Source organism: Accipiter gentilis, chromosome 25 (assembly GCF_929443795.1).
Source record: "Accipiter gentilis chromosome 25, bAccGen1.1, whole genome shotgun sequence".
Lineage (NCBI taxonomy): Eukaryota > Metazoa > Chordata > Aves > Accipitriformes > Accipitridae > Astur > Astur gentilis.
Genome location: NC_064904.1, coordinates 15,458,011 through 15,568,550, shown reverse-complemented (window position 1 = coordinate 15,568,550; position 110,540 = coordinate 15,458,011). Strand labels below are relative to the sequence as shown.

The 110,540-nt window shown below is 39.7% G+C and overlaps 2 protein-coding genes and 1 long non-coding RNA gene across 7 annotated transcripts; 1 reads left to right on the top strand and 2 right to left on the bottom strand.

Annotated features, from left to right (window-relative positions):
- Window positions 1-5,083: 5,083 nt before the first annotated feature.
- Window positions 5,084-8,945, bottom strand: GPHB5 (glycoprotein hormone subunit beta 5). Its single transcript, XM_049828871.1, has 3 exons — window positions 8,940-8,945; window positions 7,191-7,395; window positions 5,084-5,294 (listed from the first exon to the last, which is right to left on the bottom strand). The coding sequence occupies exons 2-3, from the start codon at window positions 7,392-7,394 to the stop codon at window positions 5,106-5,108; spliced, it is 393 nt and encodes a 130-aa protein (XP_049684828.1). The 5' UTR covers window position 7,395; window positions 8,940-8,945; the 3' UTR covers window positions 5,084-5,105.
- A 21,514-nt stretch (window positions 8,946-30,459) lies between these two features.
- Window positions 30,460-105,528, bottom strand: PPP2R5E (protein phosphatase 2 regulatory subunit B'epsilon). Of its 4 annotated transcripts, none has more exons than XM_049828841.1 (14): window positions 105,143-105,527; window positions 102,112-102,275; window positions 61,147-61,343; window positions 49,061-49,162; window positions 46,859-46,951; window positions 42,143-42,273; window positions 41,999-42,058; window positions 41,249-41,357; window positions 40,206-40,259; window positions 40,053-40,103; window positions 39,077-39,196; window positions 37,843-37,970; window positions 35,252-35,353; window positions 30,460-32,637 (listed from the first exon to the last, which is right to left on the bottom strand). In XM_049828841.1, the coding sequence occupies exons 2-14, from the start codon at window positions 102,266-102,268 to the stop codon at window positions 32,538-32,540; spliced, it is 1,404 nt and encodes a 467-aa protein (XP_049684798.1). In that variant the 5' UTR covers window positions 102,269-102,275; window positions 105,143-105,527; the 3' UTR covers window positions 30,460-32,537. The 4 variants fall into 4 exon arrangements, with proteins under 4 accessions (XP_049684798.1, XP_049684799.1, XP_049684800.1 ...); XM_049828842.1 differs by having other exon boundaries at window positions 102,112-102,272; XM_049828843.1 differs by lacking the exon at window positions 40,206-40,259 and having other exon boundaries at window positions 105,143-105,528.
- A 491-nt stretch (window positions 105,529-106,019) lies between these two features.
- Window positions 106,020-107,747, top strand: LOC126050682 (uncharacterized). Of its 2 annotated transcripts, XR_007509617.1 has the most exons (3): window positions 106,020-106,155; window positions 106,770-107,114; window positions 107,405-107,747. It is a non-coding gene; the product is annotated as an uncharacterized LOC126050682 (long non-coding RNA). The 2 variants fall into 2 exon arrangements; XR_007509616.1 differs by having other exon boundaries at window positions 106,020-107,114.
- The last annotated feature ends 2,793 nt before the right edge of the window (window positions 107,748-110,540 follow it).

Genomic DNA, 110,540 nt, shown 5'->3' with positions numbered 1-110,540 from the left:
GACCTGTAGTTCTGGCTTCGTGCTGGCACTCAGCTTTCAGCTCACTCCAGTCCCAGGTTATCCCTTAGTGACTGGTTTGGAGATATTTAGTCTCCCATCTTCCACCAATATTAAGGTGGTTGGTTGCTCTTTTAGATAGAACTTTTTTCTTTTTTTTTTTATTTTAATAAGGTGTTCTTGGTACCACTGTCTGTGGTCTCCACTGTGATATCATAGCATGATAAGAGGACATTTTTTCCTCCCTGAAGTGAATACTCAAAGTGTTTTGGAGAGAAGACAGCGTGCAGCAGCCTTGCAGGCACTGGAGCTCTCTTGGTGAAGCAGCTAGGAAAAGCATTAGCCCGAGCACTAAGAGTTTTGAGGGGAGTTTGTTACTCCCTTATAAACCTAACACATGGATAGCAAAACCCTCCAACAAACCCTTACTGATGGCAAAGAAGATGATGAGCTGTGTAATCTTCAGCCCAGCAAACAGGGCAGGGAAAGTCAGGAGAGAAAATGAAATGCTTAAGGGGCTGAAGAAGTTACATGAGGAAAGATAGCCCTTAAATGCTGGACTGAAATCAAGAATATGACTGGCTCCAGTCTTCCAGGGATTCAATGTGGAGATGTGAGTCTTGTTTTAAAAAAAAAATACTTTAAACGGGGAAAAAAAAAGATAATGCCTTTGTTACCCAGCTTTTCATTACCACTGGTTTGAAGACCAGAAGCAATCCCATTGGCCAGTTAGTCTGGCCTTCAAATTAAGACTATAAATCCCACCATTCCTGAACAACATCCTTAACACTGATTGGGCTAAAGCAACTTTTGCCAGAGAAAGGCTCTTTTCATGCTCCCGCAGCTTGTGAACCTCAGCAGGCTTAACCAGCCCTTGCCTGGGGCACCCTCTCACAGAGCAAAGACAAAGGGTGGCAAGGTCTATTCCTAACAAAAAGGCACTGCAGCCCAAATCCCTGGCTGCTCTAAACGGATACGTCCCCAGAGAAGCCAGGACAATTCAAGAGGGCACAGCATGCAGCCTGGAATATATTTCATTTACCTGCCCCTGGAGGAAGCTGGTATTAGTCACCAGACTTTCCACAGCCAGACTGTCCGGGAACAAGCAGCGTGGAGGATAATAACAAGGTGCCGAATGCATCCTCCACAGCAGAAACTTCCTAATCTGCTGCCCGCTAAAGCTGGGTGGATATAGCCAGGGAAAGATACCTCTACACAGCCCTGATGCTTTCATATTTCCCTGAGGATCCACTGCTGGCTACTGTCAGCAGCAGGATATTGGGTGAGACAGCCCCTTGCTCCGACCCAGGGCGGGGGTTTCTATGTTTTCATGTGAGTACAATGAGAGCAGGAGGGAGCTGTCTGTCCCGTCCCCCAAAGAGAAGAAATCCAGTCAGTGCAGGAAACACGCATCCAGGGAGGCTTCCTGCCCTCCCTCTTGCTGAAACTCAGGTTTGAAGCTGGGGTAAAATATACTGATTTCTGACATGGTCAGTCTGGCTGGGCACACCAGCTGCAGCACGGGAATGAGGGCAGCTGAACTTCACGACCCAGCGGGCTTTTGTAACTTTCATATAATAAGAAAGCGTTGTGAAAAATCAAAGCACTGCATGACTGTGACTATTGCTGTTCAGGTTACAAGACCGACAGCAAACCTGAGAAGCTGAGTGCTGTGCAGGATACAGATACGACTCATCACAAGGGACCTTACAGCCTATACTCTCCAAAACACACCGGCGGGGGAAAAATCAGCTGTATCATCACTCCCAGAGTCCAGAAGGGAAACCGAGGCACAAAGAAATCCACTGATTTGCCTCTCCTCACCTGGCATGTTTATAATGGAGCCAAAGGCCAAGTACAGCCCCCAGGTTGCACAGTCATGTCTTCTCCATATCTGCACATTCCCCTTCCTGAGCAGGCAGATGCAGCCATTTCCCTTCTTGCAGAAAGCCTGTCACTGCAGCAGGTATTTCAAGCTGGGGCTGCAGAACTGTGAATGGTTCAACACCGAGGCTTTGCAAAGGAGCTTCTCTCTCGCTCCCTGCTTTGCAAGTACAATTCTCCCAGGGAAGTCAAGTTCCCCTTATACACATAGAGCAAAATTTCCTTCCCTTGCTTTTTGGCAGGGAAAGTCATGCCAGATTAAATGCGCAGTGGCAAATGACACTTTTAAGAAGTCCACCTTGCAGTCTGTGAGGATTTTTGTCTGGTGCTGGTGGTCGATGTCCAGGTAAAAGGGACAACTGATGTGCTCCAAAAAAACAGTAGGGGTTTTCATGGGAGAGATAATATGCAAGATGTGACAGCGTCTGTGACAAACACTCCGTGCAAACTTATGCACTGAAGACAGAAGGGCTGTTTAACTGCTTTGGACAGATGTGGTGGTGAGATTTAAATCTGTAGCTTTAGAGAACATTGAAATGCCCCCAAGGTGATGAAGGTGGCCTGGGAAGGGGCTTCTCATGTTCTGAAAAATATGTTGACTGCCTGCAAATTCTGAGCAGGTCGCACAATCCAAGCTGCAGCATAAAGGATGTGAAAGCCAAAAGATCTGGTCACAAATATCAAAACTGATGGGAATTTAACAGAATGAAGACCTCGTAGTATAATAACTTCTGAGGGAAAAGCCCCAGATTTGCAATTACCAGCAGCAGGAATGAAGCTGGCTCCTCAAAAGTCACTGTTGTGTGCCCACTCGTGGGACCCCAGCAGAGCTGGACGAAGAGGGATGTGCATCAGTCAAATGGGTTGGTGGGCTCTGCTGCTGACTGTACTTTTGTCACCCACAGCAAATCCACAGCACCTCCATTCACTTTTACTCACCTCCTCAAAAGACCATCTAGAAGCGTTAGCTTGGTTTCAGTCAATACATCCTTCCCACTCTTCCTTTTCCACCCCCCAGTCTGGCTGCTACTGCATTAGTCAAAACCCTCTTTCACACCCTGCAGTGTTTTCTTCTGAACACTTGCTGAGGTTTCTCCTGTCTCACCATATCCGGGTACAGCCCGTATTTCCCGTTGGCTGCAAAGGAAGGAAGTTTGCCACTTTCTAACCCTACTTCTAACCCTGAGACTATAGCACAGCCGGATTCCGTGAGAGAAATCCAGCGAAGGAAATGACTTCACATCAGCATCAAGGAGATGTTTTGCAGGTGTTCACAGCTCTGGCAAAGAGCTTGTAGGAGCTTATACGTATTCTACGTGGGAAATCTCTACACATAAATAAAGAGGGACACATTGCTTTAAATTGCTTTCATACTACAATTTTGAGGTTTATTAAGGACACAGAATAATTTGCAGGTTTCCCATAATAGCTACGATACCACTTAGAACAATAACAAGATCAGAGGGATTGTGAGATGCAATCTGAAACAAAACACAAGGTCTTTTTAAAGGGCAGTTAAACTCTCCATCAGCAGAAACCTGCTCCTGCTGCTGTTTGACACGGCAGTCTCTATTCAGAATTACAGAAGGCAGAGTGATAAAATCGCCTCCTTCCTACTCAACCACAGTGCAGCTTTTACAATTCCACAGACGGGGGGGAAAAAAATGACAGCAACTAATAAATTACAAGTTAAATTAAATCTGTCTCAGTGAGGGCAGGACACTTGGGGAAGTTCCAACCATGCATCCCAGGAAATGAAGGCGACTGCATCCAGAAGACAAGACACTTAATTGGGGGGAAGGCAGGTGCAGATATTGCTCTCGGCAGCAGTTCTCTCCTAATGGCTATCCGAGAAGGTGTCTTTGTTTTGTAAGCTCCTGTGAGCCTCTCCCACTTGGCAAATCTTCCTATTTTCACATAATTTCCCATTTTGTTCAGGGGAGAAATGAGGGATGAACGTGGATCTGTCCTCCTGCAGGTGGGAGTCAGAGGACAAAGGCACTTCTGTGGCCGTGGTCACCGGGGAGGTGTTGCAGCAGCTCCCAGATGTCCCCTAGTTTGTACATAATGAGTCTGAGGAGGTGTGAACCATCCTTTGGCATGTCTGCTCTCTTTCCTGTCCTAGGTTTGTCTCACCCACGTTGGCCACGTTACTGGCCACCCCACAGCTTTCCTGCGAGCACAGCTGGCTGCTCCCCAGCTCTGTGCGCATCCTCGGAGGAGCAGCTCTCCGCAGAGCCGAGCAGTGCAGGCAAGTGTGGGAACACCCTTTGTGGCCTCCTCTTTCCCACCACCGCAGCCAGGGGCTCGCTGAAACCAAACCACGATCCTCGTGTTTTGGCCTCGTCCTTCTAACTCTGGAAACTGCCAGGAGAGACTCCTTGGGCTCTGCAGAGTCTCACCATTTTTACGTGAAGTCAGTTCCCCTCCTATCCCTGGACAAAAGCAGATGGGAAGATACGCACTTTTGGTTTTATAGATTTAATGCGTTTCTCTCTTTTTTTCAAGGAACTGTCTCTTGTGAGGCAAGACTTTTTTTTTCCAACAGAATAGCTCCAGTTAAGCAAATCACTGAACTACGTGCTTAAATGTAAAAGTCCACTGATATTAAGCAAAACACTTAATCATGAGCTTACATACTTTGCTGAGTCAGGTCTGAGTATGCATTCACCCTAATTTCAAGGTAGCAATTTGGATACCCATTTCCATTTCATTGGCCTTAGGCTTTTTCTTTGACTGTTATTCCTGATAGACCTCAGGGTAAGAACTATGGCGGGGGTGAGGTGGCAGAAACGTTGGCAATTGCATTTACATTACTGGGAAGGAACTAAAACCCGACATGAACAAAGAGGCTGTTACAGAGGCAGTAATGACTCTGTGGCCTGTTTCCACCCCTCAGTGACTGTTTAGCCCATGTGCACTTTGTGCATGAAGAAAGGTCACACAGTGTGCAAAGCCTGTAAGGAAGGGAAACTGCATCATTTTTTTTACCACAGGATTTACTATTGTAAGGCTGTGTACTACTTTTCTACAGCACTAATGCTTTGAACAGTATGAGGAGAGGGGATTAAGCCTCATCTGCCCAGAAAAGTCAATGATTAGGAGCAATACAGGATGAGATCAAATTCTGGACTGACTTACACCCTCTGTGATGCTGGAGGTACCAGGGGTGTGAAGCCAGGGAAGAATTTGGCCCCTCCTCGCCTGACCTGGGAAAGGAGAGCTCAGGCAGTCTCACATTCGGTCGTGGCAGTGGAGCAGATGTCGCAGTCGCAGCGGATGGCCATCGGGTAGGTGTAGAAGGGATCCACGTCGGGGGCACACTTGGGCAGCTTCACCGTCATCATCTTGGTCTCGTTGTAGGTGCAAACACGGTGGTAAGACTCGATGTAAGGCGGTTCCAGCACCGGTTTCTGGGGTGGGGGGAGAAATGCTGGCCTCAGGCAAGAAGCAAGACAAACATCTGGAGTCCCAGTTTCCACAAGGGCATTTAGTGTAAATAGGGGAGTCACTGGATCAGGTGGAAGGGGCCATGGAAATAATTTTTAGGTTACATCCTTCAACACCTGCCTCTTGGAGACCTGCCATGGAGGGGAGCGGCTATATGTGCGTGTTTCTGTTTGTTTAAAGCATAAAGCTCCAATTAAAGCTGCTTGACGGAAGACAAAAGCCCATCCAAAAAGCTGGTTTTCAGCAGAATACTAGTGTTTCGACCAAACGCATGTTTGCCAAAAGCAGCTGCTTTCTTCCAAAAGGATTGATTTTCCATCAAAGAAAATGGATTCTGCTGGAAACCCTTCCATGTGCACGAGCTGCCTAGGAGCAGAGGTGCATCCAGGTGCCAAACGGCTGGGGTTTTTCTCAGCCAGACCGGTCTTCCCAGTTAGGCTGCACATTCCACAAAGCCCAAAGAATATACACCATGGGAGATGCACTCGACACAGCGGCCAGCATAGAATTCTGCAGTTCCTCATGGGAAAAATGGCTTGGCCAGAGACCTCAGCCATCAGGAGACAATGGGAGCCTGAAGGCCCCGAAACCCACACTCCCACGTGGTATCGCAGTGGCATTGCTTTCTCTGAAAAGGGAGCTTTTCCTCAACAGGGACACCCATTTTCCAAAGACTCCAAGAAGGGGCAGTGCAAACAGGAATGGGAGCCCACTGTCATCCTCTCCCTTCCACAGATAGGAAACAGCATTAGGTAACACAGCCAGGAGACATTTTAATTCTTTCTTTCTTTCCCTCTGTGCTGTGTAAAGCCTGCTCTGGGAACCGAGAATGACGGCATGGAAAAGAACAGATGCAATGTTTGAGCAAGAAGATATCCAGACTCCCTCCCTCTTACTAACCCCCCCCCATCCAAGTATATCACGGTGCTTTCTAGAAGCTGTTGAGCCTACAAACAGATGCATTCCGCTTAACTACATCCCAGTGGTATTGCAGTACAGTGAGAGATTCTGCAATGTGAGTGCTGCCAGAGGAGCTCGGGGGTGGAGGGAACTGGGAGACAAGTGGTCCCTCGAAGGAACATCATCCCAACGGGTAAATCTGGTCACCAGCGGCCATTCCCCTCGTCCCACCAAGCAGCGAAAGAGGGCAGTCAGAGCTGGCACACAGCCCCTGGCTCCTCCTCTGGTCACTTACACAGAGCCCTTGTTTTCATGTGGACAAAATCCCCCTGGAGTCGCTCGAGGCTTCCCTGAATAAATCAAACTGGGACTGGCCCCTTGAGACTTCCAGTGGCAGAAAGGCGAAGAGAGCCAGAAACTTGTTCTCTGAAGTGTGTGTAGATGTACTTATGCTCTTTCTTTCTCCCCCTGTACACCCCCAAAACATAACTACTTCATATTTATACAGGGCTGTGACTTAAAACAGGACCAAATTAGAAACAGAAATCATCTTTGGGATTTGCTTTTTGGAACAAAATAGATTACCCATCAATTGGGAGCTCCATCTTAATCTCAAAGGAATTTTCTCCAGGAAAGTAATAAAGGCCTCCTCTCCTTAAGTGTTCAAGCTGTAAGAGGCTTTCAAATTGCATAATGAGTATTACATAAGTGCTTCATTAATATCAGCACATGATGTGCATCCCCCTTTGAGGCAGCGGGTGGAGGGAGGGAACAACCGACAGCAAACGCTGCTGACAGCGGTAGCGAGGGGGTCGTGGAGCTGGTCGCAGCCCTTGCCTGTTTAGTAGCTAGCTGCAAGCTATTTAATATTTGGTGGGTTTCCTTCGAGGGCTTGTCTTGAGGCCGGGGGGGGAAGCAGCACGCCGGGATGTGGGTGCCAGCCCCAGGCGCAGCCTCACCTCCCAGGTCTCGCAGCGTCCCCAGCACGCGTCCGTCGTCACCCGCAGCCCCCTGCAACCGGGTTTCTTGGCCAGGAAGGTGAACTCTCGCACGGCACAGCCGACGAAGGTCCGCAGGTCGATGGCGGAGGTCTTGAGCGTGCCGCCGCAGCTGGCCAGCAGTAGGAGAAGCAGAGAGCCCAGGATCGCGCTGTGGAGCTTCATGCTGAGGCAGAAGGGAGAGAAGCGGAGGGTTAGGAGAGCCAGCACGGTCCAGGAGGCAAGAAGTGGCAGCGCACAGGCTCAGCTCGAGCCGGGACAGCCCTTCCTCCCCTCAGACACACTGTTCCTCATCCTCACTCAGCCCAAGAGAAGACGGGGAGATGCGCGAATGAGGGGTCACCTGCTCCCAGAATTGGAAAGTCTCAGTAAAAAGAAAGCAGCAGCGTGCAGATGTTCCCTGCAGAGCAGTGCGGTTTGCCTGGCATAGATAAAGCCACCAGCCAGTGCCTCAGACCCACTGAAATCTCCTTATTGCAAGTTTATTTTGCAGCACGTGCCTTCCTACCATCCCGTGTGGGTTGCCCTAAGCTTGCACCAGCCCAATAGCCACGTAGGCCTTGGGTTGTTCTCTCAGTGCACACACACGTTGTCGGCTGAAGTCCCTGACAGTCCTGGCCCCGGCAGGGTCAGTCTGGAAGGGCTCTGTCTCTCTGTCAGACACATCTATGGGAGTTGGCAGGTTCCCTGCTTTGCTGCACGGTGGGGAAAGCAGCACAGCTGCAGCTCCACATATTCACCAAGGTTAGGTCTGCATATAACCCCAGCATTTTGACCCGGGCACTTAATTCTGGATTTATCCCACTTCCCTTTCAGCCCAAGTTAGGAGCCAAGCATCCCTGAACTTGTGCTATTATCTCAGCGCCTCCCAAAAGTGTTATTGGGGTTGCCATTACCAATACCCCGAGCACTGGACTGGCTGCAGATGGAGAGGCTGGTTGTCCCTCCGGCACACACTGCGCTACCAGCCAGCTCAGACCCAACCACGGCTGCTAAGCTGGTGAACAAAGCTGGTTAGACAAGGGGGGACGTGGCCAAGGTGAGCAGAGGAGGCTTGAACACCTCACACTTTCTGAGCAGCCCAGCATCAGCCAAGTCCCTCTGATACTTGCTGCCTTTCTGTCTCAGCGAAGAGCCTCTATGGAAAAACTTTCTCTGTCAAAAAAAGAAGAGAGTTGGAAAGTAGCTCTAAACCACAAGATCCATTTTATACTTCATATAGTTGCATTGCATTTTAAAATGTCCACCTAGAAACCCCAGACTTTACACTTAATTTTGAGAAAGTTGGCTCCTACATGGGGCACAGAGATTTGGGTGCCTTGGCCTGTGTCCTCAGCTGGATAGACTTAAGTGAAATGAGCTTGGCTTGCCTTTTGCCTGCCTGGTGCTTGAGTCTCTAGGCTCCTGTTAAACCAAATGTTTTCAATTTGCTACATCAGAGTTTTAGATCAGCACATGAAGTTGACTTCATATATGTCACCATGCATACACTATAGTCTTACATGTGATTAAATGAGTGTATGCTTATATATAAGCTTCAACAGGGTAAAAAAATGCTAAAATTCCTTATTTTTTAAAGCAGATATTTGAGAGCAAAAGAGACAAACTTTAGAACAAATCGAACATTTATTCTTTGCCAGTTTAGCAAAACCTGCTGCTTTATTCACGAGCCAGAACCATGACATGGAGCAAACACAGAAGCACACTCACCTAACTTGTTGGAGTCAGATCTCCTTTTTCAGTTTTAAATTGCAGATGGTGTTTCAGGATGTCAGAGTGAGCAGCAGGAGACCTGCACAGCAATCTTTGTCAGCTTTGTGCTCAGTAGATCTCCCTAGCAGCTGCTACTGGGTTGCTTAATTGCTCAAATTTAAAGAAAGGGTCTTGTCAATCAAGGCAAGACAGAGGCAGATCCTTACTTGAACTACCCAAGGCATCAAAGTCATTGACTGTAAAGCAAGCCTCTCCTTTCCAAGAGCGATTAGCTTAAAGGGTATTGTTTCTTAACATCAGCCCTGAAACAAAAGGAATATCTTGGTGAGTGAAATAGTGAGCATGCACTGGGGCAAAATGGATCTTCTTTTCCATAGTGGAATTGCAACACCTTTGTTGAGGAGATTGGAGGCTGGCTCTGAAATCATCATTACTCCCCTAATTAACAAGCCCAGGATAAACACCCTGAAGGGACACTTCTCAAGCATTTCTGCGAACAAACCCCTGAATTTTTGTCAACTGCATAAGACCATTTTTACTCAATTGCTCTGTACAAGTAAGGGCAAGCGATGGGGGGAGGAGGTGCAAAGTAAATCTTCTCTTGACGAGCCAGGCAGCTATCACACAGGTAAGAACCACTGAGCAAAGGAAATTTGGAAATCACATCCATTGCCTTCAGCACACAAACACAAATTTCAGCTAGTCATAGAACAGAGAGAAGCCGAGGAACCTTGGTACTATGAAAAACTTGCTGGACAGTGAGTTCATGAAAGATGAGCTGGTGAGAAAAGTGCAGCCAGAAGCTGACGCAGCAAGCTCAGGAAAGTCAGGTCCCTTCCCTGCCACCAGCTCGAGGCTGGACAGTGAATTCCCAGCGCTGACTGCTCCAATACCCAGGAACATCTGGAACAGGCAAGGGTCAGTGATTATGGACCCCTTGGTGTGATGCTGTTAAAGGTGGCCACAGCAATACAACTGGACCCTGGGAACAGAAAACACAGAGGAAACCTTGATTTAAATAAACTCCATCCTGCAATGTTTCAAAGAAAAACAAAAAAAAACCAAATCAAAACAGCATCTGTTGATGTCCAGAAAATGCATCTCAACAGATATGAAACAGTGATTACTGTGAGTTTGTTAATTTACCTTACAAGTAGCAAATGTATACTTCTGGTGGGTTGTATTCAGGCCTTCTGTAGTATGAGCTATGGAAACCAGGAAACTGACATTGAGGAAATGTGATATTGAAGCATTCAAGACCAAAAGAGGTATATTACATAGGTGGTCTCCCTTTTTCAGGGTGAATAACCCATGGCTGGGGGTCCTTGTTTCTCTTCCTAGGTCAATAGCCTACATTTGGTGCAGGAGCAGGACTCGTATTCATGCTAACGGCTCCTGGGAACCCCCAGAGCACTTGCTGTACTTTCCATGTCAGCTTGGAGCAGCCACTGCTTGGCTGTTTTTCCTGCTACTATGTGGCCCTGCTATTTCCCTGATCAGTAAATTACACTGGTCACATGTACACAAGCTGGCACGTAAAAGGCTTCGCCTTTTCTGTCTAAATTAGGAAACGGTGACTGGAAGAAGCGAAAGAGGGCAGCGATCCTTTTGTCCTTAGACAAACAAGACTTGCACTGACACCTCGGGACATTTTGCATAACCAAGAGCCACTGTGCCCTCCTTAGAGATGACACGTGGCAGCAGAGCTTTACCTAAGCTTACGGGAAGTGCCGGTGTCTGCACCAACACGGCTGAATCAGACCATCATCCGAACTTTTCTGCTCCTTTCACCTTTTCCGTCCCCAAAGTTACTCCTCTTAATCGTGTACTTCTAATGCAGCAGCACAGGAGGTCCCTATCAGGCTTTATCAACCATACAAAGACTCAGCCCTAAAGCCTGCAGTGAGAGGGCTAAACTTTGCACTTCAAGACAGGGAGGCACCCAAGTGTGGGGCATTCTCGAGCCATGAGTCTCCAGGTGCGGCAGAGTCCCTCCTTCCAACTCAGCCTCCAGGCCTTCGCAAACACCTCCTGAAACACAAAGCAGCAGGCATTAAGTGCCATTGCCATATTGCCATCATGACATGGGAAACAACTGCTTCAGAAAATTAATTCACTTAACAGAAAACCAAACCAAACCAAAAAACTCAAAACAAACAAACAAAAAAAGAGACTTTTGCAAAAGGAAGGGAAAAACAAAGAAGAAAGGAACAGAATTTTTACAAAAAAATTTGAAAACTGTCCTGAAGTTGGGAAGGAGGGGATGTTTAAGATCATTCCCAGTATTCTCGCTCACTATTATTCATAGTCTTGCTAGGGGTAAAGCAGACTCCAGCTTCAAGTGAAGACCTATCAGGTGGGACGTTGGAGAAGGAATAGTGAATGGAGATATTGGAATTGTCTCCATAGACATGATCACCAGACACGTCCTGAACACCTTTTTCTCCCATTGAAAGCAATAGGGAAAAGCAGCAGATTCAAAGCCAGATCAGGTCACAGGAAGGTCAAAAGGAACAGACAAAGTCTTGCCCCTGATCTAAAAATACCAGCAACTTTCCACCAAAAAAAAACCAACTAAAAATTTTTTGCTGTAATTTTTGCTGATCAAAAATAAAGCTAGAAAAGAAAACTTTAAAGGCTTTTTTAAAAGGTACAGTTTAAATGTTCCTGACTTGCAGAAAAAGCAGGTAAAAGTGAAAATATTGGTCCTAAGTTTCCTTTATTTGATTCTGGAAATGTGCCAGCAAAAATCAGCCCAAGATTAGAGGCAGATACAGGAAATACATACCAGATGGCAGACCAACCAGCTTTGACAGATACCTCTTCTTCTATGGATTAGAAAAACAGGTGCTGGACTTTCAGTTTGTGTAATTCAGTTTGAATTCACTGACTTCAGCTAACCAAGATTCTGTTCTCTTGTCTCCATTTGTACTGAATAACCTCATAAAGTAAAACAAAAGATAAATTGCAGACCCTCACTTATCTTGTCTTTTGAAAATCCTGCCTGTTCATGTGGCAAACACTGATTTCTGAAGGATTTGCATCATGTCTCATGAAAAGCATGAGTGTTGGCTTTTTCCCAGCCAGAGTTTTGTTGGCTTATTGGGGTTTTGGGGTGTGGGAGGTGTATTTAAGCTAATTAATAAATATACCGCCTACATGTACACTTGGCTTCAGTGTACATCAGAAATTTAAAAGCTGCATATTTTTTCTTTCCCTGGATCTTTTACATTTATTTGAAATAAAAGGTGACATATAGATAAAACTTCTAAAGATGAATAAGTCCACCATTTACCTGCCTGTTCCATTTTTGAGACACGCAGATGGAGACAGAAACAGATTGACCAGGGGAGTACATCTCATGAGGATTGTGCATCCACTCATCCATGCAGGCTTGTGTGGCTTTTCCTCTGAATTCTAGACGGGCAGAACACAGACATCAAGCGTGACGTTCAAGGTGTCAGGGTTATAAGTACTGGTAACTTACGGTCTCGTCTGCTCCTCAGCCAAACTCAGGTGAATCTCATAGGTCCCTAGCGCTGCCACAGGACCCTGCTGCAGCCCTCCAGCATGTGTAACATCAGTGGTTATAAAGTACTTGTGGGCTTAATCCAACCAATTCCCAGCACATCCTGAGGGGGCTTTGGACTTCTCAGCAAACGCTGAGAGCCCATATTGGACTCCCAGTGACTCCAGTTGCTCTTGGCAGGACAGCACCATTCCCAGTTGCATTCCTGGGAGGTTCTGCCAGCAGGGAAGATGCTTTGCTCCCGAACTGGCCCCTTACTGACCTGTCGTTGGCAGAGCTCCCAATATACAGCCCATGCACGCCAAGAGGCTTTCCGAAAAACAGCCTCATGTTCAAAAGACCTTTGGGCTCTCAGTTTGAGACATGGGGGACTCCATAGCTGCAAGAGAGCTTGGACATGCATAGGCTCTTCACTGCCTTCTGGATGTGGCTTCATGCTGTCTTTCCCTATCTCCTCTCCTGTGCACAGAAAACAGAGCAATACCAGGTGTTGTTCACTTCAACACCACATAAAACTCCCAAATTAAAATTATCCAAAAAGTTGAATTAACATGAGCACCCAAATTCTCAGTCATGCAGAGAATTTTTATTTCCATTTCTGTCCTGCAGTGATGAGCCTCAACTTCCAACATGCCCTTATGTATTTTTCCTAGTATTAACCATCTACAAGGACTATTTATATTTCAATGTCTCAAGATATTCCAGGTACTATGAGCTATCTGTCTGTATCCTGATTAATTCACAACTCAGAAAGAAAGAGAAACAAATGGGGGGGTGAAGGTGAGAGCTCATACATAAGTGAAGCAATACCGACAATGATTATGTCAGCATTTCAAGTAGGTTAAAAAAAATTATAAGCACTATTTTAACAAAAAAAAAATCCACCAGGTTTTCCAATGACAAATTACTGGGTTTCATATTAGGTGCCAAACTTCTGGTTTCAGATTGAAAACATCAATTTATATTTTTTTTTCAACCTAACATTACTGGCTGTGCTCCAGATTTCTAGGTCTTTCTAGCAGAAGTAAAACTTCTCACAAAATTTTGTGATGGGATGAATAAAATGTTAAAAACTTTTTCATGTCAGCTCAGCTCACCCACTTCTAGCAGACAACAACATTGTTGAGTTTGGAGGAGGAACTGAAAAACAGCATTTGTGGAGGTATTACAAACACTCTTCTTGAGATGTCCTGCAAGTAAAGCAATGGATGGGGGTGTGGAGGGGACAGGACCTCGGGCAGCTGAGGTAACATTACTGTGCAAACAGAGGTTGGAGGAGGAAGACTGTAGGAGTGGGCAAGGAGGTACAGTAAGGAAAGGGGAGTTAATGGACTAGAAGTTTGAACCGGATCAGTCATGGGAAAGGAGCTGAGATGGGCCATCTAATGAGACAGATCAAGAGAAGCAACAATGTTGAGTAGTTGCACACAGTGAGTACTGCAGAGAACCACGTCGGCAGCTGGCAGGCCAAGAAGAAACTGGTAGCCATTCAGGCAAGCCAAGCCGGTGGCTGGATCTCTCTTGCACTGCACGCAAGAGAGATCACACAGAGAAAGAGGCAGTAAAATCTGTAGTCAAAGTGGATGAAATCAGCAAGAGTTAAAGGTGGCTCTCACCAACGTCGGGAAGGGTGGCTGTACGATCAAAAGTGACAGAGAAGGAGAAATGGATGAGGAAACAAGGTGGTATGGGTTTGCTGGCCAGGTTCACAGGAGCAGGCATCCAAGAGAGGTTGGGATTCAGGTTAGAACAGAGTGAGTTGTAAATCCAGGTTTGGAGATGAAGCTATGTATGTTAGATGTAATCTGATGAACTCACTGAAAAAATTAGCACCGGAATCACTTTTCCCTATACAAGCTATCATTAGACTTCGTTTCAATAGGTTGTTTTCTCTTTGCTGGTAGTTCTGAAAGAAAGATAACTTTTGTGTCCTGAAAACAGCATTACAAACAAGTACATTAAGATTCTTTAATCTGTCCCCACAGCTGCTGCGTATTTGTCTTGGAGTGGGACTGTCTGTCACTTGCTAAATTTCTAAAGAACGTGAAGAATTGGTTTGCAAAGGGACAGACAGAAGTAGGTTTAACCTTGAGAGGGCACGGCTGATCTGTAAATTAAAATCACAGGAAGCAAGTAAAGCTCGTGGAAACACTCTGACAGAAATTCTGCCAAATATAAGTACAGAAAGCACAATGCAGCAATCAGGAAATGTATTCTCAGATGGTAATTAGTTAAACGTTGACTCTCCCTACTTACAATGGGACACCAGTCCTGGCTGAAGGTCTCAGGCAGGCAAAGCCACTCCTCCTGCTTTAAAAGACTTTCTGCTCATTTCGTTTCTGGAGCTTAACACCACACAAACTGGCAGCAGCTGAATGAGCATTGGGGCAAGAAGGATGAAGTCAGAAAGGAGGATTTGTCGAGCCTGCTGTGGAAATAAATCACGCCACACTTAGAACTTAGGGGAACGACCCATCTTACAGAAGAGATAATTACTTCTTGCTGTTTGTGGGGGTACCTGTGCTGCGAACGGCAGAACAGCCCAATGAATAGACATGCAAAATCTAGCCCCGGAGATGTAAATCGCTGTGAAATAGCACTGCATTGACTCCAGCACAGACACTGCCTTACTAGCATTATTGTTGCAAAGGAACTGTCAAACACTATTCCTCTCCTCCTTTTCCATCCAGTCCTGGAAAATGAAGTCCAAGGATGAGGCTTAACAGTAAGAAAAAAATACTAATCCACAGTTTGCTTGAGGCACATCAAACCCGGTAAGATAAAACTATTCTGCTGAAGAAGGCCTGTAGCTATGATAGATTCAATCCAGGAGAGAGGTACTGAAGGCCCTACAGCCACTAGAAGTGCTGGAGCTTCTAAAAATTGGTAGTGAGAATCTCTAACATACAGGTATTGCACTCAAACCAAGGTAATTTCAATAAAGATAAATCCATAGCAGAATTGAAGGTTCAGTTCAGACTCTTGATCATAACCTGATTTTATACAATATGCGCAGTCTGTATTATAGTTTGTATACATTTACTAAAATTCCTGGTTTACGTGTTTATTATATATGTGGTACCTCAGAAAAATTAATTTCTCAACCTGTAAATTCTGAGCAAAATGTTTTGGGTTAAAAACTCAGAAAGAAAAATGTAAAGGAAAATAGGAAGTTAAGAATGCCCATGGTTAAGAAAATGACAGCTTTCAGTAAAATACAACCTGACCCAATGGTGCAAGGATAACCACAATTTAAAATAAAAGAAGTGATACAGCAGACCAGTTTGCCTGATACCTCTCCCAGTCTAAGTAGTGCAAATACTGATTCAGGAGTCATACTCCACGTTGTCAGTAAGTTGCACGTTGCAAAGCTTAAGAACAGCTTAAGACACATGTCCCAAAAACTGACTGCCAGCAAGAATTTACCTGGAACAGGGACATTCTTGGGGAGTTCCCCAAAGACTTAGAAGTAGTATATACAGTGATGTTAGGAAAAAAGAAAACCACATATCCGGAGTGGATGAGGAGAAGAGTAAAGATACAACCCCAAGCCCAGGCTGTGGCACAACTTAGTCATGGTCCTTAGGAAAGTAAGGAGACTCCTTTCTCAAGGCTACCATATCTTTGCTTTGGAAAGGTGTCTTTATCAAGCACAGCTCCTAGCAATAAAGAACAAAACACCACAAATTAGGGGAAAAGTGGATTGCTTTCCTTGGTTTGCCAATGCCAAATACATTATATGATCAGAGCTTGGAGAAAAAAATATTTGGGGGGAAAAAGTGTCTATTTAAGACAAAAAAAAAGGGGAGGGGGGCAAAACCAGGGTCTGAAAATAACAGCCACCACCTAAACTTACAATTGGCCATGGCTGACTACCATGCCCTGAAATAATATAAAAATGAGTCTAATTAACGCAAAACTCATCCTCAATACAGAGATGTGCAAACTTTCCAAGAGAATGCAGGCTTTCACTTGGCATGAAGTCCTTAAGTAACTCCATGGCTCCTGCCAAGTTTTGAGCCCTTCTGACATCTACAAGGCAAGGCAATACTTGGTTGAGCGTGAAAATAAATGGCACCTTCTATGTGACAGCTTCCAAAATTAGCATTCCTCTCTGTTTAACACTTCACCCTGTCTCAGGAGAAACTCAACCAAGAAAACTGCAAACCAAGAAACCTGAGCAACACCTGCAGAACTAGTGCCAAGGGAAGCTACCCAAACGGGCAAAGCAACCTTTGATATAAACAACCATTAATATGTTGTTACAATGCAGGAGGGGGAAACATTAACTGATCTTAAACCATTTTTAACAAAAATGGGTTTCTCTATGATCACTGAGACATGACATCTGTGCTCCTGTGGACATATGTATCAAAACCAACACATGGGTTCCCTGATGTCTGGTAGGGGTTGCAACAGTACTGAAGCTCTTGCTCGGGAGGGCAGTAACATGGACATGTATCCACAACACTCATAATACCTGAAAAATACTAAGCACTACCATTCTGTCATATTTGCTATAAACAGCGAAGGAGGTTGACGGAAATAAAAAGAATTAAAGTGAATAGACTGTTAGACTGATATGCAATATACTTTTTTTTTAGACAACCTGAACAGAAATGCTGTAAGAGACAGAACATTAGACAATTACTCCGAGATGAAAGCACTGTGTTTCACTTCATATTTTTAAGGATCTGGAACACAAGCTTTAAAAGCTGCAGCACTTTACTCTTGCCCTTTATTTTTGCCTTTATCAAAACTGTACTAAATAACTGACTGTGGATTTTGCACACTATCAGTAATGTGCATTCATAGCCTCTTTTGAAAGTGTGTATACATTCACACCGTCCTCAACCATGGCCACATTTTCTTGCCTGTGAGATTGATTGTTTATAGTGATGATGCTGATCATATTCAGCCCAGTGAAATTCAAGAATTCAAATCTAATGGAGTTGGCTAAACATTGATGTGGGTGAGAACTGGGCTTTCTAATTGCACACCAGGTAATGACCTGGAGATCTGCTCTGAGTTCACTGCAATGTGAAAAAGATTCTCCTGTAAATATAGATGCTATGTAAACTATATGTGACTGACAATAACCAATTTAACTCAAATCACTTTTGCATTCCATAGCTTTCCTCTAATGGTCTTTTGAAAGAACATTTTAGGCTTTTATGACAGACTAGTGGGCAATGACATAGCTCCATTAATCCTCTCCTCTGGGCTCAGAATTTGAAGATGAAGCTTCTTAATCAAAACTACAGAAGTTCAAAGATACATTATCTTAATTCATTAATTTCCCTATTGTTCATGTCCAGTGCACTAGAAAAACGACACCTCGTTTCGACATGCATCACCACCAGTGCTAATGCTCCGTTTCCAACATTGCCTTGGTGATGAGCGAAGTTTACAAATTAGACAAAGCTGGAAATGAAGTCCCCTGAAACAAAGCTACCGTCTCTTCCTGTGAATCCTGTTGGAATAAACTCCTAGAACTATTGAACCAGCCAGGAAATGAATGTGATGAGAGTCCCAAACCCCAGAGAGGCACTTGGCCAAACTAAACCTCGGCACAGCATAGACCCAGAGAGTAACAGGCAAGAAGTTTCAGCAGCAGACAGAACCAAATCTTCCAGCCTGAACTCTTTTTACCCTCTGGGGAAATGTGGAGCTCAGTCAACACTTTAAGTCCTCAGTCTATTTCCAGTTTAAGTTCATCACCCTGGTCCCACTGCTTTTAACAAGCTCCTTATGGGTGCAGGGCCATCCCATGTCATGGGACCAGCTGGGCTTTCAGAGACATAAGGTCAGACAGAAAAATAGGTTCCAGCGGGTCTCTGAGAAACAAAAACAAACTCTACAACCCTACAGATACAGCTTAGGTGACCATAGGGTTGCCAATTTGCTGTTGTCTATCTTGGGTCACCAACTTGCCATCAACTTTAGAATTACCAGGGGAGAAAGACGAGAAGAGTGGGAGACGACGAACCTCTTCCTTTCACCTGTGAGCAGCACTGCCAAGGACACATCAGTCTGTAACTGTCTCCCTGCAGTCATGCCCGTGTCCTTTCTGCAGGGGTCTCCGTTTTGACTCTGCTATAAGACAGCTGGAGAGAGCCAAGCATGTTCTTTGTGAAAGAAGAACGTGGAGGCCATGCTGAGAGCACATATAGATCCCCCTTTTTTACAATTATCATAAACCAATCCTGAATATCATCTCTTAGTCACAACCCATCTCAAAACCACTCCTATAAACCAAGCAAACAGCAGGCACACTATTGCACAGCAAATCATTTGTGTTGTCACACACGCCGTGACCTGTGAAATGCCAACTCCAGCACAGGTTGAACAAATGCCCTGACTGTGGAAGTATGTTGAGACCTACAGGGCTTTCTGAAACACAGCTCTGCCCCAGAGGGGAACAGCTCTCTGCCACTGGGAAGACATCACTCATTATAATTTATAACTTATTTACAAATTCTGATATCACAGTAGTAACAATTTCATACTCGAGCTGAAAGTTCACGTCAGAGCCTGTAGTCTTCTGCATATAGATTAATCAATACAGATTAACTGAAAGAGTACCATAAATTCAATTTCATGGTGCTATTGCTACACACCTCTGCTTTTCCTCAAGCATGCTTTATGTTCAGCAGTCTTTGTAAGCTAGGTCTACTTTAATTAGATTAGACAGATAAATCCTGATAAAAACAAAATGCTTTTGTCATTTAAAGAAACTTTCGAACCAGACATTAATTTATAAAGATCCACCAGTCTAACAAGACAAGTTTCATACTTCACAGGGCTTCATACTGTATTTGATTCTCACAATGCCTGCTATATCCTCTTATGCTCAAAGGTCAAATATGTAAATCATGGCCCAGTATAATAATTTCTTGCTTTGCCGGCAGCTGGCATGTGGCAAACAGATGGTGAAATCCAGCTGTTTAAATCCTTGACCAGCCATTTAAGTTGAAACCCAGCAGTGAAACAACTAAAAGGTATGTTTTCAGAGTAGCGTGCCAAACTGTACCCCAGGGATACACTCAACTTGAAATACTAAAAGACTCAGAACCCCTTCAATATGTAAAGAATACAACATACAGATGTTGCTTTATAAGGAACATGCATTACAAATCACTCACAGATTAAGCTGGAAAGATAATAAAATGTTGGGTTTGACCCTAATCATAAGGCTAGAAAATTAAAGCTAAGGTTTGCCTCTTTAATTAGCATCAACGATGACTGTATGAAGGGATCAGATGTCCTGCAGGCTCCACTTGTACAGAACTGAATTTCTAAACCCATGGCCCTTTAACGTCACCCAAGAGCAACACAGACTACAGGTTAAATTTCCAAGATTTAGCAATGGCCAAACCTACACTGACACTGAAAGAGGAAAACTGTGCCTATACTCCTTTTAGAAAACCCTCCCCACAGAGATTGGCCCCAGGGTGCTGAAAAGACATAGGTACTAGTACAGTCCCAAGGGCCACAGTCCAACAGTTATCAACTTTCCTGCTTTGGGTGATATTCTCTGCACAGCATGGAGAACTGTGGTGGAACTAGCAATGTGTCTTGGTGACAATGACAGCTTCTGTACATCACAGTTTCACAATTTTTCCAACTGAGAAAGCACCTTTTTTTTTTTTTTTTTTTTTTTTTTTTTTTTTTTAAATCTAAGGAGCCACAGTGTTGACAGATTGATTAAAATTGGCTAATCTGTTCTTTTCCCCATTTTGGTTGTTTGATTACATGTGCAGGTCTGTGTCCATGCAGGGTTTCTGTTTGAGACAAAGGTTTCCCAAACCTCCTTCTGGTACATGAGACACAGGCGCTGACTCTAGGCTGAGCAGCAACGATTTTGCTCACTGCATCTCCCTGCCTGACCCAAGGGCAACTCTGGAATGAGAAGGGTCCTTCATGTCACAGGAATGTGGGAACTCCAAACCAACGTCCAAGTAACCCTGTTTTGGGAGTTGGTCTTGTTATCACCATCATCAAGGTGTTTTTACCACTGAAGCCATTGGGCACTGAATCTTCATAGGTGCCTAAGGAAGCCTCATGGCATTTCATCCAGAGATGCAGAATCTCTCCTTTGCCAAACCTGTTCGGCACATGGAAGTAGGAAATGACTGGAGGCACAAAATGCAGCTCCCTGCTCCTTCTGTTACCCTGTCTTCAGCACTGAAGAGAAGGACCCCAACCTCTCTAAACCCCACACAAAGGCCAGCTTAAAAGAGTTGCGTACAAGGACAGGTAATTTCTCAGGGTGTCCTTCCCTCCAAATTCCTATCATATGGCATGACATTTCATTAGGGCTACTGCTGGGGAGATGTCAGATGCACTAACCTTGCACCAGCGATGTGCTCATCCATACCCAAGAAATTGCTAGCCTGTGAGACAAAACTATAGTGTCCAACCACAAGAACAGCCCAGGCAGGCAGAGCAGGAGATCCAGACTCAGCCTTTAACTGACATGGCTACAACAGCCCTATCCTGATACACTGGGACAATAGGAGTAAAGCATTTTCCTGGACATAGACAGAATTGACATGTTCAAAAATGACTTGTTTCCCTAATTCCTCAGACATCTGATCATCCCTGAAGGAAGATAAATGTTGGAACGGATTTTGCCTGGTCTTTGTTTTCACCTCATTGTAGCACTCCCAATTATAAAACTTCATTCCAAACCTACATTTGTCCCCAGTGTCCCTTCTCCTCTGCAGGTGTGGGTCAGAGCAGTGCACTTCATGCAAGCTACCTTCTTCCATGGTCTACAAAATGTCAGTCCACTTCCATGACAGGGTGCCAAAACAGACAGTATGCACCTTGCTTCTCAGCATCATATGGATGTTCACTGCAACCTCTACAAAATACCTCTCCTGTGTGCATTTGGTATTCTCCAGACAAAGAAAGTGAAGTTACACTCTTATTTCCATTTTTTTCTCACATCAGAGACTAGGTAAGCAGTTTTTTCTCAAGACAGCATGTTTTGGGTAAGTAATAATAACGGAGAGTCTCAGAGGAGAAAAGACAGTATCTAAGTAACACTGGTCATGAAATGACAACTGCACCAGGAAAGGGTAGTTCCCTGCTCTTGAAAGCAAAACAAATTTCTTTCCATTTCCCCAGTAGCAGAATATCATCTTTTGAACAATGCCACCCTGTTCATAATTCTTTTGTACGCAGACATTGTGTCTAGACAGCCTTAGAAAAACTGTCTCTACTTAACATCAAGGGGTTGGGTTTTATTGTATGTGCTTAAGTGTTTAACTGTATGCTCACGTACTGTTCACAAATAACGCAGTATAAATTTATTCAATTTTTCTCTGGAGCTGATGGGTGCATCATTGTAAGACATGCAGGAAGCAAACCAGGATCACGCATTCTCTCTTAAGCTTATATCCATAAAAGCTTTCTAGAGGTCACCCAGCTAATATACACACAATAGTAGACGATATTAATAGGATAAATATACTGCAGGAAGAGGAAATGAGTCCACATCACCCTTCTTAGTACTGACCAGTTTCCCATATGGACACAGCAGATTTGTCCAATCTCCTCACAGATATTTATTTTACTTTTGGTGACAGCAACAGGACTTCCATCACTGACTCTAGCAGGAAGAGAATTAAGTTCTGCAGTTCATAGAAGAGCTGTACTTCATCTATCTCATCGTGTTTCTGTAATTAGAAGAGGGAAGAGCTCCATCACCCAAGCAAGTATAAGTGCACCCGAGGTAAAAATAAGTTGGGGGGGTTTAAACTTAGCCATGGATAGAAAAACATGAGTTTTCTTTTTGAGATTAAAACAGAATCCCCTACCGCACAGGGACAAATTCTGTTCCAGATTAACACATTTTTTCTACATGTTCTCCCCTCTAAGCATCTGATTGATTTGGGGTCATTACTGACTTGCTACATCCAGGTCTTTCACATCCTCATGTTAGCAGAGGAGAGGATGTTGTCTGTATTCTAGAAGAGCCAGGTAAATGGTACGACTTGACCTGCCAGGAGGTCTCAGAGGGCAGCTAATGGGGTTATGAGGTCTGGAGGGCAGGAGCAGGTTCAGACAAAACAACTGGAACCTACATGAGCTCCAGGTCAGAGGCACGTAGTTTGGGGCTGCAGTGGATTTGGCAATACGGAGTAACGGTCGCCTTTTGAGGGAGTGGAAAAGATGAATGAAAGATGGTCTCTGATAAGGGGAAGAAAAGGAAAACTGAACGAGAGGGTGTACATGCCAGGTTGGGGCAAGGAGGGATCAGGAGGTGTCCAGTCACCGAAGCGCTCCGGGAAGCGTGCTGTGGGCTGGAAAACCTAAGGACGAGGGAGTCTGGGGGAGTGGGTGAGGGTTATCCCAGGGCCCCCTCTCACCCGGACCCAGGATCCAGGGCAGGAGGAACCATACCCATACAGAGCAGGTATGTCCCCCCTGCATCGCTCACACATCCATCCCACTGGCACAGGGATGCCAGAAACCCTTCTCCTCTTCTCACCTGCCCAGTCCTCTTTTTGCAGGGGAAAAGATAACCACCCCAACTCTGCAAAGAGACGTTTCCAGACAGTAAGACATTACTTGGAAAATGCATTAGCATGAACAAACTGATGAGGATCATGGATGGGAACGACAGAATGCGAACACACGGAAAACAATTCAAGGTTACAGTGCAGGAAAATACATTTCAAGGCTGTGTTTTGGGGACTTCAATCACTGCCAAGTCAGGCAGCACAGATGGAGACAAGCCAGTATGGAAGTAAGGTGACACAATTTTAACTGACTGCTAATATTTCCATAGCAAGCTTGAAATCACTGCTTCTAAGCCTGACCTATATTTTGCACATCCTGGCTACTGAAGAAGATTGTCGTAAGGGCAATACTTCTGTTTCATCGATTTCGCTGTTTCTGTTCTGTTCAATAAAGCAATATAACAATTACCCCAGTTCTGCCTTGCAACTCTCTTACCATAATGAATGAAGGTCGGTCAAACAGTCATCTCAAAATCAAGCTTATGCAGAAACGACAGCTTAAGCATTGGAAATTGAGTTGTTATTTGTTACTGCAGGATCTGGATTTCATGCTAACGCTCTCTGGTGCAATAAAGATGCAATCAAAACAGAATACCCTGCATCAGTGACTAATCGAAGCCTGATCAAAAGAAAATAGCAGTATGACATTAAATGGCTTATTTATAGGCTCTGTTTTCCTAGACAATTAATCCAAGCATTTACATTTAATTATTAGATTTCAAATCCCAATAATAGGTTGGCTATTGTTCCACTAAGTTATATACTGCATAGATTTCATTGCCAATGATTTGAAACTGGTTTGGTAATTTAGAATAGGAAAAGACAAAGCAGTTTAATGATGGCGGATTTAGCAGGGATATAAATTATGCTTGATTAAAATGGGAGGGGAAAAAAGGCGGGGGGGGGGGGGGATTCTTAACAGTCTAACTAATTTAGTTAATCTCTATTTCTAGGCACTGAATTAATAAACTAAATGGTAGACTCTGTACATACCCGATACATGCTGCAAGATAGTGTGCTCCTGCATTTGAATGCTACGCCCCCTTCTAGGTTTGGTCAAGTCTGAAGCACTTGATATAAACCAGAGGGCTGCTGTTGGAATAGCACTTCTCATAATCCACACAAGGAGCCTACTATCCCTTTATGGTACAGTTTCCTAAAGAAATAAATTCTGTGTTACCATGCCACGTGCACCTGGCTGCTGGCTGTTCTCCTCTCCTCTCCGCAGCTTCTGTCCCAGTTAAGTTCACCCATGCGTCAGAGGAGTCAGTGCCTCAGACTTGGCTCCTGCGAGCCGTACCGACGAAGCCACACAGGAGAGACACAGGAAGCCAGGCGTCGGTTCTTGTGCTGCTCCTGGAACTGCTTGATCTTTTGTTACTGAAATGCATTTGGACTGCATAGAAAGTTACTAATGCTCACATGGTGACAAAAAAAAGGAGGAAAATTCGAAGAAAAAAGAAGAAAAAGTTGAAAGTTGATGGACTAAAATGCCATGGGACAAGTAGCCACCTCTGCTCTCCCAAATTCTGACAAACACCCGCAAACCAGCAAGAATTCTTGCATGTGCTTGGCCTGTCTAAGCTATCAGCAGAAGAATCAAAAGGGCTTAACACAGGCTGTGAGGATACTTCACAGATACTGAGCAGAGAGACCCCTAAATTAAGGCATTACATCTCTAGGAGCTTTGGGGGATAACTGGACATTGACTTCCATGCATAGAGGAGGGCTTGAGGGAGGAGCACTGAAGGTTGTGCTGTAAAGGGGATATACGTGGACTTTCTCCAGAAGCACAGCTCTTGAAAGCAATTTCTTTTTTTCTCTCATTAGCTTCTGCATTGCACATATTCAAATTTACCATCAGCTGAAAGAGCTCTACAGCAAGAGAAAACAGAAATAGGTCGGGTGGGGGAAGAAAAAGGGGAGGAAAAAAAATTATTCCCTGGGTGATCCTACATTAAGGTGTCAAATCAAAGCCTTTATCTCCTATATCTTTAGCTGTTCTGTTGCATTTATTGCAGAAGCATTTTTAAATATTGGAGCAAATATATAGATTTCAGTATTTTCTAAGTACTTTACCAACAAACTCTGAATAATCAAATAGATAGCAATGGGATTTGAAACAGAAGTGGGGTCTTTTAATGATTCACGTTGGAAATTTTAGAGGGATTTAACAGATTGAATGTCATTACAGAAACAGCATTGCATCTGAAAAAAAGCTTCAACGCAGTTTCTGCTAAAGTAGAGTTACATTGCGAGGTCTGGCGAGAACAAGGCTCCAGAGGACCTCTCAAAACCCCCCAGTTCTTTAGCTAACCACATGGAAAGCCATTTGCCTGGATAAGGCTAAAATACCCACTGGTCCATTGTCATCAATCCTGTCCCCCTTATAACAATTTTGATTAGAACAACAAATTTTGCTTAAATCCAGTCCATTGCAAGCCTTCACGCTTGTGTTTGCAGAGCCTTGTTGCAGGAGGCTGGCATCGCTCAGCAGCGCAAGGAGAAGGGGGGGTGGATGGGGCACCACACTACAGTAGGAAATATTATTTCCTTTGTATCCCTGAGAGTAATTTTTGTCTGGCCAGAACTGATGTTTGACATCCAGTGCATAATCACTAACCATGACTCTTACTGTTTGATGAGCATCATGGACAGCAAATAGCGATAACATCCCTTTGTGTTTGTGGAATAGTCTGTGGACTAATAAACTAATTACCACGGTCTGAATTCCACATTTCCTAGCTCCAGAAATCAAGAGTGTGTTTTGCCAAGTTTCAGTTTACTCTGACATCTGTCAACTGCAGACTTTAGCCCGCTGCCTCCAAGATGCCTGAAATGGAAGACTATATATAAACGCAGATGCCCATCTTGGTTTGCGATAGTAAAGAATACAGCGAATTTCCACTTATGCACATTAGCCAAAGTAATATCTAGAAAAGCACGGCAGTCATCGCATAGTCTTAGGGACAACAGATGAGCATAAGCTGTAGTCCTACTCAGTACATTTTGCGGAATTAATATTGAAAGATACCAAAAATGGAGTTGGACTGTTTGACCAGTTTGCTTACACAACTAGACGATGACACCTGCTTCACTGGAAGGTGAAGATTCAGAATTGGCCCGAGCCTGCTCAATTCAAAAAAGGTTTGCAGGTAACCTCTGCCTTTTGTTGCCGGAGGTCTGCACACACCTTTGCACAAACACAATGTCTTCCCTTCCTCGCTGTCAGGGCAATTATGCTCGAGCTTCCTTCTGCTTTGGCTGGCACGTGGGCACGCACACCCCCAGTGCACCGCTCCGCATCCACCAGATACTCTATAAATACTGTCTCTTGGGTTGCTGCTTTCTCTGTCGGGGAAGCACAGAGGCTCTGTACACAAGCAAAAATTTGTGCCAAGTGGTGACAAAGTAAGAATTTCAAAGACAAGATTCAGAAGCTGTATAGAATACCCCTCTCATTCTCTTTTTGGAAGACCTTCCCAAATTCAGGCATAATGCAAGACAAGTTCCCAGACTTTTTTCAAGTGTGTATCAAAGGTATGAGCCACTGACCAGCAATACAAAATATGCTTTTCTTCAAATGTATCGCAAGCTTTCCATCCTTCCTGAGAGATCCCTAACTTCTCACGCCTTCAGTGATTTCAGGGAGGTGAAAGTACTGAATACACAAAATGAATCGGCAGGGGTGGAACCAAACAGAAAAATAGTAAAAGAAAGTTTCAGTATGACAATTTTTCCTGTGATGGAGACTTCCAGAAAAGCCTGCAGTCACTGCTCACAGTGGACTAGTACACTTTCTTTCAAGGTGTTTACCAACAAATGCAGGATATTTGTTTTAGCTTCAGCAATTAATCTCTAAAACCATAGAGAGGTCTGAACTCATAATGCAAGCCCTTGTATCAGTTTCTAGTTTAATACTCAAGCTATTGCTTTACTGCACATTGAAGCAATAATTGAATACAGACTTGGGAACAGCCTTTACCTGCACACAAAACTACTTTTGTAGGTCACGGACTTGTGATGTGGGGTCCAAACTTAAGATAAACTAGGCACTCTGCTATTATATGAGAAACCAAAACATTCCTGAGAAGGAAAGACAAAGACTAAAAATTAGCAAAGCAACTATCATTACCAAAAGTAGGAAACTAATTTCAGTTTTTAATTCCAATCCTTTAAAGGTTGTTTTCTAACTTGCAAGCACTGAAGACAAATCCTACCCTGAAGGCTGACTTCCTGCGTATTCTCATTTTTTCTAACTTCTTTGGAACATACTTGCCTTGCAATAAGAAAGTAAAGGGACATGAGGCTGTTAAGTGATCTGAATATTGTCTTACAAGTATTTAGAGAGAATTGAGATAATGAGCTCTTCTAACAGAGGCATGCAAGATCCAACTGTTGAAAATTTCATTTGGAAAAAAAAATCTAAATGGAAAGAACTTTTAAGAATTAGACTACTGGAATAATTCATGTAGGAAACTGACACTTTAACTAATCAGAAGTAGATGTTTGATACATCTTGCCTCCAGTTTTATTGCAGCATCCGTATCAACTGCGCTTCTGCTAAAGCCGTTCACCAGCGCAACCCCTTACCAGGCTCTATCCGTGGCTCTCTCCAGAGGGTGCTTCCCACATACGTAACCTTCTTAAGCCTTTGCCCTCACTTCCAAACTGCAAGGCAGAGTAGTACAAGGACTGAAACAGTAGAACGATGCTATAAAAGAACAAGCTCCTTCACCAGCTGCAAGGTGTAAGGCTCAAAGGGTTTATAAAGAACACTGCGTGGATCTAATGTCCGTTTTCTGTATCCACTGCTCTTTACCTCCCTCACAGGCGTGCTTGTGTGCAGTACGAGGATGCTCATCATCGTGAGAGGACCTTTAAAAAAAACACAAAACCTTAATGAAAACTAAGCGTTTACTACGGTAATTCTGGCAGAAACTTAAATTGCCACCTCGCTGTTTGGGTGTTATTTTCTTAGACACGTATCTTTACATTTAATTGATGCAAATGGATATCTGATTGCTGGAAGTTCACTATTGAAAAGGTACATGAAGTTTAGATGGAAGGAGGTAGGAAAAAAAAAGGCAAGCACCTGGAAAACACTTCATTGCTTCTTTATTTAGATGCACCCACAGTACAGAGCCTCTTGAGCATGTGCAAAAGAGGAGGATTACACATTTATAGCTGGGAGCACCATTGAGTTTGAGTTTCTTTGATACCATTTTTAAGAAAGTAAACTATTTCCAAAGAATGACATTTGAATCCAAGAGCTTAAGAACTGCTTGTACTTTATATCCAGAGATGGAAGGTATTTTTCTTTTATTATTCTTTTGATGTAAAGTAGAAGACATTTTCACAGTCTGGTTAGACCAGTCTATATATTTTCATATGCACCTTTTAATATATATAAAAAACGTTTCATTTTCCCCCCCTACCCACAGATAGTTAGATGCATCTAAGTTTAAAAACAGTAATGGACCAGAGCATTCCTATGGGGAAAAATGAACTTTTGCTGCCCTCTCCTGCTTAAACAATGAAATGCTAAAATATTAAGATCTATGAATCTAATGCTAACCTTGAAACAAAAAGCATGACAGGTCATTTGCTATACTACAATCAAAAATAGGACAACAACAAGAAATGTATCGGTACTATTTATATTTGAAAACTCCTCATCATTGCATGAGGTTATGAATACAACATATTTACAGTAAGTGATCCAAATAACAAAAACTTGTATTCAGAGAGGTCATGATAAAAAGTGTATGCTTCTGTGGATGGGAAGCAACACTTGGATAAGTTTTCAATCAAAATTAGTTCCATTCTGTTTCAAGATACTGTTTCATAGACTTCAAAACGGAAAACTGGGCTATACAAAATCTGCTGCACATATCAACTAGAAAAACTAATTCGTGGCTCACTACAGAGCTGCTAAGGGTAGCAGGTGAGCCAAAATAAAAAAGCCACATGTAAATAAAACCATTCTTCAATCTTGCACACTGTCACCTTTGTCTTGTTTTAGGGCAACTGCTTTGGGATGATATTGTTACACAATTAAGAGAAAAGGCCATCTTTGTTCCCCAGGACAGAAGTAGAAGCAAATTATTTCAGTTTTATTGTGGGGGAGAAAAACTTAGTCTTTCCCCCTCCTCACAAAACAATAAAGTTTTTTAAAGCTCCTGATATATTTTCCTTTCCATAGAGTGAGAGCGCCTGAGGCTGTACTTACGCACATATAATGTAAGTACAGCTGCTGCATTTCTTACTCAAGCAATTCTTGGCTCTAACACCCTCGATTTTTCCATATATAGGAGATAAAAAAAAATAAATTAAATCCTTTTATTTATGCTAACAAAACCAAGATTAAATTTACTGTAACCCTGCTAGTGAATGCTCCAATGGCATTAGAATACTTTTATTTAAAGCATTCCAACCTTTGGAAGAGAGACAAAAAACACTCAAAAGCAATGAAAGGAAAACAGTAAGGGAGACTTGCAAGATGAAGAAAGCAATGTGTGCTCAATTTAAAGTATGTGAGTGGAACTTTACTTTTACAGTTGTTATATCCCCATGACCTGATGCAATGCCCTAGTACTGAAAATGCAGCTCTTTGCTTTTAGCAGAGACCATTCAATCCTTTCTCCTGAAACCAATATGGTACAGGACACGAGCGGCCGCCCAACAACTGCTGTACGAGCAGTTAATAAAAACATTTACACAAATAAAGGTAGTTTCTAGAACTGAAGAAGCAAACGAAAGCATAATTAAATAGATGCACTGATCACACTTGGGCCCATACGCTGCCTTCTTCTTTGCCTACAACTCCAATTAATACCAATGGGAGATCTGCAGGGTGGCAGGACATCACATTTGGATTGCGGCAAACGGTGGATCCCGGGGGTACGGTCGTATCATTGTGGCAAGTGCTTCTTCACGTACATCGCACAGTGCAACCTAGTGTCGTATCAGCCTTTTAGAGTCAAGTGACTAATATCACATCGTCTCATTCACTTTAAAGAAACATTCCTTCTTGGAAGTGATAAATCATCTATAAACTTTAGATACTCCCCACTATCCCCACATCAGAGGTAACATCAGAGGTAACAAAATATTGCAACCCATCAGGTTCTCATCAGTTTTGTATGATCAATACCAGAATGTCATGTCAAAATCAAAAATAGTTATGAACAAACAACACTCACCTAAACTCTAAGTACAGGACAAGGTGCTTTTTCCAATTTCACATTGTTGTGTTTTACTCCACCAGGTGGAAAACATTAATCTTTTTTCCTCCATTCTGTCTCAGTTTTTCACAATTGAACATAGTCTTTGAGCATGAGTTTAAGTCCACCCTCTTGTAAAGCATGATCATTTCACACAGAAATCACACTAGCAAGTATTCCTTTGGTAACAGAAATAAAAGACTGTCAAAATCAATGGGCTAAGGGACATAATTTGTTATAAATTTATTTAATCTTCAGTATTTCAGCTTGCACCTTTGCTTCAGCACTTTAAAATAAAATGTTTCAACTATGACAGTAACTGCCTAATTTACATTGCGTCCCAGTCAGTGTTCTTAAAAGAAGCTCATATTAACCCCACTAAACCATGTTGTGTTTGGTGTTGCATATGATTAGTTCCACTTTTTTTCCAGAATTAACAGTGTCAAGTTTTTACAAAATCGTTGAGTTTACAACATTTGTGTGCGCAGACGCAGGAGTACAAACTGTGACCTGATAATCCTGAAACAGTCAGTAGTCTAGGAGGGAATTCTTTTTTACCTCTTTTCCGTGCCTGAAAACAAGAAAACTTCAAATCCTACTGTATATTTAAATGGTAGGAAGAAAAATATACAAGCTTGTATTTATACTGTACTTCTATCAATGGCAACAGGTCATAAATTCATGTTTGCAACTATCACAAAGACTCATGAACACCAATTCAGTTTTATACTGTAAATACTGCTGGATTGATGGTTTAGGATTATCAATTCACTGTTGTCATATGTCTATAACAGTTCAAAAGCATCCTGGAGAAAAATCCTGAAACACATACCTTTCGGTATATAATAATGCAACTGCATTAGCTAAATATATACTGTACATAAGTCTTATCAGCATTTTACCTACCAAAGATGTAAGATTCCACTTTCAAATACAAAGCAGATAGCCAATAATGTATACTTATAATACAGCCCTCTCCTTTGTTTTTGTATATTTTTTTTTCTTTTGTTTTAAACAATTTGGTCACAATGCACCTTTGATATAAAAGCATTTTAAACTTTATTATTAATACTCAGAACATTAGGATTTCCAGAATTTTTTCAGTAGCATTTGTAGAACCACTTTTGGTAACAAATACAGTAGTTAGGAATGAGCATCCAGATGAGAATGCAGAAGTATATTATCCAGAATCCTTTCCAGCTAAGACCATAGGGCTGGTACTGTGATGAGTAATAGTACTAGAACCACAAAACCACTATAGTATGTTTCTTAGAGGCTACATCCTCTTTTGCTGGAACACTTTATAAATACATATTAAAAAGTAAGGCAACAACTCCAAACAGTCCAAACTGCTATCTCAACTCAATTTCCAATTAGATCCATGACCACTGGAGAGCAATTTTATGCTTGCACTGTTTAGCGTTTGTCTTTATTCTTTCAAAATGGTCCAATAAAAACATACTGTAATAATTTAGCAATTAGTATTTCTAAAACCACTCCAGTATGTGTGTCCAATGTCATATCACTAATACCGGTTAGGTACTGAAGTCCAGGGTGTTACCACTGCCCATTTTTAAAGGATTGCGGACACTAATTTGGATTTGCAGTAAATAGGTGCATGAATCCAAAGCTCCCTTTCCTACTATGTTTATCACCTACTTGTTTTTAACTCCTAATGTTCAAATTAAGGAAGCACCAGAGACAGCCTGGTACTAAAAAAATGCTCACACCAGTAAACAAAACTTTTATTCAGGACCTATGTTTTTCATGGCCCTGATCTGAATGGACATTCAACTTATGAAGATGTGCAAAAGGAAAAAAAGTCAAATTACAGTAAAGTTATCCAGAGAAGGAGGATGTTACACAAACTCATAAGGAAATGACAGTCTTTTTTCTCTTTTACTATAAATACACTTAACAGTTTAGCAGAAAGACAAGCTAAATTTTAAGATTGTTCACATTTGAAAGTTGTATTATACTCTCTGCTAACGATAAATAAGGAACAGGTCTTGACAATGGAATTTGACATCGCAATTTTCATCAACAGATCTTTGAAGACTGGTTTTAAAGAAGGGTTAAAACAATGATTATGTTTGCAAAGTTCTGAGAAGTCCATCTGCTGTCCAAACTTTGGATTAAAGTCCTTATTTTTTTCCTTTACTTAGAGACAGGTATATACAGTGCTGTTGTAATAATGAAACAAATGTGAAATCTACTGTAAAGTTGCACAATACAGAAAACTGTTGCTCCATCTTCTACTACATAAATGTGTGACTCCACAGGTTAATAATGCTGTTTTGTTTTTTTGTTAAGTTGGAATTATTCCATCACGTCTAAGACCTCTCTTTAATTCCAAATCCTCCAGTTTTTTCCACAGTTCTTCACGCTCTTTCTCTTTCTTCTTCTCACTGACAGATGAAATAAAACAAAGCATTAGCAGGAGAGAAGACTGTAGAATATTTATGTTAAATAAATATATATAGTTGACGTTAATTACCAGGACTAATTTTGTTGAACACAACTGCCATTTTCCTAACATAGATCTCATTTTTAAAAACAATTTTCTTTTTTTTTTTTGTTTTTCCTTACCTACATAAGTATCACTAAACAAAGCAGTATGAAAAGAACATAAAACATAAGCTGAACAAAGTGACAGTGTTCATAGACACTAATTGGTAATGCAGCAGAAAAAAATGCAGGGGACTTATTATGGAACAAATATATAATGATTATAAAAAATAACATTACAGGAATAACTTGCATTTAATTATTTTCAAGTTTATTTATTTAAGCAAGGTATTTTTTAATCTTACAAATAGCAGCCACTTTCTAGAACAAGCTTTCCTTTATTCTTTTAGAATCACTGTTCTTACTTAGATTGACTGGTGGCTTTAATATGGCTTAGGTACTAGCCAAGAGACAGTACAAGCTACAAGATGTGCCTTTTGTTCAGTGATTCACTCTTTTTCCTTACCAAATTCCTAAAAAAGCTATGTAGCATTTGCTTTAACAACAGACTTTAATGGCTGATTTGATAAAATTAAACAGCTAACCTAACATTTACTTTACCTGCATTATTTGCTTTCTAAATTTCCTGCCTCTGCCATAGCTTACTTTGAATAAATCTCCTTGATACTGCAAAGTACACAATGCTTTCAATTTCTATTACATCACCTTGTAGGTTCAGATGAGATGGAAATCTAACAATTATAGAGATACAGATTCCCTGCCAGTCACAATAGAGAATTCTTGAAAAATATTTCAGCAGATTAGAAACACTCCTACACACCTTGATTTGGTCAAAGTACCAACATCTGGCTCACTTATTTGAAATTTTAATTTCCCAAGAGTATTTTAAACATACAAAAGAATACAAACAACTTTCATGTAAACCCTTGAAGAACAGGTTTAAAAAAAGGAGCTTACTGTGACTCGAAAGATTTAAAATTAAATATAAGAATAAGTGAAATAGCCTGATATTTTCAGGCTACTTACCAGGTATTTCTCTTCTAATAATTTTGAAATATACGCCTGCTTACCTAAAAGACTGTTAGTGGATGATCACCTCATCCAACTTACCTATTTGACCTATCGTAGTCATTAATATTGAGCATATTTCTCCTCAAGCTTTAAGTGATATCAAAGCTACCCTTTTGAAAAGAGGTTCTATTAAGATACTAAAGATTTTCTGTAAACATTAAGGTAAATGTCCCAGTTTATACATTCAGGTATTTAAATGTTTTAAAATGATAAGTAGTAAATAAAAATGGTGAAATGGTTAGCACCAGCCTTGACAGAAGATAGAATGTCAGTAGGTTTAAGAAAAATTCTTTGTGCAGTTCGGTCAATAAACCTCAGACATTATCCAGACATGGGACATACTGCTACAGTGTGTGGTCCTGTTAAGAGCAGAGTTCCTCATCTTAAGGGGCAAAGTGCAATTGCAAATTGATTTAAGTCACTTGAGGTCCTTTAGTAAATGGATCAGATGACCAGCCCTAAGATTCTCTGCCTTTCCTGCTAGAAAACCAGGCAGTGTTGTCTCAGCTGCCCTAGCAGATTGAGCCTTATTTATCAACACCTATCCAGAACTCATCTAAAATCTTAGCTCAATTATAGATCCAAGTCTTTAAAAGTAAAACGCTGTATTAATGAACTAACTTGTCAATTGCAGATTTTTTGTGTATAAAACTTTGTATTTTTACAACAGTGAAGTGGAACAAAAGGACAGCGTGACTCCAGTCACACAATTCAAAAAGTATGGTCCCCAGAAGCCTTTAGAGACTACACTAACCTAACAAGGTCTGATGTCATACAGTACCCTTTGGTTTGCTTGGGGGAACCCTGAGTCACAGAAAAGGTGTGACTTAAAGTTTCAAACTGTTCAGAGTTCCTGAAGTTTCCTCATTTTTTTCACCTGATGCTTTGGATAAGCTGAAGCTTTTGAGTAAAGATGCTGCGCTATAATTGGAAAACAAAGATTAAGGAAAATAGGAGAATAGACAAAAAGCATTTTACTAGGGTGGAACGAATGATTGTATGAATGGTGTATCTAAGAATCCTGCTTGCTAAAACACTCAGCTACTGAACAAGAAATAAAAGGATTGAGAGATGCCTCTTTGCTTTGACCACATCTAACCTAAGAACAGTAGTTTAGAAAATCAGATCTTAGGGTTTTCCCTCACGTCTCTTCCCAAACTTCAGCGAAACTTTTCTGAAGTCAGTAAGCGAAGTGTTATCTTTAAACCCTTGTTTGTCTTTTATTATTGAAGATCTTGATACATTTAAGTCTTTTGGAATACGGCATCAAAAGGAATTCCATGAGGAATGCAGAATCCCAAGCAAAGCAATGGATACTGTATTTCATAAGGAGTAGAGAACAACCTGTACATGATATTAGCTTACATCTTGCAGGGGGAAAAATAAGGTATTGTGTCTATTATGTGTGAGACTATGCAATTGCACCTGAGTTTAAGGGAAAAACTAAAGAGCACGCTGACAAAAAAAGCTTTAAAAAGTTACCGCTGACGATCTGACTTGTAAGTGGCTGTCAGCTCGTCAAACATGGTGCTGTTCATTTCCATAAATGCCTTCAACACATTGTAGACCAAAGCCACAATAGCCCTGTGAAACATTAAAAAAGAAAAAAGAAAGGAATCTATTAGTTTCAAGTGAAATCAAACGTGAAATAAAAGTGTCTTCTCTTACCAGCATTTCTGCAACCAATTCTGCTCTTGCAAGTATGATAACGTAAATTCTTTGATTTCAGTGAAACTACTTTTGATTAACATATTTAAAGGTGAGAATAGCTGTCATGTCTCTACTGACTACTTAAATGGAGCAAACCAAAACTCTAGGGTAAAAGGTAACAACAGAAAGCTATTACATGTAACTACAGACTCTTCCCTCATGCTGTAGTGCAATTCTGAAAGCAACTCCAGGGATTCAAATCATCAGTGCTGGCAGAAGGAATAGAATTCAAACATGAAATGGGAGTGATTCATATTTCCTTATGATTTTTCTATGAAGCTGAATATTCAGTGCATCTATGCAAAAGAGAAGGCTGTATTTCAAGAGTGATTTCCTTGTACTCATACATTTCACATTCATTTTCACTTTGGTACAGCAAAAAACTCTTAAAAAAACCCACAAGTCCTTCAGATGAGTGCTGCAGTATCTGTGTAAAACTCTGTGTGTGTGCGTGTGTGTGTGTATATATATACACACATATATAAAATATATATAGTATCTGTATATCTATAGACATAGATATATATCTCTATAAACCTCTGCCTACTTTGCTTATTCCTGTTCCTGACCTTACCCAAGAACCAATACACCACTGCTTATTTGAATTCAAGTCGCTTAATTGTGTAAAACATGACAGGCATGATCTGTTCATAAAGGAAAAAATGATGTATAACAATAATAATTTCAAAATGGCTTCAAAGGCATTCTGTCCCACAAAGGTTCAAAAAAGGCAGAATGGGTTTACTCTTTTATATCATCTGACTGGATAACTAACCTAAAATATACTAGAATTCCCAAAGTAAGATGGGTCTGCGAACAGTCTGATTATCTCGAGGTCAAAATTCCTTTGTGGCAGAGTTGAAGATAAAGAAACAACAAAGCAACTGAAAAGGGAGAAAGGAAAGAAACAAATCTAAAAAACTTTCAAAGAATTTGGAATAGATTATCAATTGAAGAGATCCCAGTTCCTGATCTGCTATGATGGTTGTCATATACAGACATGGGGCTGCTTAAGAAACAGCTCTTCAGCCAGGAGGCAGTGTATCAACATTACAGGTGCCAGGAACCTTTGGAGCAAACCTATATAGCAGACAAACTATGCACCATTTCCCACGTTCCCCCCATCTATCATTCACCTCTTTCAATAAAACTTTCATTTTTGTTGCCTGCATTTAAAAACGTTCTTATGAATATAAAAATTCTTTAAATACCTTCTTTGTTTTACATGTATCTTAACCTGGCTTGTGTGTCAAAGGTACAACATTCCTGTGGGTATGAAAACTCTGAGGATTGGGATACTGGAATACTCTCAGTACCAGAAGCATCCCAGCGCATAGGTATAAAAGGCTGGGCAGGAGCATGGGCAGGTTGGAGACTAGTGATGTGGTATTACGCCATGGAAAGTGTCTTTTTGTGCTGAGCGTTAATTACAAAAGCTTTCCAGTAGCATTAGATTTGTCATGAAAGCACACAAAGTTGAGGTTTGGCTACACACAGAACAAAAAGACTAGTGTTTTAAAAGAGGAAATATTTTACAAATACTTTACAGTAGGGTCTTAAAGCAACTGGGACCTGAACGTAGTACAGATCATTAAAAATACTGGGACCTGAACGTAGCACAGATCATTAAAAATATTGGGTTTACTAAAATGGTAACCACTTTGACTTAAAAAATCTTTTCAACTAAAGTGTAGAATACATGGCATCTAACTGTAACAGTATTTTCCATTAAAACACTTTCTACTAGGTTATTCAGTTTAAAAATAAAAATTCCAAATTAACATGATATCAAGATGAAGCAATTACTCTATTACTGTGCATAATACATAACAGCTGTATTTATTTCAACTTGGAAAAAACAGCTCAAGCTAAGAATATACGGTTGTCTATATGCTTCTTAGATGTTTAGAAAAACGCTAGTACCAGAGTTCTACCAGAGGTATCAGTATCATCCATGATACAGCCACAAAGATTTATTAATGCCAAGCGATATTCTTCTAGACAATTTGTGATCAGGCTTAAGACGTTAATGAGTTCATAAAAAACTGTGTAGCAGAAATGCTTGATGAGCAACACTTCTTCTTCAATAACAATGTAACATCTAATTTATCTTTTTCCAACTCGTGAGGTCTATTTTTATCCCATAAAGTACTGATTTTTGTACACATACCAGATAATTAAAAACATTTTGAGACAAGCTCAAGTACAGACTAATATATATTGGCATTAACAGAGTTGCACCTGCTCATGCCAGCTTTGAATTTGGATCTCTCCTGTTTGTTCAGGTGTTCTTCAGCAGACATTCCCTAAGTCTATCAGTAGTATGTCAAAAGGTAAGATAAAGTGTAATGGTAAGAACTTACGGATTCCAGTGTTCTTTAGAAATCCTATAAAGGCTGGAAAACATGATGGGAAGTATAACATTTGAATTCTCCTCTATCAAACTCATGATGTATTCGTTATTCCAATAATACAGTGCTCTTTCGGCCACCTTTGAGTCAAAGGAATAAAATATTAACAGGAATTCAGATACCTATAATTTTGTAATCTTCTGAAGGAAAAACAAATCACAGAGAAATTTCACAAAGATGAATTAACAGGAATCATTACCTTTGGAATTAAAACTCTAATCAGCAGCATAACATGCCTTAATGGCATTAAGTTTTTATCCTATAATTCAGATCCCACAGCATCCACTCTGTCTTTCCCCTGAGTGGTATGTTGTTACTCACTGAAGACCAGGTGCAGACACTGCATTAATGCTGCAGCTGTGGAGGGGAAGGGAGAGCAGACAGACTTCCCATCACCCCTTTCCTTCAATCCTGCGACTGCAGTCAGAAGGGAGAGAGCAGTGCTGGGATACTGGAGGAAGGAGACAGGAAAAGGCCCAGTAGCTGAGCTGAATAAGGGGGAGAGATCATAAGTGTGGGGAAGGTACCGATGATAATAATCACCTTGGGGAGGAGCTGGGGGGGAGGTAGGAGGGAAAACACTGATCTAAATTATGCTGGAAATAAATGTAGTCCAAGGAAGAGCTGAAAACAGTCACATCTGCCTTTGTGCCACAATAGGTCACCTAGCTTAATATTGAGACACAACAGGCCACAAATCCTTACTCCTCTTCATATATGATTCAATTTAAATCCTATTCACTTCCTTTCTTCCCATTATGCAATGTGAAGAAAACAGACTATGGGTTCTATCACCTCTGACCAGACATCTGCTTACAGAAGGAAGTAGGAAAGCATGAATGCTGCACAACACCACGCTAAAAACGGGAGCAAATACATCCTATATGGTCTATCAGTCTGAAGGCCGTATAGTAAGTACCCGTCACCTACAGTCAGAAGGGCTCAAAGTCTGCTTGGATACAGTTTAAGGCCTTAGGTGGCTCAGAGCAGCAAGTTCTGTGCTGAACTAACAAGTTCTTCATGGAGCTCAGAACTAAACTTCCACTGCAACATACCCTCTTCCGTAGAAATCCAGAAGACAAGTATTTAAAACCACATAATGTAATACAATATTTACATCTGGGGGGTGTTATGTTTGAAATTGAGACTATACATTCCTATACAAACAATAACCTCTACCACTGACCTGAAAATGAGGGCTAGAGACACACTTGGCAATTTGTTTAAACAAGGGTTCCTGGATTTTGACAAATTGTGATGGTTCGATTACATCCAAGATTTCCTCCAGCTCTCCTAGGAACATGACCTAAAGACAAAGAAGGAAGCATTGAATATAAAACCTCTGAATCATCTTGATCAGCAAAATACTGGTAACCCTCAAATTCTACCACTTCAGGGCGAAATGGAAGCCTCACTAGCTCTGCAAGACCCTCTCTCGAAAAATGTTCTACCTGTAGCAGCTTCTGGATTCAGTCTCTTAAAAGAAGGAGGACGAGTGTGTGCAAATGCTGTGTTTAAAGTAGTCCTTTACAACAAAATTCAGAACTGCACCAGTGTATCCGTGCTGAAAACCTGGCCTCATACAGACAAAGGATTTGGCCAAGCCTTAAACTTTGTTAACTATGGAGAGTCTTTTGATTTTACCTCATTTTTTGAAGTAATATTCAAAGTAATGGTTTTGCTGTGTCACTAAATCTCATTAGGGAAACTCAGATTTGCATCAAGAATTTGAAATGAAAATGCAAAGGTCTAACTGCATCTTTTACATGTTTAGTAGGTAAACTCCAGACAATAAAATATCTTTCATCTTCCCTAGAAAAATACTATCCTCACATATAAACAACTCCAAATCTAACAGTGTTTTTCAATCTGTCCTAAACAATGTTTATTTTCTCCTTTCTAAAACAAGAAATTCTCTGCAGAAGAACCAGCGCTTATTTTGTGAATAGAAACCATGGTTATCAAGCTTTTATCTTCATAATCAAAACTGTCCAAGAAAAGAGAATTCAAATATGGAAAATCACCTACAAGAATTAATACCAAGTTCCACCACAGCATGTGCTACCTACCTGGAGATATCTAAAGATTCCTTGCCTATTATACTGTAGAACAAAATAACTCTTATGTTTTGGTTTTACTAGCTATCTACTAGTAACACTTACCTCTTTCTGACTGCAGGTTTTTGGCCAGAATTTCATTAAACCTCTAATGACCTAAATTAGAAGGAAAAAAAAAAGTTTATTTTTTTACTTTTCTCTCAACAGGGAAAGCCATTTATGATGCAAAAAAAGAAAAAGTATGAAAGAAATATTTACTGGTTCTGTGAGTGAAGGGTCTTTCTCCAGAAACTGTACTATGCAATACGCCAGCTGTGAAGCAGTAAAGATTTAAGAAAATGAAGTTAGAACATTTCTATAAAGAAACCACAAAGAAACAATTTTTAAAAAAGTGAGAGACTCAAGGCAAGATGCTATAGAGCTTTCTTAAATTGCATCCAATTTTGAACTGAGATGCACAGCTTGCACTGTGCAAATCCACTCAAAGTTCAGTTCATAAGAAACAACAGAACACATTGCAAAAAAAATAGGATGATGAAGTAGCATATATAAAAAAAATCAGAGCAATGTGGAATTCTAAATACAGTCATACAACCAATGTTTTGAAGCTTCTGTTACTCTCTGAAACTGCATCTTTTTTACACATTTTATACATCGGCAAAATCATGGAAGCTCTTGCAAGATGAGCCAACACAGCTAAAACCTGGAATAACATATTTAGAAAGCACAGCTTTATCAGTGTAAGAAAGACTGCACTACCTGAAAATCAGAGAGAAAGGGAACAGGTATCACTTATCAGAGGAAAAATTACATCATGAAAGCTGAATGTATAAAAAGATATATGAGAGCATAAATGCAGTATTAAGAAATCTTGAGGGAGAATGTTAAAGATTATGCAAAAATGTGGGTATTGGTATTCAGAAAGTTGCCAGGATGAAGAAAAGCCTTGACAGCACAAGACTAAGGAAACCCAAACTTTCTCTTGGGAGAGGGAAATGGAAAGGCAAACTTGTGACAGTGAGAAAGCAGCAGAGAAGAAAACCTAAACAGAGAGTTTAACTACTACACAACACCCCCAAAATATTACAGATGTATGTTACACTTTTAATTATCTAATCAGAAGCAAGACATTTGTCATACAAAGCACATTAAATTAATTTTTTAAAAAAATCTATTGCACTTTTTCCACATTTCAAAACTTTACCTCCACCTTTTATGTGCTACGCAATTAAATTTCCAAAGCAATTTTTTAAAAAAATACATCATTCTAACTGAGCAGAAAATATTTTTATAATTTCTACCTGTGCGTGGAAGAGTGATAAACTCCTGACAGTATGCAAAGGGATCAGCACCTTCACCAGAAACTGTTTATGCTCTGCCTTCAGAGGTAAAGCAAAACCATTGATAATACTAGAAATTAGAAGAAAAATATTTGTTAGTGTTATCATCACAGAAAACGCTCTTGAGGTCTGAACAAGCACTTTCTAGATTAAAATAATTTAGCAGTCAGCACCTGTTTACAAATAGCAGGCTCATGCCATTTGTAAACAGGTGCTGACTTTTGTTGTGCTTTATATTAGCGGTGCAGTACATATCTAGGTAGCAATTCAGCTCCGATTTAGGAATAATCACATAAACAGCTGCAGAAACTGGTTGCCAAACAGATAAGACCTTGTCTATATGGTCTGTAAATTCATATAAGCAAGGTGTTCTTGAGTAATTAACTTGCAAGAGTTAGATTTATTCAAAATATTCACAGTTAGTGTGCTCAAAAAAATAATTTCTGCAGCATGTAAGGATGAAGTACGCAAAATTTAACACACACATACACACACACAACATCAATCCAACACTTTCGGCTGTAACTTGTATCCAGTTATATACTCTTGGCAAAGATGTGACAGAGATTTGCACATGGGCTTAAAGATGAGCATGTGCGCACATCTGTTTTCAGAATCAGGGCTTATAGTAATACTTTTTCCGAATCTGACACTATTGTGACATGTCCAGAAGGGAAGTTTGAGATAGATAATAAGTAAGGACTCATTTACCTTCCTAAAATTTCCAACAGTTCAGCTACGCCATTGAAGTGTTCAGTTTCATAAACAAATCTAAAAAAAGAAAAGTTAAATATAAGTAATATATCAGTTTCCTAAAATGTTCATAAGCAAAAAGTACCTTCTTCCACAACTTACCGTAGAAAAATATTATTAATCTGTTTTCGGATAAATGCTCTAAGACCCAGAAACTTGCCATAAATTCTGTGCAAGACTGTTTTTAGGTAGTCTCGTTCTCGAGGGTCTTCGCTGTCAAACAGCTCCAACAGCTGTGTTTAAAGGAAAAAGAGAACTGAAACAGTAGACATTTGACAAGTATGACACAGACTTCTCTACAGAAGTTAAATTCATGAAAGCACATGCATGTAAGAATGTGATAGCCATGTTATCCAAGGTGTAGAAATACAGTATTAAAAAGTCTGTTGTAATCCCAGTACAACATCACAAAACTCAGTTTATTAGTTTCCACTTCTGACATAACAAAACTTTGGAAATCTTCAAACAACTAATAAACCTTTGATTAACTGGCTCCACAGTGCTGCCTTCCTTCTCCACAAAAATAAATAATATATATTCTTAGGTGCTGTCATATCTACAAAATAAGACAGTTTGCCTCTTACCATCCACCATTCCTTCATTCTGCAGAACTAAAAGATCCTCATTTGCTTTAATATTTTGTTCCCACAACATTGCGTCAAGGTCACATTTTTTCTAATTCCTTGCAATTTATATTATGAGCTCTTAAGCCTTCCTAGTCATTGCATGGACTTCATGCTGTAGAAAGACTCAACAGTGAAATCTATGCCAGTACTGGATCTGCTGTTACAGGATCTCCACCAAACAACACAAATCAAAGCATCAGGGGGAATTAATCCTCAGGTTGAACAAAATGGCAACTTCAATATCCAGTTTAAAAAAAAACAAAACCAAACCAAAACAAAAAAAACAACAAAAGAAAACCCACCTTTACTAATTAATTCTTAAATAAGGTTTTAAAACAGCAAAATGATTATGTGCTACTCAGTCAAAAACCCCTACCATCCAGTATCTTGTATTGTCCAAAATATATCTCAAAACACTGACACCTGAAGTTGCCTCTAATAATTAAGGCATGAAATGAGCAGGACGAATATCACCGGCAGATCTTTGTTCTATTCCCCTTGAATCCTCCACCACAAAAGTATGAGCTTCCCCTTACCCCTTCTTTTTCATCTTTTTTGACACCACAGCATTTGCTATTCTGGCAGCCAGTTGGAATAAGTTAGAAGGTAAACATTATTTAAAACCAAAACCAACCAACAAAAAAAACAAGGCCCCCAAAACCCTACCTACCTCCAATGCACAGAAAACAGAGAAGTTTAAGGTAGTAATCATAAGCAAACAGTATCCCTCTTGCTTGAAAAAGAAAGTAACTGCTAACCAGTACCCATCTTGCCAGAGAAATGAAGAGAGTTTGCCAAAGAGGTCTTACAAATACAGAAGATGCTGTCAGAAAATTATTACAGGAAATGGTAGAAAACAAAATTATCTTGGATTCACAAATAGATAGATTATAAATACCTATTATAAGTAGGTATGTCAGTGTATGTATACTACCTGATCTCTGTTAAACTGCTACACAACTTTGAGGAGGTGGAAAAGAAAAAGAAGACAGAAAAACATGATTAAAAGTTGTTAAACTGTCTGGGATTTTGCTTTCTAACATCCAGATTTAAGAATGATGTATGTATTCTTCATTGTTTTGGATGTTTCTGTAGCTTGTAATGAGATGCCACTGTCTTTTCCTTGCAATAAGAATCTATGGTGGGAATTTCATGAGGAAACGACGAGATTTGTCAGCTGCCCCCCAGAGGTTATGAACACATTGCTTTGTTCAATTAGTTCTACAGTTAAATAAATAAATAGTCACCTCATCCTTCCCCAAATAGCAAATTTCACCCAAAGACAGCAAACAGCTGGAAACACTTATGTTTTTAATTTTCTTATTGGATTGCTTTTAGGAGCAAAGTATTTATATTTCCAGTTCTCTTATACAGATCCTCTGTGGAAACATTGCTGAACTAAGACTCAGTCTCTCTTTTTTTTTTTTTTTTTTTTTTTTAAGAGAGAGAAGATTATTTTGATATGTCCAATTTGTTATCAGGTTTCAGCAATTTAAAGTCTTATTTTTATGGATAAGCTGCAAGACTTCCATAGTGTACGTGACTATTCTGACACTAAACATAGAAAAGGGAAATAATTTTTCCAAAATAGCAACCTACATAACACAGACACTTGTGGATATATTTGAATAGTATGTCTCTTAGCAACCACTGCCAACCATTTCAGACTGTATATAAGCAGGCTTTAGAAATGAACAGTTACACTGTTAAGTACAGCATTTTATCAAAACATATAGCTGAAAGCCAGAAACGCATCTATATTCCAAAAACCAAAAGCAAAAAACAAGCAAAAAAGAAAAAGCTTGAAAAATGTGCCTTAAAAAAACCGTATCATTTTTTCATATAGGCATTCTTACTGCCAAGAAACACTTCATTAAAGTTCCTCAAATTTAAAAAAAAAAACAAAAACAAAACAAATTAATTTAGACAGAAAGCTGATTTCAAAGACTGTCACACTTGTGTTGTCAGTGTCATGAAACACCAAACATGTTTCATGTTCTTAAGTCTTAAACTGGTTTCCTATGTAAATGATCTGTAGTCACAGATTCTTAGGAGTTACTCTAGACACACAACAAATACAGCAGTAAGTGGAAGGACACCCCAGTTCCTACAGGCTAAACACAAACACTTATACACAGGGAAACATACCTACTTGCTCAACAGAATTTTTTATGGAAAAATGTGAATTTTAAATTGACATACTGTGCATAGCAATATATAAAAACACATCGCCTAGCCCATGTGGCAAGAACTTACGAATTCTTAGAATTGTTTTGAACTCTTAATTGTCGTATCATACATTTTCAGATACATAGGTTTTAAAAATCTATATCCCTCTTTCAGTAGATACCATTCTTTCATTTAGTAGATTTAATAAAGACTAACGGGTTTAAAAAAAAAACAAAAAAAAATCCAAAAACAAACAAAAAAGAACACCCAAACCCCTTCTTTTAGACCCATTATCCTGTGCCAAACTGTAACAGGTTTGAACACCTTGAAAGTGCGTAAGTGAGCGGGATGCTGCCTGTCATGACCAAGTTCAGCAGCACATAACAGGAGCATCTAGGAATTATTTCCTCTAGATTTTGAATTAGAACACAAGCATTCCTTCTAATGCAATTCTGCTGTATCTGAAGAAAATAAAATCAGTCTGGAAAAACCTGTCAAGAGTGATTACCCCCCACCCCCTGCATAGTCTTACATCTCCACCAAGTACTGGATCATCAGATTGGTGCACCCCCTTGTTCAAATCAGTATTTAGATGAACAAAAAGGAAACTCCACCACAGAAGTTTGATCCACATGAAAAATACTCTTGTATTTAGAAGATGGATAAAATAAAAACATAAGTATATCCCATTGCTTTTGTAGAGTGAAGAAGGTCTTGTGATGTTAAGAAAGAAACTGAAGTCCCTTCTTTGAATCTTTGAATTTAAGGATACAAATTGCTCTCTTTGCTACATTTTTCATGTATTCTTCATACAAATAACATACAAGGACTGCAAAAGCACTACTTTTATTGCCTGAGCACTACAGGGAAAAATAAAAGCTCCATGACAAAGGGGTGAGAGAAAGGTCTTCAAAAATGCTGAGTATCTCCTGCCACTTCTAATTTGGCTTTTATTCAAGTCTCAGCCTGGAAGGAAACTCCCTTTTCTAAGGAGGAATCTTTCTAAATTTCCCTGATTTCAAAAGCAAGCTATAGACAGCATTAAACACGAAATTCTTTCTGACTTTGCGGTTATACAAAAATTCATGATGGGAACAGAAAACACAAGACAGGTCTGTTCCTGAAAGCTGAAGACAAAAGTCATATATGTGGAGTTTCCTGCCTTATCCCAGAAAACATCTTCCTTCAGCTATCTCTGTTCTGGCATCTGTCAAGGCCTGGATGACAATTCCTTAGTAGAGAAGACCAATTACTGTAGTTTCAAGTGAAGCACACAAGAAGCTGAGCTTGTACACAAGAAGGAGACAGATGCAATACATGTAAAATACCTGGTTACCAGCTGATCGATTGACAGAGGCCATCTCTTCCTTTTAGCCATAATGATGGCATGCAAACTACAAAAATAAAGCTACCCATTCTTTGCAATGTCATTTATTGTTGATGCCAATTCTTCATCCATGCTTTTAAAAGAGCTTAAACTTCATATGACCTTTTGATTTACTTCTTCCCCAACCACTACAGCATCACTGTTTTCAGTACTGCACTGAGAATGGGTTTGTTAATGAACTTCTGCCCCTGTTGCCAGCTCTCCAGCAGAGATAGAAGGAAGAAATACTCTCCCCTTCCAACAGAAATATTTTAACAATATTAAGACACATTAAAACTGGCATTTAAGTAGTCTCGCTAGATAGCAACATTTTTAGACTACTTGATAATAAACCTTTCATTTTTTAACAGTTACTGTTTCAGCTCCCTCTCATAACCAGTAAGTCAAATATTTTGATTAAGGTATCAAAAATGGAGCCAAACCAACTATTTTATATATCTACAGCAACAGAGACTGACATATAAACACACGCACATATTTCCCTACCTCCGTAGATTGAAAACTTTCATTGTATATGCTTGTTTAGCCTTTTTCTGTTGCAAATAAAGTTACGCTTTCAAATTCTAAACAAAATCTTTTAAAAAATTTTTTTTTTAAAAAGCAACATGAAGCCTTAAAGAAAACAGATCAGCTTACCTGCAATACAAATTTCTGATCTATGTACTTTTTGGCAATGCTGGGCTGAAATTCTTGGCTTTCCAAAAATCGTATGAAAAACTCATATACAAGCTGCAAAAGAAAAAAAAAATCCATTGTTTAGTTTATGACTTGATTACTCTTTATATTAAGTATTTCCCTAAATTCTTTTGCTAGAAAATAAAATACTTATTTTTCCACAGAGCAAAAGGTTAAAAAAATGAAAAAGATTTTTCTCCTTTATCAAATTACTACTTTAGAGTTAGAATTAATTACATGAGCTTTTTAATTTAGTTTTGCTTATTTAACTCCAGTCTAAGACATTTCATCACTAAGAACAGGCACTGCCTTCTTGTAATGCTTGTTATCATCTTGTAAAGCTTCCTAGAGTAATTGGAAAGCATATTTCAACTGCCCTCTGAACTGCTGAAGTCACATCAAATACAGACATTACAATTCTGAAAGGGTTGGTGAAACAGTTGGAAATATTTAAATTAAATTAGAAACTGCTTAGAGTAGCGTTCTACTACAACTTGAAACAGAAGGATACAAATCAGAATTTATTCACAAGTTTCTAACTTACTGTAAAGACTAGCCTCAGGGCTAAAGAAAACCTGCTTACTTTCATGCAGTTCCATCTCTGCCTAAACTATTCAGTGGGACAGCAACAGACTTTTCCTTTACTGGGGAAAAAGCAGAGTATAAGAACCAGGCAAAAAGGAAGTCAAGTGAAACAGGGACTACTGTGGCCTTATAAGACAGCAAGTCTGACCTGTCACTGATAAATGAGCTACCAGCTAGCAATTCTCTTTGCTAAACCTTTTCAAGAGCAGCAGCCATTGAAAACTTGTTCCTTTCCGACTTCACTGAGTATGAATATTGATACTGAAAGGAGAAAGGAAGCTAAAAATTACATTTTAAAATAATTTTAAACTTTTCCATGCAGACACCAATGTTGCAATACTGCTGCTGCTGCTTTATGTCAGTGTTCTCTGACTTCTAAAAGGAAGCAACAGGAAGTCAAAAAGGGGGAGAGAAGTTTAGAAATATGACATCGGAAAAGTGACAGCTTACATAACTAATATTAAATCACCAGGAAATCAATTCCATCAGCTCCTGACAAATACTTTGGTGCATTTCTTCCTGACAATGGTAATGATTCCTCTGGCTAAGAAATTCAATCACTTCCATGTAAGTAATGACTTTTAAAACTACAGCACTAGTGTCAACAAACATAAGATAACAGACATGTATGCCTGTGCTGTTCCCAGGCAGGCAGAGCTGTTCAGAGCTGCCTTGAAGCTTTTAAGATTCTTATTTTTTGTGAAATTTACATATAAATGAGGGATGAAACATACATTTCAACAGATTCTGAATTTAAGAGCACAAAGAGTGAAACAAAGTGCTCACATGCAATGACCGTGCATGCAACTGTCAAATAAAATCCTCATTTCATGCTGAGATCAATTGTGCTCCTTTGCTCACAAAAACTCCCAGACTCCATGAACTGTTACTCGGACAAACTTCTTCTAAATTTACTAGTGGTACAAGTCATTGTCCTGACTAACACAGACAGGATCTGCATCTATATTTTCTATAAAGGAATTTACTGCATTAGCATCAATGATGCTTTCTCCAAAATTAGTTTATGTTCTTTGTTCAAAATACCTTGTGCTGACACTTGAGGTACAGAGGAAGGGATGATACACAGCAGTGAGCATGCATCCTGCTATAAACACCTGAAAGCAAACCTCGACCCAGCGAGAGGAAGGAAGACTTAGATAGGAACGTAGCTTCTCATTCATTTTTCTGATCAGCTGCCAACACCTGTGTACTTTTGTACGAAAATTAACTACCCTCGGTAAAGCAAAACTGCTAGCAGTTATCATCCCCACAATGCTCTTGCTGAAGTTGCTGAAAAACACTTGTGCATCAGAGCATTTTGGAAAGCAAAATAATTTTTAAATCAATGATGGAAAAGAGGAATATGAGGGACACCATCAATACAATTTTGAAAGAAAGCTTTAACATTTTGCAAATTTCACAAAGTCTTTGTAGGTACTATACTATAGCCATGAACAGTATTAGTAAATGTTAGTGTCTCACAGACAAGTTCTGATTCACAGGTTAAAAAAAGCTAAGAAAATTATTAGATGCATTAAGCAATGATAAGCATTTCTTCTGAGATAAATGATCAAAAACCTGTAAATGTGGCCATGATGCCTCCAAGGTGGGCTCATCTTCTTCTGGATCAAATTCATTGCTGTCACTAGGTGGGAGAGTTCTGAAGATATTGCAAGATACCTGAAAGGTGAAAGAAAGCATGATGAGATCTGTTTTTCAAATAGGTACTAGATTTCAGGACTCTCTGTGTCTATACCTACTGAATCCTCCATCACATAAGCAGTGTGCCTTTTGCCTGCTGTCTGACAAAGTTCTTCAGCAACAGCACAGGTCTAAGGAACCTTTCACTTTACAAATATGCCACCAGCCTTGGCTTTCCTTTTTCCACGTCTTTTTGTTTCTTCTTTCGACTGATATCCCAGCATTACCCAGTCTGCCACCATTTCTGTCCACCATATTCCAGATGAGCCCACCAACATTTAATTCCCACCCTGCTGGGCATCAATGGGCTGAGACCCATGACTGTTTAGGAGTTGTGGGAAATGCCAACAACATGCATTTACAAGTGTTTTCATACAACACTTGGTTATTTTCCTTTGCACAGGGAAAACATTAATGATATCTGCTTAAGGTCTCATGTGTCAGCACTTGTTGCCAGTGCTATTCACACACTATATGCCTGGACACCTCATGCCAAGTACAGAACTTGGTACTAGATGCAAGCAACAAATACTATTTGCTCGACACTTAGCCTACATTTTATTTCATGGTTGGTTCGCTTTGCTTAATCTTATTTAGAGGTATTTTGCTGAGAATGCTTGGCTTTGTGAGGTTCATGCTATCAGCAAAGACTGAACCGCAGTGCTTTCCTGGGTTAATTATAGTGCTGAATGGAGTGTACAGCTTATTAACAGCAAATCTGATAAACTGCAAGCATGCTGTAGGGCCTTTTCTGCACTTTGAAGGTAATGTTGTGCCTTCTTTGCACCCTGCTACTGGATTTGACCCATCTCTAAGCTGGTTAATCAAACAGCTGGGAAAAGCAGCATGTTATCTCCTAATCCCGTCTATACATGACCCGTTCATAGTAGTTCAGACAAACTAAGCTATTTAAGAAACAAAACTAGTATGTTCAACATCCTTATTTATTTTTTCAGCCTTTTACTCCTGTAAATGTTCTAAAGTTAGTCTGTAAGGCATATTTTCAATATGTTGGCAACTTAGTAAGAAAGGGCACTTTAAAGCCAAGAGTTTAAACACAATTCAAATATTGATAAAACCAGACTGAAACAGAGTGAAGTTTTAGAATTTCAAAGACAAAAAGAACAGGTTCAGGTACTGCATAACAGAAAGATGAAACAACAAAAAACTATAGGAAAGCACATGTGGTGCATACCAGTGAGGAATATTCACTGAACACAACGGAAAGACAAAAGAAGAGGAAGGCAGGCAAACCAGTGAGCATAGAAAAAGAGGTCACACGGGTTTCTGCTTGGACGTTTTCCTTCTTGCCACAAGAGGGTGTATTTCACTACAATTACAGTAAAACATACTTTTACAAAAGCCTTCACTGTATATGTAAATCTCATGTTTTCAAGTCGTATGGCTTTCTTAACAGACACAGCATTTACCATAGCCGGTGCTGATAGATACTTAACTCTACTTGCCCTGTATGCATACCTGCCAAGTGATTACTAGCATTTATTAGGACATAATCTTTTTCTCCCTTCATCCTCTTCCCCTGACTCATTCACTTCTCTCAAGAGCCATGAAAAGACTCTTCTAGTCTCATGAGGAGAAGTCAAATAACTATTCCAGGAATACACACGTTATAGTTTGTCTCTCCTCGAGGATTCCTGAGCTCCTCCTTCTACTATCCCAATAGGAAAAAGCAGGGAGAGGAGGAAAAGTATCAGAATTAGCAGGACAGAGTTGTTTCTGTGTTAAGAGCACAGGGCAAAAGAGGGAAGACACAGCCCAAAGGATTCCCAAGTAAAAAGGGGGAAATGTACCTATTGGTGCCTTGGATCCAAACATCTGGGATTCTGCAAACTTACTGAAGCATTTTTCATTAATGCTTTACATTCAAAAATCCCAGCTTTCTCAGGATTTGGACCAAAGTAGGGAACTAGCAAAACCAAAGGCATTCCACAGCTGTATTTTTTTTTCTGCTTTAAACTTCATTTGAAATGAGAAAGAAATTTTTCTCCAAATTTAACCATACATAAATTAATGAAACTTGTACCAACAGGTCAGAAAAAACATAAGTATTCATCAGCTGTTGTGCTTAGAAACTGGAACAAATATTGATTTATGGCACAAGCAAAACCTGCAAGGAAAAGTACATACTTTCAGAATGAAAAGCTAAACTAAGACAAATTCCTGTAAGGTTTAAATTAAGTCAAACCAAGCCTCATACAGTTAGTGCCAGGGCCTTAACAGCATTACAGAAGTATGAAGGGTTCAGCCACAATTAGTTAAGTGCCAGCACCGACACCTGAATCTTGAGCTTGCAACAAAACCAGTATGATTTCTGGATAGCGCCTATTAAAAAAAGGCTAGTCTCAAGGCAATTCAAAAGCAGGTTTTTTGCATGAGAAAATTAACACGCAGGAGTAAAAGCAATGTAAGTTAGAATATGGTCCTAGTATACAGTTTGCTCTCTTTAATTTTCTTTTTTGCATTAGGAGTAGAGATAAGATACATGGAGCCAAAATGCAGATACTCTCCTGAGAAGAACAGACAGAACAGGTTATCTTTAAGTGATTTCCCCAGGTTATCATAATTTTAAAAGATAATGTGTGCCATTACAGTTACATTAATCACCACAACACAGCATGATAGCTCATTTACATGCAGTGTCAATTTATAGCATGCTTACCTAAATCAGTAGCCTCTGGGTGGCTAATGTTTATAAGCCTCTAAGGGAGAACCGAAGGCAACAAGTTCTTCCATGCATGAACTGCCCAGCTGTACATTAGAGACTTTGACAGCCACCACACAAAGATGGGAATACACTACATCAAATCTGGAAAGAATAATTTTTCTCAGATAGGCTTAAGGTAGCTATTTAGTATTTATCCCTGGGCCCAAGCAGCATGCCAAAATTCCTTCACCTGGAGAGCTGAATCATTTCTCTTCTGACCTCTTTTGGATCATCAAGCCAAAGGACATCCCTGCCAACCTGCGTATACAGTCCCTGACGATTCCTCTCCCACAGCCAACACAAATGACTATTGATCAATACAAACTTCCGTCTTCCACTGATGAGGAATGCCTCCAAGCCCAGACGATATTCTTGTAAAGCAAACCAGAACTTCAATATTCTAGAAGGTTGTATCATGACAGATCTCCCCTATTATGTCCTCAAAGACGCCTGCACACTGTCCTCCATGACTGTCCCTTGCAGAAGCACGCACCAAACTGGGTGTAGAAAAGTACATCACTGCTCCCCTGCTATGCAGAATTTGAACACCCAAGTGCCAGAAACCAATTTAACAAATCAGTAAAATCTACCCATTGGCACTGAATCTAAAGTTGGAAATGCCAAAATGATAAACTGGAGATGCCCGGAAGCCTCTAAGCTCCATGTCAGTGTGTCTGTCAGGCTCAACTCTGACCAGAAACAAGACAAAAAATTTTCCAGGCAATTACAAGCCAATGTCAACTCATTAAAAACAAACAAGAAGATAGGGAAGGCTGCTCTGATACCCCCACAAAGAATGAGCTGTAAGTTCTGAACAGATCTGATGACTAGTACCTGGCAAGGCAGAACTATGAAACTATGAATATACAGTTAAAAGCAACAAGCTTCAAGAAAGCTTTAATTTTGTCACCACATTTATATCTGAAATAACGTTTAGAAAAGAAAGTACTAGGAGGCTTAACTCTGAAGTCAGCTATAAATGTTTTGAAAAGTCCTCTCTTTGTCCCTCTCTGGAGCACTATAAAGATGATGAGGCTGTAACAGAAACACTTCACAAATTCAATTTCAGCTCAGCGCTCCTACACTGTGCTGTTTGAAACAAAGATTTTTATCAGTAATAGTTTTCCTGAATGGAGCCTGAAATGAAAACAAACATACATGCAGGGAAGCTTAATATAGTAGCTATATAAAAACAGGGTAAGTGAATTCCCAATTAGCTCACAGGGAACACCTGCTCTTCTATTACCAAAACGTGGAACCATCCAAGTAAACCCCATGTACATATGAAATTGAAACTGAGGATCTCTGCGCACACAATATTTAAGCTACTGTCTATATTAACTATATACAGTAACAATAAAATGTAATTAAGCCATAACATCAAGCCATGCTAACTGGGAGACAGCAATGGTCCCTGTAACAGACATTAAACTTGTCCTTCTGAAATATATCTGCATATGTGGTTTTTTTAATATTGTTTATGGATTTACACATTTTAGAGCCTGAAGTGACTACTGCAGTCACTCAGCTACAATCTCTCTATATAATCCATTGAATTGTTCCCGGAAGTTTGACTAAAATACATCTTACAAAAAGTAATACCTAATTTTATCTTAAAAGATTATAAAAGATTCCACCAGCTCTCTTCTCCTAAAGTTTTACTGCTAATTTAACTACAGCACTGTTTCTGACTTCAAGGTTGAATCTGCCTGATTCCCTGTTGGTTCTCATTAAACCACCAGATCTCTTCTGCATCTGTATATATATTTGCATATGCACTGTCTATTTATATATAGGTATTTTTACATAGACATGACACTTCTCAATCTCTGTGCTGCTAAATGGAAAGCTAGAGCTTCTGAACCCAGGCAGTTGTTGGTTTCTTTGTTTGTTTTTAATGCTGTGATTATTTTTGCTTCCTTCCTTTGAGCTCCCACCTGTGCACAACAAGTGTACTGGGGCATGTATAGAAAGCCAGACCATCTCCCTCTTTTTTTCTGCATGTTGCCATTTTAATTCATCAACAGTCACTTCTTTGAACAGTGCACTGTATCAGAAACTCATATCAAGATACTCATGATAGTAATCCACAATGCTCAGGTCCTTCTGTGCAACACTACTTGCCTGAATACAGTCTTTCAGAGCTTAATATTGTAAGCCACGTTCTTGCCCAGCATCATTACTTTTGACTTGGCTGCATTAAAATGAACTACGTTGGACTGCAAACACAGGGAACAATCCAGATCATAGAGTGGGCGGAAACAGTCCTTCTCATCTTTTCCTGACCTTTAAGTCTTCTAAAAATTCAATCAATAACCTGCAAGAATTTAGCTCTAGATCAGGACTCCTAAACTTGTTAGCTTGCCATCACCCACTTTTGCAGTGGTAGCGGTAGTACCTTCCATCCGTACGGATGAGCACGCAGTAAAAGTGAGATCCTTAGGCTATGGTTCTGTTGGCAGAGAAGTGCAATAGGAGCAAATCTGTGGAACAAAAGAGCTGGTGCTCAGGTGCAACGTCCACACTACATATGTTTGGAGGGAGGAGTTTCTTTCTAGTCATCTCTTGCATTGAAGCCCATTAGCAAGTTGGAAAGCATTAGGTATGCTCCTCAGGGAGATATTTTGTCCAAAAGGAACCGAATTTACAACGCCCAAGATTTCTCTATCACAGGCATCAAAGTGGAGTGAGAATAAATGGGAGCTTCACTTCCAAGCGCACGCACACAATCTGAGTTAGAAGTGCTAGCACAGACCTATCCCCAGGCAGCACCCCTGGGTACACCTTCTCACTGCTAGAAACTGAAGCTCTGAAATTGCACTGTAGGTCACTTGGACCTGAACCATAACAGGGTACCCTAACTAGTAACAGCCCTGTTCATCGCTATCTCCATGTAACTATTGTTTTGAGATGATCCAGTGGAACAGTTATTTATTTAATGTGTGCCCAGCTAATTCTATACAATACAACCTAAAGACTCATAGCAGTTACTCAAGTATCTTGGACAAATTAAAGCACAGTACCAGCAGAAGGAGCCCCCCATCTCTAGAGCAGGCATCAGAGCAAGTGAAAGCCTGCCACTACATGCATTCTAGACAGCATTACAAAACTCATACTGCCTCAGACTCCAAACTGAAGAACAAACGAAAAAGATCAAACCCCAAGAAAACAATTCCTCAGAAGATTCACATTGTGCTTTTCTACAGACACAATGCTCAAAAGGTATTTGAGATGACACAATCAAAATGGGGGGTGGGGGTGTACACTCCTTTTAAAAAAAATTAAAAAAATAAAAATAGCTGCAGTCAACACAAGCACTTCTTGGAACAAAAATGTTTTTTCCAGTTTATTTCTTTGCTTTAGACCTAGTCACTGTACTATTATGCAGATAAAGTCTGACGAATGAAAGGCCTATGTAACCAACAGGAGGAATAATGGATACTGGTAAATGTAATTACATACTGTCGGGAAAAATTATTAGGGACAACTACTGCAAGAGGAGCTGCCTCCAACTGATTTTTTGAGAGCAGCACAGAACACCAGAGCCTCTTCTTTTAATAAGCATTGTGGTTTTTGTACAAATTAGGTGTATAAAGAATGTGAACAATAAAAAGTATCTAACAGAGGCATTTGGCAATAATGCATAAAAGAAACCAAAGTTAGATTCTTTTCTTGCTTCTACAGAATTGATAAACCTCACATTAAAGAAACAAGAACAGAATTTAAAATATGATGTGATTTTTATCCATTTTTTTTAAACTTCAACAGCATGCTTGCTCTATCACGGCTGCACCTACATGACAATTTTCAATCAAAGTCCATTTGGGGGGTCAAAAGACATTTTAACTTCCTTTCAGCATTTCAGATGGTTTCAAAACAATCTGTTCAACTTCTACTCATTCAAGTTGAGTTTAAGATTAATTCCTAATCTTTTACAGAATTCCTGAAGTTATATAAAAATCATATTGGAAAAGGGACATTATTTGTCAATTCTTATAAGACTATATGACCTAGTTCCCTTAAACTCAAAATGACATTCACTATTATATTTTTAAATTTAATACAAGAACGAACAGGAACATATGCACACTGGTTTTGCTTGATCAAAAAGGTAAAGACTGAATATAGGTAGACTTGCATAAAAATCTCTAACCAAGAACAGTTTACCATGGAAAACCCTAAACAGGATGAACATTTAGCAAGCAGGGTGTCATAGTTAGTCACAAGCTATAGCTAAAGCTAGAGAAAATAAAGAAATTCATAATGCCTATGAAGTCCTAACAGCTAGAACACTTCCTAAAAATAGGTTTCTTAACATGCTAAAAAAAAATCATAGCTTAACAAGATATTCTTTATGTTTAACAGGTCTGTAACAAACAAACTCCTGATCAGACTCTGCCTTCACATCTGTTGAGACAAACCTGCAGTAAAAGGAATGCAGTCCCTCTAGATTTATGTCAGTAGAAAGAAGAAAAAAAGAAAAAAAAAATCAGAATCTGACCTTTCAAATGCAATTTTTGATATTTATTTGCGTGTTCATTTAACCAAGTTTCTTTCACTGTGTTGCTCAACGCAGCTTCTGAGCCACAAGACATCTAATATGATGTTACACTTTGGCTACAGAGATTACAGTCTTATTTTACTTGATTCGTCATTACACAAAAGATAAAGATGCCAACAGGAAGCCAAAGGCATTTCTGCACTTAAAAGAGAGGAGAACAAAATAATACTATACCATTCTAAAAGGTCTATCTCAAAGAAGTTTCATTAACCATTTTTATGGGCTGGCAACCATCCATGGATGTTGGTAAACCATGTTTACCATGGTAAACATGAGGGGTTGTGTTTACAATTTTGGAAGAAGCAAGTAGGAAAGCCGAAATGTTGCTCACCAACAAAGAGATTCATCCAGATTTCTCAGTTTAACAGCTTGTCAATTTTTCCCATCCTATTTTTTAAAGGAAAGAAATCAGTTTCCTCAATCTATGTCTTAATACACAGAAAACACAAAAAGCTCTACTACATACACCCTTTAGGATACCACAGATAATAACAAACATTTATTTCATTCAACTACCATCGCTTAATCTACCAGCAAAATCAGCATCGTTAGTTTAAGCCTCCACATTTTGCTCAGACAGAAACAAATTCTAGATTAAGTGTCCAATTATTGGCTCATAAAGTCATATTACTGGCATTTCCTTCTTAGCAGAGTGTGGTTTAATTGGCAAGGGCCTTTTTTCCTAAGACTAGCTTAATTCTAAAGAATGTCATATGCCCTTCTGAACAACACATCAAACTGCAGGGGAAGCGCACGGAGCAATACCCTCCTGAATAAATCTGTCCAGCTTATGGCCATTAACACAAATCCCAACCTCTTTTCCCATCAACTGATATTGATGAGTGAAGAGGCCACTGCAAGCTTGCTTTGGTGGCCATTAGTAAATTCAATTTTATTTTACTTTTTTAAAAAAACAGTAACAGGCCAAACACTTCTGTATATATCAAGCTAAAAAGAGTGGTTTAAAGAAGCAGACATGCACACAGGTTGACAAATAGCCAAGTGATTTCACATTTAGCTATATACAACATCATATCATCTGCTCAAGAGAACAAGATGAAAATATGTGATATTATGATTAAGGATTAAGGTTTTAATGGCATGAATTTAGGATGACTGGCAGTAAAAATACCCAGGAGCTGTTATGCTAGCTACCACAAATGACTGTTTTTCAATCCCTTACATCATAACACCACCACATTTTAGAAGTAATTAAAAATATCAGAGTTTCTGAAGAATTTTAGAGGCAACCTTTTTCTATCCTATTATCTGTAAAGCCAAACTCCTTTTGGATCATGAAGAGAACACTAATATCCATGTACATTACAAAACTTTAAAACAAAACTAGGCTTTTCCACAGATACCACTTTTTTGGATATTTTAGATAATTAAGGTAAGAAAGCACTTTAGCCATTAATTCTTCTTTATAAATATTAGTAACTTTTTAAATACCAGCTTCAGACCAGTGCACCTTTTTTTCTGCTCTTAAATGATGTCAAAACTCACAGAATAGCTTCTTTCTTTTTCACCTGTTTACAATACTTCGCTTCACCTCCAAATCGCAGCAGCCCAAAGGTCCAAGCAGAAAATAGTAATTCCTGGATTCATAAACACTAAACATAAGAGGGAGGAGACCTTCCAAAGGTCCAAACACTTGTGCTCTATTTTGACCAGTTTTAAGATACTGGTCTTTCAATCAAAACAGTCCCATGACAATTGTGGCAGGCAATGGGGACACTAATTTGGTCGGGACATAGATACTGCAGTTTTCTTCACTATCATGACAGGTCAGAGATTGTCAACTTGACAGGTCCTTTGTGAACACAGTTGGAGACCTAGATGAAAATCCTCAAAACTAGATAAAGGTGGCAGATGCCTTCATTAAGCCAACTGTATACAGTGAAGTCTGCCTCGGTATACAATTACGAGCACAATTCTGCTTGAAACAAGAACATGCACTTATTGCAAAGAACAAGTTACACCAAACATAATGCTTCAGCACAAAGTGAGTAATGCTGTCTCTTGACCAGGCAGTATGTGGTGAAAACTTATTTTATATAATATCAGAAGTCCTACCTTTCCCTCTAGGGCCTGTATAACTGTACTCAAAGTGATGGAGATGTCTTGCTTTTATAGGCAAAGACCATGAGGAAAGATAGCATTTTTACCAGATAGCCTACCTGTAAAATACAAAAATACCTGCAACCCACAAAAGTCCTTATGATGTGGTTTAACAGAAACACTGCATTAGCTGTTGTTAGGATGATCGACATAAATCATTCATGCATTTGCCATGGATTCACTCACATAAATTCAATACCAGAGCACAGCATCCTGCTCACATGGAATACAACCACCAAAGTGTTTTTCCCAGACCACATGGACCAAAAATGCTGCTGGTTTCAACAGGCATAATCGGGGACTCCAGCTTTCCAATAGCTTACACCTTCATCAAAGCACAGGTGTCTGTTGCAGGCTAGATATTACAACTATTTCAGGAAATTCTTTAGGAAAAAGCATGTCCACTTCCCTAACTACTTAGGGATCTTTTTGGGCAGTCAGGGACCAGCGAGTAGCCAGGTACAGGGCTTGAGAATATTCTCAGTCCTCCCCTGCTTAAGTACCCTGGCACTGAAGAGAAAACGTAACTTGAGTTCAGCACTGAAGGCCAAATGCAAGGCAGAAGAAAGTAAGTTGAAGAAGGGCATGAAGCAATGAAAGGATATGGGAAATACTGGGGAAAAGAAGATAGAACAGTTTTCCATCAGAAACGAGCTAAACTGAAACTAGAATTCCTGAAGGTCCATTAGCGAGTATCTGTGAAATCCAGTGGAAAAATTCACGCTGTATCTTTACTTCCAGTGACTCCTCCATATTTTAGTTACAAACTACATTTAAGAATGTCCTAGTTATTTAAAAACCATGCTTTTCAAACTATTTAGGCAACACATTATTTTCTTAAGATAAAAACTGTTTTGTGAATCAACATAAGTGACTGCAGGGACAGTAGGACATTCTAGCACAGGGGGTTTGCATCTCTTTTACAGTTCAATTTCATACTGCTTCACAGGTTATGATTTATGATTCAAATTGACCTTTACGAGCAGTTACAGATCAAATTCTTCTTGTTTCTCGGGGCCCAACCGAAGACAACACTAACTTGCAGAGTCTTTATTCTACAAATGTAGCTGCAGTAAACAACTATAACCAAAGTCAATGCAAGAATACAACCTCAATAATAGAAACACTAAAAAAAAATAACCCACCAAACAAAGAAAGAAACAAATTCTCCCAGGAGATGAGTACAGAGGCATCTTCTACACACAGAAAAAGCACCCAATTTTATTGAAGTTACCTGTGCATCAGTGTCCTGTCTACACAAAGGGTATGATAAAATTTGTTCATCACAAGGGGTACAAGTATGATTAAACTAACATTTGCAAGCCATTTAGATGCTACAGTGCAGCACCAGCAGCAGAATTCAGCAACGAACAAGTAATTCTTATTCAGACACGTATTTGAATGGTGCATTAGACCACATGCTGAACAACATACTGAAAAGCAGTTCATTCAGAAGATCAGTCTAGTACAGAAGGGAGGAAGGGAAGGTGAGTGAGAAGGGGAAGAATCTGATTGCACGATTAATTATAGGCTTTCTGACAATGCATACACACAAAGAAGCCATATTAAGGTTCTTCCATACACCCTTAATTCTGGGGGAGGGGGTTCTTCACAATTAACTGCTTGATGATTCTGTCACAATTTACAGCTATTTTTAAAAACTACAGACAAACAACACAGCACGTATCTGTGTGTCAGAAAAGAAATAAGGAGCATGTATAATGCAATGTAAAATCTATTCATGTTTTTCTTCCTACAGCACATTGCCAGTGGATTCCATGATCACACAGTACCATTAGGCAATCAGCATCACCAAATCTATATTTAACTAACCGCCTTCTCATTTAGATAACAGGTTATAAGGGTTCCGTATGGTAGTACAGAATAAACATTTTAAAGCAATGATTGATTTTGCCAATCGCAATAAATGTTCTTCACGATATAGCTAGCATCTGGTACTGTTTCCATTTTTACATTGAAAGCACTATTATTTGACAATTTATATATACAAGGTATGGCTTTATTGTTGAGTAATCTTGCTCACTCTAACGGCAGCTGCTATAAATCCACATAATACAACCAGAAAATTTTGACACTGATACTATACAACATTTTTAGCATTTATTATTTAAAAATCATTATCTGTGCATACTTTAAGCTATCTCCGCCTGAAGTACACACTCAAGAGCTTGGATAAAGTTCAAAGAAACTTGCAAAAATTATTCCATTATTTATACTGGGGGAGAAGGAGGGTAGGTGGGGGGAAATGCGAGGGACTCTGATTTTATGGCTGCTGGCTTTCTCCATCAGGAAACAATCCAGGTTTCCTTTCATACATTTGTGACACTATAATAACCATCACCTACTTGACTTTAATTAAGCATATATAAAAATTAATATTTTTGTCTTTGGAGAATTATCCCCAAGTGATGTCTAGTAGAAAATACAAACCAAAGGCCTCATTTAATCCACCTACTCCAGGGTTCAATTTCGCCCACAATGCGTAACTGGAATTGCAAGTGGATTTAAAGAGACCATGAGAAAGAAGGAACTCACCATTCTAACTACTTCAGGGTAAGTCTGCTCTGTCAAACAGCCTCTGCTTATTGTAATGTAGTCCACCAGTTCATTAAGAGTGGAGCGCTTGTATTCTTTCATTTTAAGGTCTGAAAGCGTGTCCATGAAGTCAAAAATGACACAGCACTGTTGAAGTTTCTTTAGGAACAGTTCAGGCTGCTCTGAAGATGGAACGTCTATGAAACAAGAAAGGAAATCTTTGTGAGTCTGGCATCTTATTATACAAAACAGGATTTCTTTTTAAAGATCAATTTCAAAGGAAAGCAGCATTCATACAATTTTTGTAAAACAGAGCTCAGATTAACAAACGAACCCCTTATACAAACTGTGTAACTATTGTGTGTTTGAGATTTGAACATGTTGTAGAAGTAATTTAATCATCACCTGCTATTAAGAAAATAAAGTTCACCAAAGAAGTCCAAGCTTAAGTGGAGAATGCAAACACAACAGCATTCAAGACTTAATTCTACAATAGATCACTACTTTCACTGGAGGCTGACATTCACCATTGTTAACTTACACTCCCAAGAAGGATGAAAGAACTGTCAAACAGATCAAGCTTGATTAATTTATATTTCTAAAAACACTGTGTCATTTATAACTCTATGTGAATATACATGAATATGTATACGAATACACAGCAAGACTATAATTCTGCAAACTAGTTTTCAGATTCAATGATTATCCCCACGCTGACACTTTCCAGAGCAAAATCAATTTTACTGGAACACAATGAGGATTTTTTGCTGTACTATGAACACACAACATGCATCAGCAGGAAAATCTTCACACAAAATAATAGTATGTGCTTGACCAATAAAGTAAGCAGAATGTACTACTTACTATTCTTGCTCTGTTTTCTTAATTTTCAGCAGATAAGAGACTTAAAATAATAAAAGGAATGTCAACTTCTTAGTGGTTTCTTAGTTTACCAACTGTATTAGAAGAGTACATAGAAAGCTTAGTTTATCTGATGTTCATGTACAGAGGAAGGCAACAATAGCATAAAGTTGCAGAAATGAAGTAATGCATTTTTACTCTGAACGTATGCTCTCAGACTAGAGGGCACTTCACTTCCTTTAATCTACTTTTCAGGAAAAAAAAAAAAAAAAAGAAAAAAAAAGAAAAAAAAAAAGGCACAACTGCTTTATCAGCACCAGAATCCAGCAAATGACCTTCCAAGCAGTAATACAACATGCAAAAGAAAAATTCTGCTGATTTCAACTAGAAAAATTTTAAGACTAAAAAATTTATGTTTATTTGTTAAAAATCTGGCCATACTAGTAAAAAGCCAACCTAAGATGGAACTTACCATTAAGACACAAAAATACATCAAGTTAAGGAATACTTGGTAAACAGTGGAAGCTGATAGTAGCTGTATAGTAGTTTTAAGGACAAAATACCACGAATCTGCTTTAATTAAGACCAGGTACACAACAGTTACTAGTTTCAAGTTCAAAAGACCTATGAAATATTACAATGTCACAGGATATAGCTACATTGTTTTAAAAAGTACTGATAGAGATGCAAGGACCCCAAGGCACTCCACATCAACTCTCTGCACTGCTTAATCACAGAAAAGAATAAATATGGATTGCAGTACAATAAAGATGCTACATGCTTCCTGACCTGACACGGTAAAGCACAACAGTTCACTCAACATAATTGCACTTACAGCTGTGGTAGTGACAGGACTCAATAAGTTAGCAAACTATTATGCAAAGAACAACCAAGATCTTGGCAAAGTTCAGTTGACAATATCAGGCAGCACACACCATCTCATATTCATTAGGCTTTGGTAAGCTCTACAACAGCTGTGTCCAAATGAAATTAAGGGTGGAGGGGAAAAGTGGTATAGTTATGACACCACACTTCATATCATCACAACTGTTCATCCCACATTCCCACAGATGAATTCCTATATTCATCTGCGGCACTGAAGATGCAAGAAATGTGGTCCTGCAGAACTCCAACAAGAGCAGCTACATGGGAGAATACCCCCAAACACCTCTGGAAAAACTGAAGGTCCCAAATCCAGGTCACCCTAAAGTTGTTCCACTGGCCAGGTCTCTCATACAGGTTCAAACGCCTCACAGCAGGCAGTGCTGAAACCTAACATAAGCCAAGGAGTCAAAAAAAGTCATTAGCCCTCGTCCATTATAAAAAAGACCTATTCTATTAGCAACCTTTCTAAGGTTACAGTCTTACAGGAGATAAAGGGCCTGGGGAAGCAAAGTACTTGTGACTGCTCTCTTGATTACCAGCCTTCAAATAAGACAAAAAAAGGAGACTGGACTTCAGAATTCACTGTTATTAGCAAGCAGGCAACAATAATTAACAATTTCTTCCAGAAAACAGACTGTAAATGCAAGCGGGACGGGGAGAAGAACAACCAAAAGTGGAATTGGTTACTTTTCAAGAGTATTATGTTTAATTCTAACTTCCACGCTGTACTGGGTTTGTTTGGCAAGGTTTTGGTAGCAGGGGGGCTCTGCAGGGGCGGCTCTCTGAGAAGCTGCTGGAAGTTTCCCCTGTGTCCGACAGAGCCAAGGCCAGACGGCTCCAAGACGGACCCGCCGCCGGCCAAGGCCGAGCCCATCAGCGATAGTGGCAGCGCCGCTGGGATAACAGATTTAAGAAGGACACGGCGGGGGGGGGAACTGCGCAAGAGCAACTGCAGCCGGAGAGAGGAGCGAGAACACCAAGATAAACAACCCTGCAGACCCCAAGGTCAGTGAAGAAGGAGGGGGAGGAGGAGGTGCTCCAGGCACCGGAGCAGAGATTCCCTTGCAGCCCGTGGGGAAGACCCTGGTGAGGCAGGCTGTCCCCCTGCAGCCCATGGAGGTCCACGGTGGAGCAGACATCCACCTGCAGCCTGGGGAGGACCCCACGCCTGAGCAGGTGGGCTCCCGAAGGAGGCTGTGACTCTGTGGGAAGCCCACGCTGGAGCAGGCTCCTGGCAGGACCTGTGGCCCTGGGGACAGAGGAGCCCACACTGGAGCAGGTTTTCTGGCAGGACTTGTGACCCTGCGGGGGACCCACGCAGGGGCAGTTTGTGAAGAACTGCAGCCCGTGGGAGGGACCCACGTTGGAGAAGGTTGTGGAGGACTGTCTCCCGTGGGAGGGACCCCACAGTGGAGCAGGGGAAGAGTGTGAGGAGTCCTGCCCCTGAGGAGGATGAAGCAGCAGAGACAACGTGTGATGAACTGACCATAAACCCCATTCCCCGTCCCCCTGTGCTGCTGCGGGGGGCAGGTAGAGAATCCGGGAGTGAAGCTGTGCCCAGGAAGAAGGGAGGGTGGAGGGAAGATGTTTTTAAGATTTCGTTTTCTTTCTCATTATCCTACTCTGATCTGATTGGTAATAAATTAAACTAATTTCCCCGAGTCGAGTCTGTTTTGCCCGTGACGGTAATTGGTGAATGATCTCTCCCTGTCCTTATCTCAACCCACAAGCTTTTCGTTATATTTTCTCTCCCCTGTCCAGCTGAGGAGGGGAGTGACAGAGAGGCTTTGGTGGGAACCTGGCGTCCAGCCAGGGTTAACCCACCACACGCTCTTCTTACGCTATCTATAACCCCCCATAGAACTTGAAAACATGTAAGTGGTATCAATAAAATCTACGATGTTACATGAACATAATGGGGTTTTAGTTGCATTGTTCTACATGGCTTGCACACATTTACGTTGACTGACAAGGATAGCTTAATCAAAGAAAAACATAGGCTGAAATCAAATGGGAATCCATTAAGATACAATTCAGCGCAAGTTATAACCAGACTCAAATGACTCAAATTACATTCATTTTAAGGTAGGATCGGTATTAAAAAAAAAGTTAAAAATTACTAAAGCATTAAAATAACTAATAAAAGTTTGTTTTCTTTCTTCCTCCAGTTAAGTATCTGGAGGTGTGGGAACAAAACAAAAAATACAATTAAGTTCTTCTCAAGAAAAACCACTCTAGAACACTACATTAATTTCATGCCAGCATTACTACATCAACAAGCCATGCAAACTATGGGGCAAACCAAAAAAAAAAAAAAAAAAAACACCAAAACAAAACAGAAAAAACACACAACCAAAAAAACCCCCAAACAAACCACAAAAAAAACCCCAAGGCCCCATGAAAAAAAAAAAAACCCAAACCCAATTGTTCTACTCATATCTGCATTTCTTTATTAAGCAAGTTGCCATTCACACTGCAAAATAAAATTGCAACAAGTTTCATGCAATAATATTTGCTACTGTTCTTAGGAATTTGGGGTGCCTTGGGAACAGGGTAATACCTAATGCCTAGGTTTTTTTCCACTTGGAAACAGGAAAAGTATACAAGAGTAAATTTTAAGGGGTCCTAATATGCACAGCACAAGAAAAGGGCAGCAGAAATCAATAAAATCAGTATTCCATGTTCCCAAACTTCCAACAGAGACCATGACATTAGTTGGTTTGGGGATTTTTCATGTTTGTTTATTTTTTGTTTTTGCTTGGGGAGGGGGTTGTTGTTGGGGGTTTTTGGTAGGGGGGGGGGGGGGGGGGGGGGTTTGTCCTTTAATCCTCTAAAGTCTTTTCCACAGCTGTACAAACCTTTCCAAAAGATCACTATTCCCCAGCCACCCTCATGCCACTATTTGGAGCAGGGAGCGCAATGGTACTTGGGGTACAGACCCTATTGAGCTCCACAGCAGAGCTGAACTCCTTAATACAATCACTTGAAATTAAACATGCAGTTTGTTACAGATGTTCACAGTTAGCTGACAAAACCAGATCGTTTTCTTCTCAGCAGATGGATACTCAGAGCTTTCAATGAATTCTGCAACATTTTACTCCTGTGCTAATGCACAGCCTAACATTTAGGCCCCCAAATTTAATCACCTTCAATATTACCACTGTATCCACTTTCAGTTGAAAGAACTGAAAATTGAGCAACTGCTCTAATAAATCCATGTAAATACCAATAATACTTTAATAATCTATAAAATGAAATCAAAATGACAGTATCGAGTGGCATGTGTGATTGATGTCCAATGCACAGGAGAGTATACATTTATTAAAATCCAAATTTAAAGAAAGATAAACTTCCACCTGAATGACTGTGAGAACTCTTCTCATTTTCAGAAGATCTTTGCTATGAGTTAATTTTCAGGCTTGTCAGTTTTCTCTTTAGCCATTTAAAACTCTACAGAGCTTTTGAAATACACTGAGTATTCATATATTCAAAGGAAATTGGCTTACTGAAAGCAAGTACTAATACATCTGAACAATGATAATGAAGATAAAATCAGAGCCTTTAACAAAATCAAGTGTTTTATAAAGTTATCAGAAAAATTGACAGAAAGTACTGTAAATTTTTTTTAGACATGGACCAACAATTGTTACTACAAGGGCTGAAATACTAATTCTAAAATGGCCAAAGCAATTCAGTTTCTCTCTTAATAGCCTTTTTCCAGAATAATCCTAATCCAACCAGCCCATCCCTTCTCATCAGTCATCTTTGCAGTCTCTGCTTTCTGCATCCTTTTATCAAATAAAGACATAAAAATCTGATGGCATACTTTTACTGCAAGTCTCCAACATATATTAAAAATATTAATCTTTATACTACACTCATATTAATTAAGGTAATTTGCAAGTAACCGATTTTGGATCACAGAAAACTAAAACTGTGCATCAGACCAGCAAAATTGTATCCGGAGAACTGAGCTATGGTTCTCCTCTCAGTGGTAGTGAAAAGCCAAGAATAGGGAGATACTCAACACCTGGATCAGCTTCCTGATCCGCTTCAGCCTGTAGTTTTGCAGTGAAGGGTATAATGCCGGGAAGTGAAGAAGTAAAGACGGGGGGAAGGATTGAACTGCTTAAACTAGCATGGCAACTGCAAGGAAAAAGTCACAGGATTGCAGACACAAGACAATATAGTGCCTAGAATTAGAATAAAATAAGACAAATTATGCAGACTACATATAAATTAAGGGAAACTAGGATATGCTCACACATGCTACCCTGCATCTACATAAGTTCTATCAAAACGTTTATTAGAAATTAAAATCAAAGTGCCCTCAGAATAACTATTGCTTCTGCTTCCAGTATATATATTACTGTTATTAATTAGCTTGATGATGTTTGCATAAAGAACTAGCATCATCTTCTTGTATGTTAGTAAAAGCAAGCACCACCATTTTAAACATGAAAAATAAAAACATGTACTAAAATCTAAGTATGTTCAGAATGGGGGACAGAAAGATTAATAGTAACTTTTTTACTCACATTAATTTTAAGAACTTCTTTATGATTTCCAAACATCTGAGAACTATGTATTCACTTGCCTCTGCCACTGAGATTGTTTTCCATATTCTCTCCCTATCAACTTAATGGCAAAATAATTCCCCAATTTTTCTTCAGTTTCTGTATTGTCCGGTTACTAACTAAACGTAGGATTATTATTGTTGTAGTTCCGTAAAATCTCCTTGTGCCAAAAAAGCTCTAAAAAAATCCAAACAAACTGCCCACTTTGCTGCCACTCACCAAGCCACCAAGTTGAACATAACCAACTACTGAAGCAAGGACCTACCTGCACAAAGCAGGCAGTTGTGCATACATCTCTTTTATGTTTATCCCCCACAGGTCACTATGAAGATTCTATTTTGTAAGAAGCTAACTTTCTAGTTTTCATTCAAATAAAACTTGCAAATTTGAATTTGAAAGCCTTTTGGTCTTCTTTGAGAAGTTCACTTCAAGAGGAGGTCTAGTGACACCCAGCTTAAAGCTTTCACTAACTCAAGGTCCTGTCATACATATACCCAATACATTTCTGTAAGCCACTTTTCACTGTAGAATATTGGTCTTAAGATGCCAAGAAGTACAAATGTTTGCCCTCTCTTTCTTACACACACTTCTTGAGAAAAGTAATCACTATCCTGATTGCATTCATTTAATTTTCCTGACTGGCTGTCAATATTATGAATGCTTTGTGAAGTCAGTAATCATTCATTCATAATAGGCGCTTTTTTCAAAGCTACTTTCCCAACCCATTCTCTATACTTTATAATTATACAGGCAGGGCAGCAGTTAGGCATTGTGTTCCAAATATATAAAGTCTAACCAGTACCAACATTATTCACACAGCAATAAATACAGTGGGACAAACTCAAGCTGACTTTCATGAGTGAACACACACAAAAAGAAAAGCGCAACATTAACACACTGTTCCCAGCACATTAAAAAAGCATGATTAGAAGTGTAAGACAGGACATACTCCAGTATTTCTCCTGATAATCAGTGCCTCTTCAGATAATCAATCACAAAATTGAGAATTATTTCCCTGGCCATAAATTTCTCCTTGAGCAAACTGAACAAGTTCTCATCAAGTAGGGGTCTCCTGGGTAGTTTCACAAAGATCCTGGATACTGCAAATCCCTCTACTGCTTGCCAATACTCCCCGATCATTTCACAGAGGTTTTCAACAAACATCATTTACTGGGATGAGTAGCATGAAAGCAGTGTAGATCCTGCCTTGGGCGCATATGGAATAGCGTTACAAGCAAAAGAGGATACTTCTTAATAGACATACTCTCAGTCATATACACTGGCAAAATTTCATAGCGTAGATATATTTTTAAACATATTAATCAAAATTCTGCCTTTATTCACTTAGGTAAAAATCTTATGAACTTCACCCCCTAATAGAACACATGGATGAAGGGCTGCCATTTCCTTCACCTCAAGACCAGGAATTGAAAACAACTTGACAATTAAAAAAAAAAATCAATAAAGGATATTTTTAAAAACTATGAAGTTTATGAAACTTCAGTTAAATTTTTTGCCTACTTCCACAGCAGGCATGGTGCAGGCAACAGTTCAAGCCTCCTCACATTCACCCATAAGGCTCAATCCAGAGCCACAGCAGTCAAGGTATCAATGAAAAGATTCCTTTAGGCTACACTTCGTCAGTCTGTGACCAACACTTGTTCGTCCCACCACTGACTACACCAATGGTATCTGTGCTGTGAACACCTTTCAACTTGGAAGTGGACCAAGACCACAAGCTTGATTGTCAAAGCTACGGATGAGCCATAGCAAAATACTACTTCATCCTTACTTGTTGCAAAAGGACTGTATTGGCACAAATTAGCATGAATGATGTGTCACCCTCAAGTGAGTATCAATGGGAGAAAAGCAAGGGGAAGTGGATGAGCGTATCAAAAAATTTTCAGAACAGCAAAGCAGCTATGAATATTATGAGAAAGGGACAGCGTGGGAAGCCAAAGAAGGCAAAGCAACCACATTAAAAAGTATTAAAAGACCAAAAGAGAAAGGGAATAAGGTAGAGCATGAGCAGACTTAGAAAAGGCAGAGAGGAAAAGATTGTTTGGGGAACAGGCAACACAATGAAAGCAGCAGAATATTTTAAAAGGAAAAAATAGGAGCTCAAAGTGTTTAAGCAAAACAGAAATGCGTGAGTTAGTGGTTAGGGGCTAGATGTGACTAATCAGCTACATATCTGGAGGTTCCTGACACTCTGTGACATCTTCAACATATCCCATTATATTATTTACAGTGAGTTTGCATGGACATCAAATTAACACTTATTTTTAAGCACAGGTTTTGTAGGTTGCTTTCTTCCCACACCTCCTTTTTACTAATATTTTGAAAATTATAATTACCAATTTTTATCTTTTTTAATGGGAAGCAAAAAGTCTGGCAAAAATACACATAAATGTTATTTCAATTTCCCAAATTGAATACGTGGCACAAAATCCTCAAATAAGACAAAAATACTTTGCTGAAACACTAAGAATTATTGTGGCCAATTTTCCTGGACCGACTCAAGTTTCTTTTATACTGGCTTAGAAAGTGTATGCTAGTTGTTTTAAGGAGTTTATTACTGAATTGCTCTTTCAAAGTACAAGCTAACCTTCATTCAGAAGAGCTGAAGTCACTAGGTTTGCTGAACAGTCATTAGAGAGAGCTGCTGTCCATGTTTGTCCTGCCACTTGAGAATACTGACCTCAGGTAGTGAAGAAATTATCAGGATACCTTTCCCACACATCTTCTGCCTAACCTTCCACTGTTGCAATATGAAAGACATAACTGTTTCTTTTCAAAGTCTCCTCCAAAGGCAAGCAGAAAAAAAAAAGGGGGGGGGGGGGATTTTAAAGGTTCTTAGGGGGAAAAAACCCCAACCCAGAAATTGTTCATCTTGTACTTTCTACATTTATAAAAGCATTTATAGGATTTGTGGGCTGGTTTATTGTTTGGGGGGTTTTGTTTGGGTTTTTGGTGGTTTGTTTTTGGGGTGGGGTGGGGTTTTGTTAGGTACTGACCTGTTAATTTAACTAGGTGTGTAAGCAACAAAAAACAACCCAATACTATGCTGGAAGACAACACTAAAACCTAGTGGAGGTTTGGAGCTCCCAGAGCTGTGTTAGAACATTCTTAGGCTAAGAATCAAAATAGCCACAAACCCAAAGATCTCAGAATTTTAACATCATGTTCCATTACAAACACAAGACTCTACATGAAAAAAATCTTTGCCCTTGGGTTTTTTGAGACTCTAGGATTAGTAAGTAAGCAAGTATCACTCCTTATATCTTTGCTTAATTCTAGCTGGTAATGCCTCAAGTGCTGAACCTTCCACTGGTTCCTTTCAGTTGTTACCAGGAGGAGCTGTACACCAGAATTAAATTCAGGCTTTTCTATAGATGTTTGAGCAGCAAAAGCTACAGGTAGAGCAAATGCAAATCCAAAATAAGATGAACTTACCTACTTGCTCAGCTCCTCTACCCTAAAAGACATCACAAAGACCAGAGACAGGAACACCATGTAAACAAATCCATCTCGTTTTCCAGGTGATTTCTCAAATTCCATATGTAAAGCAAAGCTACACAATAGTAACTTAGGGCTCCACTGGGTCACCCTACTGCTGTCTTCCTTTCCTTTCAAATCACTAACAATCCTTCAGGGTTCTTTTCAGTGTATTTTTAATTGCCTAGCTAGTCTGCAGGACCCTGCCATCCTCCATCCATTCCTAAGTTCTTAGTAGAGCGCTGGAATTCCAAACACCAATAGAGACACAAGTCTCAGGGCATTATTTCAACCTTGTCATGCTATGCTCATGTCACTTTTATTTTGTACTTTGTTTCTGTTAATTTTAGAGAGAATGATGGATTACACTGCAGCTTCAACTTTACCTTGCTACATTGTGTGCAAATTTGTTTTCACTGTAAATTAATGGCAAATATCAGAAAACGGCAAGACTAGCAACTTATAATGAACATCTCATGGTTTCCAGGTTCCTTGGATGACAAAAAAATCTAAAACCCAGAAAAAAGTTTACAGGTTCCAGGCTACTAAGAAACGCCTTTGCGAAAAAAGTCAGCCTGCTGACCTAAGACAGAAGAATCCTTAAGAGGATTATTGTCTTCCTTTTGATAAGATTCTTATCAGATCAAAATTTTTTTCTGCATGACATGAGAAGCTTTTGCTCTATAATGATCATTATATATAAGAACACAAACATGTCACAGCCATCTTACAGTTACCTTCCATACTAACTGCGATCACAAGGCAGTTCAGGATTTGCACTGCCATTTATTTGTTTGGTGCATTAAGTACATAATGAAATAATGATAAAATTATATATCTGTACATGCTTCCTCTATAAGTGCAAAAATTATACCTTGCTTAGTAAGTGCTCTGAAACTGTCATCTGTCCAAATAAAAATATGCAATACTAGTTCTGTTTAAACTACAGAGTTGCTCTAAGAAATTCATTCAGAAACACTTAGCCACTTGCAAAAAAAACTGAACCAATAGCACAGGAAACTCAAAACATAACTCTCATCCAAACAGGCTCAGAACAAGTGCCAGGATTGCTACTCTGCTTGATACTGACCCACTGATTTATCCCAGAAGTCACAGGAGTAATTCATTCTCCAGTGAAAGAAGTAATTAAGTGAGAGCTATTCTACATATGCAACCCACTGTCTAAGAGCTCAAGCTTATATTTTAAAATATTTACATTTATTAGCTTAAATAATATACATGCATATAAAAATAGATTTCCCTATTTATACATTTAGAAGATTTTAATTGAACCCTGAAAACATAACTTCCATCCCCTTCTCATTTGGTAGTATAAATTTAATCAAGAACGTATTTTACTCTATGCTAATTTACCACAATAAGTCTCCCAACATTTTCCAGTAATGCACTATGCAATCCAACTGTCCATCATGTGTTTGCTCTCTCATTCTCCCCACAGAGGGAACAATGTGTGTAGTGGTAAATTCTATGGAACTACACAGGTGTAAAATGCTATGTTTGTGTAAGAAAAAGACAAGATTTAATAAACATACCCCGAAGTTACTATGGAAGATGTGGAAACAAACTGGGAGTTCATTCTGAAGTCCTCAAAAGGACCCCCCTGAAAGCTCAACTTCTTACACACGTTTCCTCTTTACTGCAGAAGCTCCAGCAAGACAGAAGAACCACCTTATTGGATTTGGCCTTCATTATTCATTTAGTCTTCTAAATACTAGTTTCAGCCCACTGAGATCCTCTGAGGTCACAATCAACACCTCAAGCTGGATGCAATGTTATGCCAAAAACAAGCTGGGGTTGCAAGGGATGATGCATCTGCCACAGCATGTCCTCAGGAACATCAGCCACAGCACTCACTGGGCATCTGCATTTCTGAGCACAAGAACATAACCCGCGCTACATCCCAGCTGAGCCATGAGAAAACACAGGAAAACCTGAAGGTACATCCTGATCTACACACTGGGATTACATCTCTTGCCAACTTAGAAACTAGAAAGCATTGCTCAAGAGATGCTATGTGAGGACTTTGCATCCACAAGCAATCCACATGGTTTCTTTGTCAAGAAAGGAGGTCACCAGATCGTTCCTTCCTTTGAGATACGTTCCTTGCAAAAGGCCTTCTAGTACTTAGGCTCAACCAGCTGCTCTGAGATATGGTCATCTGTAAGGCTCAGGCTATGTTATTCAGTACCTTATGACAGTAACTCAAATTAGTCAAGCTGTTAGTTAAGGGAACACCCTTTCTCATATTGCCAAGCGCAGAAAAGCTAAATTACAATAAATAAATAAATAAATCTACTCTATTTTATTTTGCTTTTGCAATTACTGTAGAGCTCTCCCACATTCCCTGGTGCACAGAAACCTATCCCCGTTCTAGACCATATCTACAGTAACCTCTTGATCTTCAGATTATTCCGGATCTGCAACCATTCACCAATAGAGAGGAAAAACATGACATTTATATAATACTCCCTTATAATGTGTCAAGTTAATCTTTGTTATGCTGGATATTTTGTTATTTGTATTATCATTACATACTTCTATGTAAAAATACCAGCTATTCCTTTAAAAATAGGATGTTCTCCACCACAGAATGGCACAGCTCAGTTTTAAAAAAAAAAGGAAATGAAAGACATTTACCAGTAACTATCATTCACCTTCAGACTCCATTGCTCTGTTATACCCAAACCAGGTATTTTTGCTAAAACTTAGAAATCTGACTGACATAGAGTATTAGGCCACTTTTCTATCTTTTAAGAAGCAACTTTTTTTTGCCGCCTGAATCCTAAATGGGGTAGACATTTTATCTCCCCAACACAAGGTTCTAGAGAGAAAAGACCTTATTTCTGAATATTTGTAACTGTCTAAAGAACAACCCTTATCATAGCCTTGCATTACCATAATGCGCATGGATGTTTTTTTCAGAACATCTTTACCTCTGACCTCTTCCAAAAACACTGAATAAGAAAATGCAGTTTTCTTTTGGCAGAATCTATTTACCTGCATGCTTGCATATGAATCATAGGGATTTTTGCCCCTCAGAAATGCCAGCTGTTACTGGACAAAGCTATCTGATGATCACTGGGCCTTGGCACCTGAAGTGAATTTCTCTACAGATTACTTAGCCCCTCTGCAATATGACTACCAGTCTACAATAGTATATTACCTTTAAAAATAAATATTTGACCCATTACAAAGAAAGAGTTTTGCATTAAGTTCTTAAGATTCATAAACAAGTTTGAGAAAACTGAAAACTACAAAGATAAGGTTATGTCATGCAACTAATGTAACCAAAGGTATCACTCTGCTGCACATCAAGTCACTTTGCAAAACTTTGTTAGTTTAGACTGTTACAAATATTAACCAGACATAACAGTTTAGGCATTAAATATAATTAAAGCATTCCCTCTGTGGTTAGCAAAGAATACTCTTCATCATCAACTGCTACCCTCTCTACCTCTTCCAAACTACTCATCAATTAAGGTACTTCTCTGTTGAAGATGATAAGCTGAAATTGGATTGCTAACAATATTTATCCTCAGCTGTACTGTGATCGTAAACTTAATCTTCAGTTGGCATCCTGGCCAAATTGAAGTCAATGGGAGTGTTATGTTGGTTCATCAGAATTACGATTACACCTTTGCTCTAATTGGCAGAAAGCTCATTGCTTACTAATCAAAAAAAGGAAAAGCAATCTCATCAGTTCTGTATTGCATGAAAAATGAATGGAAAAAAACTCAGCAGGAAAAGTGTGTATTTTGCAGGTTTATACATACATAGGTAAGTCTGAAAGCTCCTCTTCCTAAGTGAGGTAATCCAAATACACTACTGGTGAATTAGCTAACTTTTTAAAGGCATTTTTATAGATCCTTTGCAGGTACAGATCACTGATCAAGAAAGTACATATAGTACAGCAAACACGCTTTCTATCTGACCATATGAATACACAGATCATGCAATCTCTAGCTTGCCCATACTTTTTAGGAAGTAGCAGACTCACCACTAGACCACTAGCAAGAACTCTTAACTTACACACATCCTTTGTCTATTTAAAGATAGGACTTCAGGTGCACCTTTTCTTGGCTTCTTTATTTTTCATGAAGTATCAAATTCACTAATACATTACTAAATGACAAGTAGAGCATGCCATTTACAATGAAAATTAGTATTTTAAGTAATTACCTCCACTGGACTGAAGTTTATCAAGACAAGGCAGACCACATTCTACATTCTCTTTACTTTACATTCAGGCTGTGTCAGTGGGCACATATACAGATGGCCCTTTCCCAATCCGATAGCTAACATGCAGTCAAAGTAGGTCAGTGAAGAACAAAAGAGTTTTAAACTATACTAATCCAGTGGCTTCAGTATCCTACAGAAATGACAGAGAAGGACCGTGGAAACAGTTGTGGTCGCAGGACAAAGTTATAACTGTAAAGGCTAAAATGCAAAATACACCCGTGCCATCAAGTTCCCCTCCGTGTACCTGGCTTATTACTTAATTATTTGGTCTCTGAGACTCCAGCATAGTCAACTAATCGCCTTCAAGCAAACCTACTGAAGCAGCACTTCCGTGTGCCTTACTCCTTCCTCTGAGAGGCATTAAAGTATCAATCCTTCAGGTAAGACCTCACAACGTAGCGAGCTTTACACCCACTCCTCTGGTTCCTGTCATTTTCAGAGGATGTTACAGCTCGTTTCATTTTAATATCAATGCTAGCATTATCTCTCTTGTCAGAAGGGAGTGAAGAACCCAGCTCCTTAAGCATTCCTTCGGCAGCAGAGGCCCTTCAGTTTGAGGGTCCAATCTGGTATTGCTTCTTCCCATTTCTCTGGGCTGCTCCTACCTTTGCCTGTTCATGGAGTTTCTCCCAGCCATGTCTGTAATACTTCTTTCTGAAGCTTGCCTCTTTGTCTTGCTTCTCAGTCTGTAGCTGAAGACCTTCTCCAAAACAGCCCCCAGCTTCTCCAAATGCCATCTATTTTTACCTAGGCGCTGCCGTCTCATTCCGGATGCTGCTAATTGGCCCCTTAGTCACAACTGGAAAAGTAACCTAGTTGAGTAACTCTGAGCTGCTGCATTGAGGAATCTGTATGCCTCACACTTGCATTAATTCAAATGAGGAAGCTTCCAGTGAATTTCTTCCCATGCAAGATGAAGCCCAGAGTTTAGTACAAATTAACCAGAATTTAGCCTCTAAGATTCTATAGCAACTTCACTCACACACCTTTTTTAAAGTAACGACCTTCCCGCAAGAAAGTTTTATGCATTTAAAGTTCTAAATCCTGTAAGGAAGCACCACATAAAATAGGAGATAACTGTATCAACTGTACTCTACCTATTCACCAGTCTTCCCCCCCCCACCCCCCCACATTATTACCTAGACCAATCTGTAAACTTGAAAGGATCTACTCAAAAGAAATGACAGAAAACCCATGTAAAATTAGACTTTTAAAGAGTGAAACAAGAGATGACAATACACACATACAAGCAACCCATTCTGAAACAGGTGGTTTTCCACACAGACTTCTTTCTTACACACATTACGTAAAACAGCTGGCTTCACAACTACAAAATGATGTTTCAGACAACTCAGTGAGTCCTGCTTGCTTCTTAATCACTTTGCTAATGAAAAGTTAAGTTGAAGCATCTTGGAATTTCCTCCCAACTATTCTGCTTCTGCATAGTTATCAACCAAATTGGTACAAACAGGAAAAACAGATCATGAGATAGACAGACTAGTTAGGCAGCTTCTACCAGGAAAACACTAGGAAAAGTAAATAACTAAATGGTCTCAATTCATTCTAAATTACAGTCACTGTAATACTTTATTATTCCAGGAGGAAGGCAAATTTAAATGCTGAGTATTTAAAAGCCATTACTTCAGAAATACAGAACATAAATGAGAAAATTACCATTTTATTAAGAGAACTTGACTCATTTTTACTAATGAAGACCGCAATCATTTAATACTAATATAATGAATCCCTTCTAGAAATTCTGAGGTTACCACAGACAAACACAGCATGCTTTTTTGACAACACAAATGCAACTATCAGATGTCCTGAACATCATCTGTAAAAACAAAAGCAGAGCTTTTCGACAGATTAGTAATCCTGGCTTCAGTTAAATACTGGCAGGATTAATACTATTTCCTAGGACGAAAGAAAGATCCTGTTCCACCCCATAAAGACGGCACAGGCTGCCAAGAGTAAAGGGAAGGGCCTTCAGCTGTGGATCATTAAGAAACAGCCATTTTAAAAAAATGGGATGTTTTGGAGAAAACACCATCCAGTAAAACGGTGGAGTACTTTTTCCATGTGGACCCAAGAGAACTTGAAATAATTTATTCTGCAAATGAGAAACTGAATGCTTCTGTGATGGTTTGTTTTGCTGAGAAAGGAACTTCTTTTCACTTGAAATGAAGGCAAAAAGGATCTGCTTTAAATGTGATTCTGCTAAAAAGAATGAAGATGTACAGCAGACTGCAAAATCCTTGCCCTGCAAACTACCACCACCATTAGCCCTGCACATCCCTTCTTCCCACTCTCACATTAGTACAAGTTTGGTCCAGACTGAGGACTCAAGTAATACAGCAAGAACTCAAGTTAACTGTATTATAGAAAAGGGATACACATCTATTTCCGTTCAAATGTATGCCTCAATTGGACTGTCGTGGTTTAACCCCAGCCAGCCACTAAGCACCACACAGCTGCTCACTCACTCCCCCTCCACCCAGTGGCATGCGGGAGAAAATCGAGAAAAGAAGTAAAACTTGTGGGTTGAGATAAGAACAGTTTAGTACAACAGAAAAGAAGAAACTAATAATGATAATGATAACACTAGTAAAATGGCAACACTAATAATAAAAGGATTGGAATATACAAATGATGCACAGTGCAACTGCTCGCCATCTGCCTATCAATGCCCAGTTAGTCCCCAAGCGGCAATTCCACCCCCCCCTCCCCATTTCCCCCAGTTTATATACTAGATGTGATGTCACACAGTATGGAATACCCCTTTAGCCAGTTTGGGTCAGCTGCCCTGGCTGTGTCCCCTCCCGACTTCTTGTGCCCCTCCAGCCTTCTCGCTGGCTGGGCATCAGAAGCTGAAAAACCCTTGACTTTAGACTAAACACTACTTAGCAACAACTGAAAATATCAGCGTTATCGACATTCTTCTCATACTGAACTCAAAAACATAGCACTGTACCAGCTACTAGGAAGACAATTAACTCCATCCCAGCTGAAACAAGGACATCTTCCCATGACAGTGCTGTGAGGGACATTCAGTGCCTGGAGGGAGCAAGGCGTGAGCAGAAGGAAAGCAAGACCCCATAGGACAAGCAGAACCCATCACAGGAGCACCAGGCAACCTGGGCCCTAGAACCAAGCTCAAGAGCATCCCTCTCACTCTTTCTCCAACTCCCTAGCCTCATGCTTGTTGACCCAAAATGTTGGAAAAATGTAGGGGTCTCTAGCTGTGGGCACAACTGTGATGGGACAGGACATGGCTATTCCCACTTGCATACTCATATTCTCCCTGGGATGTTCAGGCATAGCCAAAGTAGGTTTTGCACAGACCAAGGCCTGATGGTTGTTGATCATTTTAAAGAAGGCTCCTCTCCTCCGATCTCTGAGGCAGATGTGGCAGGCAGGTGAATCAGCATCACAGTTACGATCACCTGTGACAAGTCTAGAGACTCAAGGGATCTCCGGTGGTACTCAGCTTCAACCAGTCCAAATGCCCTGGGCTGGGCTCAGCCGCAGGGGAGGACACCCCTGACTTTCCATGCCATGCATCCACCCAGCACGCTTCCCTCCTGGCTTGGACTCAAAGGTCGCTACGGCCCACGGGGCTTTTCTGCCATTTCAGTGTCATCTCCTGCACTCAACCAGGCCTACCAGAGACAGATAAGCTCTCCTGAGCTGTTTGTCCTCACTCAGATAAGGTGCAAAGAGCAGCCCAGTTTGTCCTCTCCCACTGCACGCAGCCTTACCCAGACACACGCACAGAGGTTTCCTTGGCCTAATAGGAGGTTTCGATCAGGACACAGCAAGGCAGAGGAAAGGAGAACAAGCTGCTTGTGCAATGAAGAGGAAAACGGCAGGTTCTTCTGCTTTGAGCACTACTCTCCCCACTACAAGATAATCCTTCCTTGAGGCATCGGCACCACCTTAGGGCACTCATGGTGCAAGTATTTACCCCCAGCCCTCCCTTCAGTAGCTCAGATCACCTGAAAAAAGATCAAATTATTCAAAATTCAACCAGCTTGTAGACAGATGCAAGTTTATACATCAGTATTTTTTATTAAAGTACTTGTAGGGCAAACAAAATTGTATTATTATTGTACAATAACGTACTTCACCTGCTCAGGAATAAAATTTTATTATCACTTCTCCCATCCTCACTATGTCCAAGTAACAGCACACTAAGTAATCCTTGAATTTTCTTCTTTTTCCAAATGTTACAATGCGCTCAGAGTTAAAAAAGTTGCAGGAAAAGGAGTTTAGAGCAAGCTCAGACACCACAAACAGTTTGGCTGCAGTAGCACTTCCCTCCTCTCTCACTTGCAGAATAAATTAGCTCAAGCAGAGCTCTCGCCATTCCTCTGCATTCAGCCTGGTTCTGGTATCAAGGAGCCCTAATTCCCCTCCACTGCACTGCACCTGATATAGCCCAGCTCCTCCTATACAACAGGTCTGTCCAGTTCCTCTCTGCTTCCTGATTCTGTGACTGAGCAACAACTTCCCTTGGTTTTCCTCCTTCCCTGATCATCCCACCTTTTCTTGTCACTGCTTAGCAAGCTGCCATTAACCTTTTACTTTTGGGTAGGTCTAAGATAACAATCATAGGTCATTTTATGTTTCTGGGCTTCCTGCACCTTTAAAAAAAAAAAAAAGGAAGCTTTTTTCCCTTAATATAAGTAATGAACTCATTGTAGTCTGTAGGAAGAAGAATTTTAGAACTATTTGAAAATGTTTAGGTAAAAAAAAAGGCAAAAACTGATGACCGGAAGAAATGTTTGAATTATAGTAATTGAAACTCTTAATGTTTTCTGAATGTCCAAGGGGTAGAATACACAGGCTTTTGAAATTAAGCTTCTTTTTTATTACGCCTAATAAGCAATGTCAGTGTCCTTTCTTAAACTAAACAAAAACACAGTATTTTTTTCCTATGGAAATATTTAAGCACACGACTGGTATGAAAGCTTCTGGATTTAGAACTTTTACATACTTGTCTTAACCTCAGCAAAAAGATGTGCAAAAAAATAAACTAAATTGCAATCTCTATTTTGAATTAAAATATAAATACAGTCCCTCTTAACATCCTTCAACACAGAGGATCAGCCCTTGCCTTGTTAATGTTACCATGTAACACACTAGCCAGAGTAACACAGACATTGACACACATTTCGTTTTATGTGCCTACCTTTCGAATATTGAACCTGATTCAGCAATCCTTAATCAGGCAAAGTGCTAATATAACCAAATTAGACTTGTTTCTGAATAACACGAAAACCGGTCTTATGCAGGAAAAACTGTCACAACGTGGAGACTGATCCTATGCTTCCTCAGACTGTAGGGCTCTCAAGGCTATAAGAATTCTGAATATAGGATCAGGTTACGAGTTGATCTAATTTCCACTGACTGCCTCACAAAGCGCATCGTACATCTGTAAATACAAGCCAAATAGAAGTATCATTTAAAAAAACTAAGGATCAGCTTTCGTCTGAGTTCACTGCTTTGCTACAGCATGCACAGACAGAATATTTTTAAACAATACCTGTCCATGAAAGTTTACAGCTGCTAAAGAAAGCCATCTCAAGTTATAAGCAAAACTCAAAACTTAGAACCTAAACCATAAACAATTAGAAAAAGCAAAACACCAAACAACAACAACAATAAAATAACACCAAAAAAACCCCAACACCTTATCCTTTGATTATGCATAAAAATTTCACAATGAGTTCTCACTCAAAATAGTATCTCGGGAAATCCATCTCTTCAGTACATAAGAAACTATGATAAAAAATAAAAAAATTCTTATTTTTTCAGACCTCTCCAACTTGAAGAGCCTTACCTTCATTACATCCACAAGATAAATATTGCTTCTTTCCATCAACATAGCACTCCAGAGAACATGTCTCCTTTTAACTTAAGTGCTTACTGAAGGTACGTTTAAAAGTCCAATACTAGCCTACAGTCTAATTCACTTGTCTAACAAGTGAATTATATTCATAACTGGATGGTGATTAACACTAAACAACCCAACGCTCACACAAACAGCACAGCAAATCATTCTTTTCAAACTGCCAATCACTGAGGTCAAAACATTCATGCTTTTAAGTCAAATTACAATCAACTTCCTCCCCACCCATTCTATTATTTGTTATTCATGCATTGACAAGAGCATGGAAACCACTTCATAAAAAATCATGGGTATCTTGGAAGAACCTACACTACTTAAAGATGAAAAACCATTTAAAAACCAAGAGAGGGAAATGGCTGCTTGAGTTTTAAAAAACAAACAAACAAAAAACCCAACACCCAAACACCAAGCAAACAAACCCCAACCAAACTTACTTTCCCCTTTCATTTGTTTTGGATACTTCCTTTTATCCTCTCATCATTTTATTCATTACAGTGCCCCCTACAACAACAGCCTTCAGTATCAAGCCAAGCATTCAGAAATTGCCTTCTACTCCAAAACTTACAAAAAAGTTATCCAGACAAAAGATAACAACGCTTTGAATCACAAGCAATTCACAAGGTTCAGTGCTAGCCTCTGAGAAATGTTAGGTTTAGATTTTAAAATTGTAGTTGTTAACAAAAAAATTAAGGAAAACAAAAAAAATACCGGGTTTCTATTTTATTTGCATTCAGATTCATGCTATAGCCCCTCCTTTATCTAATCTATGTTACTGTCCAGGAAACTACTTATAAATCAAGTATTTTCTAACAAAATGTTAGCAACCTCCTTGAAATACTACTTTTGACAGCACACAAAGACAACGTTACTGAAGACTTGTAAGAGATAAAGTTTTTCACGGCAGAAACTTTAATACTGCCGACACATGTTTCTGAACTTGAGAGCGCTCTCAGTTTCTGCTTACCCAGCCCGGATCTTTAAAGCAGCCGTGACGTAAGAGCGACAGCCATCGTCCGGCGTGGAAGGCAGCTCCCTGGCTGTTTACTGTCTCTAACTTCACTCCAGTTTTCATGGGTAAACACACGCTGGCCAGTCCTTTCATTATCTGCATAATCCCAGCCTCTTTGATTACTGGACTGTAATACCAGTGCCCGAGTGAGCTTTCATTCCTGAATTATGGCCACACAGAACATGACCAGGGGAGTGCCAAACAAGATGATTAAGCAGCAAAATATGACAAGGCATGAATTATATTTTTAATATTCCTATCTATCATTAGCCGCAGAAACGAGGGTTTTGTGCAGCCAATAGCAACTATGCATAAAGCAAGCTGTTCCACTTTGACACACCTTCAAAATAAGAGCTACTATTTATTTTGAGTAATTTTATTCTTCGGTTGCTTTGGCACTGAACTGTATTTCAACAGTTTACAAATTACTTCCTTTTTCAAACTCTACCTTGAAACAACGTTGGAGGAAACTCTTCTTTTAAAAAGGCAGGCTCGAATTACAATCCTTTATTTTCAGAGAACGAGAGCGTAACCATTTTTCAACAAGATATGCTAAACAGCTTTCATTTCAGCAATTCACTGCCTGTATTTAAGCATATATCAAATCTCCAAAAATTTGGGGGTCATCAGCACAGTATTTCATTTCCCTAAATTCATAAAAAAAAAAATACATCAAAAAGCAAGTTTTAAGGAGTTTGTATAAACCAGCCATGAAACCTCCTTCTTTTTTTTCTTTCTCTCTTCCCCCCCCCGCTCCCCCCCCCCTTAAATCACATCATCAGCATCTCTGAGGTTTCACTCATTTCTGCAAGGGCAGCCATTCCCTTCTACCTGCAATGATCTGCTTATTTTTAAGACATTTGGAAATGAGAAGGCAGATGCTTAAGAAGGACAAAAGTTAGTGTATGGACAGACAGGTAACACAACACAATAAATTACCGCACGTTTCACCACAAAATTAGTGGAATAAACATAGCCAACGTCCTACGATGAACTTTTTGGTGCTGTAAAATATCACTTCACAATATTGGAAGTCGTTCAATAATCCCTAAGATTCTGACCCAAAGAAGGGAATACCAAGCGAACATACAAGGCATTTGCCACTGAACTGTTTTGAGTTGAGAAAGAAGATCACAAATGCACGCGGTACCAGCATTCTCCCCACCAGTAAAGAAAGAGGGGAGAAAGGGCATGCCAAGATAGTTGTGCTCAGGGCAGGCAGAAGGAAGTGAGAAAATAGAAGAGCTTAAGCAGGATTGCAGTTTAAAATTATTTTAAATCTACAGCCCTAATTTAACCTGGTGAGGCTTGTTAAAATGTGCTAATGAGAAGAAACAGACCTAGTGAAGAAACAAAATGAACCATGGATTTCAGTAAAAAAATTTAAAAAAAAAAAACAAACCCACAGCACACTACGCTTAGGAAGAAAAATTAATTTTGCATAAGGAAATAATGAATTATTATAATTAATTTTAAAAACAGAGTAATTCATGTAAAAGTTTTATTACTTAAAAAAATAAAAAAAATCTGATTGGGAAGGAAGGGACTTTATGCTCAAGATGAACCAATGAAGTGGCAGTGCTCATACCTGTGGATCATACCTGAATTTCACTAGGCTGCATCATTACCTTTAATCAAGACTTTTTAAAATGTTTGTGACAGTCTGTGATTTTTGAAAAGAAAAACAAGAAGAATTCAAGCAGATTTGCTTCTATTAAAATAAGATTAGAGCAATCTTTCAATTACTTAGCTGTAATAAAAGCAGCAAATCTTGAAGATTTTGTATAACGTCATATTTAATTTTTATCTCGTTTCTCTTAAACCAAACAAGAATAACATTTTTAAAGACTCATTTTTATGCTGTATTACTCACAAGATACTAAAAGAACACTGAGAAATTAAAAAAAAAATCAGATTAAAAGCATCCATTAATTTTCAATGCCCAATTTGGGACATCCTGATTTTTCTGAATGGTTACTTACTTAGCACTGTGTAGCATTCAGGACTAGTTCCCACCAAGTTCACTTGCATTTTGAGTCATCACCCGTTCTGTAAATCACAACCCAGTGTCTCAGTCTGAGCAGCAAATAGAGCAAGCAGTTCTGAACAACTAGCAGAGTATCACCAAAGATATACAGAGCAGAGGAAACAACAAATTCTAATTCCTCCAAGGAAAGAGTCAACTTGTCTAACTCATGAAATCCTCGCTTTTCTTTCCAAATCCCTTACTGCCTTTCCTACAAACTCTCAAAGCTTCTGAAATGGGTAAAGCTGGGGGTCTTACAACTGCAGATTTAGGAAACTGCAAGCTAGAAGGGGCTACCAGAGCAGATAGTCTAACCCAAATAAAACAGTCCCTAAGATGATTTCCTAATGAAGCAACCCTCTGTGAATTCAGTCCAGCAACTTGTGTTCAATGAAAACAAAAGTTTCTTAGAAGTTTTGACTCTTGATTTGGAAGCACACAAACAGAGAATCTAACATCACTTTTAAGTGTTCCTGCCAGCTCGTATTTTTCCTCATTATTAAAAATGCATGCCTAATTTCTGGCTTTTGCCGACAGCTTAGTTCTTGTATTTGACCAGTATTTTCTCCCCACAAGACGCTATGGCCATATCTGCTCTCAAGCTTTTTGATAAACTATTCAAACAGATATTTTTTTTACATCATATTGCATAAGCATTTTCTCTGGGTCTTCGATCATTTAATGGGTCTACATCTCTCTCATTCTCCTATAGCTTCTTCAAGTATGCCAAGTCCCAGACCCCATGATGCATCCTAGTATTGATCTTACCAGTGCCACAAAGAGAAGTAAACTGATGCCTCTGTCACACCTAAGAAGAAACAACTCATCCTCATTTGCTCTGTGAGGATGACACACGCACACTCTGGTTAATGACAGATGCTAAATGCCTGATCATTCTTAATTATGATAACCCTATCTAGCTGTTACACACAAAATAATCTTCCACCATTTCAGAACTCTGCCAAATTTGGGCTGGTATTCACAGACAAAGCAAAAGGCTGGTCCAGGGCACAAAAACCATGCCTGACAAACAGCAAGGGACCACTAAGGAAGTCCAAAAGTAACCATTTCACATGAGCAAAAGTGCACTCTTTCAGAAATAAATGTTTAGAAATTCTACAAGAAAAAATGAAAATTTATGAAACTGTGTGTACAGAAATTTTAGCCATGTTACTGTACAGTGTAGGAACAAACAAAATAGTAAGCAAACAACATGTAAAAGAACATATTTATGAAAATTTAAAACCTCTTTCTATCAGAAGCAGAACGAGTAGCCAACAAAGACTGTGAAAAAGCTCTTGCTATTTCTTTGCCTCACTTTAAAAGAGAATAATAGTAATTTTTTTCTTTCGGGTAATTTTGCAGAAATCTCCTAGGTTTTAGTTAAATTTGCCTACAATGAAATTATCATTTCTAGAATAATTAGGCCATGGAAAACTGCATTTTTCATTTAGATTCAATCAAGAGATTCTTGTTCATTTGAATATTATTTTGTGGCTCAATGTGAAGTATGGGTGAGACATGCTGAAAAGGTAATTTTTTTCCCCAGTTTCTATAGCACCTGCTAGAAGCCTTAGCTAAGCACACAAAATTACACCCATTCCAAAGGTACAAAACATTAATCACCTCTTTTGACTTTTTTCCAGGTTAAATATCAAATATGTTCTACTGGAAACGCTTATACCCACACGTGTGCAAATCTCAGCTTCTGAAGCATAAATATCCCCATTGATGTTAACTGTTTAATGACCCAGCACAGAGATCCTGTAATCAACTCTCCCCATGGAACAGGTCATAAAGGGAACTGCACTTAGAAATGAATTAGAAGTTCATATTCCCTGCTTAAATTAACTACCCTGGTCCTGAGCCATGGCTTCCTTAAGCCTTTTCTCTATGTTTAGTTACGGAGCACAAGAGCTTCATGCAATTTCTTTATCTCCCCTCTCCACCTGCCAAAAGGAAAAACAAAAAACACTGGGGTAGCTCATTTCATCCATCCCATACAGCATCTCACAGGTCAGAAATGACATGGCTAAAGAGTGTTTACACTCCGGCTTGGCAACAAGGCAAGAAACCAGGGCAGCTCCCAGGACTATCCAACTTGCAGAGGAGGTAAATGCAGAGATGAGGAATGTGCAGATGAAGAAAGCTTCCCCTTTTGGGCCATACGCGGAGCTTGCAGGCACCCAGTAGAAATTCAAGCCCAGTCCTACCACTTTGCTTCTGGCCACCTTATGGTGCTCCAAAAGGCTGAAGCACAAAATAAACTCTTTCGGTAAATTTTCAGAGTATTATAGCTTAGAAAAACATTAATAGCAGCAGATACACCAAGCTTCCTGAAAACTTCAGAAGATAATGTTCCACAGCTTTCAGCTTAACTTACATAATCAGAAACAGTATTGCTCCCTTTGAAAATGAAAGCCAAAATGTTGCATAAAGTGACATAATTTACAAAAAAAAAAATTGTAAGACAGGTGGGAAGAGAAAAAAGGGCTTGGGGTTGGATGGTTTTTCCCCTCACATCAACACTAGCAAAATATTTGTAGCTGAACTCTTTTTTTTTCTTTTCTTTATTCAACACGAACAGCAAATTACATCCAGACAGTAAGTACACTGTTAAACCAAAACTTCTCTGTCAAATTTTTCCCAGCAATTCTTCCAGTCATTAAATGGTTTTTAGGCAAACCTACTAAACAGCTGCTTAATATTTTCAACTAGTTTTGGTCCAGGTAGCATCTGCCAACCTCTTAGCTACATTTAGTATCCTCCCACAGTTGAAGCCTAACAGACTTCTCTATTGAGACTTAAATCAGCAGCCTCTTTGTCTCCATGCAACTGCTCTTTTACTGAAAATGGTATGGCAGCACAGGAAGCACAATATGAATTTAAGCAGTGAAGCTGGTAGAAAACTTCTCGTTGTCTAAAAGGAAAAAAATGCAAATTCCCACTTACTTCCTCACTGGAAAAAATAAAAATGCAGGCCCTCCCTCCCTACAGCCACATGGATGCTATCACAATGGCATATGCAGGTGCAAAATCGACATTTCAGTATTCAGATTCACTTGCTGCCTTGCTAGCCAGTTCCCATCCCTCCCAGGGAATGGATTAGATGGAATAATTTTTAAGGGCAAGTAGTAGACAAGGACCAAATTGCTTTACATGGTATCTTTTTTTTCCATAAAGGAATTCTCTACTCAAGTAAATAAGCTTCCCTGCAATTTTTATCTCCTCACAGGATTCTCAGAAGTTTTACAAATATAGAATGCTGAAATTCCACACTAACTTCTTCCTTCTGTTTAGTATTGTAAGAATGTTGGATTTTCAATGTTATGCATGTTCCTAACCATTTGTAAGAACAACAAACATTAGGACTGATGCACCAGATTTACTGATTGCTGATCATCTTCTAAGATACAAAACCAGGAATATTTGTGTTTAACATCAACTACTTAGAAAAAAAAAAAAAATAGAAGTATTGGTGGTGTTTGAACCCAGGCTTGCTATGTAGTGTGGCTCCACTAACAAAAAACTGTACTGTGCAAGTTTGCCATTTAACATGATCACTATCCCCACCCTGCAAACCCTAAGACCTTGTAAAATCAGATTATCTGTCACTAGGTGAAATGAAAAATCCATCGTCCCTTGACAAATGGTACCTAATACCTTAGTATTAGACAAACACAGAAACCTGACCTTTGCAGCTTCCTTTATTTAACTATCTCCAATTGCTGTCAGTTACCAAAACATACAAAAGCAACAGCAACATCTGGAAAGAAAAATATTCAGCTGTATTTGCATCTAACACTTCAATACTCAACTAATAAAACACTCTACCTGAAATTTACACACAAAAATAGTGGATTTTAATAAAGCCTGTTTGGGGTTAATTAAAAAAAAAAAAATATTCTGAAATTTTGATAGCTGATTGTTGATGACTAGGTCTTCCCTATTCTCCTACTTGAAAAATGCATAGTTTATCAAGTCCATCAAAATACACACACCCCAACAGCACCAGCAATTTTGTTAAAGGGTCACATTTTGCCTATTAATACATGTACGCTACAGGCAATTTTTTTCAAAAGTTTTTCTCCTCCATTTCTCTAATTAAGCAATCACAACAGAAGCTCTTTGTGTAATCCTTAACAAAACCAGCACACCAAATTGTCAAAAACACTACTAACCAATACCAGGAGACGCACTCATTCTTCCAAGAACAGACCTCTGAACACACGTGTGCACACACACACCCCCCTTGAACCCACAGCTGCATTTGTTTCAGATTAATGCATCCACTCAATCTCAAGCGGCCAGTGCTAAGAAACATGCACTCTAGTTTCTACCTTAGTCATGCATACAAAGGGAAACATTGTTAAGTTCAACTTGACACAATAACCATAAATAATCAAAAGAAAATGAATCAATTCCTTCCCCTTAACACTGTAGATGATTTAAGATTAGCCAGCTGATAAATTCCATCTTTAATTTTATCATATTTCCAGATATGAAACTCTATAAAACTTCTTTGTTACTTATTATTTGTTCATTCCATAGGAATGAAAATGAGTAGTATTTAATGTTCTCAACCAGTCATTTCTTCTGTTATTTGCCAAAATCTATCAATACTGACCTCAGAAATTGATTTAATCTTCCCAAACTTTATACCCTTAGATTCTAGATTCTATCTATCACACTATATTCTTCCCTATATTCCAAAGATGTAGTTCTGTAGGAGATAAGGTGGATTAAAGACATATTGAGGATTATAGATTATGCAGTTAGAACACAGGCAAGTATTTCAAACAGCTGACCCTACAGAAAGGAATCACATTCTGTTCTCAAGATGATACACAAAAATAGAAAGCACATTCCACTAGGAAAATATTTACTTAATAATTTATCATTTAAGAACTACTACTGTACAAATTAAAGTACAAAGACAGCATATTAAAATCAATGTGAAGATATATATGCAATGGTTATAATACAGCTTCAATTTCGACTGTGACTGGATTTACAAAGTTTACTCTATTCCAGCATGAATCACACTTCTGTTTTCCCCGGAAGTACTATGTTTAAAACCAATTCCAATTTTTTTGGATAGGAGAGGCTGAGAACACACAATACTGCCAAAAAGTCTAGAAATAAAAGGATAAAAATCTCGAAGTATCCAAATGGAAAGAAATGCCGGTGAGATATAAGAATCAATTTAGCCCAGACATTAATAACTTCCTTAATGATCTATATGATTAAAATAGCATATAGATAACATCTTCCGAGGATATTAAATAGGGGACTTTCAGTAGCAGTGAAGTCAGAAATAATACAAAGGAACCTAAGCAAATTCCTTACATGGCCAGAAAAGAAAGTGAAATTCAGTTTGGAAAAACACCAACTAATACATCTGGGAAAAAAAATCCCAAATATAGATATTCAGTATGGACAAGAAACCTGGGAAACAACAATGCAGAAAAGCTGCATTAACCACAAATGCGGCATGAGCTCGAAAGAGGGGGAGGCACTGTCTATCTAGCCACTGAATCCAGGAATAGTGGGGGGGGGAGGCTGAATACCTCCCTTTCACCCTTGTGACTCCTCTCCTAAAACGAAGGGCACACGGGTGGGCACTCTATTCAACCATCTTTGCTGCAGGTCTGGACACCAGATAGGTCCTGTTGCTTGAGACATTTAAAACTACATGGGCAAAAATATTATCAAATATTGAATGCTTTATCTAAAAAGACTAACTGTAAGGAAAAAACTGTCTGCGCTTTATTATTGTATGTTACGTGTTCTTGTAGAGCTTTTCCATTATATTTGAAATATCATGAGTTTTTAATCCAGAAGTGTAATACTTATCCAAAAACAAGTAAACATGAAAATACATTCATTTCCAAACCATTTGGTTTTTATTGACCATGAAGTTTTGGCACATTTCACCACAAGTGAAATAACTCTGAAGATGTTGGCTCTCAAATGAATTTTTGCTGTAGTGTAATGCCTGTTCATGCTAGGATCAACTGTGCAAAACAAGGGGAGACCAACGATGCCCTCACGTCAAATGAGGTCACCTCAGAATCTATTCTGAAGGGCATGTCAATCCTCCTCTGTGCAAAATCCTTGATTAAGAAAGTTTCTGCAACAGGAATGACTGCTCCTTACCAAGCAGGAAATAAAAGAAACTTGCTTAGAGTACTTCAAAACCTGCTTCTAGCCACTTACATCTGTTTCTAGATATTATGACACTCTTCATTAGGAGAATATCCTGAAAACTTAAGAAAAATACTTTTACATTGCTAAAATAAATTAGAATCTCTCCAATTCCTTTACGCTCTCTCAGAACTAGCTCAGAAAAATATACAGAAATTCTAAGAATTACTTGGGTTTCACAGGGTGGGGGTATTTTTTCTTTTGTAGAAGGGCTGCTTTGGGGTGGGGATCTCCCCCCCAAGTGTGTTAATTGGAAGAATCTACCCCACTTGTGATTTAGAGATACCTGAAACAAACCTTAAACTTGGCCCTTCTTGCCCATGCAGCAAGGTGCTCCAAATGCTGTTCGTTGAACTTGACTGTGTGCATTATGGATGTGGTAGTTTAGGGAAAGGACACTGAAAGAACAGGAAGAGGAACAGACTTGTCCTGGGAAATTCAACACATTTATCCTGCCTTTGGAATTTCCTAGTATTTGGAGACGACAAAATATTGAGATATTCTGACAAGATCACTGACTCTGTGGTTGTCTTTTTCTTAAAAGACTGCATCTTTTTTATTTATTATTTGGGCCATTTGTTTGTTCTTCCTGAAATTAAGGATGAGTGAGAAATTTCACTCCATGACCTGAAATTTCACAGTTAATGGGAGGCTGGGGTAAACATAACCTCAAGCATTTTGTTCCTTTCTCCTTCCTTGCCAGGACTCCTTTTGACTCATCGCAATGAAGTGTCTAGAATTTTTCCAGGAGCCTTTTCACTGCCTACGAACCCACAACATAGATCCCATTTGCTCATTTCTCTAATATTAAAGGACTCACTGCAGTTCTTTTTACTTGTGGCTAACAAGATCTAATCTGGCAGCTCAGATGATATTCTAAAGCAGTTTACAGCAATGGACACTTTTGGGGGGATTACAGCATCCAAAATACAGGCTAGCAACCACCTTGATATGCTGTCTCTTCCTCGAAGTGCATCTAAAAAGCCCTGCATCCCAGGCTTCCCCCACATACCTAACAGGTCTGCTCCCATACCTTTGCCATCCAACATATCCCGAGACAATTGCACTGCTCTTCCAAGAGCCAAAGCCAGGTGCCAGAACTTCAGCCACAATCTCTGTCACTTAAGACGGACAATTCTGGAGCTACTCTTCTCAGAACCTATAACCTAATAACTACTTCCCTTCATCATCCTTTCTACTCCTAGAAGGGCAAACTAGAGTGTCTTTTAATCTTGAGTAACATACCTGTTAAGGTCTAGGTTTTGCCAAAAGCATATACAGATTTCTACTACTATCCTCTATTAGAGGCAAATCACAGCAGGGGCTATTTTTTCTCCCTCTTTGCCTTGCCTTTTCACCCTTTTTGCACTTTTAAAAGATGAGTAGAAATTTCAACCACTGCAGTTTCTTAGTATTGATAGGGAAGGAGGTTCCGTTTCTTCTAATAATAAGCAGGAAGGGGGAAAAAAGAAAACAAAACAAAACAAAAACAGGAGAGTGCGTGGAGGAGAAAGGACAAGGAAAATTATTGAAGGAATAACAGAAAGGGAAGACTGTCTTGCAGTAAGGACTGATTACTGCAACAGAGGCAGGATAGAGCTGGCATGCTCTTCACAGGGTGGATCTCCATTCTGACAGGTCTAGTCTTGTCTCCAGAAGTGCAGACAAACAACCTGTGTAATACACTGATGGAGCTTAAGAAGATAAACAGACTTTTTTTTTTTCTTTATAAATACAGCTAATTTTATTATATTGAGATTTTCAATAACCTCTGCAATCCACTCCACCTGGAGTGCTTGTTTTTACATGTATGAGTGAGTTTTATCACCCTCTTGTGGAAAAATAAGTGAATTGTATCCATCAGAGGCTACAGGAAGAAGTAGTAAGTGGGAGTAAGGAAGGCAGTGATAAAGAACAAGCAAAGAAGAAAAAAGAAGTATGGGCTGGGTGGAATAAAGGGAAAAGTGAAGGAAAACCAAGATGACTAGTAACACAGTACCACCTCAACTTCTTCAGAAAGCTATGCCAAAAATGTTATTTGAAAACACCAAAAGATAACAAGCTGCCAAATTCACTCTCCCTTGGTAACACTGACAACATTCAACAAGTTATGTTCTCTACAGTGATTCAAGTACCGTCTCAGCTGTAATCACCATCTTTTGCACCTTTGTTTTCACAGAGATGGGAAATCATATTCTCTAGAAACAGTTTTGAACAGTTAACCTTGTGTGAAACCAGAAAACACTTTATAAATAGACTGCATGTAACATCTATGCCCCGCTATTGGAACGTGAAAGTGGAGACTGCAAGAAAAACTAAAGGAAGTTTATGCATTCACATTACATCCTACCAGGTAACAAAGCAAAATAAGAATATTTAATTCCTCTAAAATCTGGAATCATCCTTTCTTCAGTTTCTGACCATCCCCAATATCCATTTGTAATATGAGAAATTTAACTTGCAGTAGTCTTCCTTCACAACATAATCAATATGACAATATATTCAAAACCTTGAAAGCAACAAAAAAAATTCACTGCCACTTGCATTTTAAAACTTGAAAATTCAAGTTTAGTACAAGCACACACAAAAAAGAAGCCTATTAAACTAAACTCATGACATTGCAAAGAGGCACCGAAATCACTAACAACAAAAGGCCAGCTCGGATCAGGTAAATATCACAAGCATGGTGAAAAAATAAGAGATCTCGCACAATGTAGCCCTAAAACTTTCTGAAAATCTTCCAGAAATCCCACAGAAAACTACAGACCACATCCAACAGAAACCAGTTATTTCTTCTTAATGACACTAAACATTTTTTCTGATGCTCCTCAAAAAGAGTTAGAAACCCATTACAAACAACAATTAGAATGACAGATCTTCTTAACCTCATTATAAAAGAATACCTAAAGAAACACTTCCCTCCCATTACACAAACTATGTTTATACCTAGCTACTATTCACAATGAAAAGGATAAAATGGGTAACTATGCAAGTTATATTTATTTCACTGTTTCAATCAAAATCTGACAGTAAAGTACTTCTCCAGACAACATACAATTTCAGCTTAACATTCTTCATGAAGATATCTGATTTTTCCGAATAAAAATTACTGTATCTGAGTACTTAACCATTATCTCCAACTGGGGGGTCAAGTCCTAAAACTAATACTTTTTACCAGTAGGTACACACAGTTATCTGCATTTATTCATCACCTGCGACACCACTGATGATTTACTTTAGTTTCTGCAAATACTCATCAAGTAAGGAAGGCTAAGTCTGTGACTCAAGTTTTGCAGCTGCTAAATCTTTTCAAATTCATAAAAATCTTCAAAAAAACCCTAATTATGCACAAACTTTTATAATCAGAATAACAAACTGCTTGCCTCCAACTCTCATAGCTTTGTCGGTTCTGTAGTCCAACATTAAGTTATTAGAACAAGCTCTTCAGATCAGGAAACACAAGAAATTACTGTTACAGAAGAGCTAGCAATATGTCCAATGATGTTCAACAGACTTTACAGCAACCTGCTATTCTATTTTTTTCTTTTAGGAAGCTACCCTGAAAAGATCCCTTTCACTTTCTCACCTTCTGCCAGTTTAACCAGGTACATCAACTCTGTTATATTGTGTTCCTTCACCGCCCCAGACTCTTGCAGGTGCTAGGGGGAGGACCATGCACTTCACACGCAAAGAAAATACCACAGTTAAGAACCTGTCATACGAATCGGAAAGGAAAAAATAGTGGTAAAAAATAATAAAGGGCATAAATGCAAAGTAATTATTTTTTATAAAAATGTATTAATAAAACATCATGAAATATTAAAGTGTTTTAAAATAAAATTATTATATTGCATACTTTGTTTTCAAGCAGTACAACTTAATATAATACAGTTAATATCAGACATACTGTGACTTGAAGAATAAACTTGGTACAGGAGATTGAAAAAATATATTGTTATATTAAACAAATCTAAGAATATATACGTTTTCAAAATTATACACTCATCACTATTGATTAGAAAAACCTACTGGTGAAAAACCTTCCATTACTGTAAATCATTATTACTCCTGATCAAACCTGATTCCCCTTGTAGCTTGACTTTAAGACTGTTCAAAACATACAATTTTTTCAATCAAATGCAACAACTAAGGGCACAAAAGTATTTTACACTGGTTCTTTGGACAGCTGCCTTTTCTTTTGAAAACGCTTGATAAAGATACTCAGACTGTAGCTGCAGCAGGGTTTTTTTACATTTTTTTTTTTTTTTTTTTTTTCCAAGCAGAAAGCCACACACACGGAACCATCAATCCTATGTAAAAGTTCACCACTGTTTTAGTTCTGCTGAATTAACTGAGAGGAGACAGGATCAAGCACATCACTAAAATTAGGAGGAGGTGATATGTTTTTAACAATCTCATTTACATTGTGGCCCCACAGACACTTGTCTCAGCACAGATGAGAGGCAGTGCACAGCGATGTACGCTTGGAAACTTCTAAGAAGCTTTGCCACCAGAAAATACCCTCATGTAACTGCACCTGCAAGACTGACACTTAGAACCAGCAAGGCTTCAAACTAAGATAAACCCTGCTATGTCTTTCTGAAAGAAGACTCCAGTATTTTTCTAACAGATTTTCCTTAACTTTTATAAAGGAATGTGCCCCCATTTGCCCAACTGGACAGATTACACAGTCCCACCACTAATCCATAAATGCCCAACCCTACCAAAACTCATCGAACTCAGCGAGTCCTCTCGTCTGTTACTCCTAAGGATTTTTGCTTGATTGAGCCAAAGAAACAGTAATAACTTGAATAAAAAAACCCTGTAGGTGAAAGGAAGTTACCCTGAATCTAAAAATAGTTTTCTGTCCTCCTCCCACTCCCCAGAAAGCATAAATGAAAGTGCTCTTTTCTCGGGGAGGCAGTAGCTTACAACGGATGAACGTGAAGAAACTGCTTCCTTACACAAGTAGTATCCCATTATAAGTACTGAATTTTAAAAACAGAACAGAAAATTAAATAAGCTCAAAACCTAAACTTTATGTATGACATTAAATATATATAACATTTATATACACAGATACATATTATACACAGTTAACATACACAAACACAGGTTTTATAAATACACACATAATTCCAGAGATACGGAAAATGCACCTTTCACAACAGTAAAGCTCCATATCATAATCAATTATAAAGGCAGCACCATACTTCAGCAATCACATATACTATATAGAAATAATTGCATGGCTAAACCAGAAGTTATATTTGTCAAAGGTACTTTGGGAAAGGAATATAAAGGAGGTACTTATTACAGAAACAGGAGGTTCTATTACAGACCCATAGGGTTACACTTGGACACAGAAAAGAAAATTGTAATATTATTAGAGAAATAAATAATACTGAGAAACATATTATAGAGACATACCGTACAAATACAGACTGAAAAAGTTTCTGATGATGCTAAAGTCTGAACTTTAGTTCCTGCAGAAATTTATCAATATTTTAGACTCAATCTTGTGAAGAGTGCAGAAATACATTTTACACAGTGATTACAAGTTACTTCACTTTAAAAATAAATAGAAAACTTAAGAGAAAAAAGAAAAGGAAGAGGTGGGAATGATCATCATTTAACATTTCCAGAAGGTAGACTGAGAAATTCCAGAAGTAAAACAATTACACTGAAGGCTTCAGGTTAAAAGAGCAAAACAAAATAAAACGCCACCCCCTCCAACAAACAAAAAAACACCACCTTGATGGCTATGGGAAAATCACCAGACCTAAAGAGACTTAGAAATAAATAAAGGCAACTGAATGGAAACATTAGAAGATCAGGGCTAAGCTGACAGAATTTCTCACCAACTGCAGTTTCCCTAATACACTGTTAAGATAAGGAAGTATTCTTTTACTGTGATCTTAACTTCAAGTCAGCATTTCTACACACGCATGTTCTCTACAAATGTAACTCTACAAAACTACACTCCAAATGTGGGAGACAATAACAAGCGGAGAAAAATTCAAAACAGACAGAATGTGATTAGCATATGGCCCTTTCTAAACACCATCAAACAAACACTTTTTAGAAGCAACCAGAAACCTTTCAGATTATTGGAAAGAATTATCCTACAACCGCCAGATGTTGAAAAAATTAAAAAGAAAGTTAGGTATACATTCAAAAAACAACTACCAAGAGCATAAGAGAAAGTGAAGAAATTAATTACGTATGACAAGGACCTCATACATCTTAAGAAAAAATAATAAATAGGCTAAGTCTTTCTCCATTTTGGGATTGTGGCCCTATTCCCAAATCTTACACAGAGATGACCCATTATGTCTAGATTTATTTCAAACAGAATGGGCACTAAATTCCTGAAAATAGTTGCAGGACTGATGCTTGATTCACCATTATGTACAGCACAAACCAAGTTCCAGCACTTCTTCCATACAATGAATTAGGAGTCCTGGGATCTATTTCCAATTATGGAAATAAAGCAAAATTTTATTTTGAAAAGTCATAACCACTATGACCCTACATTTCTGTTTATAAATTAGGAGAAAGTATTTAGTTTAGGTATATTATTGATATCGGTAAAGCATTCCAAATTTCACAAATGGACAGTAGCACAGAAAAGACAGGCAGCCAACCCCCATGGAAGTCAACAGAAAATAGAAGCTATATCTTTCTTCTTCCACAACTCAAATCATAAGTATTTCCCATATGTACAGTTCTGAAGGCAGAAGGCAGTATTCATAAGTCTGAAAAAGCCAGACTTTTTTATGACAAAGGAGATTTAAAAAAAAAAACATCAAAAGTAACTCTATTTGAAAAAGAAGGTGCACATCTTGCAGTTCTCACTTAGTCAAGAGTCTTTTGGAGTTGGTAGGATTTTTTTACTATTTAGGAACTTCAGCATTTGACCTATAGATAGGATTCGTAAGAAAAGCTTGTAATAAAACCTCAACTATAGGGAAATAATATGATGATCAAAAGCAAACAGCAAGTGAAAAGAGATTTTCCCTTTTTGACTATGCAATGCTCTTTTGTTGCCACTACAGCAATTCTTTAATGCCATGGAAACTATCTGATAAATGTACTAGAAACTCAATAAATTTCATAATATTGAGGTAGCAAAGCAATTGGTATTGTTGACAGAGAACTTCTGTTCTGCATGCCTATCTTAAGGAAGAAAAATTATCTAAAAATAAAAATAATACTTTGAGCTGTTTTCAACAAAAATATACAATAGTTTCAGAAAACCTGAAAGTAAACTACACTAAATATATTAGATCATTGGAAAATGCGGGAGGATGATAGGAAAAAAAAGCCACACCTTGAAATTACAAAAATGGGATACACTGATTTAAAATTTAACAGTCTTAGTTTTGGATGGCTTGCTTTACCTAACTTATGTATTTTTAATGAGGTTGAGGGGGATGGGAAGAATACTGTGAATTACATGCAAGTTTTCTGTCCAATTTCTCAAGATGCTAAACACGTTTTCATAAGGCATATGATCTTTTTAGTCATCTATATGTATGTCTTCACCTTCTGGACACTCCCCCACCATTACAGACACTGGCAGAAAAATAAATGAACTTCCCCTCCCCCTTTTACAGGCAATACTGAAACTGCTCTGTTTTCACGTGTCCAGTACTACAAAATACTTTTTTCCAACCAATTATTTTCTAACATTGCACTCCTACCAATCTACCTCTAGAGACTTCTAAGTAAAAAGAGTATCCATGCAAAATGAAAGTAAAATAAGCCTCCCATAAATAATACACCTATCCAATGCACACACAATACTATCTTCCTCTACAGAACAAGCATGATTTGAGGCATGCCACAAACTGGGTTAACAAACTTGAGCTGGGTTTGACTGAAGCACAGAGGTGGAAGTACTCATTCCCAGAAAAGGGCCCTTCACCAGGACCGCTCTGCCACAAACCAGTTATCTAGGGGACCTGCCAGCCCTGATGATACCAACAGTCTCTTTAAAAGTAAAGCCAAAATCACAAGCTATAAGGCACTGCAAGATACACCAGGCAAGAGCATGCAAACGTTTAAAAATGCATGTGAGATTGAAACATATATATGAGTACGCGTATTGAAGATGCAGGATAATTGTATCACAACTTCCATATGCACTTCTGGTCCCATTTGTCTACACTTGAAACAAAGGAGAAAAGGCTGGTTTTAAAGTGTTATACTGAACATTAGTCATATTAAAAAAGATAACTCCAAATTAGATTTAGTCACAATGCAATAAATAAAAATATAATTAAATTATCAGAAAGGTTAAGTCTTTACTGTAGCAAACAGAGCAGCTTTTTGGCTTGTGGCTTTTGAAAGCCTAAACTTAGCCCAACAGAGCCACAGAAGACACATCTTAGTTCATAAATACATTAAATATTTGTTTACCAAAAGATACAATACACACACTTTTGTCAATTAAAAAACAAACAAACAAACAAAAAAAAAAACCAAACCAGTAACAACTTAATTTCTCTCTATATTTTTTTCTGGAATAAGCAATACTGAAAACTCCAGTTCTTCTTATTACATTTCCTAAATAGCGGGATACCCTTCAGACTTGTACATAGCATCAAAACATACTGTCTCTTCCATTTTTCTTTTCTTGAAGATTTTTATTACCAAATGAACAACAACAACACTGACTTATCTATCTGTTTTTGCAATACAGGCATGTATGTTCACAGAAGGCAACAGACTGCATTAAAACACTACCAAAACAAGCCATTTCACTATATATGACTCTGCCCCTAGGGAAAGGAATGAGAGCAGATAAGATGTGACAGATGTGTAGTCACGTCACTTAATACACTACTGGAAGGTGCTCAACTCATTATGGTGACAGGCATAGTATAAAAACTTGCAAAGAATGGACTAAGCATTTATCTAGTTTTCTGCATACATGATTCTTGTAATCAAAGAAGATACTGAAGTCCATAAAAGTGCTGTTTTGAGAGAAGGCAGCCTGCAAATGTCAGCATGCAATATAGCTATTAAAAAAAAAAAAAAAAAGAAGAAAAGAAGGGAGCATAGCATCTATGTTTTCATTAGCAAAGCCCCTCCATCATGAATATGAAATATCTCTAAGGTTGAATTCAAGGTCTGTCCTCTAAAAATTTCCTGTAATGAAATATTTCTGAAGATGTTTAATTAAACTTGAAATTTACCCAAAACAAGAAGTTTAAATAAACTTAGCAACTATAGATCTCCAAACTGATTTCATTTTTCTGAGACTTTAAAAAGCTATTTTGCTGAAACCTCTTCTCTGTTTTGGTTTGAAAGACCCAAACAATAAAGATAACATTGGAAATCTCATGGTCACTGGACTGAAGTAATAGGACTAGTCAGTTGTTTGAAGATAAGTGTAAACCTAAGAGTTTAAATAATTAGGACCTTCAGGCAGCTGGCCAAGAAAAGTATGCAAAATGCAGGAAAAAATTGTTTCCTCACTTCTTTCAGGATTAATAATCCCTAATGTTACAAATATAAATGTAGGTCAAGAATATTTCCAAACAGTTGCATGATTTTTAACTGCCAGTGTCCCTTCAGCAGGGACCAATACTACTGCTGTTTCAGATAGATTGTTAGGCCCAAATCCTGCAAATTTATCTGCACAGGTAGATCCCGGTGCCTCTGGGAATCCGCATTAAGTCAAAGAAGGAAAACTAACTCACAGGATCAGATTCTTAATTTGAAGCTCGACCACTGTAACTCATTATGACACTAATCATAAATGTCTCACCAACACTCTCTGCTCCCCATCTGTTTGTTTTATCTTATTATAGTTTTATATCTCAATCCACAGGACTAGCTACAGTAGTCAAATTAAGCACCTGCATATGCCTATGTTTCGACAAGACCAGGTCCTCCGACAAAGGCAACATTTTTCTTATGCCTGTGCACATGCCTAGCTTATTACCTGAATGGAACACACAAAAGAATTAAATAATTGTAACAATTTCTTCATTGATACAAATACAAATCTCAGTGGTTTCCAGTAATCTAGCCATTTAAGACAAAGGATAAGCTCCATTCGCCTTCTGAAGTGTAGCAACTAGTATTTTCAAAGGAAATGACCTGCATATCAAAAATGACCTGCAAAAGTATAAAACTGAGCTTTAGAATTATTTTAAAGGAGCATTTGTTTCTTTATCATACTGTCACAAAAAATGGGAAAAATTCATAAAACAATACCCATCACAGACTACAAAGTCAAATCCGCTGGCACCGACAGACCCTAAATTGAGAAATGCTGACGCAGGGGAGCATTCTGGTACGGTATTACTCCAGGTCTCCTGCTCTTCTACTCTCCTCTACACTTCCAAGTGGGTCACGGCCAGGCACAATGCAGTGGGGCTAGATGGACCTTTCTTTTGACCCAGTATGACCATTTGTGCATTCTTACAGGTATCCCACAGAAAGAAGCCCCACATATTTTAATGACAACTCCGCTAGAACTAATTCTAGAATCCTACTTTTAATTTAAGTAAAAGATACACGCTAAGGTGTGAGGTTTTGGGAGGGGTTGGTTTGTTTTGGGGGGGTTTTTTTTGCAACTTCTCTCTTCTTATGGAGAAGTGGGGTTAAGAACTAAACCAAAGTGCAATTACACATTTATGACATATTTCAATACTCTGATTAACAAATTTGTCAAACAGGTAGTAGAGGTAATGTGGGAAATATACTTGCCCACAAAGCAAATATGGGACAGACATAATATTAAACGTATTAATCTTGCTATTTCCCAGAATTATCAGCACCAGCCATGCTTATTTTCCCTACTTATAGCAGAAAAGAATAGCAATGAAAAAAAAATCCACAAAACTAAAAAAAAATTTGAGAATTCAGTGGAAAAGAAACACTTCTGAAAGGCGATTCCCCCTTTCTTACCAGACAGACATAATTCTGAGAGGTGCTTTTGGCCCCTGGATTTGTACCGAGATTCAGTGACAACGGATTTAGGGGAAGCATTCAAGATATTAGAGATATTGGCATCCTTTCAAGGGTATTATGCTGGATCACAGTTTTTTCTCCCAAATTAGAGGTTAAATCTGCCAGCAGAAACTCAACCAGAGCTGGGGTATGCAGGCTCTCAAAACAGTAGTGTCTTGCCTAAGACCTGCCTGGCAGCATCTTTCCTCTTGAGAGGCTACAGCTCATGGGACCTTTTGATTTCAAAACCCAACAGAAGCCAGGAGCTAGGAGCTACCCATTCACAAATAGTATGAGAGGGGGTCCCATGTCCCCACTAATACCTTGCTGTAGGGCATTCAAAATATGCCTGTGGGCTGCATTTGGCACCACTGCCACAGTTGCAGACCCACACATCAAGAAATTATACTAAAAACCAGCTTCCCTCTGCTTACAAGCCAATTTACCCTTACCAAAATTGTTGCTCATTTATATCAACTGTTGAGCATTCTCAAACTCAAATAACTCACACATAGCCTGAGCACCTTGAAAGTTCAAGTCATGGTACAGGTAAACATTAGCATTTAAAACTTTCAAAAGTATTGCAAACAATTACCACACCCTCAAGTCACAGATAAAATATTTTGTAGAGCTTAAATACATACATTTCTGGCATTTTGCTGGCAAAATTTCCCTGCAATTTCTGGCAATAAAATACTGCGAGTTTAGAAGCTGGCTGTAGAGTAAAATTGTTTTATTTATTAAAAATCATTCTTGATCTTACCTTTTAGCAGAGGCAGGGGAGTTAACTCGATAGGCTTGCCCTGAGACCTAAACTGGGAAGAGCTTTGTGACCTCTTCTGTCTGGCTTTTCTGACGGACTTCCGAGAAAATCCGTCTACTTTATCCACTGATGGAGGAGTAGTTGGTGCTGAGGACATATCCCTACTGAAGGAAAACAAATGTTACAAATATATTCCAAATGGATGAAATAGGTAAATATTAACCTAAATTTTCCAAAAATAATCTTCTTTCTGCACCACTCTCCTGCTGACAGTTCACCCAGACAGGCTGTTAAAAGAGCTACCCCACCAACATATGCACAAATTGTATGGAACAAACTTAATGGAACAGTGTAATAATTCTTCTCACTCACTTTTTTTATCTATGCCTCCCATTTGCCAAAAATCCTGCAGCAGGAAAAATTCAGACCTAATGCTGACATCATTATGTCAACAGAACTTCATACACCTGCAGACCTGACATAGGATTGTAGCCTTAAACTATGTATTCTTTGGGACGAAGTAATTTCAACTCATTCTGGAAGGGACCATGAGTGCTAAAGAACGGGTAAACAAAAAGGTACAAATGGTTTTTTTGGCATTAAAGTCATCAATATGCATAGGACACAAAAAATAGGACAGAAGAAAAATACAGTTTATTTGCCACACCTACACACAAGATTTTATAGAAATTTAAGAAAGTATAGCAAAAAGTACTGCTATGCTTCACAATTGCACTAACACTGACAAATTCCACATATTACTTCTTTATTCTCCATTTTAGAAATACGCAGTTATTTTCTTGTGAGTCTCTTTACACATAGTTATTCCACGTTCTGGCATTTCTGTAAGAATAGCAATGTGGTAGCCATAACTGTTCTAGGGGCATAAGCCAGACAAGCTTTGCAGGGAGAGGCAGAGAGCAAGAAAAGGTTTCTGCAAGCAAAAGTTTGTTTGTTTCCCAACCCTATCAGCTGGTCTAAGAAATAAGCATTGCTTCTTCCTATAAAACTTGCCTTGGTAGTACTCCTGTAGCTGATTCCATACAACTAAGAAATAGCTAAAGGAAACATTTAAACAGTGAATTAATCCATCCAGCTGTTGTATTTACTAGTCTTGTCCTGTCTGTTAAAAAGGCCCATCACATCTTGGTGAAATACATGAGTAATAGTTAAGGGAAACGAGATAGGAGGAACTTAGGCCTACATATTTCAAGCGGCTCTGTGTACAGTTAACTTCACCAGCATGTGCACCTCTACTGAAATCAACACAACTACCTGCATTAATAACACGATCATTAACAAGAGCAGCTCTGTTGATTTCAGTAAGGCTACACACTCGTGCAAAGTTAAGCATCGGCATAAGCATTTGCAGGATCAGGGTCTTAGAACATGTCCTTGGAAAGCATTACTCATCCTCAATGTCTGTTGACTTCAATTACCAAAGTGACTCGTACGCTAAAAGAAGTTGATTCCACAATATAGAGAACACTTTCGAGTGCTTATTTTATTAAAATATTTGGTTACTCATATGCTTCATAAATTATTAAATCCATTGAAACATGCTACTTGGGTCTGTCTTTTGTAAGAAAAGCTTTAGAAAGTATGATTTATTGCAACAGTGTAAACAAGTTTTGAAAAAACTATTTAATGGAAAATTACATATACGTGCACTAAACCTATCAAAAATGGAAGTATAAACTCCATAGCTTCTTCGAGGAAGCATGTGCAGCACCCAGAAGCTGAACTGTGCAGCTGGCATTACAATAATGAAAAAAACCTTATTCCATCTTTTTGATTTCTCCTGAGGCATTCTTTCACTACCAACTTATGCTTTCTAAATATAATTTACTATCAGCAACATGAACCTGCACCTTAAACTGCTCTTGTTTATCATCTGGGGGGGGGGGGGGGGGGGGGGGAATGCCACCACCACCAGGGCATTCAGGCCCCAGCCAAGATTAATAAATAAAAAGTCAGATAAACTGAAATAGAAGGGCCTGTACTTTGGCAACCCACTTCCAAGATTTCAACAGTCCGCCAAAAAAACATAAACACAAAGTTACCTGTTACATAAACCAAATTCTGGAAATATCAGCAAAAACATATTCTTAAAACCTGAACTGGTTGGCCCCATTTCATCTCATCAAAAAGATTCACCCCCTCATCACGTGCACCATTAAAGTGTAACCATTTCTGCAGAAATGTTTGCATGCTCTCTCAAAATTAAATTACCAAAAAATATAATAATAATATTAATGGACAGGGACTAAAGTAGATCACTTAAACTGCAGGATCATTGTGTCAGCAAGAAGCTTTACTGACACTTCTCTGCTGTAAATTTAGTAACAGTTTCCCTAACCTGCTTTATAAATTATTAAAATCTAATTCTAATTCAACAAGACTACATCCAGCCTAACAACCTTACAGTAAACACTGATCTTTTTTTCATCTCTCCAAATGAACATTCGCTCTCCTGAATACACTATCACAGTGAAACACACTGTTTCAACGAACAGTGGGGGGGTGGGGGGGGGGGAAGCCCGAGATTATTCATTGTGTGCGAGTGGGAAAGCTGCAACCCCAGCCGCTGCTTCTCGTTTCTTTCAGCAGGGGATCTTATTTTATTCCCGAAGTATTTTGGTAAATACGAAGCCACGCACATCAGATCTGCTGGTCCCCGCGGGGTGGGGGGGTTGTAATGCACGGAGAGGCGAGTGGACGTGAAAATACCGACGGATACCACCGGGGAAGGGAGCCAGCGGCTCGCTCCGCGCCCGGCGAAGCAGAGGTGTAATTAGCTGCCTCCCGCCTGCTGCTCTCGGCTGTCATTTCCAGAAGGGAAGCGGCGGAGCACCGCAGCTGGAACATGTCCTCCCCGCAGCCCCCCGCGCCTCCTCACCGCCGCCCGGCCGCCCCCCCCCCCCCCCCCCCCTTCCCCGCCTCGGCCCGCCCGCGCCTCCTCCCCGCACCGCCGCCGCCGCCTCGCCGCTCCCCCGCGGGCCGGCGCGGAGGGACGGAGGGATGGAGTTACCTTGACCCTCCTGGTAGAGAAGCCGGAGACGGGAGGGAGGCGGCGGCGGCGTGAGCCGGGCTTGGCGGAGCGCGGCCGATGCCTTGGCGGCGGCCCGAGTGTGGTACGCGCCGGGCTCGGTCCCTGCCGCGGCGGCGGCGGCGGCGGCGGCGCAGGAGCCTGTAGGCCTCGGCGGCGTTGGCGGCCTCCCCGGCGCAGGGCGGCGTTGGCGGCGGGTTCAGGAGCGGGCGGCTGCTCGGGCTCCGCTCAGTCCCATGCACTCGGCGCGGCCCCCTGCCTGCGATGGCTGCTGCCTCACTCACATTCCCGGCGGAGCCCGGCGGAGGGGGGGGGGGCCCTGAGGAGGAGGAGGAGGAGGAGGAGGAGGAGGAGGAGGAGGAGGAGGCGGCGGGGAGGGGGGGGGGAGGGTGGGGGCGCGAGGGGAGCCGAGTGCGGGCCGAGCCGAGGGGGAGCGGCGGGCGCGGTGCGGGCGGGCGGCCGGGAGCCGGGGCGGGGGGGGCTGGGGAGGGGGGGGGCAGGCCGGGCGGGCGGCGCGGCGGTGCTGCGAAGGGAGGGAAGGCCTCTTCCGCCGGCGGCCGGCTCAGGTGAGAGGGGGGGTCCCGGTGGGCGTCGGGGTCGCGCTCCGGCTCGCTCCTATTGTCACTCTCAGCGGGCTCCGGCCATGGCACTCACTCACTCACACACACTCACTCACTCACTCACAACCGAGAGTGCTGCCACCGCCCCCCCCGGCCCCGCGGCCCGCCCCCCGCGCCCGCCCACTGGAGCCTGCCGCCGGGACGCGCCGCCTCATTGGCGCCCGCCGCCGCCGCCGGGACAGCCGGGAAAGCGGAGCGTTGCCGGAGGAGGAGGAGGAGGAAGGGGAGGAGGAGGAGGAGGAGGCGGTGCCGGTGCCGGTGCCGGTCGGGGCTGCGGCGGCGGCGGCCGGCGGCTCGGCGGCGGCATCGCGCTTCTCATCCCTCTGCGAGCCGGACGAGCGCCGGCCGCCGCTAGAGCGAAGCCCGTCGGCTGAGGTAAAAAAAAAAAAAAAAACAAAAAAAAAACAAACCAAAAACGGCAATGCTGAGGTAAAACCCTGCTAATGCTGAGGTAAAGTCGCTGTCCCGCCGCGCCCGGCCCTCGTAAGGGGGTCCAGAGCCCCCTTCCCGGGGAAGGCCGCGGGCGGGAGGGGCCGGCCTGGCGGTGCGAGAGGCCGCGGGGCCGCCGGAGGGACCGAACGGCGTCAGGCAGGGCCCGCCGTTGCCTTGTTTTGCTCCGTAATGGGAGCCGGCAGGCAGTGGCTGACTTCTCGGCGGCAGGGTTTCTGCAGCCCTGCACCCCTTACCCTTGGGTTTCTTTAGCCAGTGCGCGATTGCTGTCTGAATCATTTTGCAAACCTCCCCCCCCCCCCCCTTTTTTTTTTTTTTTTTGTGTATTTATGTGCGTAGCGGCCAACACAACGAGTGCTTGTAGATGATATTGTTAAACATCATAAATTTTGTTTAAATGTATTTACTTGATGGCTTGGTGTTTGGTGGGGGTTTTGCTGTTGGGTTTGGGGTTTTTTCCCCCAAAATACAACTAATGGTATTAATGTGACTATTACGTTTGAAAATACTACCCACTGTTTCCCTTGTATTTCTGGCAGGAAAAAAAAAGAGTCACATGAGCAGCAGTCCTCCTGTGTTGATAGGACCAAAACCCTCTGAGGTACAGTCATTTTTTTAGCAAATGTGATCAAGGGCAGCTTGAGAGCTGGTTGCTTTTGATGGGTCAGTCACGTGCACCCCGTATGTGCAGGCAGTGAGTGCCTGAACCCTCTGAACATCACTAATCCTACAAAGGATACCTAGTTTTTGTCTCACTCAGCTTACCCTCCAGGTATGCGAGTACCAATGTTGACATAACAGAGGAGGTGGGACTGTGGCAGACTCGATTTAGAGTGATACAAGCTGTTGTGAAACTACTGTCAAAATTGCTAATTTTCAGCCAGGTAAGTTCTCTGGTCCAGCTCACATTGAGGAAGCTGGAACACTAGTTAAAATAAAAGCTCGTGGCTACTGAAGTATAACTGTAATGGACATGAGCAGTTTTGCCTCTCGTGTCTCAGTATGCCTCCTGCATAGCTTAAAAAATGTCTCCCCTAATTTTTTTTACCTATAGACTAAGCAATTCCCGCTCATTTCAATCCTTCCTTGTCTGTCACAGTTTTAAACCTCTTAAGATAATTATTTCTTCTCCCTGTGTTGTCTCAAAACCATTCACATCTTTTTTGAACTGCAGCACCCAAGACTGGACACAGTACTACAATTAAGGCCTCAACAGCGCCAGCATCTGCTGTCATGCCTGTCACAGACTACGTTCCTGTTTACACGTGCCAGTACAAATACTTTTGAGTCAGTATGATCTATTCACAATTTTGCTGACCTGTTTTACCCCCGCATCTGTTTCTGCTGACCCACCAAGCTGGTTATTTCTCCCTCAAGTAGACAGTAATGCTACTTAAGAAATTATTTACCACAGCAGCCCTAATGCTATCCCTTCATTTTTATTGCTGGACAGGTGGACAATCAAGCAGTCAAGACATCTTCTAAAATAAAATTTCACATGGTTTTAAGTCAGAAAACTGTAAATTTGTCATCCTTTGTAAATCGATTGCATTTCTCAGAAGAATTGTATTAAAAACAAAACTTAACTAAGATTGAACTGTGCCACGGTTACAGAATGGTTGTGTAACTGTAAATTCAGAAGAGAGATCTGTACATATTTGTAAATGTTTAAAACATTAAATTCACTTAAACCAAACCATCTGAAATAACCTAAATGCAGGCAAGGGTTGATAACAAAGAATGTAGGTCAGAAGGGTTATACCGATATAAGGTAAAATTTGGCAAAAACAAGGTAACTTCCTGGTGCCCCCATCAGTGAGGGACGGAACCTGCAGATGCACATGTTTTGCTTTGTTATTTTTATGTTCTTTAATTCTGTTAGTTGTGTTTGTCAGTGACATACTTTAATTCTCAGATTTATTCACTGTCCTGTGTACTGCTTTTGATCTGGATGAACAATGCAATGAGCAGCTCATAAAGTTATTGATGGCATACTCTGCAAAAGGGAAGTTCTAGCACAGTCCGATGGCTAGACTGGCTTTTTAGGTGAAGCTGAGCATGTCGTTTTATGTGGTTGTACTTTGGTCTTCCCAGTATTAAAAGAAATCCATCTTTGTAAAACACTAAAAATCTAAAACTGAAGCATGTGATGTGGGTATTAAAATAACTGCCATAGAAGTGATAAAAATCAAGACTACTGGTCCAAGTCCACTATCCTGTGCCCGCAGGGTTTTTTACTTTTCATTCTGTCTTTGTGTAATAGCTATAGACTTACTTCTTCAGTATAGCTGAACAAGGTGGTAAATAATGCGTTCAGCTAGTTTATTTCTTGGATGAAAAATGCGTCATGTGGTATGTTTGTCCATCTTGATCGTATAAAGCATTTTTATGACGTGTTTTATATCAGATAATGTTTATATGGTAACAATTCAAGAAAAATACAGGCTTTGTCAGTAAATAAACAGAAATCTTACCTTTTCTTTATCACTTGGCCAGCAAAGGTTACAGAGTTGGCTTCCCTTTTTTTCCCAGGTTGCTTTCTTTTTTCTACTTTGGTCTGTAAAGTCTCCATCTGTGAGGAGATTTGAGATCACAACATAAGATAGGAATCTTAAACTGCTAATTTTTCAAAGGGGCACTGTTACTTGTCCTTCTCCTATGCTCTGTTTAGTCTGTGTTTAGTCATATAGTCTATATGATTATGTGAATCCCAAGCAGAGATGGAGAAGAAATAAGTACTACAGCTGTTTTACATAGATGTGTATCTGTATCTATTTATATGTGTTTGTATAAATATATAACACCAGTTTGCAAGAAGGAGAAATTAACTGTCATCAGATCAAGTTCACATGATCGACTCCTCGCATACACGTGTGTAGGCATATGTATAAAAACATGCATGCATTCAATACCTGCAGCCCTTCCTGAAGATCCACAAGCAATAGTAAGTTATTTTGATCCGTGTTTCTCCACTGCTATCAAAGGCACGAGACAAGCTTATCCTTTTTAAAAGTTATACTGCCTTACTGTCCTACAAAAGGGATTTTTAAAAATAGCGTAGAAAGGAATTTCCAGGGCCAGCTCCTTACCAGTTAGGCACTGTCCTTTTTAGCACCTGAACAGTCAGAACAGCAGTCAAGAGTCCTCCAAAACAGAGATTTTGTTACCAGTGACTCAGATTTGTGCCACTTGATGTTTTTTTGTGTGACTGAAGTTCCACTATAGACCATCTGTTATGGCCACGCAGGCAGGAATACGGAGCTTGCATCCGCATTGGCATTCTGCTTTTTACATAGCAGCTTATCAAACAGGATTGCTACATAGATACCACTGTGGAAGTCCTGCTCCATTGAGTGATAAACACAAATAGATCTAGCTGGAGCTTGTAAATGTTTCACGTAGCACATCGTGACGCGTATTTGTCTACAGTAAGGGTCACGTAATGCTCCATAAAGGATCTCCTATATTGTCAAAGGGAGCATTATCAGGGGTACCATGGGATTAGTTCAGATATTGCCTGTTCCAATACTAGTAAGCAAGAAAAGACTTGATCTCCCCAGAGAACTAATTATTCAGACCAGCAGGAAAAAGACCAGAAAGAGAAAGTGGTATGGAGGAAGCAGCAGTGCTGTTTGAAGAGGCAAATCAGCATGCGAACAAGGCTTTTCTGATACATCTTTTAATAAAAATGAACACAGTGGAATACTGCATCAAAGTAACTGTCCTGCTCCATCAGTTTGATTGAAACAGGACAATCTGAGATTTTTTATTTACTTTTGAATCAAATTCGTGTGTAACAAAAAGCCATTCTATTTAGTCCGTTTACCCTGCAGTTGACTTCTGATTCATATGTTTTAACTTTTGGGGAGGAACGGTACGTCCCAACTTTGGGGCAACGTCTGTAATCACCGTACCAAGTTTCTGTAATAATAAGCAAGTGCTTATCACTTTTTGCCTACCACTCCTCCTCTCATCAGCTATGTGATAACGCTGTCGGTGCCCTCAGGAACTGCATTCCTGGTGCATGTGTGCGGTAAGGATTTTAGGGTCATAGACAAAACTACCAGAATGGGAACTAATTCTTCCTCTCTGTTTATAGACACTGCGTCATTTGAAGTCTGTTTCTGTAGTCAACATGGCAAGATAAGTAGGAGCTTGCTCGCCTCGGCAGCTGGCTAGCTGCCTCCTCCTAGCACAACACTGCTTTCACTTATTCCTCAAGTCACGTTTTTGTTCTTATTTTGTTCCCCTCCCCCAGCGTCTTAACTTGCCTTCAGGCCCCAGGCGCTCCTTTAAGCCTAGTTTTCTGA

Coding starts and splice junctions, on each gene's coding strand:
- GPHB5 (XM_049828871.1), bottom strand. CDS start 7,394: ATGAAGCTCCACAGCGCGATCCTGGGCTCTCTGCTTCTCCTACTGCTG. Junction 5,295..7,190: donor GACGCTGCGAGACCTGGGAG/GTGAGGCTGCGC, acceptor CCCCCACCCCAG/AAACCGGTGCTGGAACCGCC.
- PPP2R5E (XM_049828841.1), bottom strand. CDS start 102,268: ATGTCCTCAGCACCAACTACTCCTCCATCAGTGGATAAAGTAGACGGA. Junction 61,344..102,111: donor TCCCCTGCCTCTGCTAAAAG/GTAAGATCAAGA, acceptor CTTGTTTCATAG/ACGTTCCATCTTCAGAGCAG. Junction 40,260..41,248: donor TATCACTCTTCCACGCACAG/GTAGAAATTATA, acceptor ACTGCTTCACAG/CTGGCGTATTGCATAGTACA.